The sequence below is a fragment of the Lissotriton vulgaris genome, chromosome 3_1 (genome assembly GCF_964263255.1).
Source record: "Lissotriton vulgaris chromosome 3_1, aLisVul1.2, whole genome shotgun sequence".
In the NCBI taxonomy this organism is placed as follows: Eukaryota; Metazoa; Chordata; class Amphibia; order Caudata; family Salamandridae; genus Lissotriton; species Lissotriton vulgaris.
In genome coordinates, this window is record NC_141689.1 from 1,993,429,129 (window position 1) to 1,993,573,307 (window position 144,179).

Below are 144,179 nucleotides of genomic sequence, written 5' to 3' on the forward strand. Positions count from 1 at the left end.
GCCCATTTTTGCAGAAACAAAAGATATTTCCTTTTGGTTCATGTCCAGATTGGTTTCAGGAATGTTGCACTGGTTGTCTCCTTGGCTTCGCATCTGCAACAGAAAGGGAAAGTGTTACTGCTGTAACAAAGTTGAGGAAATGCAGCCCTCTGGCAAACTCTGTATTAAATTCTGTATTCTTGGCATCTTTGCAAGGCAAGTGGAGATGTTTACTGTCAGGGACTAGGGGGCATATCATCAAGTCTGGCGATAAAATTATCGCTGCTTTAGCGGCAGAAAAATGCTGCTAAAACGGCGATAATGGTCTTGATAATATGCTCTATGGAATTCCAATTGAAGCCCATTTTAGATGTCCTTCACATCTAACATGAGCTTCAATTGGAATTCCATAGAGCATTTTATCAAGCCCATTATTGCCGAAATGCCGCTAAAGCGGCGATAATTTTACCGCCTGCCTTGATAATATGCCCCTCGCTCATTTGTGGATTCATGGTTAAAAACTCTCGGACGGCTTTCCATCCTACAGGCCTTCCCAGGTGCATGAGTCAGGATACGTGAGAGATCTCGTATTGCAACTCTGTCCACTTGATAAGAAGGCACTCTACATGACTCAGCTTTCTCACTGCCTTTGGTAATTGTGGAGCGTAGCACGAGTGCTTCTTGAGTTGTACATAAGGAAGGAGTGAACTGGACAAGGTGAGCACAACACCTCTAGCTCTAAACACTGCTCAGTCAGGAGTGTTCTCCTGGTGAGGCTGCGGGAGCTCCACTGTATACAAAGTGAGAGAAGTGGGCTGGGATGCTTACATTGCACACAAACCAACATTGTCAACGAAACAGCAATCTGCACTTGAACATTGTAGCCCTGTTGCATCCTTCACCAAGGCCCTTCTCCTAGGTCCCTCTGAAGCATTAAATGGTTTAGAACACATACTGATCCGCATAACTACTCAGGGAGCTGCCATCTTTTCAACAGTTAGGCTCCACCTCTTCACAGTTTTTTCCCCCAAAACCTCTTGCTGCTCCATTTTTCCTCTGCTGCTCGCTGATCGCAGTGTTATCCACTCCCCCAATAGCCAGTTCCTCTATCATGCCCTCTCCTAATCCCATTGTGGAAAATCCTATTTTTTTCGACACTTTTTAGGAGGGTCCACCAGCTTCAATGTAATACTAGGCCTCTCCTTTCTTTACAATGCAGCCTCCTACAGCCTTTCTTATCTTTAACTTTCCTGCTCGAGGCAAGGCAGCCACCATTTTGGATCAGTACAATATCGGTGGGTAAACAAATCACTGCTCAGAAGTGGCCACATGTAAGTGTTTTGCAAAGTGAAAAATATATAAATGCATGTATGAAGTACCACTTGTTAAGTTTCCTTCTAGTCAACTCGTCCTCTTTTGTGTTTGGCGGGCAGGGAGATGAAGGGCAGGCTGCTAGAAAGATAATATCCTGGTCTGTATATTCCAGCTGCTGCATTTGTTGAACAAGGTCAATAGACTAGATGTATTTTTTAAACTAATCTAGGAGACATATTTTAACAATATCAGTGTAAAAATAGCTTCCAGATGTTAGCAATGTATTAGCGATGAACTAACATTTTTTCAGATAGCACTGATAAAATTATCTCTGGAGTGCCTTCTGCAAAGTTGTTAATTGCTACATTCATGAATAATAAACACACCAATGTTTCTGATTTATAGCACAGGACCGGGTCGTTAGAATGCAGTGTGACACAAAGTAAAACACATTGGTAAAACTGTTACAAAAGTCGATAATGGCGTTATTCCTTTTCATCATATCAAAGTGCTGTTGCATTGTTGTAGGCCTAAAATGTAAACTCTCTTTCTAGAAACCGAAATTCTCATTAAAGTTTCCAACATCGGAACAATAGAACTAGTTCCAAATTAACGTAAGTCAAATGAAATTGTGTGATAAATAGTTAAAAGATATTGAATGAACACAGTTTTGTAAGAATGCTTTATAGATTGGATTTTAAGCTTGTACAATACTTGTAAATACTCGTGCTTAGTTTTAAACAAGGGAATAAATCAAGCTAATGCAATCAGCCGTCCATGGTGTACAAAGCAGTTCTTAGGAAACCGGCTGGTAGGACATAAGGAAGAAAGGTTACTGTTTTTAAGTTATCTGTGACTGAGCTCTGTTACTCTATGTAAGTATGTGATATTTCTTTTGCGCGAACCTAGTCGAAAGGTTATGGAGCACTGCACAGGGTTAAAGACGAGTCAATGGGTGAGGAGATGCAGCTGTTTTGTAGACTGTTAATACATTGTCATTTCATGGGGGCTTATCCAGGGCCAAAAGGGTATCCTTCCCAGTGACTGGCATATACTTCCAAAGACTCGTCCCCCAATCCTCCTCTGGGACCCTGTGCATGCACAAGCCCACCCCATGGCCCTAAAACCACTTTTCCCTGTAATTCCCCACCACAAATTAAGGGCTTCAGGTCTTTGGATATGTAAACACTTCCACTCCTTCTAGGCAGCTCTCTGTTGCTTCACTGGACTCCCGGATCCTCCTACCTTTCATGTCCATTTCTCTTTGACTCACTTCATGAGCCAACAACCGTTTCCTCTCTTCCATCGCCAACATTATCTCCTCCAGTGCCCGTGCTGCTGCACTTTAATGTCCTCTTATGCATGCCCAGCTTTGTCTCCTCATGAGCCAGCTTTTTCGCCGTCATTGCCAGAGTTGCCACTTGTAGCTTCAGGGCCCTCTCATCCTTTCTGTGTTCCAGCTCTGACTGGGTCTGACTGAGGGCAGAGGCTAGGTTCCCTCATCTGGATATGGTAAGGGAACTGGCTCCTGGAGGCTCATCCTCTTCCTGCACTGAAGCATCTGCAGGGCTGTTAGACCTGGCATCCATGGCTTGGTTTCCCCAATCTTTTTGCCTCTACCTTTTGCATTTTTTACTGTATTCTTGACTTCATGTTTTCAGTTTTTTTTAACTCTGGGCATGTGCTCCCTATGTAAATTGGGATCATGTTTTGTTATCCATGATTGGCATGTTTGACTTACTGGTAGGTCCCTAGTAAAGTGCACTGTGTGTGCCCAGGGAATGTTAATCAAATCTAAATCAAATGCTACTATTGGGCCTGTAGCACTGATTGTGCCACCCATATGTCCAAAATATACAAGTCAATTTCCATAACAAAATGCAACACTCTACATTATCAATTTGCAGGGCGATATTTGTCCACAAAATATGATATTTGACTAATGAATTAAAAAAATGGGTAAACAACATGCACCGGTAGACTTTCATGGAGTTCATGAAGGATGTCATAAGATTTTGAAATTTGTGTTTTAACAATCAGAATCTGTCTACGTGAAACCTAACATGGATTTCTAGAGACACCCTTTACTTTCTTTCCTTGTTTGTGAAATATGCAACATTTTATATGAGATGTCAGACACAATACATTGTAGATGCGCTTCCCTTTAATTAGGTACACCGGCCAGAAACATGAACAATATGCCCTTTTACAGATAAAGTGTTGGACTCAGTGCATATGCATATATACACCATCCGTAGGGCCAGTGCAGGAGTGAAAGTTGGACCGGCTGTTTGATGCAGCTGATCCATATTTCATGCTGGAGGTGGCACCCAGCCTGCACCTCAAAGGGGCAACGGCGATCCCCCTGCAGGCAGAAGATCAGTGAGTTTATTAGACGGGTCAAAACAATTGTCTTTGGCCCCTTCTATTATAGCAAAGCACCACTGGCCTACCAGATGTGAAATGGCCCAGACACCAATGTCTAGACAGTAGATTGCCATGCTCAATGGACATGAGATTTAGCAAGTGTCACTATAAACTCTGAGCATGCACTGCATACTTGTGCAAGAGGAAAACCATCAACTAGAATGAGCCCTCTCACTTTTGAAATTACATACAGACATTACTCTAGGAGGATCATAATGTAATAGAATAAACGAATTAGTGGATGTCAAAAGATTCCCTGACAAAGATGATTGTTTTCATAGTTAAAACGTCTGTCTTTAAGGACAAAGAGTCCTCATCATTCCATGGGTTTCATATTTCATCACCAGGCTTGGTCCTCACTCTTGCCCAGTGTACTTTATTAGTTCCTGAGCTACAATAAATACATTTTTTTTAAATTAAGTATTTGAATTTTTTTACATGTAGTTTTGGAATTCAATATGTTTCATTTTCTTTTTAACAAATATTAATACATGGTAACATTTTCCCTATGGTGATCACTACCTATGTGTATGTGTAAAAAGCTAGTAGTAATAATTTACACCCATAACTCCTGTTGTTAAAGGCTTTACCAGATGGTGGAGGCATGTAAGTCTATCTTAGGTGTAAATTCATGCCCAGAAATGGAGAATAGCAAGAACGTGTAGAGTTACACATGAGTGTAGCATAAATATTCACATGAGTAAATGTATATGTGTATATTTACCTTTTGTGAATAGTCTGGTAAATTCTGGTTTAGAAGGCTCGACTCATCTTAGCAGGTGGAGACATGTCTACACCTAGGAGTGACTCTCCACTTGGAAATTGCAAATAACAAAAAACTGGAGAGTTTTACCAAGGTGTAGGGGGTAAATATACCCATGAGTAAAAATACATGTTCTGCTATATTAGTTAGTATTTAAAGAGCGCCAAATCACCAAGAGGTCTCTAAGGGCTAGCAGCATAGATCAAGAACCCATGAATCCCTTATTCCTGCTGGGCTCAGCACAAATAGGGAGAGCTTATCCAAATGCTTCAGTGAACAAAATGGTCTTAAGTTTCCTCCTGAACTGGAGTAGGAGGGCTTCCCTGCGCATACTATGGGGTAGCTTGTTCCAAAGCTGGGGAATCACAACTGAGAAAGCCCGCCCCCAAGGTAGCTCTATTGAACTGCAGGCAGGCCAACAAGCTAGGCTCAGATGACCAGAGACATTGTCCAGGCACATAAGGCTTCAAATGGTCCTTAATGTAATTGGGCGCCACTCCATACTGTGCTTTATGTGCAATGCACAGACCCTCGCACCTGACCCTCTGCTTGATAGGGAGCCAGTGTAGCTGTTGTAGCAGGGGAGTGGCATGTGCTCTTCTTGGCAGTTTAAAAATCAACCTTGCTGCATCATTTAGAACCACCTGAAGTTTCCCCAGAAGTTTGTCAGGAAGCTCTGTGTATACTGCGTTATCGTAATCCAAGCGTGACAAGAATAGTGCCGTCACGATGGTACGCATGGTGGAAAATGTCAACAGGGTCCCCAGTTTCTTGAGTTGCTGCTTCAGGCCCGCACAGCTCCCCACTATAGCCGACACCTGATTGTTTAGAGTTAACTTGGTGTCCAGCTTGATACCCAAGCTCTTCACGGCTGGCATCGGTGTCGGGGTGGTGCCCAGCTCTTGTGGCCAGAAGAGGCTGGACTAGAGGGAAGCCCCAGTTGTAAGAGCAAGCAACTCTGTCTTATCAGGGTTTACCTTAAGCGAATTAGAAGTCATCCAGTTCATAGTGAACCGGAAGATATTCTGAACATTGAGCTTTGCCTGAGGGGAATTATGAACTCCTACAATTAACTGAGTGTCGTCAGCATAATTAAACACCTGACAGTGCTTCTACCAACGGCTGAAGGTATAAATATTGAAGAGCAGGGGGGACAACACAGAGCCCGTAGGAACCCCCCATGGCAGGACGCCATGCCTGGATGTACATTTTCCTAATTGGACCTTTTGAGACCGATCTAGGAGTAATCAATTGGAGGACCGCCCAGCTGCCGAACACAGGCCAACAGCATGCGTTTATTTATAAACAAATGATACAACATAATAACATTCTGCCGGAGGTAGTAATCTATCTTGAAAAGTAGTGGCAGGAAATGAGGCAGACAAATGCTGTGTCAAGAAGAAACAAGAAAAATGTAATTATGGAAAAAATACGGGAGATTATTTACAAGCCCATTGCACTGCCGGTACATCACTTTTACCCATGTTAAAAACGATGCACCATATCTAATATAATGATCCAACATAGTTATTTGCATGCCCTCTTCTACGTTTACATAAACAGAAACAATTCATTCCCAGAAGATTGTAAAATGTACCAGAATACGTAAATAAGCCTTTCCATACAATCTAACAAATGAATCTAATCTGAAAAAAGGTAATTAAATCTGTACCACCTCATTGGCTACCTAGTGATGCAAGAAGATGTGTACCCTCTTTGTCTGTACATTATGTGATATACTTCAAATGACACATTTTCTTTCGACAGAAGATTGAAGATGTTTGGGCCAAAAAAAGGCAATTGGAGCATGTTAGTTTTGTTAATATGATTTACACGTTTAAGATTGAAACGGTGCAGAGAACAGGTTGCAGAATTGAATTTGCTCCACACCTTTGGCATTTATGGCAAACTTCTCCTTCAAATCGGCCTGCTTTATTTATTATAAAATTACAAAATGCTGGACTGCTTTTGCAGATATGAGACCCTGGATGCTTAAAAATGGCAAATACAAATTCTTTGGAGGTGTACCTTCTGGATTATTGAACAGATACTTACTTCATAAATCTAGTGTTAGATACTAGCGGATCTGTAATACTGATGGCAAAGATTCTGAGATGAAAAGTGTTGAATATTTGATGTAATGGCTGCCATGCTGCTCTTGCCAGTCTCCGAACACCTTCATCTTGCGATACTAGACTCGGTATTTCCATTTGGAACTGTCCACTCAGTGGAAAAAATCATCAATACATGAAGCTTACTACTATTTTCAACCCGGCGCAAGTTGTCAAAAGGGCTCACCAGAAGTATCCCTCACGCGCTAGATGCTGTACCTTTGTCAGATGATTAGTGAGTGCGTCTGAATAGTGTTTTTCTCACTTTGAGCCTGTCCTGGTACTGAGAGAGTTTTGTGGTTTAGCATTGACTTTATTTGTCTAACCAAACTCGTATTTGCAATTCACTCACCTAATTTCTGCCCTTTAGGTAACAATTAATAACCATAATAGGAATTTGAATGTGGTAGATGTGTTAATTTCCATTGTGGATAGGTGACATTTAAAAACATATGCCACGCATATAAAACCGAAAAACTGCATTCTAAAATTAAATTTGAAAAGTAAATATAATTTTTATTGTTTTTAGTTAATTTATATCTGAACATTTGAGGTTGAATTTGCACTGCTAGAAGAAAACATGTGAAATGGCAAAATAGCTTTGTATAGGGACAAATCTGAGAAAGCAGGAAATACTTATGTTGCTAATAAAAATATTGCATTCCCAATAAAACATAGTATGAGAGCTTCCATTTGACTAAAACGTTTGCATGTAGTTGCGGCCTGAGTTCTCTGCTGGAGCAGGGTTTTGAGAAAAAAAAGCTGCTTGCATTAAATCCTCAGTAACATTTAATAATAGTGTGCTGTGAAAATAATGTGCACAAACACGAAAACACAGGAAATGCTTTGCGCATGGTGCACTAATGTGAAGACTAATGCATGCCAGACCATGCCACATTTGCATTCTACTTCAAAATAAAATAAAAATAAGTGCTGCTTTTGCACATTAATGCTCTTGCTAGGAACATAACATGGGATAGTGCAATGGTGGGTGCTAAAGAGTGAGAAGTACATTTCGTGACATTAATAATGTCTGTTTTTTATTCATTATAGTGAAAAGAGTATGGGCCTACATTTCTGCATGGCTGTAGTGGGTTAAAATCATTAAGAATAAATAAGTCAAAAATCGAGTTCTGACAGAGGATGGTGATGGCAAAGGCTGATAACTTTCAAGGAAAATTTGTTTGTCTGCCAAGTAACGGAAGGATGGCCATGAGAATGAGAGGAAATCTACACATTTCTTCTGCAGAAGTGGCAGTGCTGAACAATGAAAGTGTAGAGATTTGTAAAATGTTGCTTACTAAAGGAAATGTTTATTTATAAAATGTGGTTAACATTGAGAGAGCGCAAATTTGAATAAAAATTATGTATAGGCCATATTTACAACCACATCGTATAACGTAGTAATGAAACGTATATCGTAATGTGAAGTCGACACTTATAGCACATAGATAACCGATATAATCCAAAGTAATATAGGAAATGTAACTGTATTTACTTTAGAACATGTATTAGATTTAGAAGGCCCGTATACGTAGTGGGCTGATGTAGAGATGGTGTAGAAATGCTTACGAAATGTAGAACGTGCAAAATAGAATTCATGTACGTGTGTAACCTTTAAACGGAGAAGCGGCGAGAAATGAAACATGAAGAAATGTGTAGAACATGTATAAAACGATATAGCGAATGAGAATATAAAGTTATACTTTACGTAGTTTATATTCTATGTACAATGTATTCACATATATGTAACAGACTTTTGCTAAGTACGAATATATAAATGTGTGTTAAAGGTTATACTGTGTAGAAGGCTTTTTGTAAGAATGTTAGAAAGGTTTAGGTCATTTGTGATTCTAACCTGACTGACCAAGGGTTAGCAGGAGCACAGTCCAATGTGTGTAATTTAGTGGACTCACAGGAGTCGTGAATAGCTTGATGTGGACGTGAGAGCCAAGAAGTCTAGCACTTGTTAGATTTAAGGTGACAACGCTGGACAAGGTTTATGGCCTGAACGTGATAGGAAGCGCTTAGAATTTGAAACATGTTTTTGAATGACCATTCACAGGACCTAGAAGGGTCAAGAATAGCAGTTGTAAGTTAAAGTCTTGTTTAAGTTCATATGACTTTTGATCTGAAAGTGTCAGTAGAAGTCGCCAACAAGAAGACGAAGATGACATCTAAAGAAGAAAGGTCAACTTAACGGACGGCGAAAGAGATGAAGCAATGGACGAAGCTAGAAGCTGACATCATCGGGGAAAGTCCGTGGTGGGCGTCAAGGGGCGTTCCACCCACACTGTGATTGTGTATTTTAGGGACAGCACCCCGGGGATAAGATAGCGAAGGCGAGGGCGAACAGCTCAGAGCAGAAGTCATCATAGAGAGCAAGAGCGTAGATGACTTGAGCAGATGCGCTGAGAGAGATCAGAGCGCAAGAAAGCAGTAGGCCGAGGACCCTTAGAGAGCGGATGGGTAGGCAGAGAGGGTACTGCTTCTTAAACTTGAGTTACCTTTAGAGGCTAAGAGAGTTTGAACTTCTTTGGGAGTCAAACTGCTGACACCTTTTTAGGTTAGGAACTGGGCGAAGTAGGGATGTCACATAGCATAGAGTAGGGACAGATTTAACGTGATACTTTTCTCTTTCTGTAGATGACGCCAAGGAACCACTTCACATCGAAGCTTTAAATTGCTGATATCGGAATTGATTTTGTATTCTTTTGTATACTTTGATCCTGAGAGGATTGTAATTGCATCCAACTTTGACTTTTATATAAAACTTTCAAACTTTATCAGTTGTAAGTGGTTCTTCAGAGTGGCGTCAGTTAATGGGGTTTGTCTAACCTATGCGGGGGTTGTCTTTTACTCAATGACAGATACTAACGGTCCAAAATAGATGAATGAGATAAGTTATTAAATTGATCATAAATAGATATCAAAATCTCATTCCCCGCAGTTGGTAGCAGAGTAATGATGGTTATCTTCTTGAGGAAGACGACCTAGGCCAGGTTTAGTTTACCCCAAGGTCCCTAGTCATCAACGACCAGAAGAAGAATTGCAGGCCGAAGACGGTGCTGACGGTGCGACGAGAGAAAAGCAGCAGAGCCGTCGAGAGTGAGTATAAGGGTCATGCGTTGTAAGATTGCGGTGTTTTATGTTGTTCCTGTGTTGTAATGTCAAGCGGAGTTGAATGCCTGTAGTGTGATTGGGGGAAGGTTGTGAGCGCGCGCAACCGGATGAAATCTTAAGCTCCAGGGAAGGACTTAAGTGGTTCGGGTGTATCGAACACTCAGAGTAATTTGTCTACCATTGAAAGGGGGTCATGAGGTACCATTGATTACCCGACAGACCGATGATAGGGGGAGCGTAAGAGTGAGTGAATGAGTAACGGACGCTGGTCGTACGTTTACTGCGTGTAAGTAACCTATCAGTTGAGGCGATCGTCTGACCGTAAGAGGGAAGACGTTTCGTCAGTCGAGGTAGCAATTACAGTTAGACTGTGGCCGTACAGTCAGAGAAAAGTGATCGCTTGGACGGAAGTAGTCATTTTTCGGTGTATGAATGAAAACGCATGCGAAATCGTGAGACAAATTGAGAAAGAAGGAGAATTGCTGCAAGAGGGAACGAGTGACGTCAGCATAGAACCGAGCTGAGATTGGTTAGTTTGTCAGACGTCAGCGAAGAGTCGCACTGAGATAGGCCGATTAGCGAGAGCCGCGTAGGGATTGGTTGGTTGGTTGTCATCGGGACGTAAACAAGGAAGAGTAAGAGGAAAATCGTACATTATCAAAAAATGAAGTGTTTCAAGGGTTTAGGTAAAATCTTTAGGAGAAATAGAAGACACTTATATGCCGGAGAGGAAGCTCCACCAGAAGGCACACCAGCTTACCATATGGCAGTGAATGTAGGCTTACTCTCGATACTATGGATCTCCGAGTGGAATAAGCTGACTGAAGGGAGTAAGGAACTGACGTTTCCGAGATTCGGAACGTTTAAGCTAGATGTGTTGAACGAACTAAAAGCGGTAATGCTTGCAACAAGACCTCTACCGAGGCCAACACAGTTCGAAGCACTTAGTGTATGGTTTAGAACAGCACACGAAAAAAGTGTAAAGAGGCGCCAAGAAAGAGTGAGACGATCAGTAAAGGCAGTACAGGATGCCAAATGGGATGAGGAAGCTAAGAAATGGAGGGTGCAGAAGATAGAAGCAGACAAACTGTACCCGATGCTAGAAGTTACGGGAGAAAGGAAACCTCTAGAGGAAGAAGAAGAAAGCGAGACAGAAGAGGAACTGATAGAGAGGCTATTGACAGATAGACCACCTCCGTACAGCGGAGGGGCCGCAAGTCCTATATTACCACAAGAGGACGGAGCTAGATGGGGGGAATATAAATCGATCCCAGTAACAGATTGGGATGCTAAGAAAGAGGAGGAAGTACCTCAATCTAGTTCCGAACAGAGAGTAGTGGGAAGATTCGTGGTCCAGAAAATGCCAGAAACGTAACATGCAAGGTCCTACCAAATGCCAGACGCTTTACAAGTACCGGTTACCATAGGCCCTATTGTGTCAATCTACAACCCAGATGGGGTCCAGCAGGAGGAACAGGCACGATGGGATAGGGAAAGGGCAGAGATGGAAAATAGGGATACCATGATGAATCCCCAGAGACAGATATTAGCACCGATGAGTCGGAGTACTCCATTAGATGCCGCAACAGGTCCCTGGGTAGAACAAGGGCGTCAAAGAGGGCCAATGGACTTAAGGGGACCAAAACCGAAAACCCATAAGGAATTAAGGGAATACCTGAAAGAATGGGATACTGCCGAAGAGGCTCGGAATAAAAGTTTAGAAACAGGAGCAGAGTGGAGAGATCAGGATAACCGGATCCCCTCTCATTGTGGAGCTGGCGAAAGCAGCCCGGAGTGGGAGAGAGGGAGTCAGGAAAGCAGAGGAATTAATTGTCCTACTATCAGCGGCAATAGGCAAATGTGCGACGACAGGAGTACTGGGTGTGGCGAAGTGCCTCGCGTCACCTTTAGTGAAGGAGAACGAAGGACGCAGGAGTACCGTAATACCTTCAGATGCACTCACCATACCCCGGGTGAAACGGTGCAACATTGGAATCACGGGAACATGGAGAGTCGTGAAGGGTCTCGCCATGCATCCGGTGATCATGGGCGAAGTCATGAGAATATAGGGAGTCGCGAAACGTCCCGCCATACTTCTGGTGATCAAGAACGAGATCACGGGAACATGGAAGACCGGCGAGGACCTTTCATTTTATTGAGCGACACCAGACAGCAAGCGAGTTACAGTGATTTAGAACAGAACGGTGGATCCTATCTCGAATCTGGAGAAACCGAGCCGAAAAGGCGCACTGTAGGGATGGGGGATGGAGCAATGTTCCACCACACCCCACGGGAAGATGGAAAGGCTTGGGATCTAGAGAGGTGGGAACAAAGAGATGGAAGGAAAACTCCCCATAACTCACCTGTGCTTAGGCGTAGGGCGCATAGTGGAGGTGAGAGAGGTATGAGCGAACCACCTAGGACTGACATACTGAGAGCTGAAATAAAAGCAAAACGGCTCGATGTAATGAGTTTGAAGTCAGACTTAGATGAAATAATTGATGGCACCGTGACAATAGAGAGATTAGATTTGTACGCACCAGATGAAATATTGTTCTTATCCAAGGACATTACTCGGAGAGCGAGGTCAGCTCATGAAAATTTATCGAATTTGGCAAATAGATATATGATAGACCTGTCACGAACCAAAGCTTTACAGGGTAATCATAGGTTAACTTGCTCGGATCAGGATCTGGATGAGCGTAGAACGATCGCGCTGAAGGTACACATAAGGGAACTGATTCAGAGTATTAGATTATGGAGGAATTTGGATAAATGGGAGGAAAGATGGTCTAAGAAGGGATCCGTAAGAAGGAGCTCACTTACAAGGTCCCCGGATACAGACCTAATGCGAATGGAAGCTTTCCCATTGCGAGAAATCGCGAACGGGAACTATGTTCATGTACCCTGGAGTAGGGGGGATTTGGCGGCATTTACCAATTCCTTCCCAAAGCTAAGAGAAAACCCCGTAGAGTGGTACAAGCAGGTAGAGAGGTTCGTGAAGATCTCTAAGGTACTTTGGATCGATTTGAACACATTGTTCGATATCGTAGTACCCGGAGATTTATGGACGGCATGCAAACTTAATGTTGAATGGCCTACTTGTGAGCCTCCGAGAGATAACCGGACAAATGGTCCATCAGACAGAGTCATGGAGAAATACGAAAGAGTAATAACATGGCTAAAGGAGAAAGTGCCAGTACAAGACATAGATTGGGTTAAGATAGATCGAACAACTCAGGAGCCCAAAGAGACAGTTCACGAGTTCTATGAGAGGCTACTGAAAGCATTTAAACAATACAGTCGGTTAGACGTAATGGATCCTAAGGACATAGGACAGTTTGTGTCGAAGTTTGTTTTAGGATTAAGACCAGACATAAGCCTGATGATACAACAGCAACTGATTTGTTGGCAGAACAAACCTTTAGACGAAATTCTGAGGTATGCAAGGTACTGTAGCGATGAGATAGATTCAAAGGCAAAGAAACTCAAGGAAAAATTAATGCTGGTACAAATGCAAGCAGCTGGAAAGGGTGGACAGCGGCAACAGGGAACAGGAACGCAAGCAAAGAAACAGAATAATCAGAGCAGAGATGAGGAAGAAAGACCGAGACCGAGAATGGATATCGCGACACTGAAAAAGACAACTAGGTGTCATCAGTGTAACGAAGTGGGACATTGGAGACGCGAGTGTCCTTACAATGTTGAGACAGGGGAATTAGAACAAGAGGAGGAAGAGGTACAGAATAACGTGGTTAAGGGAGCCGCAGCCCCGAAGGGAAAGTTTATCAAAGGGGGGACTCAGACTCCTCGAGCCCCGTTTCCTCAACCGCCTCGCATCACAAATGGAGGGAAAACCTATAGACAAATGCCATTGTTTGTAGGAGGAGAGGAATGCTATTACGTTGATCCTCTTACAGGGCAACGAGTAAATAGGGAGGAAGATTGTACTCTAGGAGCAGCCCTGGAAGTAGATCAGAGAGGACCATACGTAGAGGCTGAAGTAGCTGGATGTCCTACAACCTTTTTGGTAGATACGGGTGCTACTCGATCCACGTTGAGATCAGCGGTAGTCCCAGGTTTGCCAATATCGGGAGAGACGATTCAGGTGGTAGGAGTCGCAAACAAGAGGATGACTAATCCTCTGACCGAACCAGTGTCAGTAAAGATAGGGAATTATAGTGACGAACATCAGTTTGTGATCTGCGATTCTAGCCCTGTGTGTTTGCTAGGAAGAAATCTATTGTGTAAACTGAATTGCACTATACATTGTACACCTGAAGGAGTAGAAGTGCAGACCAATGATGAGGATGCCGATTTTAAAGTTGTAAACTCGCAAGAGTGCGTGGAACTATATCCTACCTTAACAGTGGAGGAACTTCCACAGGATTTGAGGGAGAAAGTGTCAGCTGAGGTGTGGGATTTTACTGGAGAAGAAATAGGACTGATTAAAGGAGTAGAACCAGTAAAGATCTTGGTAAGACCCAATGCTGAGTATCCAAGAACTCCACAATACAAGTTGACTCCAGAGACGATTGCAGGAATAAAGCCTGTGATCGAATACATGATTAAACAGGGAATACTGAAGGAGATCGTGGGAAGTCCATGTAACTCCCCGATTATGGGTTTGCAGAAGCCTAGTGGAAAATACAGAATAGTGCAGGATCTTCGGAAGATTAATAACATTGTTGTCTCATGTTGTCCAGTGGTACCGAATCCATCAGTGATATTATTTCAGATACCGTTCCAAGCTGAATGGTTTACAGTGATAGATTTGTGCCAGGCTTTCTTTTCGATACCTTTGGATGAAGAGAGCCAGTATCTTTTCGCTTTTAAGCTGGAAGATCGCGTCTTAACATGGTGTTGTATCCCTCAGGGGTATACAGAAAGCCCATCGATCTTTAACCAGTTATTAAAAAGAAATCTTGAAAGTCTAGTACTGCCCAAGAATTCGGTTCTGGTCCAGTACATAGACGACCTCCTAGTTGCGTCAGAAACTGAGGAAGCTTGCAGAGAAGACACCATAACCTTGTTAAATCACTTGGCCGAGAACGGACACAAGGTGTCTCCAAGTAAATTGCAATATTGTATGACTGAGGTGCAATACTTGGGCCATAGGATTGAAAAGGGAAAGCGGAAGGTGTCTCCAGACAGAATAGAAGCGATCATGAAAATGAACGCGCCTACAACACAAAGAGAAGTCAGGATGTTTCTAGGTATGGTCGGTTATTGTCGGCAGTGGATAGCCAACTTCTCACTGAAGGCAAAACCTTTATTACAACTGACGCACAAAGGAGTAAGTGATCCGGTACCATGGGACAAAGATTGTTTGATGGCGTTTTTGCAGCTGAGGGAGGACTTATGTTGTGCCCCGGCTTTAGGAATGCCTGATTACACAAAACCATTTTTGCTTTACTGCTGCGAAAGAGAGGGATGCTCTTTAGCGGTTTTATCTCAGATACATGGAGATGCGCGCAGGCCAGTGGCGTATTTCTCGGCTACATTAGATCCAGTAGCCGCAGCGTTGCCCGGATGTCTCAAATCCGTAGCTGCAACGGGTGTCAGCATTGAACGATGTGAAAGCGTAGTCATGGGACAACAGTTAGTTGTGTATGTACCTCATTCTGTAGAATTGTTAATGACCAGGACTAAGACTCAGCATCTGACAAATAGCAGGCTCACACGCTACGAGCAAGTCATACTGGCTGCCGAGAATGTGACCCTAAAAAGATGCTCCGTCTTGAATCCTGCAACTTTGATGCCACTTCCAAACGAGATTGATGACGAAGTTTGTACAGATCATGACTGCCTTGATGTGACTGAACTATGCACCAAACCGAGACCCGATATTGTGGATGAGCCATTGACTGACCCCGATGAAATTTTCTTTGTTGATGGTTCATGTGTAAGAGACAATATCGGTCAGCTGAGAGCAGCTTATGCAGTTTGCACAATTACGAGAGTAATAGAAGCCGCTTGCCTGGAAGGAGTACACTCCGCTCAGGTAGCTGAAATTGTTGCTTTGACGCGTGCTTGTCTAGCAGGCGACAAACTTCGAGTCACCATATACACCGATAGCCAGTATGGTTTCGGGGTAGTTCATGATTACGGGCAGTTGTGGTCTCAAAGAGGTTACATGACCTCCTCGGGTTCTCCCATTAGGAATGGAGAATTCGTGAGACTTTTGTTAGAGGCATTGCAAGGCCCGACAGCTATAGCAGTGGTCAAATGTGCTGCGCATACGAAAAACGTAGACTTTGTATCACTAGGTAACCGCTATGCGGATGAAGTAGCGCGTTACTGCGCAGAACAGGGATATTCTCACACTGATGTAAAAGTGGGGGGAATCCAAGAAAGAACTGAATTGACAATGTTGTTGGATACTGTAGATACGTGGGATGAATTAAGAAGTGTTCAGGAAAATGCACCAGATGATGAGAAAAAGAGTTGGGAAACAGCGGGTTGTTCCAGAAGCGAGATGAATTTCTGGATCTCCGCCGATGGGAGAGCAGTTTTACCAAATGAACTTGTTAGTCCAATGGCAAGGAAATTGCATGGATCAGCACACATAGGTAGAGATGCTATGGTGAGAGTATTCAGACAAACGTGGTTTAATCCCAAGTTTAGAGTAGCGGCAGAAGCAGTGTGTCAGAGATGTACGATCTGTCAGCAACTAAACGTGGGAAAGAGAACACCAGTCACATTGAGTCACATTGGGAGGTCTGGGGGGCCTTTCAATAGAATGCAGCTTGATTTTATAGAAATGCCTCCGTGCAACAGACTCAGATACGTTTTAGTGATTGTGTGCATATTTTCTAGATGGGTTGAGGCTTACCCTACACGTAGGTGCGATACACTTACAGTAGCAAAATTGTTACTTAGAGAGTTGATACCGAGGTTTGGGGTGCCATCCTCTTTGGAATCGGACAGAGGAACTCATTTTAACAGTGAAATAGTGAAGATGCTATGTTCAGCTTTGGGTATCGATCAGAAACTTCATTGCAGCTATCGACCAGAAGCTTCAGGGATTGTAGAGCAAATCAACAGCACGATAAAGTCCAGACTTGCCAAAGTTTGTTCAGCAACATCCCTGAGTTGGCCAGACGCACTTCCAGTGGTTCTTATGAGCATACGTAGCACACCGGATAGAAAAACAGGTCTCTCTCCACATGAAGTGCTAATGGGGAGAGCTATGAGATTGCCATCGGTTCCGACTGCAGCGCTAGTGAACATCACAGACGATTTGATCTTGGACTACTGTAAGGGACTATCTGATGCCGTTAATTCTGTGTCCCTCCAGGTCCAGACTGCAGAGGTTCCATCAGCACAAGATTTGTGCCATGACCTGAGTCCGGGGGACTGGGTCCTGGTGAAGAAGCATGTCAGGAAGAACTGCTTAGACGTGCGCTGGAGAGGACCGTTTCAAGTTATACTAGTGACAAATACTGCAGTAAAGTGTGGAGGTCTGCCAAACTGGATACATGCCTCACACACCCGAAGAGTGCCAACACCTCTAGAAGAAACAGCTCCTCTCTCGGATGAGAATCCAGCGGAAAGCGGAGAAGCCATAGAGGGGGAAAGCCAAGCTGTGGAGGTGATCGAGGGAACTGAGATTGAGACGGAACAGGTCGACGAAGGTCAGGACATCAGTGAGACCGAAGTCGCCTCAGGAGAAGAAAGTAATTGGGAGTCCGACACAGATATCGAACAAACTGAGAGTGACCAAGAGACTGGTCCAAGAACAAGGAGCAGAAGGACAAAGAGTGACGAAACCAGTTGGCCGGAGAGAAGGAAAAGGCCAAGCTCGGAAGACAGGCAAGAAAGAGCTCTTGTTCCGATTGCAGAAGAATCAGACCAGGAGGAGGAAACTACAGACTCAGGAACTGAAAGTCCAAGGAGATCGAGAAGGGTACGTGTGCCCTGCAGAAGGTACGCCACCCCAGAGTGGACTTATCTAGCAGATGTCTTGGGGACAGAAATCTGGGAGAGTGAAGAAAGTGAAAGTAATCGATCACGATCCATTTGTGGCAGTGGAGATATGGATGTTGATGCCTGGACTCGAGACTGAGGGGTTACTGACTTTCACACTTCCCATACCCCCAAATTTGAGTCAAATTCAAGATCTAGTGCTAAATAGATTACAATTTCCAACTTTTGGCCAGCAAATGCCAGAAGAAGAAGAAAAAGTTATTCGTTTTGAATTATTAGAAATTGTTGTGAAAGCTGCAGGTGCGAGAATAATCGTTGATGCATAAGAGACTTTTGTATATAAGCTATAAAGAAGAAGATAACTTAGCGCCGAGTGGAAAGAAGAATAAAATTAGGGATTACATTTAGAGGACGGAGAAGGGTTAGGGTTGTCTGTTGCTAAAAGAGAAAAGACATTGTTGCGAAAAAGAGACTTTGTTGATAAAAAGCACTTTACAGACTGAGAAAGCAAATAAAGCAAACAAAGACTGCAGAAGGAAAAACTTTTTCGCAAAAGAAGGAGCTACGCTGTTTTGATAACATGGAGAACGGCAACCCAAACCGAAAAGCTAGATGTATAGTAGGTACACTAATAGCAGTAGTAATTTTTCTCATAATTACGGTAGTGACCATATCATACATAATAGGACATGAAAGTGATAAAGAAACAGCAAATGTACAGCCTGTAACGACTTTGAGACCTGCTCTTGTGGGGAAGAACGAGGAGAGCAATGTTATACGTGAAAAGGCGTTATTGGCAGATGAAGCTCGTAGATTACATGTAGACGAGTCACAGGGAAATTTTAGGTCAAACGCATATGCTAAACTGTTATACGAATATATCGATGCCATGGAGGCCAAGGATTGCTATGTTTGTATGCAATTGCCGGCTTCTGTAGACGAAGGCATTAGATATCATCATCTCCCACTGACTTATGGGATAACATGTAGTTTACTGCTCAGTATATTTTATGGTAGGGAAGGATTTGAGTACTACTTTTCAAATTATGATTCGGTACTGCCTGAAGTTCCGAATTATAAGCAAATGAATAAGTGGGACTATTACAAAAAGGAGGATAGACTAGCTAAGTTCTTTCTTCCTTGGGATACACTAGATACATCATATGCACGCAGAAATAATCTAACTTGCAAAGTGTCAGAGGTTGAGAAGAAGTTCATAGGACAAGTGGATGATAGATACAGAAGGCAGAAGATTCTAAAAATGTCAGGACAGTGGAAAACGGATTGGACCGAAGAAGAGAAAGCACATAAAAAGAAAGGTAGCAATGGTCCAATAGCATTGGATAAAACGCAGAAAGGAAAGTTATGTTTAACTCGAAGCAAAACGTATTACGAGAATGTATTTGTAGGTGAAGTGAATTGCGAACATGCTTTTAGATTGGAGTACTATACGAAAGATTTTATGAAAGAGATGCAAGTTATTCCGAATGTGTATTTTGTATGTGGAAGAAATGCCTATGTAAAACTACCTGACAATTGGTATGGTTCGTGTTACTTGGCAATTGTCTTCCCCAAAATATATCATGCAAAGGATGTAGCGATAATAGAAGGAAAGGCTTCGAGGAGAGCGAAAAGGGAAGTAGGAGATGCAGAAGTAGTAGGAGATGTATTTGGAGCAATGTTTCCTATGTTAGGTTTAATACTTAACGATGTTAAGATCAGGAGACTGGCTACAGTTGTGGATAGATTATCTGCAAGTACTGCAAGGTCATTAATGTTGGTAGAAGGCGAGATGCAGTCGATTAGAGCAATGGTTCTTCAGAACCGACTTGCTTTAGATGTACTGCTAGCAAAAGAAGGCGGAGTTTGTAAGGCTTTGAAGGTCCAGGAATGTTGTACTTATATTCCTGATAATTCAAAACCACTTGAGAAAGTCATACGGAACATTACACAGATTCATCAAGAGATCGAAGATTTATCAAAAATAAATGTTTGGGAAAAAGTTGGTCATGGAGTAGGAAAGGTTGGGAGTTGGTTTGCCAACCTTGGGAAAAGCATAGTGTGGTACATAATAAAGCCTGTATTGATAGTATTAATTTGTATAATCACATTGTTAGGTTTAGTAAAATTATATAAATGGTATAGGTCGAACCGGTTACAACGAACAATGAGAGAGCAAGAAAGGAGATTAGCTGGTTTGCAAGATCAACAGTATAAAAGCTTAAGAGCACTCGGAACGATGAAAAGAGGGAATATTGTGACTAGTTCTGTTTAGAGATGTTATTCAAATTGCATTTAGTGATGACTCCTAGAAGTCATCAAAGGGGGGACTGAGAGAGCGCAAATTTGAATAAAAATTATGTATAGGCCATATTTACAACCACATCGTATAACGTAGTAATGAAACGTATATCGTAATGTGAAGTTGACACTTATAGCACATAGATAACCGATATAATCCAAAGTAATATAGGAAATGTAACTGTATTCACTTTAGACCATGTATTAGATTTAGAAGGCCCGTATACGTAGTGGGCTGATGTAGAGATGGTGTAGAAATGCTTACGAAATGTAGAACGTGCAAAATAGAATTCATGTACGTGTGTAACCTTTAAACGGAGAAGCGGCGAGAAATGAAACATGAAGAAATGTGTAGAACATGTATAAAACGATATAGCGAATGAGAATATAAAGTTATACTTTACGTAGTTTATATTCTATGTACAATGTATTCACATATATGTAACAGACTTTTGCTAAGTACGAATATATAAATGTGTGTTAAAGGTTATACTGTGTAGAAGGCTTTTTGTAAGAATGTTAGAAAGGTTTAGGTCATTTGTGATTCTAACCTGACTGACCAAGGGTTAGCAGGAGCACAGTCCAATGTGTGTAATTTAGTGGACTCACAGGAGTCGTGAATAGCTTGATGTGGACGTGAGAGCCAAGAAGTCTAGCACTTGTTAGATTTAAGGTGACAACGCTGGACAAGGTTTATGGCCTGAACGTGATAGGAAGCGCTTAGAATTTGAAACTTGTTTTTGAATGACCATTCACAGGACCTAGAAGGGTCAAGAATAGCAGTTGTAAGTTAAAGTCTTGTTTAAGTTCATATGACTTTTGATCTGAAAGTGTCAGTAGAAGTCGCCAACAAGAAGACGAAGATGACATCTAAAGAAGAAAGGTCAACTTAACGGACGGCGAAAGAGATGAAGCAATGGACGAAGCTAGAAGCTGACATCATCGGGGAAAGTCCGTGGTGGGCGTCAAGGGGCGTTCCACCCACACTGTGATTGTGTATTTTAGGGACAGCACCCCGGGGATAAGATAGCGAAGGCGAGGGCGAACAGCTCAGAGCAGAAGTCATCATAGAGAGCAAGAGCGTAGATGACTTGAGCAGATGCGCTGAGAGAGATCAGAGCGCAAGAAAGCAGTAGGCCGAGGACCCTTAGAGAGCGGATGGGTAGGCAGAGAGGGTACTGCTTCTTAAACTTGAGTTACCTTTAGAGGCTAAGAGAGTTTGAACTTCTTTGGGAGTCAAACTGCTGACACCTTTTTAGGTTAGGAACTGGGCGAAGTAGGGATGTCACATAGCATAGAGTAGGGACAGATTTAACGTGATACTTTTCTCTTTCTGTAGATGACGCCAAGGAACCACTTCACATCGAAGCTTTAAATTGCTGATATCGGAATTGATTTTGTATTCTTTTGTATACTTTGATCCTGAGAGGATTGTAATTGCATCCAACTTTGACTTTTATATAAAACTTTCAAACTTTATCAGTTGTAAGTGGTTCTTCAGAGTGGCGTCAGTTAATGGGGTTTGTCTAACCTATGCGGGGGTTGTCTTTTACTCAATGACAGATACTAACAGTCCAAAATAGATGAATGAGAAAAGTTATTAAATTGATCATAAATAGATATCAAAATCTCATTCCCCGCACATAATGTGAAATATATTAGTCAAAGAGCGATATGAAAAATATGAACGTGACTATGGTGGTGTGATAGAACACCCCCCGAATCAGCAGATGAGAGACAGAGTTTCTGTAAATGTTTCAACTACTGTGGGTTGGACATGTAGGTTTTAGGGTATAACTGAGGTGCTCGAGGGGGTGTGGTTTTTAGAAGTGTTTGGGAGACTCCGAGGAAGCATAGAGGGAGATCGTTGCTGTCCGTTGGTTTGCTGTGGCCTACCTGTTTCCTGATATTGTTTTGTATCCAGTATCCTGATAATCTTTGTTCCCTGAATCTGTCTCAGGGGACCCCTGCTATCCCCATGGCCAGGTGGTGGTATTTCTCTATTTCCTTAGGTTAGTATTAGCTAAATGATCTGTACTTCGCATAATATTTTTCAAACGTATTTTGTCTCTGAAACTACTGTCTCTAAGCCTAGCCACTCCTTCATTTGCATTTATTAATTTGATATGAGTTAAACACTGTTTGCATGTTTTCTCTCTCTCTGCGATTAATGCATTGTTTGCCTTATGAATCTGTAAATGTTGAGCTTCAATCAATCAATCAATCAATCAATCAAAGCATTTATATAGCGCACTACTCACCCGGAGGGTCTCAAGGCGTTTGGGGAGGGGGGGTCCGCTACTGCTTGAACAGCCAGGTCTTGAGCTGCTTCCTGAAGGCGAGGTGGTCTTGGGTCAGGAAGAGGTGGGTCGGGAGGGAGTTCCAGGTCTTGGCGGCCAGGTAGGAGAAGGACCTACCTCCTGTGGTGGCTCTTCAGATGCGGGGGATGGCGGCGAGGGCGTGGTTGGTCGATCGAAGCTGGCGTGTGGGAGTGTAGAAGTTGAGACGGCTGTTGAGGTATCTTGGGCCTTGGTTGTGTAGGGCTTTGTGTGCGTGGGTGAGGAGACGGAAGGTGATTCTTTTGTTGACCGGGAGCCAGTGCAGGTCTCTCAGGTGTCCGGAGATGTGACTGTGTCAGGGGATGTCGAGGATGAGTCTTGCTGAGGCATTCTAAGCTTTTATTTACTACATTATTTGGTGATAAACATTATTAACCTTACACCGAGGTTGTGGGTTTTCAGAACTATAGATAGATAGATAGATAGTTATTATTATTACCATCAACTTCTCAACTTTAGGTCCATCGACCAAAGGAAAGAAGCTGATAATACAGACTCAATTATGTATTTAGAGGGTAACATACGAGTTTGTGCAATGAACAACTAATTTAGAGTGATCATTAGTCTTGAAACTCACCCAGCGTCATTTCAGCGGATTTGGGGTAAATGTGTATGAGCCTCTGTTTATGTGTTGTTATTAATTATTAATCCCTGATTGGCGCTAGATCATCTCTAAAGGTGGAACTTGCTAACATTTCTTAAAGAGTAACAAGCCACATGGGAGAAAAATTGTTCATAATGTTTTCTTTTCAAAACGCTTTTTTGCATTTACTGTTATGGGTTATTCAATTGGCAATATTGTATTTATATGTATTTCTTCATGTATTTTGTATACATACAACTTAAACAGGGGCTTGGTGATACTGAAAGCAAGCCTTCTTAAGAATCAGAAAATCGTGTGATTATTTTGTTGTAGCTTTTATATTGTATGACACTTCTTACCCTACTGCTAGGCACAAATGTTGCATTATTAGTCATATGGCAGGCTACTATGCTGGGGTCTGCTTCATTGAAAGAGAGTAGTTGTTGCATTATCTCCTTTAGAATAGCATCTCTTACAAATCTCATATAGCCTTACAGCCCGCCAAAGCCGGGTCTGCTGGCCTTTAAAGGCCCGCTCCAGCGTAAAGGGCCAGAGTCAAGGGATCAGGCCTTTAATGTCCAGTTGAGCCTGCTACAGAGGGCTTTAAGGCTATTAGGACATTTTGGCCCTAGAGGGCCTCACAAAGCCAGTGAGGACTTTGTTAACAGCAACAGCTGTGAAGCAACATTGGAATGTTGATGCTCCAGGCTTCTACTGGCCATTAGAAGCCTGGAGCACTCCATGTTCTTCAATGGAATGCTCAACACTCCAATGTTCAAATAAAAAGAACATGCACATCATGAATGTGTGCTGATTTTGCTTCAGCATAATAATTTAAGCAACTATATCAACTTGTGCACAGGTGATGTCTTAACCACTTTACGATGATGCCATGGTTTTAAAGTTAAAAATGTGTAAAGCATCTAATTATATTTCATTAGTTATATTCATGGATACATATCAATCACATCTTTACTTAAATTATTACTGTCTGATATAAACAATTTTAAGTCACTGAAATACAGTGGAACTGAAAAGGAAAACAGTTATGACTGTTAGTCAAGACCAGTGGCAGGGAATGAGGTTAAAAACATATAAAACTTCAATGACGTGGTCATACCTACAGATAATACACAGTTTTTAATTCTCCAACTGATTCCTTTTCTCCCACAAAATAACCACTATGTGATAAGGTCCATCTACAAACATTGCTCTTCCAGCAGTGTATCATGATTGTTCACTGAAGGGGGTGAAGTCAGCCACATGGAGAAAATATTGGCTGGGGAAAAGTCAGTGGCCATGTCTTGATGCACACTGGCACAGTGATAGGGACATTAAGCAAAAATGTCAAACTGTTTTGAAAGTTGTAGCAATCCTCATAAAAACCTCATGGTGACGTCAAGGGTTCAGTCCTCTTGCCAAATTGTTTGGGTCATCTCACAGCCAGATAAATCGGTCCTGTCCTTTGCAGTACCTCATAGGTTAGTACAGCAATCATTCTGGACAGTAGGTTCCCTCTTAACTTCACAGGATCATTCACCTTTAAACTTTAAGACAGTCCCCTTGATTCAGGGTTTATGGATGTAAATAATATGTTATGCATAATCTGCAACCTTTGTGGATTCCCAGCTCACAGTCCCTTCCAGCAGGTATGTTCTGCTGCAGAGACAGGGCCAAATAAACAGGTAGACCAGGTAATTAAACTGGCTTTTCTATTCTGAAGCGAATTTTTTGACTCAGATACAGGCCAGGAGGAAGGGCAATCTTCTACTGGTCCACCGACAGGCAGTGGAAGTTATCATTGCTGCAGGCTTGGAAGGTACTTCATCTCCAGTGTTCCAAGCAAGATTTGAAATGACAATGGTCTATTCAATACTGTTGGTTGGTGACCCTGATCTAATCTGTAGGAAATTTCATTGGACCCCCCACTGCAGCATATACTTCAAAGTGACGCAGTCCCTATCTCTCATAGTGCATCCCAGAGTGTTAAGTTTTACGAAACTGACGCACAAAGTTGCAATCTTCTTGCATTAAAGTCTATGAAAAACTACCCAGCTTTGTGTAGTTTGTATGAGTTTTGTTTGGGGCTTTGAATTCTGAATTGAGTATCTCTTTATGTTGGGTATATACTTGCTTAATGGTACAGAATAGTTCGCAACAGACAAACTGCACGGAAAACAGTTTGCATTAATCCCCTCCACAATGCCGTTTTTAATAGAAGAGCTGAGCAAAATGTGAGGATGTTGGATGCCTTTCCCAAAACACGGTTTATGCTGTAGGAGTGCAGGTAAAGTGAATCACACTCCAGGGATTCAATACAAAAGTACATAGCTAAAAAGCAAAGTATATGAATGTCCTCATATATACAATAACAGTTTAAGTTTAGACAATGAAAATGGAAGCATGTCTTTCAGAGTAACATGTTCTATTCGTTTTGGATTGCACTTCATGCATTCTTCAGAATTCAACTCATCTGTCTGCTCACTAGGAAACAATTCAGGGGTATATTCCCAAGAAGGTGTGATAACTACTGCTAGAGTAGCGTAAAGCAACTTTCAACATTGCAGCCCATCACAGGAAAATCATCCACGTCAAAGTGGAATTCACAACACCGCAGTAGCATGCGATAGTCTGCCAAAACCGTGGACAATGTCCGCGATACAACCACCTCGATTGAGACAAAAACACAAACCACAACACCAAAAAACATGTGATGGACCCAAGCGCGATGAGGAAACCAGCGATAAGCAGCGCCAGGCCTGCAACACACACCTGGCCAACACCCAAGCACCATGGAGGCAGCCGGAGCAGGCGCAACCCCCCTTCCCCGGACCTCAGGGGCAGGAAAGGGTAAGGACAAGAAGAAGAGAAAGACGAAGTTCAGTTCGCAGGCGAACAAGATCATAGTCACAGAGGTGATGGAACACCATCAACAACTGTTCGTCACCTCCAACGCGTCATTGGGCACCAAAAACGGAATATGGCGGGACATCATGGACGAGGTCAAGAGGCGATGGAATGACATCAAGCGGCGGACCAAGGGGAAACTTTCCGCCAACCGGAAGGCAGCAACGCAGACTGGAGGTAGGGGCCCAGCGCCACAGCTCGAGCTGGATGATATGGAGGATCTGGTGTTGACAGTCATCAGTGTGGAGACTGTGGCCGGAGTCGGGGGTTCGGACACTGCTCAACAGGACACACCACAACCACAACAGTGTGAGTGACCACCAGGAACCCGGGGGACGGGTGGAGATGGGCACAATGTGTCAAGGGTTCACATGCTGCAGTCATCTAATTTGTGTAACAACATTGAAATACTGTAACATCCATTAATAGTAATGATTATCTCGTGTTTGTAACATGATTGTGCCTTAATTTCATTACTAGCTCTGCTTTCCTTGCCAATTTTAGAGCTATTGTATTGCTTTTGTACCTTATAGCTAGTAATGTTTGTTGTTTTTGGTGTTCGGCGTTAGTTTCCCCAGCGTCACCTCACGTGGAATGTACCGTTAAAACGGTTACGGAATTACACGTGAGGCAGGAGCATACGCCCAAGCACTCTGCATGCCAAGCCTATAAAAACCCTGCTTTGAAACGCGCGACGCTTCGCTTTTTGCCAAAGCGTCACCACGAGCGTCCCTGCCTGCTATCCCAGTCCCTGAGTTCGCCTGAACCCTACCCGCTTCAGTTCTTCAACGACGGCTCCTCTTCCTCTGTTCCACTTACCTGCATTCTGGACTTCAGAAGTCTCTTGGTCGTTTCTTTTCCTCTTCCCGAGTTTCCAGATAAGGTCGGCTACCAAGACTTCCGCTTCCTGCAAAACAGAAAGTAAGAGATCTTATTTGCTTAGTTACGGACAAACCCCAGTATTTAAGTTCAGTACTGTAGAAGGTTGTGGATACACTTGAGTTACGCTAAAGGAGACATACCACGCTAATCAGATAGCCAAGCATTGGTACAGACAATTGCAAGCATTGGCAAAGACTATTGTAAAAGCATTGGTAAAGACAATAACCAAGCATTGATAAAGACAAATATTAAGCGTTGGTACAAGCATATGTAATAAGCAATCTGTGTGATGATATTGAGTCAGAAAACTATTGTTTATCAAAAAACATTGTCAAACACAAATAGTGTGAGTCGTGAGAAAACTTGTTTTGATCCAAGGACAGTGAGCATGGAGTGAATTACCAATTGCAAACATATTGTGGACATTATATCGTTTCAGAACCCAATTTTTAGGATTCATCATACCGCTGCCAGGTAGGATAAAAAGTTTGGACATATTCAAAATAATCAAAGCTAGCATACTAACCAGTTAATCTCTCAGTTTTTGAAAAAGTTTAAGCATTTCTGGGTACAAGTCCTTGTTTTAATGTCATTGAAGGCCCTCAAGTAGAAGAGTTAACCAAACAAGAGTCGCCTGACAACTGTAGAAGTGTTGGTATGGGCCTAAAAGAGATGTGGTATGTAATGTTTAATTAAGAGTGATTCATACAAGGTGTTAGCATAATTGCTTTGACATTTATCAGGAACAACTGTTGTTTAGAGAAAGAGTTTGATGGCTGGCAGAATCAACACAAGAGGCCCAGAACACTTCATCTAGAGAAACTTCACCTGGGATCCTCAAGAAGAAGGACCAGTCTTTTGTCTTGTTTCTCTCTCCACTTCCCCTTTCCCTTGGGGATAAATCGGTGTTGTCAAGCGTTCTCATCCTTGCTACCTGATTGAGCCAAGAAGGAGTTGAGAATTTGAATCATCAAGAGGGAAACAACAGGAACCTTGTGAGTGAACGCTCAACACAATGGCACACATGTACAATCAAGCAGAGTACAGTGCACACCCACAATGACTCTGGGTCCTCACCCAGATCTACAGACTGTCCCAATGCACAATGCCATACTGCCTGAATGTCAACATGTACCATGCGGCTACACACATGTGGACACATCGTAATACACCATCTCCCCTTCACATTGCAGGGGTACCGTTAACACCTCCTGCAGAGCAGTCACAACCATTCTTCACTGATGACGAGGAGGACAACACCAGCATCGATGCCCAAGCCATCCAAGACATCATGGACTTACTCCAAAACTCACCTTCAGGACCAGGGCAGGACAGTTCCATCAAGGAGACCCACTCACTATCCAAAGCACCCAGCAGAAGAGGAGGCACCCACAACCCTGGCACCCCCAAGAACCCCAGGAACAACACATGGCCTTCCAACTCCATGTGCTGCAGTGCCAGAGGCAGACCGTGGAGCAGGTGTGTTTGGGCTTCGGAAACATGGCAACCAAACTTGACGCCATCCTTGGGTGTGTATCCCCACTACATGGTCTCCAACGAGCCCTGACTGGCATCACTGGAGTCATGACGCAGAGAGAAGAACACCTGTCCGCTCAGAGTGACTCCAGTGATACCAGCCGTGAGCTGCCCCAGATGCAGAGGTTCTTGAACATCAGCGGAAGGTAGCTGGGATATACCATGTCCTGCAGATCCTCATCATGGCATTCCTGCCACAAGGCGTGGTGATGTTGAATGCTGCTGCCCCCACAACATCCACATCTCCGCCCCCTGGTGCAGCCATGCCTCCCTGTGTGGCAGGCCTAACCACTCCGGCACCTGAGGTGTCAGTGCCACACAGTGTGGCAGACAGAACACCTCCGGCACCTGAGGTGTCAGTGCCACACAGTGCGGCAGAGAGACCACCCCCGGCACCTGAGGTGTCAGTGCCTCCCTGTGCCGCAGCCGGTACAGCAACACCCCCAGGTGGGGGAGGGCACATATCCGGGGACAAGGATGTGGATGGGCTTGTGATCAGAAGGGCTAAGCAGCATTCATTTCCGCCACCTGGCCTGTTCCTGGTTGTTCCCGCACATGACCTCATGAACTTCCACTGCCCCTAATTCACTAATATGCACTCACCTTGGACAGCGACATGGACCGCCACATCCTGTCTGATGACCAATGACATGGCGAACAGACTGCGGACTGCACCCCTCCTCTTCCGCAGTACTTGTCTCCCACAGATGGACTCTGGCTGGCCGTCCATGGGCCCAGCTAGTGCCGTGCCCTTTACCGCTCCAGCTGCTGAAAAGCATTGGATGTGCAAAAAACATCCAGTGATGCACTGCCGTGTCATGTCTTCCATCATTCATGTATGTATGTGAGGATGAAGGTAGGGACAGTGATTTCACGTGCGTCAATTATGCACAACCTGTGGATGGCAGTCAGACGGTGCAACATGGCAATTTGTGTCCCGGGTCCCATGGACACCACAACAGGGACACACGCATCAGCCACTTTCTTGTCCGGACATTGACTGAACCACGCCCAGTGCCCATGGGTAATTGTTTTGGTAGCCCTGCCCAGTTTCTGCATACGGCAGGCCAGACCACTCCGCTCGCGCTCCCAGGGGGGCTTTGTTGCTACCCGTCGCAGACGTACTTGCTGGTGGTGTGCAGGTCACTGGTCTAGTTGTCAGTATGTCACAGCCACTTCCTGAAGGCAGGTCTGCAAACACACCACACGCACCCGGCACAGGCGTCATAGGCCATGTAACCCTACAAATATTACAGGCCAACAACGTTACATAACCCTCTGCCGGTGGTGACTGGATGGCGGGCCTGAGGCCTTGAGGCCAGCATGGGCCTGTCACTATGCATTGCTGACTGGGTTTGCACAGGGTTTGTGGCAGTCGCTGCGTTGCAGCCTGCACAAGCACCTCACCACAGGATGCTGACAGGGGTTGGACAGGGTTTCTGGCAGAAGCTGCATTGCGTCCTGCACAGGCACCCTGCCACAGGACGCTGATTGGGGTTGAACAGGGTTTGTGGCAGATGCTGCATTGTGGCAGGCACAGGCACCCCGTCTTGGGTGTGCAGCCTGCGGTGATGGCGCGTCCTGACGGTACAGACTGCCAAGGATTTGTGTGCCTTGCTGGACCGCAGTGTAGGCCGTGCCAGCATCCTGCGCGGGCCTAGCGCAAAGTGGCCCGCGTCTGGGGTCACCGAGTTAGTGACACCCATTGGGCTGAGCGGTTATGCAGGCTGCGATGTGCCGTGTGCCCTGGTTCATACCATGCCATGGTGTCATTTAGTCCCAGCACCAGATGTATTACCTGGTGGCAAGCGCAGCGTGGATGCATGGTGCAGAGGGTGCCATGTCTGCGGGCCCCAGCCTTGTGGCTTGCAGCGGCACGTGGTGGGACCTACAGTCTACACGCTTGTGGCGGAAGGTATGGAGTGTGGCCCGGGTGTACATGGGCGAGCATGCTCCGATGGGCGGCGGGAGGGGCTGGGATGCCTCTGCCTGGATATTCATGGGCGGGCATGCTCCAATAGGCGGTGGGAGAGGCTGGGATGCCTCTGCCTGGGTGTGCTTGGGCTGGCAGGCGATGTTGTCTTGTGCAAGTGTGTGTACTGTGCCTGTCTTGTCTCTGAACTCTGTTTCAGATGATTGGTCGGTATCAGATGAGGGACCTGGTGTGCTTCTATATGTACCGGCAAGTGGTTGGAGACACACCGGTAGCAGCAGGTAAGCAGTGTGGCCTGTGTGTGCATAATCTGCTCACTCTCTCTCCCCCTCTCTTCTCTTCTCAATCTCTCTCCCCCTCTCTTCTCTCTCTTCTCTCTCTCCCCCTCTCTTCTTCTCTCTCCTTGGCTCTCTCTCTGTCCTTTGAAGTGCGCAGGACACTTTTTTTTTCTTGCAGGCTGTGACCTATAGGATGTGTCGAGGGGGGCCGCCATGTGTCTAAATTTGATTTCTTTGTTGTTAATAAAGTTTAATTGTTTGCTTCAATAGTGAATGTGTGATGATCATTTCTGTGCCGACACATGCATGTCACCAGTTGTGATTGTGTGATATCAGGCGGATTATTTGGTACATGTTTAGGTGTACCTGTTGTTGCATGTCTTTGCCTAGGGGGGCCGGGGGGAGGGTCCTGGGTGTGGTAGCGGTGGGTGTTGTGGCCCTCTTGGGTGTCCGTGGGCATTATCAGTTGCTCCATGGCATCTGATGCCTTTCCCATGAAGCCCTTGGCTGGGCTCCCCATTGTGATGCAGCTAATGCACCTTATCGCGTGTTTTGTGTTCTTATCCCCGATCTGTCTGGTCGTTGTGAATGTCGAGGTGTGGTGTTTTTGCATCTTTTTTGCATGGGAACGCCTACTCTGCATCTCATTAGCGATAGTTGCGGGGGTCCTCTGTGGCAATGTTTTTTTAGGCTGCTTTCGCGGGAATCCTGGTGCTGTGAGCTGTTAGCACCTGCCTGTGAATGGTGGGGTAAATTTATCATGACTTTGGTTGCGATAAAGGGCCGTTATTTGGCGATAGCTCCTTGTGAATATGCCCCTCAGTGTCACAGACATATGTGGCTTCATAATTTGTCAGCTGTGTACACACCCGCGTGTTTCCTGTGCTCACTTTGTACATGATGCTAGCTACACCTCACTAACAGTCCCCATGTACATTTAAGACGGACAGGAATTGCTTGTGTTCCTACCTGGAGCAGACATGTCCTGATAGATTGGACTGGGCATTTCTGTTGGAGAAGGAACATATGCCTTTGACTAGTAGCTATCTAGAATAGCATGGTACAGAACAAAGTGGCCTGAAATGCGGCCTCAAGCAAAAGCCAGCGGATGGAATAATTCAAGCATTTCTTCATCACTGTTTGGGTTGTTGCAGTAGACACCCTAAAAGCGAAAGGAAAGCCCAGATACGAGTCCCGTTTCACATTGCTAAAGGACATAAACCCTATTTCACTGATGTACACTGGTCTGTGGATGTTTGTGTTCATATTTCATGGGGACCTGAAATGTCAACTTTCTCTGAACTGATTTGCATAAAATTGCTTTTTGTATAGAGTGACGTGGTGGGCAAACAAAATGGAATGCAATGTGGCTTGAGCGAACACTGCTGGGTTAATTAAACTTTAACTTTAGCACTATTTCAATCACTTTGCTGTTTCTTGAGGTGTTCTACCTATGACACAACTCCAACTAAACTGTAGCTCTTGTTTTATACTTTCACAATATTTTAGACGTGTTTTATCTTTTACAATATTGCCTGAAGTGTGTGTCAGGAAACATGTTGCATGCGTTAGAAAATAACATATTGTTAGTCTTAGACTGTCCCTCCAGGCCTACACTCAAAAGGACCGGTAAACCCCAAAAGTGTTAAGGCTTTGGAGTCCCTAATAACAAGTGTTCCAGGTACAGGATCTGTGATGGAAAATGATCTTCCGTTAGTGTCCTCGGCTCTCCAGGTGGACTGTTAGGGAAAGGATTGTTCTCTGCAAGTGTCACCCATCCACCATCTTGCACCCAACACTCTTACTTATATACAAAAATATGAACCACACAAATAACCCTAAGCAGACCCTCCAGTTTATCGCGATCTCGCGATTCACGAATAAATCGCGAAATCGGCAGATTACCGCGATGGCCGCGATAATAACCATATTGGCAGCGATATTTCAAACAATGCCTTTTATTGGCTGTGCGCGCCGCCGCCCCCACTCGTGTGTGTCAGCAGCTTCCCGGGACACAAACAGACAGTCAGTTTTCAGATGGCTGCCAGCCGCACCCGAGTACTACACAGGTCATTAAAAGACCTTTCACTCGTTAATGAGGCTTTGTTTTTCACGCCCCCGCCTGTTATCCTCGGCTCTGGCAGGTGTCAGGGGCTTGCGGTGGTTTTGGGGGCACTGCTTCCTTGGGGCAATGTAAGCGCGGCACAAGAAGAGGAAGTGGGTCAGACACAGAGCGGTAAATAATTCACAACGACATCCACACTCTTTTACGGCTAAAGCTTACTTCTCAGTTTCCAACCTCAACTGGATATGGCTGAAAAAGGTAGACCTGTCCCTTCCCTCAATAGCTCCGATTAAAAATTTTATTTGCATCATTATTTCTTTGTGTCTGTAAATGGATTTATGTGCTCATTACAAAGCTGTGTGCAAGGTGTAAACACTGGATGCACAGCAGACAAAATTATGCCCCAGAGAACTAATAGTGCCCTAAAGCTTGTGCCACAAGGGAAAAAAGTAGTAGTACCCTATAGAGTCGTTCGGAAACAGGGAACAGTGTGCCTGAAACACACTGAAATACTACGCCATTATATAATGTCTATCTCTGTGCCAGAAAGACAATACAACTGGAACTGTTGAAACCACGTGCGGCTGCTGCTGCAAATAGATAACGTGGCGAGGGGTTCAAATAATCCAGGGTGCTGCCAACGAGATCACAGTGCTGCTTAGATAAATCAGTGTGCCAGTACCGGTCATATTGCAGAGGTGACACACTTACACTCCAAGGCAGGGTGGGTGTGTAACAATACCAATGTTCCAAGTGGATAGCTGTATGTCGGAGCGGCATGCATGATGGTGGAAGTCTGTATGCTGAGGTAAACCAGTCGCTTAAGTTGTTTGGGGAGGGGCACAAGGGGTGGAGGCAATAGATGGGCATTTGGATCCATGCAAAAAGAGGAGCTAGAAAGACAGGAATGGGCTTAAAATCTGGTTACCTCATACCTGGGTCATAACAAAACACCCCTTTATTTGAGAAGCAAAAACTGTAACAGGCTAGATATAAAAGGCCCAAAGCCTTTAGTCTATGTCTGGCATGTCCTGATTTCTACAATATATATATAATTAGCTGTGGATGGACCGCCACTCTAATTCCTTCCTGCCCTCCTCCCTACTCTGCCTCCCCTATGCAGGAAGCATGAAGCCGACCTCCTCCTGCCACCTGAAAGGAGATGAACATTACTTTAGAGGCGCCCATGGAAAAGAAAATATACGTTTCAATTCTCATTCCAGGATGACTTCACCTTTGTTCCCCTCAAAAAACGGGACATCTACTTCAAGTGCCGCTAAAATGCCGCTAAATTTCCATATTTGTGCCGCTAAATTTCCATATTTGTGCCGCTAAATTTGCGAATCCATGCCGCTATATCCTGGGGGGTCTGCCTAAGAACATGTACACTGGCCTTCTGCACAACATATTTACTTTGCTCACATACTTTCATTATCAAATGTAATCGTGCAACACGTTATACACATATTGTTTATGAATATTACAAATATTAATACAATATTTAGGGCCAGATGTAGGTAAATCTCATTTACCGATTCTTAAATACCGAATTTTACCAAAAGGCCCATAGGAATGAATGGGAAATACCGATTCGGTAAATACCGATTCGGTAAATACCGAATCGGAAAGCAAGCAAAAGTGAAACTTAAGAAAACAGCCAATCAGGTGCTACCACCTTCCCCCTCCCTACCAGGAAGTGGCCACACAGGCAGCTGCAACTAATTAGAAACTTCTGGAGAGGCAGTTGGAGCAGAGAGACTGGGAGCAGAAGCAGAAAGAGTTTGTGCAGCTTAAGACCTGTAAAATGGCAACCACCAAAGACACAGAGCAGCCAGAGAGGAAGAGAAAGGTGAAATTTAGCAGCATGGAGCTACAGGTCCTTGTGGAAGAGGTGGTGAAGGTGCACCACATACTCTTTGGCAGGCAGTCCCTCACTGTGGCTGAATGTGCCAAAAGGAAGATTTGGCAGGTAATTCTGGACAGAGTCAATGCTGTGGGAGTAACCACCAGAGACACGGAGGACTTGAAAAAAAGGTTCTATGACCTGAGGAGCCTCACAAAAAAAGAAATTGGCAGACCACCACAAACAGGCATTGAAAACTGGTGGAGGAAAGAACACAGCAGCCGCCCTCACTGACCTGGACGAGATGGTGGCCTCAACCTTAGAGCAAGAACGCGTCTGCAGACTGGGAGAAGTGGACAGCTCAGCCAAAGCTGCAAGCAGAAAAGGTAAGATGCATGCACAGCAATCCCCCTCACACCCTCATCCTTCCCTCACCCCTTGAAGCTAAGTGACCCCAGTCCAGGTGTGCCAGCACTATACAGTAGCAATGCATCATGGGACATGTAGTCAGTTAATGAAAGACCATGTCATGCAGCACAGCAACCACCAAGTTAGGCAAATTATTGCAGACATAATGAAGGGCAGGCAACATGTACATTGTGCAAATTAAAAATATTTAATTGTAGTGGCTGTGAGACATTTGCGCTCAGCTGATATACGCGCATATGTCCACAGGTCACACATCCAGAAGACAGTCACAGAAGACTGAAGGCACGGCACCCGAGAGGGATGAAAGTCAGGAGCCAGGTCCCAGTGCATCACAGGACACAGGTGTACAGAGTAGCCAGCCACCTTCCCAAGACCCTGAAACGACTCAAGACTTGCAGGCATCCCCTCGACGTTCACAGTCCCCTCTGTCAATGTCTTCACCAGATATGCCAGCATCACTGCATGTTGAAACACCTGCAGCACAACTAAGCAGGAGGCATGTTGTTGCACCACTGATAGAAATGGACACATCTGCCGGTGAAATGGAGGTGGAAGACACACACAGCTTACCTGGACCTTACACACACCTTACCTTATCTCTGCCACACTGCGGTCCAGTGCAGAGGTTGTCCGTAGTACCACTAGACGCCGCAGAGTCCAACAAAGGAGTGTAGGTACATGTGGGGAGGGGTCCATTGTGTTCCAAAGCCTGGAGGGGAGCATGGTGAGGATCCAGAGGATGCAGGGGAAGGCCATGGTGCCCTGTCAACGCCAAATGCGCAACCTGAATAGCAATATGGAAGAAATAGGGAAGGGCATCAGGGAACTGGTGGAAGTGAACAAGAACATGACTACAGGGATACATGAAATGACACAATCGGTGCAGCTACTGTGCACCAAACTGGACACAGAAATTGCATCAAGGCGCAGGGAGAAGCAGCGTGCACAGTAAAACAACAAAGCAATTAACCGCCTGGCCACAGCCACATCCGTGCTATGCAGGCGCAGCATAAACAGTCAGGAGTCTTGACGCAAAAAAGCAATGAGGTGACAAGGGGCATAGCCAGGATGACCGGTGCTCTTGAGGTGCTAATAAATACTCAAACAGCACAAACTGCTGCTATTGATGTGCCAGAGAGTGAAGGGAGCACAAGTAGGAGCAGCATGGCAAGGTCCCATGGTGTAGAGACAAGGAGGAGCAGCAGGCGACAAGGTGAGGCTACAGCCTAAATGCCCGGCGAAGACAGTGAGCCTCATACACCTGGCGCTACTAAGCGTGGACGCAAATGAACAGTTAATATTATGGGGAAGTGACCCAAGACATACAATTTCGAAAGTTCAGAGTTTGTGATGCACATTTGTGCCTTAGATACCTGCGTAGTGACTAAATTAAACTACGTTGGGTGCATACTCCACCTGTCTGTGTCTCTTTACTTACATAGAAAAAGTTGTGTGTGACCTCTTCCCGTCTGTGTCTGCCATCTGTTGGTGTTGCATGTCCAGCTGTGTGTGGGTCCGGCAGAGCTTGGTGATCGTCATGGTCCTCGAAATCTGATAATTCCACTTCAGTGCCCTTCTTAACTGCAAGGTTGTGCAACATGGCACAGGCAGCAATGATTTTACAGCAGGTGATGGGGGTATACTGCGGGGCACCTCCACTCTTATGCCGGCACCTGAACCTGCTCTTCCATATACCAAAGGTACGCTCCACAATATTTCTTGTGCTCTTGTGGGCCCTGTTATATCTTCTTTGGCTCGGTGTTGAGGGGTTGAGGTAGGGGGTGAGGATGAAGGAGCGGAGGGCACATGCACTGTCCCCTAAAAGGAAATTGGAGTACATTACTCACATGCATACATGTACTTCTTTATGCAATAGGTGTTAATGGGGTCGCACACTGTGTCTTACCTAGCAGGTATCCTTCACCAAATTCCCCTGCTGGCAGCCGTGCATAGATAGCGCTGTTTTGAAATATGTAGGAGTCGTGGGTACTCCCAGGAAATTTGGCCACAAGGTCAGTAATGGCGCACTTGGCATTGCAGATCACCTGCACATTGATGGTGTGGGTGGATTTTCTATTCCTATATATGTATTCGGTGGCAGCAGGGGGACAAATGGGAATGTGGGTGCCATCAATGCACCCAATGATATTGGGGAAATGAGCCATCATATAAAAGTCAGTTTTTGTTTGGAGCAGTTCAGCATGGGTTTCAGGGAAAGTTATATAGTGGTCCATCCTCTGTACCATGGCGTCAAGGAATTTGTGGAAAAAGCGTGACAGGCTGCTCTGGGTCACCCCACCTACCGCAGCAACCACACTCTGGAAACTCCCTGACGCAAGCAAGTGTAGGCTGCACAGCACCTGCACGTGGGGTGGAAAGGCATGCGCCCTTGGGGTAGTGTGCTCCAACAGTGGGTGGAGGTCTCTGATGAGGTCCAAGATGGTGTCTGGGTGCAACCTGTACCTCTGGAGAATCTCTGGCTCTGTGAGCATGAACAAGGTGATCCTCTGTCTGTAGACCTGCTCCTGTCTCAGCCATTCCCTCTCTCCTTCCTCCTGTAGCCGTAGCCGCCTCGCAATGACATAGAATGCTGCCATTGTGAAAAAAATATTGCATTTTGGGTCCTTTTTTATAGGCTGCACCAGGTTACCACCTGATTTCAATCCATGGTAAATACAGACTCTTAAATAACAAATCTCAAGCAAATTCGGTATTTCAGAGCCTACCTACATCTCAATATTCAATTTTGCGAATTCTTATTTTCCGATTCGGTATATTTCCCGAATCTGTATATTTACTGAATCGGTAAATTTACCGATTCGGTAAATTTACCGATTTGCAAACTGTTGCGATTCGGTAAAATTACCGAATAGGTTAATTTACCGATTCGGAATGTTTTACCTAATCGGTAACTTTACCGATTCGGTATATTTACCGATTCGGACGATTTTCTGTCCCCTACAAACCAAATGCCTAATACCGGTCGGTAATGGCCGAAATTCGGTTATTTCGGCCGTTACCGACCGGTAATTGGCTTCCTACATCTGGCCCTCAATAGGCAAGAGACCCCACAAACCTCTTGACTCTGAATTTACTTTACACACAGAGGGCAGAGTTCACCTCTCCTGGACATACTGAGCCACTAAAAAATCTACAAATGTGCTGCCAACAGCCAGGATTGGGCAAAGGGGAATATGGATTTACCAACTTGTTGACACAATAGAATGAAATGACAAATGAAGGTCTCTTAATCCCTAGGCTCATTTTAGGATGCCCCCCCTGCCTCCCTCAGGCACCCGATTAGGGGAAACTGATTAGGGCGATGCAAACGCTGCAAACATTTTTAAATACTGTGGGTAAATTTGTGGGTGGCTAGAAACAAGAAATGAATACAATAACACAGCTACACCTAATTTCTATAGACATACTAATAAGAATTATACAAATAAATAACTATCAGGGAATTCGAGTGACGCATGCCTTCGACAAAAGAAGTGTCACAGTAATGTTAAATGTGGAATATTTAATTAACATTAGGTATTTCCAACTTAGGACACCTCTACATTTCAATGCTCTGTCATTTCGGCAAAGCTGTTCATGTTATACGCTTCACAAAACCGCAAAATCTTTACATATATCTATTTGTCCTTTATGCATTACCACAACATTCATCCGATCGGCATGAAACTTTAAGAAGTTGTTGAGTACACTCCCGCGAAGGTATCTGGCAAAAAAAAAATGGTTAAAAGTTGTTGAGTACACTCCCGCGAAAGTTTCTGGCAAAAAAAAAAGGAAAGAAAAATGTGATAAATATCATAATCTTTCCAATACTGAACGTTTACAGTTTCCGATGCAACTCGCTTGTGCAATGACCATCAACAAAGCACAAGGACAATTGCTGCAACTGTGTGGGCTAGATTTGGAGAATCCATGCTTCTCACATCGACAACTGTATGTGGCCAGCTCACGCGTCGGAAAACCTTCTGATTTATTCGTGTACGCACCAGACGGAAAAACAAAAAATACCGTGTATCCACAAGCACTCGAATAAATAAACAGAAGTAAAACAACACTTTAAAATGTATTCCATAATAAAAATGAATATGTTTCAATAAAAATGACACAATGTAAATTAAATGTTATCATTACAAGTTTCCTTAAATTTCCTTTTTTCTGAGAACGCAGCAACGGCGACGGGTAAGCTAGTAGATAAATATAAAACAACTGTTAATATGTGTCTTTAAAGAAAGTACAATATACATAAATAATAGGTTGGTTTTAATGGTCTTAGACGAAGGATGCTGAGCAATTGCTGAGAGGTAGCATACAATAAAGTGCAGAATACCTGGCAGCGTTGAGTGATATGCTCCCTTAACAGGATTCTCACTGGCAGAATACCATTAAATCCAGCATATGTAGCAGAGCTGAATGATGAGCTTCATCAACACGATTCAAACAAGGGTTGAGCTTATCATTCCATCATGTCAGGCAATATGAGCTAAATATGAGTGGGCACACATATATCTCACCTATATTGCCAATGATACTCTATACCAAATTGGTACTATATTGCAATTGGAGAGAGGGGATAATGACTCAGAATGAGGCGAGTTGTTTGCCAGTTCCTTCGGACTGGTCTTTTGGAGGAAGGTAGAAGTCAGGTGCTGAAGAAGAAAACTATCTGGAGCTCCTATTAAATTCATGTGACTCCTAACAAAAGCTGTTTACATTTTCTACTGAATGGTTTCAGCCCAGCACTTAACCAGTATTATCATGAGTAAACTATACATACAAGGTGTACAAAATACTCTTTTTTCCCACTTCCTCAAGTGAGACGAATTAATACGTGTAATTACTCTCCACCTGGATAGTGTTAGTTTTACCAAGGAAACATTATTAAAACATTTGTTTCTCAAAACCCATGTATTTTTGTATCTGCACTTACACTCTCGGTTATTTAAAACAATATGATAAACAAAAAAAGATACAAACTTCTACTCAAGCTTTATATGTTTCAGAGAGTTTTTTGAACAAAAAATGATCTCTTTGTATTGTTCATGAATCCATACTCAATTTGTGAAATTACTAACATGTTCTTGCAAGGTTAGTCATCTTAGTCCTTGCTTGTACCTCTCAGTTGGCTCCCTCAGGATCCCTCCAGATGTCTTCTGTCTTCCGGAAAATTCACAAACAGGAAAAGGTTTGCTTTGGACAAAGGAGTTCTTTGGTCCTTGTTTCCACTCTCCGGAACTCCTTTCCCATGAAACTTAATTTTATCACTAAATTATCTAGCTTTTAAACAATTTCGAAAACCTGCAGCAGTGTAATTGGCTGAAGGGATTTTGGGGCATATTAGCAAGAACCTCGTTAAAATTATCGCCGTTTTAGCGGCCGGAAACTGCAGCTAAAACGGCGATAATGGGCTTGCTAATATGCGTTATAGAATTCCAATAGAAGCCTAGGTTAGATGCCCTGCACATCTAACCTGGGCTTCTGTTGGAATTCTATGACTCATATTAGCAAGCCCATTATCACAGTTTTAGTTGCAGTTTCCTGTCCCTAAAACAGCGATAATTTTAACAAGGTTCTTGCTAATATGCCCCTTTGAGTTGCTTAGGTGACCTATTTGAGTAATAAAGGGCTTCTGACTCATTACATAGTCTCTGCCTCTAAAACGTCCTACTTGTGCCTTGTGAAGCACCAGTTTTTTTACAAACCCGCCCCAGAGAACACTTATTTTCCCACCCTCTTTATTAGCTTTACAACAGGCAGGAATAGCGGACAGCCAGACAGAATACTTCCCTCAGATGTAATCAAATCTGCACCCTTCTCAAATGATCCTTGTTCTGTATATCAGGATATTTGTTTTGACATGAGTGATTTCACGTCATACACAAGTAAGTTTAACAAAGGGCACACACATGTGTATTTCACCCTCAGTTGATTGAATATAACTAGTGCATTCGATTAAATATGAGGGATTTTGCTTCTTGTATAAAACAAGGGAAATGAGCATTTTTGGTGCCTTTTATGCTTGGTGGTGAAATGCAACACTGAATTAATTATTTCACAGTTAAGAAAGTTAGCATTCCTTCTTTTCAAAGCTCTGTTTGAGAAAACAAAGCGAGTTAGTGCCAAAAGAAAAAATCAAATCTTAGTTTAGGAAAACAGATGTAATGGATTTTCTGGAATTAGCACTTACACAAGGAAACTATGGTTTATTAAATGGATGACATGCATAATGGGTTATAAATTATCTGTGAATTAAAAATAGAGTACCCCATCAGTGAAAGATATTGTGTATTGTAAAATGTCAGGGGAGCATTCCTCCCATGTTTTTCCTGTCCTGTTCGTTATCCTAATTAAACAGTGTCTCTAACAGAACGCTACCCTAGTTTATTAAACTCCTCTCGTACTTCCTGATTACCTACTGTCCCTTGAACGTGCCGCTACGCAATTCAGTTTGGCAAAAGTAGGAGAATGTTAATTCTTTGACTGTTTAGGGTGCTGTTGTCAGTCAGTCAGTCAAAATACTTTATTCGATAATTCAATATCATAAAAAGACAATGATGAACAAAATACAATCAATTACAATCACACATTTTAAATATCTTAAACATCCAGGCAAATTTAAAAAAACATTAAAAATTCAAAAACATTAAAAACGATCAGTTAACAGAATGGTAGCTGCCATGATAGGTCATTTGTTCAAAAAAAAAAAAGACAATATATAAAGAAAGTGCATTTTTATAGGAGTACATTTAAGCACGAAGTTTCATTATCTTATTTCTCTCCTGAGCTGCCCCCACCAAAAAACTAGCGACATGAGAAATAACCCTCGGACTGTCTAGTAGTTGCAGGTATAGGAGTGCGGGCCTCACTTGAATGAAGCCTGCCTCCTTACCGATAGGCACAAGAACCTTCCTCCTTGCGGCCATATAATGGCCACAGAACATTACAAAATGCATTGTGTCCTGCTTTGAAAAATTATCGCAGGAACACGGCGGTGCCTGATCAGCAGTGTTCCATTCCGTGAGTTGGCCCAATGTTAAATAAATCAAATTTAAACGAAAACGCGTTAAAAGAAACCTATGATAGGGTCGATTCACTAAAACCAAGTAAAGTTCAGGACCAGGGGGATTAGCAACCATAATGAAGGATCTAACAGTGGTTTTTCTGAGCTCCGTTTCCTCCCTGTTGAGAGATAGCATCTGTAACATAGTCCCCTTCGTAAATGCTATGTCCCTACGAGTTACACTTTCTGGGGAGTGAAAAAGCTCAGGTTTCCAATTTTCTGAAAACCCTGTTTGACGTAGGATAATCACTTAATTTTATTTAGGTTGTCTAGACTAAGACAATCCTTAAGAATGGCATGATTCAGGGAGAGTTCATCGTTCAACCAAGTCTTCAGCCAAGTTATTAATGGAGCTACCTTCAACATGTCTGTGATAAAACCAACACCCAACTCTGAATGCACTGCAAAAGAAGGGGCTGACTGCGGCACCGATAAGATTGATCTCATGAATTTATTTTCGGTGATTTGCAAGCAGTCCATGGTACTGTGTCGTCTGCACGAGCAACCGCAATAGTAAGTTCTTCAGCAATACCCGATTCCCCATTCAGGTGCTGCAGCTGGTGCAGGGACAGTAACGCTTGCACCAGAGAAAATAACCTCTTGATTTGAGCTCGCTGCCTTGTAGTGCTCATGGGAGTGCGCACGAAGTGATAGGCAGGCACAGGTTGTTTTGACACATAGATCTCTTACCCCAAAAAGAGATTTGGTAGACAAGCAACCTACATATACTAACGTCTCTGTACTAAAACACCTAGGTTTGCAGCCAGGGGCCAACAACCAGATACCTAGGCTGCAGCATTGGCACATGAGGAGGTTATTTTTGTTTCCAGGGCAGACATCCAAGTGATGATTGATGAGCCTGTCAACCTAGCTTTAGCCCTGCCATTATCAGAAAGGGCTACCTTTTTGCCTGATGATGACGATAATGACTTTGCATTTAATGGGAGATATGTACACGGAGTACATTTGCAAGCATATCAAAAATGTATTGAGATTTCAACAAAAAGACACTCAGAGTGATGAGTTTCTGTTGCAGTATAAAGCATCTGAGGCTGATGATCTTCTAGCCCATGAAGTTATTGAATCCATGTATCTTTAACCCCTTAGCTGCGGCAGCTATTCCGCCGCAGCGCTAAGGGGGAGGGGGGGGGGCGCGGCGCTCCCGTACTCGCGACAGAACCGATCCGTCCAGAGCCTCGGGTGGGCTGTGCTTGTGACGGAACGGTTCTGTCACGGCCCCACCTGCTTAAAAGAACGTGCCACGCAGGCTCAAAATCAGCGCGGTGCAGGTGCGGCGAGCGGGCTGTGATGGAACCGTTCTGTCACCAGCGCAGCCCACCCGAGGCTCATGTATGAGCGGTTCCGTCACGTGCACGCAACAGGTTAAGAAAGCAAAAAATTTAACTAAACCAATGCTCCACATTTTTCGGCATAACATTATCCCTTGCAATCTTTTGATGAAAAGTTTCCTGAGATACCTAAATTTAATGCAGTCCTAGCGAGCATGTTGTCACCTTCTTCCTTAGCTTAAAAAGAAAACTTCATGTTCGCTTCTTTGGATAAAAAGGTGAAAGGAGATTCAGTTGTTGTTGAGGTATTGGGGTCCGGTATTATAGAGGGCTTTATAGATGTGTGTGAGAAGCTTGAAGGTTATTCTGTTTTTCAACGGTGAGCCAGTGGAAGTCTCAGAGGTGTTCGGTGATGTGATCATGTTGTAGGATGTGAAGTATAAGTCTAACTGCGGCATTCTGAATGGACTGGAGATTGCAGAGGAGTTTTTTGTTGATTCCAGCGTAGAAGGACTTGCTGTAGTCCATTGTGCTGGTGATGGCTGCGTGGGTGTTCATTTTCCTGGCTGGAGTCGGGGGGATCCACTTGAATGTCTTGCGAGGTATGCAGAGGGTGTTGAAGCATATGGAGGATATGGCACTTATCTGTCGGTTCATGGTGATTGAAGAGTGAAGAGTTGAGTATGATGCCAAGGTTGCATGCGTGGTCAGTTGGTGTGGATGGGTGTCCGAGGGTGGGGGGCCACCAGGCGTTGTCCCATGTGGAGGGGGTGGAGCCAAGGATGAAGACTTCTGTTCTCTCAGATTTGAGCTTCAGGCAGCTGTTGTTCATCCAGGTCGCAACGTCTTTCATCCCTTCTTGGAAAATGTGCCTGGTGATGTCGGGTTCCTTGGTAAAGGAAGAAAAGAATGAGCTGAGTGTCATCAGTAAAGGAGACGATGCTGAGGCCATGGTTTCTGAAAATGGTTGTGAGGGTGTCATGTAAACATTGAAGACTGTGGTGCTGAGGGAGAGTCCTTGGAGTACAGCGCATCTGATCTCTGTCGGTTCTAAGAGGAAGGGCGGGAGTCTCATTCTCTGTGTTCTGCCTGTTAGGAAATAACATATCCAGTCTAAGGCCTTTCCTTGGATGCCTGCGTCATGGAGTCTGGTGGCTAGTGTGTGGTGGGAGATGGTGTTGAAGGCTACAGATAGGTCCAAGAGGATGTGGACTGCTGTGTGGTCTTGGTCGAGGAGGGCGCGGATGTCGTCGGTGACGGAGAGGAGAGCAGCTTCAGTGCTTTTGTTGCTGCTAAATCTGGACTGAGAGGTGTCAAGGCTGCTGTCATTTTCCATGAACCATGCTAGTTGGGTTTTGACAGCCTTTTCGATTACTTAAGCAGCAAAAGCAAGTGGTGAGATGGGTCTGAAATTCTTTTGGTCCGACGGGTCTGTGGACGGCTTCTTTATGAGGGATTTGACTTTGGCGCGCTTCCAGTTGTCAGGGAATGTGGCTATGTTGAGGGAGTAGTTGATAGTTTGGCGTAGCTCGGGTGCAATGGCAGCCCCGTGGAAGATGTGCGGCCGGCAGGGGTCAGAAGTAAGCCTGGGCGTAGTCCGCGTAGTTCTGCTGCGCGGAACTCCACAAAGTGAAAAAAAACTGCTGCACTACGCAAAGCTCTCCGAGCAGCGGAGTGCATTAGATAAATGCCATTCGCAGTGATTTTCAGTGCCAGGTGCTTGTCTGCACTGTGAAATCATTGCAAACGGCACCTTGCACAACGCAAGTGAGCGCTGCTTCCTTTTTGTCGCTTGAGTAGATTTTTACCCGAGCAGCAGTTGTCTCAATGCTAAATGGCGGTTTCTCAGAACGAGCGATTGCGAGCATATGCGACCACTCGTAATGACCAATCTGACCGCCCGCGTTGAGAAATCTCACTGGAAGGTTGATTTACCATACTTGCACTTGCAAACTTGATGTTGATGAACGCGAGCGAGGAAATAAACCCGTAATGCGGAGTGCGGAAAACTCCGTAAGCTCCACAAGCAGAGAGGAGTTCACCGCACAGACTTAGTCAGACGGTCCTCCAGAGCAGATGCTCCTCATTCTCTTTAGGGTGGCTTCTGTGGTGAGAGAGGTCCCGATAAGAAGTGTCTGGACGTTGTGGTGTCATTGGGGCTGGGGGTTGAGGTGGTGCCATGTTCTTGATCGTCAAAGTTGTCATAGAACGTCTTCATCTTGAGGTGGAAGAAGGAGCTGAGTTTGTTGCAAAGGTCTTGGGAGAGAGGGACGTCGGTTGTTTTTCTGTTGGGTTTGGCGAATTCCTGTATGATGAAGAAGAGTTCCTTGGAGTTAGGAGCATTGGCTAGAATTCTGTCTTGGATGAAGTTTATCTTTGTTGATTTGATGATTATCCTCTGATCCCTCTGATCCCTTTATAAACTTGGACTTTCTATGCAATGGTTTTTGAAACGGTTTGCCTCCTTCTACTTTGTCCTCCCATTGGTTGGCTATCAAATCATGTAGGGAAAAAAGATGGGACATAATTCCTTTTTCCCTTTGGTCAGGAAACTTCTCAAAAGTGTCTGATTAAGAAAGCTAGAAGTCACTCTTCAGATTCCATCTTGGGCTCTTCCAACAGACTTAAAAGCACCTTTTGAGACTTTAGACCAGGCTAATATATGGGTGCCTGCCAAAGTAGCCTTCTTGATTGTTTTTACTTCAGCTTGAAGGCTGGGCAAGATAACATCTCTGTTGATATTTTATCCATCACTGAGATTCTTTCCAGATAGGATGGCTTAAAGTCCTGACCCTGGGTTCAAACCCAAGGTTTAATCTAGATTGAACCCTCTAACCTACTGGAGGGTAACATTGGTGGGGCTACTTGAAGTTTCCAATCATGTGTTGAGTTTTGGAGGACACTGTTGCTATCAGTGGCAGGACATATAGCAGTAGCCAAGATGGTGACTCTCCCTGTCTGCTTTACTGCTTTAATGCATGGTTCACTGACAGAATATCAACAGCTAAAATATCTCCATATCACAATATCAAAGCAAAAATATCGAAGTCAGAAATATTGACATCCGATATTTATAATGGTAAGTACAACATTTTCGAAAAAATACATTGTTGTCAAATATAGTTGAACAAAATATCGTTGTTTTAATATATGTAAAATACATTAATTAATATTAAATATATTAAGGAATAAAAGTATATTTTTAATAAATTAGATTTACTATACATTTTAACAATTATAACAAATAAACGTAATTTAAAAAACTTAAACACACATGTATAATAATTAATATATATGTTTACTTTAAAACAATTATTAAACTTATGATGGTATTGCATTTTATATTTAAAAAATGATATACAAATTTACCAAATATATATATATATATATATATATATATATATATATATATACATATATATATATATATATTACCTACTGGCGGTCGCCAGTAGGTATATATAGTTAGGATTTTTTCTCTATGGGATTTTTGAAAATTCTATGTCTAATAACTTTGGCGTTTGTGGACGGAATTGGCTGAAAGTTTCAGGAAAATGGAACATTTTGTTTCTGAGCAGCACCTGACAATTTGGGGGGGTTTCATCAAGGGGGGGCCGAGAAAAAATGGGGGTCCCAAAACGCGTTTTTCCCATGTTAATTTCCATAGGGCGGTTGGCCTCACTTTTAGCTCGAACGGCTGAATGGATTTGCACGAAACTTGGCAAAATTGTAGGGACTGTTAGCCCGATGTGCCTTTGCTAGGTCTCAATATATGTGCTCCAGTGGATTTTGAGTAATTTAGGTTCAAAAAAAGATATATATCTGGGCGGAGCCTAACCACACATCTGATCTGATTGGCTGTCAGCACTTCATCCAAGAAGTGTTGGCAGCCATCTTGGGACCAATATACATGATAGCACCTCATTAAAAAGCATTGTAGTTAATAGAGGGTTTTAGGACTTTAGTTACATTATAAATCATTTGTTGATGGTACCATACTCGTTTTAGGAATTGTGGTGGGTTCTAAGGTGATTTTACCATGTGAAAAAAACCTTCTGCTGTGATATCATGAATATTGTTTGAAAGAAAACTAATATCTCATGATTTTCCCACAGTGGTTTGGAAGGGGATCTATAAGCTAAACTGAAAGCATATTTTCTGTAAATTCACATTATCTTTCTCAGTCATGTGAAAATGAAGTCTGACATTCTCAGTAAAACATGTACATCCAACAAGGACAGAGACTGTCAGTTGATTCCTTTGTGTTCTACTGCAGCCTCCTAGAGTGTTCTAAAGAACAACTAGAGCGCTAACAGTCCTACTTATTACAAAGGTATTGCACACCTGAAGCCATCTTGATTGGAATAAAGTGGTAACTCTTAAAACATTTAATTTAAAAAGAAACAACATGAGGGGGTATATTTTGCCATAGAAAGTATGATTAGTGCTGCAGAATGAAAAATTAGGGCACATTTTGAGTGACTTCTCAAATCCTTTTCTATTTCATTAAAACATTCTGACATGCAGTCTCCCAAAATGGCCACCAGAGACAAAAGAGCCCAAATGTAGCCCAAATATCACCCAGATGTAGCCCAAGTATAGCCCAATGACAGAATGTCCCAGAGTGTTCTAAAGAACAACTAGAGCGCTAACAGTCCCACTTATTACAAAGGTATAGCACACCTGGAGCCATCGTGATGGGAATAAAGTGGTAACTCTTAACACATTTAATTTAAAAAGGAACAAAATGATGGGGTATGTTATGCAATAGAAGGTATTATTAGTGCTGCAGAAAGAAAAATTAGGGCACATTTTGAGTGACTTTTCAAATCCTCTTCTATTTCATTAAAAAATTCTGACATGCAGTCTCCCAAAATGGCCACCAGAGACAAAAGAGCCCAAATGTAGCCCAAATATCACCCAGATGTCGCCCAAGTATAGCCCAATGACAGAATGTCCTAGAGTGTTCTAAAGAACAACTAGAGCGCTAACAGTCCTACTTATTACAAAGGTATGGCACACCTGAAGCCATCTTGATTGGAATAAAGTGGTAACTCTTAAAACATTTAATTTAAAAAGGAACAAAATGAGGGGGTATATTTTGCCATATGAATTATGATTAGTGCTGCAGTAAGAAAAATTAGGGCACATTTTGAGTGACTTCTCAAACCCTCTTCAATTTCATTAAAAAATTCTGACATACAGTCTCCCAAGATGGCCACCAGAGACAAAAGAGCCTCAACAACAATATCCGTGCCTGAGGATTTCTGGGGGGAAAACATGGCGGCAGTCGGCTGACTGCGGCAAGTGCTCCGCTCCGTCTCGCCCTCACAGATGCCTGTCAGCTAAAAATCTACACTTGACTCGGTTTCAATCATACTCGTTATCTCCACGGCTGCTTCGTGAGGGGTAAATACCTTTTCTCTGCCCGATGTGTCCGATGTGCCGAGTTTATAGGATCTCTGGCAGCGCCCGGCAAGGGCGCAGTAGCCTCGGTAACCTCGGTAACGCCAGCGGGGACGAATGCGGAAGTGCTCACGGAAGAACTCGCCCTTCGTGCTGGTTGCTCTCAACAAACACCAGTAACCACGAAGACAAGGGAGAAGGAGGAAAACGCTCTCCGTTGCTCCAGATTGTGAGGCACCAGCCCTGGAATCTAGCCGCTTTCGAGTTGCACAGGGTAAAACACCTTCAGTGCTTTCTAGGCGTAGGGAGCGCCAGGAAACTTAATGGAGCCTCTGGTATGTGCAGTTTGAAAGTTGGATACACCGCGCAAGGAGCAAACAAGGTACACGGTGATAACTCTTCCCTGCACGTGAGTACTATTTCATTTGGCACATCAGAAGGCGGGTCCCCCGGGGGTACTGAGACCTTCACAGTAAGTACTGTGAGCGTTTTGAATGAAATAAAGGGTATTGATGTGCTGACCAATTGCAAAGCATCCAGTGCCCCCTTCAGCCATAATTTGGCACACATGAGTGCTTCAGACCCTGTCAGAAAGTTAAGGGGAAAAAGCGTAGCAAAAATTACAGCAGGTGTTAGTGCATCTCGAAAAAAGAAAGCAAAGGGTGCACTTCAAGAAATAGAGGAGGAGGTTGTTAAAAAAGTGTCTAAATCAGAAAAAAGTCCACAAGTAGATCGGGAAGCATCTTCATATCTCTTGGTTGAGGTGAAAGCTAAAAGGGGAAGAAAACGTGCCAAAGCAACCCCCGCTACAGCCCTCCCCCCTAGAGTCACCCCCTCACTGCGTTCATATTTTAAGGCGATACCTCAAATCTTGAGCCTAGGTAAAGAACAAGTTCAATCTGGTAACAGCAATAGCATTTTCAAGTTTGGCTCTGACATTATGGAAACCAACCCGCTAGAGGATAACCAAGACGCTAATCTTGATTTGCCCCATACATCACAACCAGAGGGCAGTACATTAAGCTCACAGAGAGAGTCTGAGGCGGAGATCTCAGCTCACCAAGCCACAGCAGACTCATTAGACGGAGACACTTTAAAAACAGGGGGCGATTCGTTATTTTCTATTTTTCCGGTAGATTGCACGAATTCTCTTGAGAGTCCTAACACCAATGCTAACACTGCAGACAACTATGAGGCTGATATATTCGCTGAACCCCCTCGGGAAACTCCTCAAGATCAAGATCAAGATTTATGCGAGGCGGCTGGCTCAAGTGCGGATACAATCTCAGTTGCCTCAGTGCAAAGAATGTTTGCAGAACTGTCAGCAGAAATTAAGCAAGGCTTCGCTGAGTCAGCCTCTAATCAGAAAGAGATAAGGTCCTTCTGTGAATCTCTCGACGAGAGATTAGGTAACTTGACCCTAAGAACACAAGCTCTAGAAGAGACTGTGGGGCAAATATCAATGAGAGCTGGGGGCACTACGGAGGACATAGTTAAACTAAGGAAAGAAAACCAGGCCATCTCAGAAAGAATGGAGGTTTTAGAAAATAATGCAAGGCGGAGTAACATACGCATTTTGAATATTCCGGAGGGGTCTGAAGGTGCAGACATCAAGAGTTACGTAATCACTCTTTTGAAAGAAACCTTAAATTTAACCCAATCCATTGAGGAGCTAGCAGTGGATATTCAACGTATACACCGGGATCCTTTCAGGCGCAATATCCAACGGTCTAAACCTAGAAAAATTCTCGTAAACTTTCACACTTATACACTTAAAGAACATATCTTGAACCAGGCTCCTAAACTTAAGTCACAAACATATAAAGGCTACAACTTCCAGATCCGTTCAGACTTGTCCCACTTCACTCTGGACAAACAATGGGAACTTGGTAAAAGAATGGACGCTTTTCGAAGATTTGGTGCCACTGTACAAATGGGGTTCCTTGCATCTCTTAAAGTCATGTTGGACAATAAAATGCACTACATCAGATCAGTGCAAGCTGCAGACGAACTCTTGTTAGCCTTTGGCAATAAGAAACAAGGAGAGTGACAATAGACTCATAATTGAGGAAAAGAAGTACTGCCATTAACCCTTAACCCTGTATCTTTACCCTTTATCTTAGACTTAGAGGTGGCAAAGAAATGTAAAAGAATATTGAAACGGCCACAGGTCGAAAGTCAAATGGGGAAAAAAAAGAGAAAAAAAGGGAAAAAAAAAAGAAATCAGAAGTGAAAGATAAAAAAAAAAAAAAATAAATAAATAAATAAACAAATAAATAAATACAAGGAATACAATACAAGGAGTATTAATAAAAAAAAAAAAAAAAAATACAAAAATAAAAAAAAAATAAATAAAAAATAAATAAATAGGAAGAAAGAGAAGGAAGGAAGGCATAAGGGGAATGACCAAGGGAGAAAAAAAAATGCGTAAAAAAAAAAAAAAAATGGGTGGAAAGTGGGTGGAAGGTGTGACAAGAAAAAAAACAAAAAAAAAAAAGGGGAAAAACAAAAAAAAAAAAAACTAATCAACACAAAATGTACGTTTTACACAGCCACGTCCAACGAGTCACTTTTAAATAGTATGGGCATGAGGTGATGAGACGGGGAAGAGCTAGGAGCACTTACTTCCGGAAGTTTTCCGGGTGGTGAGTACGGGGTTTTCCCAGGGTGGGAGTCGGGGTGGGCACGGGGGGGTAAGGGGGCAAAATCACACTTTTAGTAAAGAGCTCCAATCCTTATATGTAAATAGCTTTTTTTTCAACACAATGTTTTTTTCTCATCTTAAGACAAAAAGCAAAAATTTGTTTGAATCTCCTAACATCTTCCTGTCACAGCCACAACTAATAAACGTCATAACTGTACAATCTAATGAGTAAAATAAAAATGTTGTCCTGGAATGTCAATGGCCTCCGCACCAAACCACGAGCTAGTAAAATCATGCAGTACCTCCGGGACTCTGATGCGGGAATCATTATCCTCCAGGAGACTCATTTAGTAGAGAGTGAAGTACTAGACTTGGTCCGTAGGAACAGATGGATAGAATCATCAATCTTGGCAACACAAGGCTCTAACACACGGGGGGTCTCGATATTTTTTAGAAAATCTGTCATATTCAAAGTTAAGCAGCAGAAAGTAGATACCGGAGGTAGATGGGTTATTGCGGCAATAGAATTGGGGGACACAAAGTTAACACTCGTGGGATACTATGGTCCTAACATAGATGATCCCTCAACACTGGAAACTTTATTTAACAACTTGCTTAGTTTCCCAGACCCAGTGATAATAGCAGGGGACTTTAATATTACTCTGAATCCGCTTTTAGATAAAACCCCCAACAGCAGACAGAAAACAACTTCTAAATCTAGAAACTGCCTGTTAGGTTTGATGCGTCAATATGACTATTTAGATATTTGGCGGTTTAAAGAGGGTCAAAGGCAAGAATTTTCATTCAGAAATCATAAATATAGACACAGGTCTAGAATTGATTTCATCCTTATAAGTAGAGCTTTTGCCGAAAATACTATCTCAACACAATACACCCCAATACATCTTTCTGACCACTCTGCAATTGAATTAGTACTAAAACTAGCCACAACATCACCCACTAAAACATGGTCCTTTGATAGATCTCTTCTCTCCTCAACAGAGGATATTGAATTTTTACAATCAGAGACAAAGCATTTTTTTAACACTAATAAAGATTCTGTTCCAATAGGGATTACTTGGGACGCGTTCAAGTGTACTTTAAGAGGCCTTATTAAAAATAAAGTAGCCTTCCGCAGTAGACAATACATAGAAGAAGTCGCCTCTATTGAGAGAGACATTTCGAGAGTACAAAATGATATGGATAACACTGATCCCATAGAAAATCCAACCTTTGATCTTAAACAAGCAGAATTGAGTAGGCTGAAACTTTTATTGTCAGCAGTTTTGGAGAAGCGGGTCATGCAGAGATGGGAAGCAAGTAAGCTTGCCCATTTTCAATATGGAGAGGGGGCAGGTAAATTATTAGCCTGGAAAGCAAAATCTGACCGGACTCGAAATAATATCTGTTCAGTTATTTCAGCAGAAGGTACTTTCTCCAGAGATGAGGAAATCAGAGCAGTTTTTAGAGAGTTCTTCGAAACTATATATCAAGATGATCTCAAGCCGAATCGTGGTGACGTAATCAATTGGCTGGGGGGCATACCTCTTCCCTCCCTAACAGTAGAACAGTCTCGCTATTTAGAAGGGGAAATTACTATAGCGGAGGTGGAGGAGGCTATTAAGAAATCAAAAAACGGAAAGGCGGTTGGTACAGATGGTATGCCCAGCGAGATTTATAAAAAACTTTTCTCGGAACTCTCACCAGTGCTAGCCACTTTGTTTAACCAAATTCTTAGAGAGGGCAAAACACCACCGGAATCATGGAACAGTGCCGTTATAACCCTAATTTTGAAACCTGGTAAAATCGCCTCAGACTGTGGCTCATATAGGCCCATCTCTATACTAAATGCAGACTATAAAATTTTCACATCAATTTTAGCAAACCGACTGGGGCAGGTAGCTCCGGATATAATTGCTCCGAACCAAAAGGGCTTTATAAAAGGGAGACAACTCTGTGAGCTTACATATGAACTGATTGGTTCAATCGATATTGCTCTAAAGGAGGAAATTCCACTGGTTGTTCTCACTCTAGATGCTACGAAGGCCTTCGATAGGGTGAATTGGTTGTACCTATCGGAGGCCTTGAAGAGCTTTGGTATAGGAGATGGATTTCGGAGGACAGTTCAGCTTCTGTATCGTAACCCTTCTGCTTCCCTATTAATTAACGGAGGCCTGACAGAACCTTTTAAGATCATGAGAGGAACTAGACAGGGTTGCCCCCTATCCCCCCTTCTTTTTGACATATATATAGAGCCATTCGCTCAGATCCTTAGGGATAATACACTCATTAAACCTTTTATTTTTGGTGGTTGGGATAAGAAGGTGGCACTTTATGCGGACGATATTATGATTTTTTCCACAGATTACGAAGAGGCGTACCCAGAAATAATTGAACAGGCTCACACATTTGGGAAAGTTTCAGGGTATGATATCAATGCTCTTAAGACAGAATCAATGTCTTGGAACTGCAACAGAACTAACAATAACGGGACATCTAAAAGCCAAATTCGATATTTAGGGGTGAATATAGTTGAGGTTATTAATGCAATCGCCTCTCTCAATTTCAACAAAGTTAGTGCAGAGTGCAGGAAACTCATGAGAGATTGGTCTCATCTCCCGCTTTCTGTTCTGGGAAAGCTTAATCTGGTTAAGATGAGTATCCTACCGAAAGTGTCTTTTTTATTTAATACAATTCCACTTTATTTTGATTCAAAATTAATTTCTAAACTACAGAGCGCTATTACTAGTTTTATTTGGAATAACAAAAGTGCCAGAATTTCTTGGAAAAAAATTAGACGACGGAGAGAGAAGGGGGGCCTAGCTGGACCAGACCTTCAAATATACGCATGGGCCTTTCAACTATCGCACATGCGTATGTTGCTCAAAACTCCTTTATCAACTGGGATGGGCCCTCTCTTTTCTACCTTATTGCTCAGTGAGGGAGTTAATCATTCCGGTTTCTTGTTTAAGTTCAGCGACCCCAAATTCTTTAAAAAAATCAAATTGAAAATTCTAAAAGGTTGTGTATCTACTTGGTACAAAATAAGACAAGCGATAAAGATAGGATATTACTCAGCTAGGGCACCGATATGGAACTTACCTTCCCCCCCCCTATGGACAACAGACGCCCTTAATAAACCTTTACTAGAAGCTGGTATTGACGGTTGGGACGATTTGTTCATGGATGGGGCTTTACTTCCATGGGACTACCTTATTAACAAAGTCGGCCCTGAGTTGTCAAGATTTAAATATATTCAGATTTCTAGCTGGGCTCAGACATATTATGGTCAGTCTATGAGACGTAGCAAGCAGCCTATAGGTGGCAACAGTGACTTGATAACTTCCTTACTAGACAACTCAGTGGCGAAAAAAGAAATTTCCCGATGGTATAACAAAATATTAGATGAAATAGATGTCAGTTTTCAACTACCAACAAACTTATGGGCAGAACTAATGCCGGGGCTCGAAGTGGAAGAGCTCTGGAGTGCTTCCTGCTCATTGCTCTGGGACTTAGTTAAACCATCGTGGCTTCGTCGGAACCACCTTTTTACTTTGCATAGGGCATATTATTCCCCCCATAGGTTAACAAAATTCTCATTAACTGGCCCAGTTTCATGTCCTAGATGTGGGCTAGCTGCTGCCACCGATACGCATATGTTCTTGGAATGTCCAAGTTTATCAGAATATTGGGAAGCCATTAAAAACAAGTTGTCGCATTCTGTGGGCGAAAACATCACAATAGACCTCGAGCTTGTGATATTTGGTTTAAGAAACAAAACTCATGATGCATCAACAAGATTAATATTTTACTCTATCCTTGCAGCACGTAGGGAGATATGCAGGCACTGGAAAGATGCGCTACCACCTACAGTGCATGAATGGCGAACATCCCTCCTCCAAATTTCTAAACTTGATTTAGCCAGGGTAGGAAACCCAAACACTAGAGCATACTGGGCAATGCTTGGTTAGTTAAGTCCTTAACCTGGTTTTTTTTTTTTTTCCCCAGGTCCGATGATTAATGTGAGCACTGCCTACCTTGGCTGTCAAGACTGATGTCTACATTTCAAGGCGGTCTCGATGACTCGGGCACTATCAACTGAGGTAATATCCCAAGCAGGTCTATGGTCGCTGTAAGTAGTGGCAAAAGGGAACCGGCCGTACCCCCCGATAGACAAATCCCTCACCAGCCATATGGCTGAGTTGGCACAATACATGACCTCTTGACTATTCGCTCTGTGGTGGATTTTTTCTCTCGGTTTTGATAAATTGGAGCTTTGCGCACAAATGAGAATAAAAAGAAAAAAAAAAAAAAAAAAAAAAAAAAACAGAGACAAAAGAGCCTAAATGTAGCCCAAATATCACCCAGATGTACCCCAAGTATAGCCCAATGACAGAATGTCCCAGAGTGTTCTAAAGAACAACTAGAGCGCTAACAGTCTTACTTATGACAAAAGTATGGCACACCAGAAGCCATCTTGATTGGAATGAAGTGGTAAGTCTGAAAACACTCAATTTAAAAAGGAACAACATGAGGGGGTTAATTTTGCCATAGAAAGTATGATTAGTGCTTCAGAAAGAAAAATTAGGGATCATTTTGAGTGACTTCTCAAATCCTCTTCTATTTCATAAAAAAAATTCTGACATGCAGACTGAAACATGCACTTTGAATACCAGCAGCAGACGTCCCTGGTGAGAAGTAGCTTTACTACAGTGATCTAATGTGCAACTAGAGTGCTAACATTCAGAATTTATGGCAAATGTGTGACACATCTGAATGCCTTCTTGATGGAACCAAAGTAAACAAGCAATGAAAATGCAATAGATCTCGCCCTCGCTTAAGTTAAAGCCATTCTGTTTGTAATGAGGTGGCTTTTTAGCTTTGCTTTTATTAGTGTTTTTCAACTTTCATGTAAATAACATGCATCTGTATGCATATAAGTATATGTATGCATGCATTTATGTTTGTATTTATATAGATATACAGATGATATATGTTTATATATGTATGTATATATATATATTCACTGAAAAAACCATAGGCTATAGACCATATATAGTTAGGAATTAGCATTTACAAAACCTTGAAAATTCACTGAAAAAACCATAGGTTATAGACCATATACAGTTAGGAATTAGCATTTACAAAACCTTGAAAATTCACTGAAAAAACCATAGGTTATAGACCATATATAGTTAGGAATTTGCATTTACAAAACCTTATTTTACTCACACAAAACCATTGAAATTCCATATATAGTTAGTTGCACTAACTATATATCGCGCACCCGCAATCCACTGCTGATGATGTCACATATTACATCATTCATGACATGGTCAGGGACATCACTGATGACATCACTGATGACATCTCAAATGACATCACTGATGACATCTCAAATGACATCACTGATGACATCACTGATGACATCTCATTTGACATTACTGATCACATCACTGATGATATCATTCATGTGATAATACGATTAACCTCTTCAGACTCTAATATAACCTTAGATACAATCAGTGTAAACAGACACTCACAGACTGTCACTCATCCATGGAGTTACTCACACACCTAGTCAGTCATGCAAAGAATCAATCACACCTCCATTTCCTCAACTATACAGTTATACAAACTTTACTTATTCAAACATATACTAACACATATTTACTCTCTTATACAATCCCTGATACAAGTTCACAATGATCCATACAGCCACTCACACATTCACTGGCTCTTATGCACAATTATTTATATATGTCAACTCTCACATGTACTGTGTTTTACATATGTACTTACTTTGACATGTAGCACTGAGATATCCATTCACTCACCAATACACCCATGCACACAGTCAACCGCCCATACAGCTGTTTTCACAAGCACTTTTGAAACCATACATCTAGTGAATCAACTGCTCACACATCTATGCACAGATTCTTACACCTCCCAGCCACCCACACACACACTCAGTCTCCCATACAAATACTTGGGCAACCAATCAATAACCCATATAGTTACTCACATAGCTACTTATCAACACATGCAACAGTTTACAGAACAACAGACATAATGATGCACAAATTAAGACAGTTTAGTCACTAACCCATGCACTCAGTGAGACACATGTAATCACTCACTCATACAGTCAGTCATGCACCTACTAAATCCTTCATCCAGACACTTATACATCCACTCATTCTTCAATATGTAAGACATATTTTAACTTTACAGAAACATACAGTCACTGGATGTTGTCATCAGTGATGTCATCAGTGATGTCATTTGAGATGTCATCAGTGATGTCATCAGTGATGTCACTGACCATGTCATGAATGATGTAATATGAGACATCAACAGCAGTGGATTGCGGGTGCGCGATATATAGTTAGTGCAACTAACTATATATGGAATTTTAATGGTTTTTTGAGAGTAAAATAAGGTTTTGTAAATGCAAATTCCTAACTATATATGGTCTATAAGCTATGGTTTTTTCAGTGAATATATATATATATATATATACATATATAAGTATGCACGCAGAAACCAGCTGGAAACCGGTAAGGAGGAACTCACTCAGGCAATATTCAGTTTTAGACCAACTGCTTTATTTTCAGCATACTCGTCTTAACCCAACGCGTTTCGCCTTCAGCCGAAGGCTTGATCACGGGTGTTGAGCTCTAATACGAGCCTACTTTTATTTTTAGTGCACAGTGAAAAAAACACATGACAGTGAAATGCATTGCATTGTGGGTAACATAATTTTTCACGTGAAAAAGTGTTAAAGTGCTCAATTTACAATAAAATTTTGTGGTAGCAATTATTTGGATTTGCATGGACAATTAGAACAATGTTTTATAATATTCATATTTTTGAGTCTTTGGTGACTACCATTCTCAGCTATAGATGTGTCGCAATACATACTCTCTGGTGAGTGATTTCCACAGTGATCACAGGTTAGTCATTTTATCATTTGTGTCTCTGAATGAATTGGTAATTATGAAGGTGTCAACTCTCTGGTGAGCGAGTGCTCCAAAGTTGTTATTTGATAACATCAGTATGTTGTAATGTTCTGTTTCTGATAGTTTTAGTTTGAGAATTTTGTTACAGATGGACATCTAATTCTTCTGTTTGATTGAGACCTCGTGGCTTGAGGGTCCTGAAGCCGATGATATGTTTTAATTCCTTTTGTCTCAATGCTTTTCTGCAATTTCCTCCTCTTTCCGAGTTCGCTTGCTGATCAATTGCACAGTACTTGAGGGGTTCCCAGTTGTTAGGTATCAAAAATAAGGAGTAGAGGCAATTACTATTCTATGGAGAACAGAAGGTCCAGTCACGACGTGCCCTAAAAGTACGTCTATGCAAAGAGTTGTTGTGCTGTTCCTAACAAAAGAACGGATTGGTACAGTCAGTGATGTGAATGGATTATGGGAGGGTGGTTAGAAGTTCACCCTGGGAATCCATTTTGTTGGATTTAATGCCCTCACACACCCTTTCAGGTGTCATGCTTCATCATTTGGGCTTGCTCCTCGTTGGATCGGCGGTGCAATACCCAACGGGCGACACCTCAAAGAGGGGCTCTTTGGCGGAGATCTTTTTCCAACTGCCGTATAGATGAAGTGTGGGTATGGGGCCAGATGCAGGTGGTAGACGTGGGTATTGTGGGTAAAATAAAGCTAGTGGTACCAAGAGTACTTTATTCAGAGGGCCACTGCTTTGGTTAAAAACAGTTGTTGTCATGGTACTGTGTCATATGCCTAGCAATTGCATTGGATTGATCTTGATGAATGACAGCTATTGTATGCTCAAGGATCCTTTTCTTGGCCTCAAAGATGGTGCAACCAATGTAGCTTTTGGCACAGGGGCATGTTATCATATATACTACAAATGTACTTTTGCACGATAGATGTTGTTTTATTTTCCACTTTTATCCTCCAAACATTGTTATTTCCTTTGTTGCTGATGCGATCCGGCAAACCTTGCATTGTTTGCATGGCCAGAAGCGTTCGCGATGCATCCAATTTGCGTTGGGATTGTTTTTAAAGTGGCTGTGGACCAGTTGGTCACCCAGATTTTTTGCTTGGCGAAAAGTAACATCTGGGAGTTCTCCAATGATTTCTGATAGAGTTGAATCTGCACATAGGATGCCCCAGTGTTTTTTTTATTATTTTCATCAGAGTGCCCTTTTCTGCATTGTAAGATGTTATCAGTCTGATTTTATTGTCAGTTTTAGATTCTTGGACTTTGTGTAGAATTTCTTTTCTGTCTGTTTCAATTACGTTTTTGAGACATTTTTTCACCGTGTTTGGTTGGAATTTTCTTTTGATGAATCTATTTGAGGCCTCTAAGCTGTGTTTATGGAACTCTGATTGTTTTGAACAATTTCTTTTTACGCAAAGGAATTCCCCATATGGGATGCTTCTCTTTAGTTTGTCCTCATGAAAGCTTTGTCCATGTAGTACAGAGTTAGTAGCAGTCTTTTTCCGGTGTAGTGTAGTTACTAGACGGTTGTTTTCGATGTAGATCTCAGTGTCTAGAAACACTACCCTATTGCTGCTTATTTCATAGGTAAACTTCAAGTTTGTAGAGGTGTTATTCAATTTTTCAAAGTATTGTTCAAAATCTGTTTTTTCTCCGTCCCATATTATAAAAAGATCGTCTACGAATCTAAGCCATAGTATCGTCTTCTTTTTCCACGCATAGTTTTCTGTTTTCCAGGCCTCATTTTGTTTGTACCAACCCATGGTGAGATTGGCATAATTAGGCGAAAAGGAGAAGCCCATGGCACAACCCCGTATTTGTTTGAAGATGTTTTTATCGAACAAAAAGTAATTGTTGTGTAGGCATAAGAAAATCATGTGGTTCAACATTTCGTTGTGTTCTCTATATCTTATGTTTCTTTTGCCCAGATAGTGTCTACACGCATTCATGCCAATATTGTGCTCAATGTTTGTATACAATGATGTTACATCCATGTTGATGAGTTTAAAGGAAGGTTTCCAAACAATTTTTTCTAGTCGTTTTAAGAGGTCAGTTGTATCCTTCATAAATGATGGTAACTGACTAGAGGAGCTAGGAATTGGTCGATGTAATTTGACATTCCTTCAAGCAATGAGTTGTTTGCAGATACTATTGGCCTACCCAGTGGTTTTTGGCTGTTTTTGTGAATTTTTGGGAGGCAATAGAATGTGGGTAAAGTTGGAAATTTGCTTGTCATATATTTCTGTTCATCATCGCTTATGAGGCCAGCAGCAGTCCAGTTCTTTAGCAGGTTGGTCATTTCTTCTTGTAATTCTGCAGTTGGATCTTGTTTCAATAGACTCATGTCCATTAGTTGGTGTTGCGCTTCCTCTGCATAATCTGTTTTGTTTATGAAGATGAAAATCCCACTTTTGTCTGCTGGCTTTATCTCTATTTTTTTGTCTTCTGACAGATTTCTTATGATTGATTTTTCTTTTGAGGTAAAGTTGTTTTTAGTTCGATTTTGTTTGATTCTGTATAACTCCTCGATTACAAGTTCCTGGAATAGGTCAATCTTGTTCCCAGGTGGTAGTATGGGGTTGTATTTGGATTTTTGTTTTAGACCACTTTCATTGGCACCTGCTTGTTCCATGGAGTCTTCCATTGCAATAAGTTCTTCTTCTTCCTGCGATATTGACATAGCTCCCATCGTCATTAAAGTGGAGAGTGCCTTCGTATCTTCAGCATTCAGATCTACATTGAATGTCTGTTTCTGTTGTGTTGTTTTTATAGGTTTTTTTTCTACATAGATCTTTGCAAGTTTAAGTTTCCGCGTGTATTTGTACAGATCTACACGGGTGTCGACGATGTTCAGATGGGTCATGGGGCAGAAGTTTAATCCCTTTTTGAGTGTATCTTTTTCTTCCTCAGTTGAAATTCTTGCTGAGAGGTTGATTATATTTAGTTCTTGAGAGTCATGGGATGGGTTTGCTAACGTCGAGGTTGTTTGAGTCTCGCTGTGGTCCAGGAGTCTTCTTTTGCCTTGTTTCTGGCCTCTCTGGCCTCTTCTTGTTTTCCTCCCTTTCCTCTGGGACGTCCCCTGCCTCTCCCAATGTCCCTCGTTGATTGTTGCTGTTATTGTTCTAATGCTTTCTGCATCTCTATTAAAAAATTGGTCTTTTTTGGTTGTTGAACAGTGCTTGGTGTTGTTTGTTGATCCTGGTCACTTAATTCTAGACTTGATAGTGAGTCAAAGCTTGAGGTTTCATATGCCTCTTGTTGTTCAGGTTGTTTGCTTTTCTTTTGGAATTGTTGTTTTCCAAAGGTAAAGATGCGTCCCTCCTCAAAATCTGCTTTATCTCTCTGGAATATATGTTGTTTCTGCGCTTTTACACGTGCTTCGTGTTTTTCAAGATTTTTTTAAATATCTGTTTTCAATTTTTGTTGGTCGTCATGTAGTGTTAAGGATTTAATTTCATCTTCCAATGTTTTTAATTCCGTTGTGATTTCTTTTAGGATTGTTTCAATGTGTTTGATAAGAATTTCCATCAAACCCATGGATGAATCTAGGAGGTGCTCGCCCCATTCCTGGAGTAACTCACTTGTTGTGTCTTGATGACTTGGCATTAGAGTTAGTCTTAAACCACGGGGTATTCTTTTTACTTCCATATACTTTTGTTGGCTTAAAAGTTCCCACCATTTGTTAATTTCTCTCTTGGAGAGGCGTTCCCATTTTTTTAATTTGTCTCTGATGGTGTTGGAGGGAGTGCCAGTTTGGCCCCTTTCCATGTTCTTTGCACCCTGATATGTGAAAAAAATTATTTATGTCCGCTATGCTTTTTGCTTCTCTTTTTTCCATGACAAGTATTTAGTTTGTATCTTAATAGATTATTTGGTGTTTTAACCAATTGGTTCTTTTCTGTGTTTATTGGTCGTTTGTTGTTATCCTGAGTCTGTTCTTAAGGTATTGTAATTGGGTTTGTGATCTGTGAATTTACTTGTTTAAATAAAGTTCATGGATGGTCACAAAGCTTTCTAATGTGCAGAAAGTCCCAATTTGTTACGTGTTATTGTGTCAGTTTCTTAAAGTATTCTTAGAAAAGTGAACATTATCCAGGCGCTGTATTAATCACAGTTTATAACACTGGGGGTCACGCTTTTTTCTAGGCTGACTGGCGATTTATGGGTTTTATCGTTCTTACCGGGATTCTGTTGTTGTTGGGTTGCTTCGGATTTTATCGGCACAGCGCTCAGCTGTATCTGCGAACCACAGCAGAGGAGTCAGCGTTTTTTGATTTTTCTCCGCTCTCGCAGTTGCTGCACACAACACGCCCAGGCATTTTGCACTCTGATGACTGCCCGGCGTGCTTAAGCTGCACTGCAATGTTGTCGGCACAGAGCACGGACGTTATTTCCTGCTCTCACGGTCGCTGCACACAATACGCACAGGCGTTTCACACTCCAATGACTGCCCGGCGTGTAGAAGCTGCACTGCTGTATTCCCAACACGAAGCACAACCGTGTCTTGAGCCGCGTTAGCAATTAGGCGTCTCCCGATGTTCTCTGCTCCCAAAATCGTCATGCGCAACACACCCAGGTGTTTCCTTTACTGTGATGGCTGCCTGGGGTACAAAATTACATTTCGTGGTGTGGCTCTATGTAGAACGCCGGCGCTCTTGGTTGTAGCGTGGTGCCCTCCTCCAAACGAAAGAACCAGTTGTAAAAATGCACGCAGAAACCGGCGGGACACCGGTAAGGAGGCACTCACTCAGGCAATATTCAGTTTTAGACCAACTGCTTTATGTTCAGCATACTCGTCTTAACCCAACGCGTTTCGCCTTGATCACGGGTGTTGAGCTCTAACACGAGCCTACTTTTATTTTTAGTGCACAGTGAAAAAAACACATGACAGTGAAATGCATTGCATTGTGGGTAACATAGTTTTTCACGTGAAAAAGTATTAAAGTGCTCAATTTACAATAAAATTGCGTGGAAGCATTTATTTGGATTTGCATGGACAATTAGAACAACGATTTATAATGTTCATATTTTTGAGTCTTTGGTGACTAGCATTCGCAGCTATAGTAGATGTGTAGATATGTATATATACACATATATATGTGTATATATATATATATATATATATATATATATATATATATATATATATATATATATATATATATATATATATATATATATATATATATATATATATATATATACCAATAACATAAGATCTATTTTAAAAACACATTCTATTATAAATTAAAACATTAAACTATTAAAAAATATTTAGACTCAAATTACGTATGGAAATTGTAGGATCTTAGGGGGGGAACATTACTATTCCCACTCCAGTGAGTGCAACAGTAGGGAAAGTGTTGGATAGTGGAGGGGTAAAAATTACTATTCCCACACCAATGAGTACCACAGTAGGGAATTGTTGGATAGCACAGGGGTAAAAGTAGCTATCCCCACTCCAATGAGTGCCACAGTAGAGAAAGTGTTGGAAAGCGGGGGGGGGGAGGTAAACATTACTATTCCCACTCCAGTGAGTGCAACAGTAGGGAAAGTGTTGGATAGCGGAGTGATAACATTTACTATTCCCACTCCAGTCAGTGCATCAATAGGGAAAGTGTTAGATTGCGAAGGGGTAACATTTACTGTTCTCACTCCTGTGAGATCAAAATTAAAAACAAACAAAATGTCTTTAATGAAAATAAAAATATTTTAAAAACTATAAATAACAAAATATATAAATACGTTAAACATTCAAATATTATTCTAGTCAATATTAAAAATAAAAAATACAAAACATTATAATGTTAAATACATATCACAAATTCCTATAAATATTATATAAAAAATAATTTCCAAACAAATAAATATTTTCATTTAGAAAGTATTCAATAACAGAGATATTAATTATTACATACATTAAGTTCATGTACGTTTTACCCTATAACACCACACAACTCAAAACCCACCATAAAAAAACATGTATTTTCATAATTAACATATTGAATTATCAATTTAACAAATATTATTTTAAAAACAAATTAAAACACATAAAATCTAATTCATTTCTCATGCTTTACACCTGTAATCCCAACAAACCACACATAAAATGAAACTGTAAAAAAACTTATTGCACGATTAAATAAAATTCTATAAATAACTATTAGTATTTAACAACTAATTATAAAGTAAGTAAAAAATATTTACTCTCCACTCTTCACCCCTATAAACCCAAAACCCCAAATAAAAAATAAACAATTGCCCTAATTAATTATCAATTAATTAATAAATATTAATTATCAACTAATTATTAATTAAAATAAATTACTTCCCATCTTTTACCCCTAAAAACTCCACAATCTGCAACCAAAATTGATTACACAATTTCCATATTTAACTGTGAATTGATTAATTAATATTATTTAACAACAAATTATTAGTTAATTAAAAATAAATTACTTCCCACCCTTTACACCTATAAACCTTGGAACCTGCACCTAAAATTTACCACAAAAAAATTAAAAACACAATTAACTTTATAAAATCTCAATTATGTATATATTAATACATACAAAATAACAATTCATTTAATATAATTACAGTACTTCTCACCCTATTCCTCTTTAAAATCCACAACCCTATATGGAACTATGAAACACAAAATGTAAATATTATAAAATTAATAACTACTAAAAATATAACATATATTAAAAAACATCAATAATACCTATACAAAAACAATACCTCACATGTATTTAAAATTTATACTAACATACATAACTCTAATAATAAAATAGATATTTTAAACAACTATAGTTTTGCAAACTATATTAATGACTTTAATGACTGCTATATTTTTAAAATCAATATTTTTTTACCTTAAAGATATTCTTGACCACAATATTCTTGCTTTCGATATTTCTATGTCACAGTATTTAAAACTCAATTTTAGGGTAAGTTGACATTTCCAACGATATTTTGACTGAATACATTAGTGCATTACCTATAATGATACCTTTTTAGGATTTTCAGAATTTTGATTCATTATTGATTAGTATTATATGGGGTTCGGGTAGATGCATAGTGGAGTTATCAAGTTGCAATGACCAAAAATTATGGGCGCCGGTGGTGCGCCGAATTCGCACCTAAGGCAAACCTGTCTGCGCCCGTCCATGCCTGCCCCTCGCCAGATCCCAGACATGCCGCAGGTTTGATCAGCAGTGTGCATTTTACTCCCATGATGGCCTACTGGAGCTGGGGCAGTCAACGTGACATTGTGCCCATCCTCCCTGCCATTCACCTGAGGGTCCGTTCTGCTGTAAGAACTGCAGTTATGATTCTTGGCCTTCTATCATCTCCCCTTCTATCTCGCCTCCATGTTCCAGACGAAACATTACACTGCTCAGTCTCAACTGCCGCTCCCTAGTCACGCACTATCTGGACGATCATAACCTGTTATAAATCTTGTTATACCTGTAACTTTACTAAAGTAATTTTGGTGGGCTGTGAGTTTGCTCGATTTGGGATTTCTCCTAATGCCTGCTTCACTATGTCCGGCCTTCTGGTTATATTGTCCACCGGGACCTTCAAAGGAATTTAGGCTGCATTAATTGATGCAGTTAGCTCATTGGCTATGAGTGCTGATAATTCTAGTGTGATTGGCGATTTGAACTTGCATTTTGATAACCTTCAGGACCCTGATGTGGCCAATTTTTCCGCTGACCTAGCAGCTTGCCAGCTGCTTAAACTGGTTCAAAGTTCCACTCACTATGCGGGCCATCTGCTAGAACCCGTTTTTTCTAATCTCTCCGCCCTCTTTGTTACCACCCCATCCCAGTATGTTGACTGAACATCATCTTATTCCCATGACACTCTCGGGAGTAAGGCCTCCTCTGGAGGTTCAGGACAAAGTTTCCCTCAAAGCCCTTGGCACAAATTGGACTTTGATCAGTTCCAGGCCCTCTTCACCAGGAATTTGCCTAGCTTGCCCGATGATATAGACGCTGCCGATAAAGCGTTGTCAGACTGGATCCTATGATCGCTTGACACTCTTATCCCTGTCAAAGAGTCTAGTTGTTGTAACACCAAATACAGTCCCTGGCTGTCCACCTTGCACAAAGACTGTAAGAGGTTGGAGAGAGTATGGAGACGCGACTACGATCCCATCATGAAAGGGCGCTATCAGAGGGCCATTAAGAAATATCACAGGGCCATTCAGAAAGAGCGGGCCATATATTTTACAGCAGAGATTAGGAGTAATAACAACCCCGCTAAGAAGGTCTTCTCTATACTTAAAGACCTAATATCAGCTGGGGCACCTGCTGTGTTCCCTATTTCATCTGAAGAACAGTGTGAGGCCCTTGCCACCTTCTTTGTTAATAAGGTGGATAACATCTATAAAGCCTTCCCCTCAGCTGATCTGGGTTGTGATCCAACAGGGAGACCCCGTCCTATCCACTCGCTTGCTGCTTTTTCTCCTATCTCTCAGGAGGCTCTGTGCTCCCTCTGCAGCAAGGTTAAAACCGGCTCCGCAGCAGATCCGATGAGACTGGATCAATTTTGAAATCCCTTCCCTTGCTTCTTCCTTCCTTATGCAAGGTTATCAATCTATCCTTACCTACGGCATCTGTCCCTAAGACTTGGAAGCAGGCCAGGGTCATTCCCCTGTTAAAGAAATCTACTCTTGACACAACCAAACCTGAGAACCATAGCCCTATTTCTCTCCTGCCTTGTGCTTCTAAAACTGCTGAGGCCCATATAAATACCATCTGGACATGTTTTTTGTAAGAGAAGAATATATTGGACCCCTCTCAGAATGGCTTTCGCCCTAGCCGTAGCACTTAATCTGCCCTTCTAGCGGTGACTGAACAGCTGAGATCCGCACTCAATGAGGGCCGTACGTAAGCCCTGATCCTATTGGATCTCGGTGCCGCATTTGATACGGTCTCTCACCAGATCCTACTGAGTAGGCTGGAAGAGGCAGGTATTGTAGGCTCTGCGCAGGACTGATTTGCCTCCTTTCTCACTGAGAGGACCTTTCAGGATTCACCTCCTCGACCTATACCATCAATCAGGGTGTGTCCCAGGGCTCGGCTCTGAGCCTGACGCTCTTTAATCTTTATGTTCCATCTTTATAGTCGTATGCTCGGAGCAGAGGGCTCACAGTTGTATCATGTACAGATGATACACAGTTGGTGGTAGCACTCTTCGATGACCACTGTCACGGGGTGGATAACCACCAACTGCCTCTAGCTCAACGCCAGCAAGACTGAGAGTCTGCTGATAGGGAAAGATTCTGAGCTGTGGAGTGATCGCTGGTGGCCTGCTACCCTGGGCTGTCTGGGTTGACTCGGCCCTCAGCTTTCAAGCCCAAACAAAGAAAGTGGCAGGGACGTGTTTGGGTATTTTATGGGGGCTTAAACCATTGCTGTTTTTTGAGCCATCTATTAGACAGGTCATTGTATGGGCCTCTGTTCTGTCAAGACTAGACTACGCCAATTCATTGTACCTGGGGGTCAACAAGGCTGAGACTGTAAGAATGAAGAGGGTTCAGAACGCAGCTGCTAGAACTCTCCTTGGCCTCCACAGAACTTGCTGTACCGCCAACGCTATCCCTCACCTACACTGGCTGCCAGTGGCCAAACGAGTCGTGGTTAAGTCCCTCTGTTTGGCATTTAAGATCCTGAAACTCTCTTCCCCTCCTCTCACAGTACATCTCCACTCGCCATCCCTGCTCAGTAGGTCATCATTTTGTGACTGTTCCCCCTGGTGAGGAGGGCGAGAGCTGGTGGGCGCTCTTTCCGTGAATTGGTGGCCAAAGTCTGGAACTCACTTCCCTTTTACATTCATAGCCTGGATAATTATCTGGCCTTTCGTAAGTCTACCAAGATTTATCTCTTCCTATCTCTACTAACCTAAGGCAGACACAAGAGACCTCAAGAACTTCCTGACCATTTCTCTGCTCCCCTTCCTGGCCAAGGTCATCGAGAAAAATTGTCAACAGACAGCTAACCCGATACCTTGAAGAAAACAGAATCCTGGATCCTTCCCTGTCAGGGTTCCGCAGCAACCACAGCACCGAGACTGCCCTCATCGCCGCCACCAATGACATCAGGACCCTGCTGGACCATGGCGAGACCGCAGCACTCATCCTCCTAGACCTCTGTGCCGCCTTCGACACCGTTTGCCACCGCACACTACATGCACGCCTCCATGCCGCAGGAATCCGAGACAAGGCTCTGGATTGGACCACCTCCTTTCTCTCCAGCAGAACCCAGAGTGTCCTCCTCCCCCCTTTCCGTTCCAAAGCCTCCAAGATCATCTGCAGCGTACCCCAGGGATCGTCCCTCAGCCCGATGCTTTTCAACATTTACATGGCCCCGTTTTCACACGTAACATAATCTCCGATGACACTCTGCTGATCCTCTCGCTCACCAAGGACCTCATCACCGCCAAATCCAACCTCCACCAAGGAATGAAGGCCGTCGCCGACTGGATGAAGATCAGCCGTCTGAAGCTGAACTCGGACAAGACAGAGGTCCTCATCCTTGGCTCCAACCCTTCAGCCTGGGGTATCTCCTGGTGACCGACAGCAGTGGGGGCGGCCCGACACCCACTGACCACGCACGCAACCTGGGAATCATCCACGACTCAACGTTCTCTATGACCAAGCAAGTAAACGCCGTCTCCTCCGCCTGCTTCAACACCCTCTGCATGCTCAGCAAGATCTACAGATGGATCCCGGCAGATACAAGAAAGTCAGTGACCCAGGTCCTCGTCAGCAGCATACTCGACTACGGAAACACCCTCTACGTGGGAGCCCCGACCAAGCTCATCAATCGACTACAACGCATCCAAAACCCCTAGGCGCGACTTATCCTCGACGTACCACGCAACGGCCACATCACCCCCCACCTAGGAAACCTGCCCTGGCTCCCCGTCAACAAGAGGATATCTTTCAAGTTCCACACCCACGCACACAAGGCACTCCACAAGACCGGCCCAGGCTACCTCAACAGACAGCTCTCCTACATCTCCAACCTCCAGCTATGCTCCACCGACCTCTCACTCGCCACCGTCCTGCACATCCGAAGAACAACCACCTGCGGGAGATCCTTCTCCCACATCGCTGCCAAGACATGGAACACCCTCCCACTGAGCCTACGACAGACCCAAGACCTGCTGACCTTTAGGAGAATACTCAAGACTTGGCTGTTTGATCAGTAGTGCCCCCCCAGCGCCTTGAGAACCTTGCAGGTATGTAGTCACTTTACAAATGATTGATTGATTTATTGATTGATTGCTTGATTGGTCTAGCTAGACCCGTTGGCTGCTCTCTTCTCCTGTTTGTTGCTACTGCCGGGACTTCTTTGCTGGGGCAGCTGAGCGCTGAATAAATGATATAACATAACATTAGGGGCACCACATTTTGAGGGCTGTGATTTGGACAGGGGATCCCTTCCCATAGATTTCCTTAGGAAGCAATAAGGGATGGCTCTAAGAAGGCCTATTTTAGAGTCCCACACTGCATTGACGATTGTGCTACACTGTTGGAGTTGTGTTCTCCTGTATCCTATGCCACAGACATCCAATTGAGAAGCTTGCAGCAAATTATACAGGGTGGAAGATTGACGGGTCTAGTGGAATGGTCAAATCATGGAGTGCCTAGAATGTGGGATCTTTATAGAGATGGGGAGCTTCTATTGTTTGAGGATTTTTCAGCTTCTTGTGAGATCCAGAGAGGGCAATTTTTATTACATCAGTCAGTGGTAGCCAGGGTGTGCCTTCTTTAGGGTATGGATGTGGAGGAGCCACAGCATCATAGTGCTACTAAGTACTATTAACTGGTCATTTTAGGGCAGTGACATATTTTTCCAGGCATTGTGGAACGATATTGTAACACCTCTAGCGGTTCTCCATGAGAAATCGGAAGAGGATTTTGGACATCCTACTTCGGAAATGAATTGGGGGAAAAATACTTGGTTGCTCATATACTGTATCTAGGAAAGGTAGATTTGTTGATTAATTGCTATTATTTACAAAGGCCATATCTGACTCTGGGAAAATTTACTCTGACTTTTTCTAAACAGCTGATGTGGCATGTCCGCAATGTGGTGAACAGGAAGCAGAAGGCTTCACATGTGGTGATTTTGTCCATATTTGGTGGATTTCTGGAAAAATGTGGTGAGCTGTATAAAAGAGGATGTGCAGAGAACGTTTGACTGTACACCCTTGATTTGCCTTCTGGGGTCCTTCCTAGATCTGCCAAATGCAAAAATACTATAGGCGTTATTGATTTGGGCCTAGCACTTGCCAGGCATCAGATTACTATGCACGGGATAGCTGCTAGGCCCCCCAGGGTTGAATTATGGAAGGAGGAGTTAATGCGGTGGGCAGGCTATGAGAGGGTTGTCTTACACAGGGAAGGGAAGAAAAGAAGGGGATCAATTGACAGGGCTCATGCGTGGGATCATTTATTGCATTGCCTTAGAGAGCCTGATATGAATAATGTATCTAGAGAGGGATGTATGTAGTAAAAACTTCATGGACAATAGGTAGCAGTACAGTCCGAATCTGTAGCATTTTCTGGAAGTGTCTAAAACTGTATAACTGGAATGGAGAAAGTATCAAAGGTGTGTAACAAAGTAATATATGGTGTGGCGGCCTACAGGACTTAAGAGAAGTTGGGGGAGGCGAGGGCGAGATTGAGTAACTGATAAATGATTTGTAGTGATGTATCTTTATATCCGGAACAAATGATCAAATATGTAATTTGAAAAATGTTTATTACACCAAAAATATTTAATACAATTATGTTTACATAAAACAGCCGCAATCTATGTTCTATTCTTCACAAGAGATAATTCTCCCTATCGCTGTTAATGTACCTTTACCATTAGTTATTGGATGAGCACTCCTGAGATACTTGGAAAAGAACTCAGAGTTTCCCAGTCCTGTCGAAAAGTGCAGAAAGATTAAAAAGCATCAATTCCTACACTTACCCTCTGAGTCAAGCAGGCAATTTGCTAGTCTTATTCCACTGGACTAGACTTGACTGGGAACGTGATGTTGAGATCATCCAGAGCAGTGGCAGCAACTTGGGCTAAGTCAGGTGGGGTTTTACTCCAAGAGATATTTTAAGCTATAACATGGGCAAAGTCTAACTCTTTATTTTCTCATTACATGTCGGAACTGTTTTCCAGTGCTACTGTTAATTTAATTTGTTTGTTACTAAGACAGAAATTAAGCATTTGCTGTAACCACATTGGTTTAGGCTACATATAATTGTGTCTGTAAATTGCTGTTGCTTAAGTATTTCTTTACTGTGTTATAATATAATGAGGAGGACATACAAATGGGGGTAGTGTACACATTTCTTACCTGGAATATTCATTTGCCATAAGGTAGTCCTCCTGGTTCCTACTATCACATTTGTAAATATATTGACTAGGTAATAACATAATGTACGGGAAGAGGGAGTGGTATTTATGTGAACAACACATTCATTTTTCAAAAACATAAAAGGAAGTTTGGGTAGCATTCTTTCAGAAGCAGGAGGAAACTGTTTAATTACTATAACAAGGATGACTATCATAAGAGTAATGAAGATTACTGGTAAGTAAATAGTTTATTGTTATGCCCGGATTTGATCCCGTTTCAAAGTACTCACATGGCTCAAATATGCCAAAACTGATGTGGGGTTGTTTGTGTCCTCCTTCAGAAGGGGCGTAGCTTGGCAGTTTAGGTTGAAATGCTCATTTTGGACCGGCACTCTTTGCGTATCGCAGGGTAGGCGTAAAAACATTGACTGGATAGCATTCAAGAGTAGTTATTATAAGCCAAATATGAATTTAAGCAATTAACCCATTACACTTCTTTGTATTCCTCAATACAATGTCAAAAGTGAGATTGGTATTTTTTTCAACAATGATTAGTCACGCTATGTACCTTAATTTGTCCTTCTTTAATTCCGATGATGCATGCAGTTCATTCCTCAGTAGGCATGATTCTATGTGTAAAATGTTTAATTTAGGCATTGGTGGGAGAGGACTGTACTCTCCCTCTAACAAGGAACTGGTACCAGTTGCCCCTCTGGCAAATACAAAGTGGTAACGAAAACTGGAACAGCGCCAATGTGATGGCAGTACCCCACCTGTACAAGTGGCTCACCAAATGCCATTATGTGAGAAGCAGGTAATGGTATTTGCCACCCACGTTTTACATTGTGCAACAAGGTGGAAGATATCATTGAAATGCTGCTGTGGCCTGCCAGAGGAGTGCAGATCCAGGTCCCTCAAGCCCACCTCCTCAGAGCTCAAAGAATCAACCGGAATTCCACCAGCATGCTGCACATACACTATAGAATGGCTGAGTCAACGAGCGGACAATTCCCATCAACCCTACATCTGGACCACGGTTATTATCCCAAGTGTGTATGTATGTATAGGTATTTATTTAACATAACTTCAGGAGACAATCTACACAAAGAACATGTGCATTTAATGATGATTATACAAATACATTTGCACAAGGAGACTAAACGGGTCATTAGGATGTAGGGTGGATCGCCCTACATCCTTCCCCGCCCGCCACTCATTTACCCCCTGCCAAATGAATATGGCGGGGGTACCATAGCAGCCGGGAAGACAGTCCGCCGCTTTTCCGTCTGGTTGACAAGTCTGCCCGGTCCCCCGACAAGTTTGTCCGGCAAGTCTTCCTGGACGACAAGTCTGCCCGGTTGACAAGTCTGTCATGGACTCGATTTGAGATGTCTTCAGTGATGTCATGAGTGATGTCACTGACCATGTCATGGGTGATATAATATGTGACATCATCAGCAGTGCATTGCGGGCGTGCGAGTTATAGTTAGCTGAACTAACGATAACAGGGGAATTTCATAGGTTTTGTATGAGTAAAATGACCAGCTAACTATAACTGGTGTGAATCCTATGGGTTTTTTTTAATTTGAAAGGTTTTTAAAATGCTAATTCCTAACTATAACGTGTGTGAAATCTATGGTTTTTTCAGTGAATTTGCAAGGTTTTTTAAATGCTAATTCCTAACTATAATGCGTGTGAAACCTATGGTTTTTGTTGTGAATTCGCAAGGTTTTTTAAATGCTAACCCTTAAATAAAATATGTGTGAAAATATTTGATTTTTTTATGAATATAAATACAACATCAAAACACTGAAAGTAGTTTTTTTTCTCCTTTCTTTACTGCCCTTCCCTTAGTTTTTCATTCCCCCTAACTCACTCCCCTACCTATAGTCCCCTTCTTTCACTCACTCTTCGACTCCTCTTTTGTCACTCACCATACTCCCCTTTTCTCACTCTTTCTCCTAGTCCCTTCTTTTCCTTCACTCAGTCATTTCAATCACTCATTTATGCACTACGCTTTCATTCAAAAAAATGAACGACACAGTGTATTAGGAATATAACTCTTTTTAGAGAATTGAATGAGTTCTGACAAGAACTTTTTTTTCTTTTGTTGTTTTATATCTTTTTAGCTTTTTTTAAAGTTTTATATTTTTGGGGGGGTTTTGCAAAAAATGCAGGAACTGCAACATTGAAACTGTTCAACAAGAACAAAATAATTGAAAAATATAAAAAAAATGTACCTCCTTTTAGAGCATTTATGATTCTGAATGCTGCGTTCAATTAGATTCAGGCTCTGTTCACCAAAAACAATAACATCAAAACATTTGTTGCACCGCATACGCACATGCGCCAAATATGGCTTAAGGTCCATTTCTGCTGTTGCTGGCGATGGAGGTGGTGCTGTAGATGTGATGGCCACAGCTGGTGGAATCTGCTGGGCCAGAGCTCTTGTGGCTGCTTGGGCATATTGCACAGGGTGCACATTTTTTACATGTCTTATCATGGTATGGATTGAAAAAGAGTATTTTTTAAGAGGGTTTCCCCTTGAAAGAACAGTACCACAAAGGGTACACGTTACTTTAGGGGCATTTATCTTTTTTAGTCCCTCAGGAAAAGTAAAAAACTTCAAAATAAAAGAAGGTTTCCCCTTCTTGGCTTGCTGGCGATACTCTATGTGGGAGTTAGAAGAAGAAGAAGATGTTGTTTCCCGTCTTTCTGCCATCCTGTTGTTTTTTCTGCTTCCAGCTCCAAAAAGGGTCCTTCTTCCAGGAGAATAAAGTAAATTGTGAGGCAAATGGGTGGGGTTTTTGAAGATTCTAGACCTGAAACTGCTATGAACCAATGAAAAGTATTGTTTTAGTGTCACATGACTTGACATGCGTGCTCGGGTGCGTGCACGCCGCTTCAAAATGGCGTTTTTTCCGATTTACATAAAAGTTTCAAAACGTGAAAAGGAGGCAAGGTAGACACACCCTGACCCCCTAGAGCTTCTCAGGGGGTCCCTAAAGAACTCCGACGGGCCACAAAAACTTTTTTTATGTTTATATTAAATTGCTAGGTGCGCGACCGGGTGCGCGCACCTCGCAAATTTTTCAACAAAAAAAAGGCTTTTTTGCCTGTCGGAGTTAAGGACCTCCTGAGAAGCTCTAGGGGGTCAGGGAGTGTCTATCTTGCCTCCTTTTCACGTTTTGAAACATTTATGTGAATCGGGTAAAACGCCATTTTGAAGCGACGTGCGCGACCGGATGCGCGCACCCCGCAATACCCGAGCGTGCACGTCAAGTCATGTGACTCGAAAACAACACTTTTCATTGGTTCATAGTAGTTTCTGTTGTAGAATCTTCAAAAACCCCACCCACTTCCCTCACTATCTGTTTCACTCTCATGGGAGAAGGAGCCTTCGCAACTTTCCTGAGAATTTTCTGAAAGGCTGCAAGACAGGATTCATCTTCTGATTCTGGGGAAGATTATCGGCTACCTCAAAGAAAAGGGATGCAATCTTTCATATGGAAATGTTTTGCTTTTCCTGAGGGACTAAAAAAAGTGAATGCCCCGAAAGTCACTTACACTATATGTGGCACTGTTCTCTCAAGAGGAAACCCTTCAAAAAAGTATTCCTTTTCAATACATACAATGATAAGGCATGTTAGACAAGTGCACCCTGTGCAATTTGCACAGGCATCAACAAGAGCTTTGGCCACACAAATACCACCAGCTGTTGTCAGCACATCATCTGGAGGACCACTTGCTTCTCCATCCACTGCAGATACGGACTTAAGACCATTCTTGACAAAAGTCCACATGAGATGCAACAAATGTTTTGAAATTATTGTATATGGGGAGCAGAGAATTAATGAACACCAATGCTCCCAGAGAAGATGATTTTTTTTAAAGTTTGGATTTATTTTGTTCCTGTTGAACAGTTTTGAAGTTGAAGATTCCTGTTCCTGTTTGAAAAAAAATATATATATAACTTTCAAAAAAGAAAAAAATATATAAAACAACAAAACAAAAAAAAGTTATTTTCAGAACTAACTCATTTCTCAAAAAAGACCTGTATTTCTAATACAATGTATCATTATTTTTTTGAATGAATGTATAGTGAATAAATGAATGACTGAAATGACTAACTGTTGGGGAGGAAGAGACTGAGGGAATGAGTGAAGAATGGAGAGTACGGTGAGTAAGGAAAAGTGAGTCAAAGAGTGACTTAAAAAAAGGACTTAGGGTAGGGGAGTGAGTTAAGGAGAGTTAAAAAGTAAGGGAAGGGTACTAAGAAAAAGAGGGGCATATTATCAAGGGGGTTTATCTCCGCTTTTTTGGCTTTAAAAGCCAAGAAAGCGGAGATAAAATTATCTCCCTATTACCTAGCTGTCGCTAACACCAGTTAGCGACAGCTAGTAAAAGATAGCGACCATCTTGGGCCCCACTTTGCATGTCAGTGATATTTATCACTAATGACATGCAAATTGGGCGTGCCAAGATGTTAGCGACTAAAAACAGTCGCTAACATCGCTATCTCCTATTACCAACTTTTGGAGATATTCGCGCTAAGCGCGAATATCTCCAAAAGCTAACACCTGCCCTGAGCAGTTCTTAGCCATGTTAGCCAATGGGAGGTGGATAACATGGCTAAGAGTATTAGCTCGGTAATGCATGAATATCGCTGACTTTTCAGCAATATGCATGCATTGCGGCGATTTTTTTTTATCGCATTTTCAATAAACTTTGGTAATACCAAGGTTTATTTGCGGTAAAAATCGCCGCAGCTCAGCGGTAAATTTTTGTCTCTAACCAAGCAATAGCGATAATTATCGCTATTGCTTGGTAATATGCCCCAGAGAGTTATTGAGTGGTAGTGAAAGAAGGAGAGCGGGGGCGGAGATAGCCAAGGAGTGTAAGAGACGGAGAGAGGGAAATAGAGTAGGGTAAGGGGAGTGAATGTATGAAAAGTGGAGTAATGGTGAGGGAAAGGGTATGAGGATGATAATAGGGAGGTAAATGAAAGTGAGAAGTGGGGAGTGAGGGAGACAGAAATTGAGTGAGGGAATGGAGTGACTTTGGAAAGCATAGTGAGGGAATGTTACTGAGGATTTAAATAAGTGAAGGAAAGTGAGGGAGAGTGAGGAAAATAGAGTAGAAAAGACAACAGGGGTGACATAGAGACAGGAGGAAAGGTAGTAGGGGATGGTGAGTGACAGTAACAGAAAGGGTATGAGGGTGAGGGAAGGAGAATAAGGTAGAAAGCGAAGGAGAGCAAGTGAGTGAGAGGGAGTGAGGCGGTTAGACTGAATGACACAGACAAAGAGAGGGAGAGTTAAATAGAGTGAAGGGGAGTGGAGGAATAAACAAATGAGATTTAGCAAAAATGAATGACGAAAATGAAGTAAGGGAAGAGGAGTGAGGGAAAGAGAGTAAGTGGGAGTGAGAGAATTGATGCAGGTGAAAGATAATAGGAGTGATGAACAGAAATAAGAATGGGTGAGAGTAACTGAAGAGCAGTACCAGGGTGAGAAAAAGAAGCATATTAAGAGACAGGAAACAGTAGTGAGTAAGAGAGATGGATTTATGGAATAAGAGAGGAAAGAAGACTGGTGGACAAAGAAGCAAGAGACACAAACAAAGAGAGAGTAAAGAAGTGTGAAGGAGTAAATCAGTTATAGTGACTCAGACTGAGAAAGACACTTAGAAACGGATGAAGAAAAGGAGTATTAGGGAGTATTAGGGAGATAATAAAGGAAGGGGAGTGTAGAAAAGGAAAAGAAAGAGTGAGAGAAGTGGAGTGATTGTAGGTCAGTGCGAGATGATGTAATAGAAAGACAGTAAGGGGGTAGTGAAAACAGATTGAACAATACAGCAACACAAGGTAGTGATTGAGGAAGATAGGAAAGAGAAGTGAGATACAGGCAGTGGAAAGAGAGAGTTACACAAGGTCTGTTATGGTGAGCGAAGAGTATTTTTGGTGAGAAAAGGAGTGTAAAAGTGAATGAAGGGCACTAATCACAACGAGAAAAGGTGAGTAACATGAGTAAAGCAAAGTTACTAAGAGAGAGATTAAAGAATGAGAAAGACACAAAGAAAAGGAAGTGAGTGATGAAAAAGTATTTTTTGTTTGTCAAACTTACCTTAAAAATAATAAGAACTTTATATTATATTTTTTAAAAATATATACTATCTGTGGAAGAAAAGAAAAAAATGTGTTATAATATATATTTCATAATAGAAAAAAAGGAGAAGTCAAGAAAACAGAAACGGAAAGTGAGGAAGGGTGAGGGAGAGAGAAAGAGAGAAAGAAAGTGACAAAGAAAGAGAGGGAGAGCAAGTAACGTACAGGAAATGAAGTGATTTCACTAAGTGAGACAAATGGAGAGAGAGAGAGAAATGAAGTGAAAGATGTGAGAGAATTAAACAAAAGGGAGTTAGCATGACTGAGTGAAGGAGAGGAAGGGACTGAGGGAATGAGTGTGGAAAGGAGAGTATGGTGAGTGAGGAAAGGAGAGTATGATGAGAGAGGAAAGGTGAGACAAGCAGTGACTAAAAGAAAAGGACTAAGGGTAGGGGAGTGAGTTAAGACTGGTGAAAAAATAAGGGAAGAGCACTAAGGGAAAGAGAGTAAGGAAGGGTGAGTGAGAGAAGGGGAGCGGGGCAGAGATAGGGAAGGAGTGTAAGGTATGGATAGAGGGAAGTAGGGTAAGGGGAGTGAATATTAAGAGAAGTGGAGTGATGGTGAGGGAAGGGAAGGGGTATGAGGTTGATAAATTGGTGGTAAGTGAGATTTAGAAGTGGTGAGTGAGTGAGAGTAAAATTGAGTTATAGTGACTTAAATTGTGAAAGAGATTTAGAAATGGATGAAGCAAAAGAAAGTGAGAAAGGGAATTAAGGAAGGGTATTGAACAAAATAGAGTGAAGCAATGAAAGAAGTGGAGTGACTGAAGGTCACTGAGGGATGATGTAATGGAAAGAAAGTTAGGGGGGGAGTGGGAAGAGATTGAGCGATACAGCAACACAAAGAAATGATTAATGAAAAAGGAAACATAAGTAAGAAACAGACAATGGAAGTGGTAGAATATGACTTAGATTGAGTGAAAGGCAGTGACAGTGACAGAAGTGATAGATGAGTGAGGAAAGAGATTCTTCAAGAAGTTTTTTTTCTTTGTTGTACTTAACTTATAAATATAAAATCTGTCGAAGAGAAGAAACAATTCAGTTATAATGTATATTTCACAATACAAAATACAAAAAAATTTGTATCATATTTTAATTATTTTATTTAGCTGTTCTCAGAATGTATTGAATTTCACTTAAAACAGTGAGTGCAATACTACTCATCATATGACAGCGTGTAAAAAAAACACAATCAAAAAGATTGTGTTTAAAAAAAAACATACAACATTTGAATACATAATGTAAATATTCGAAAAAAACATATCTTAAATGTTTTTCTCTAATTCGCAATTTTTTGTTTAAGTATGCTACATCTCCAACAATCACAAAGTAATAAAACAATATCACTTATTTTTTATACCCTCTAAATAAACTTCCATGCAAGCATGTTCTAACAACAGTTTCCCGAAGTAGTCATTTTGTTCTGAGATACTTCTACACACGGCCAAATAGTATGTGTAAAGTGTTTAGTTTGCAAATTACTTAATTGTACTCTTAACTTTTATTTTCCCGACCTTTAGAATCAAAAGTTTCAACGTGTTCTCTATCATCTAAGATTAGTAAAACCTCTACCTGATGCTAATATTTTCTCAAATACAAGTTTTCTTTTATAATTTGCTCACCCTCACTCACAAAGTAATTCTGAACAACAAAGTATCCTTTCTTAATAGCAGTAATCTTCCTAGGCCAAATGATTTTCCTAAAATTTGGGTTGCAGAAACACTAGGTAAGAATTTGGTAAGCTAAAAGGCAAACGTTTTTTAAAAGTCAATTGAGTATCATTACAGTGTGTCCAGCCTTTTGGAGATTTTAAATAAGCTGTGTAATGTCCTGATGTTGTAGAAGGACCATCATGAAAGATAATTGCTACAGTTACAAAAGTTCTTCCAGGAATTGATAGTTGAGAAGCCACAACATTTTTAATTGAAGTTGTCAATTTTGTTCCATCAGGTCTGCATCGTTGGTGCATTAAAATTATATACTGTCCATATCTTCGGAAAATAATGTTGATAACATTTCTGAGTTACATTGAGAACAGACCATGTTGTGATTTGCTTCTCTAACTAGATTATTGAAAGACACTGCTTTACAGTCTGGTAATGTTAAATATATAAATCTTTCAGTGTGTATGTCAGTACTACTTAAATATGTACAATTGTCGCAGTCATGTTGCCATTTATAAGAAATACCAAAAAGAGTATCAATATCTATACCTTCATCTTGTAAAACAGCAAGCATATACATAATAAATTCCTTACAATCTTGCTGAATATTCTGAGAAAATTGATTTAGTCCAGCACATATGTCTAAAACATGTCAAATATCAGAAACATTTTCTATTTTAGTGTTATCACTGCTACATTTCTCAAACACAGAATTCAATAAACAACAAAATGTTTGGTCCTGATTTTCCAAAATCTGTTTTTGTAAAGTTTCAAGACAAAAAAAACATTAACCACTACATTTGCATAGCAGTTGACACCAGAACTGTTTTCAAACTAAAATCCAACAACCTCTTCAGTAGTATCCTTTTTCTTTTTGCTTCCAATCACAGGTTCATTTACTTTTTTTCATTTCTCTACCACTTCACTACATTTTTTTTCATATCTTCTTTTTAGACCTACCACACGTTTTTCAATTAATGGATATTGAGGTAAACGTGGAGCATATTCTCTTCTTAACCTGTTATACTCCTTCACACAATTTAGATCTGCACTAATCTTTGTCTTATCAAAATCAATCACGAATAATCCAGATAAAGATCTGACTCGAGATAAAGCAACATAGGCCATACCCTCTTTGAACACAGTACTTCCAATATTCACCAAAGCACAATCTACACTTAAACCTTGAGATTTATGAATAGTCACCGCATATACCAAAAAAATAGGAAACTCTTTTTGTCGGACATATAAATCTTTTACAAGCAAAAATCGAGCTGAACAACAACTCAATTGTTGTACTTCTTCTATTTGATCAAAATTGATTTTCAAAAATTCAATTTCATCTCTATTTGGGTAATTCACAAAACCAACAACATTACCCATTGCTCCATTCACCAAACCTCTTTCCACATGTAAATTTCTTCGTAAAATAATCCGACAATTTAAACATACATATAGATTCTTTTCTAAACCAGCAGTTTTAGATATTGATGTCTCTAAAGAATTCAATTTTAACTTCAACCTTTCTGACAAAATAATAGTACTTCCTTCATGCTCTAATCTCTCTTTAGCTTCCAGTTTATTAATTTCTTGATTTTCTAACTTTAACATTTTTTCTTTGAAGATTGAACATTCTTGTAGAGTTGGCATCAAGCATATATTTGACTTATCTTCTGCAACTTTACTATATATATTCTCTGCTACAACATTTTCATTTGGAAACAAATTTGAAAGTAATCTTGACTGTAAGGTTTCTTTGCCATGTTCACTCATTTTTACAATTGTTATATCTTGAAGAATATTTCCATAATCAACATCCTTTGCCTGTCACATATTTTGAATGAGTTCTGTATATTTGAAATGCGACCATATATTAACATTTCCAATACTTCCCAAGCACTTTCTGGTGTCTTCATGTGTAACAGTTTTAAACACAGGTTGGCCTTTCACAGGAGTTAACTGCAGTAGATCTCCAAAAACGATGACATGTTTGCCTCCAAATAACACGTCATACTCTGTTTTAAGAATCTGTTGCATTCTTAAATGCACAACGGCAAGCATTAAATTTGATACCATGCTTACCTCATCAAGAATGAGAAGTTTCATTTTTTTGAGGACTCTAGAAACTTCACAACACGCTTCTCCAGATAGCTTGTGGTATTCTAATTTGTTGTCATGTTCAACTGGCAGCATCAATAAACGATGTAAAGTAATCCCTTTAATATTGTGTGCTGTCAACCCAATTGGAGCAGTGACAACACAGGAGATGTGATGACTCAGTTCTTTGCTGTAGATATGTTGCTATTCCTTTAATTAGAAAACTTTTACCAGTTCCGGCTTCTCCACTCACAAATAGTTGGACAGGTTGGAATGACATACATGAGCATTCTTTTTTCTCATGACATAAGCCATGCTCAATCTGCTCTGTCACTTCATCATATATTTGTTTTTGCTCAAGATTTAGTTGTTTTTCAAATTCTTCTAAGTTTATTACATCCTCTTGAGCTTGTTCCATTGTTCATTCCACCTCATCCATGGCAGTGGCTGCTTCATTTAGAATAATTGGTTGTCCTAATGGATCTTGACTCAATTTTTCAATTCAATTCAAATGATCTTTATTCGGATTTAATACATCCATAAAAGCCCTTTGAAGACAACAAGGGTTCCCTGTATGAAAATTAACAATCAACCCCTAGGTCAGGGAAAAAATCAATGGAGAAAACTACCTAGGCAGTAATTCTGAATTTAAACACACAATACGAAAAGGACCAACACTGAGAGTGAACAGCTTCCAATTAAAAACATAAGTTTATTACAGTCACATAAACAATAGCTAAAAAGTACATTTCATAAAAAGTTGAATTTACATCAATCATAACATAAAAATTCTTGAACATAGAAGAGTGAGTTGTGTGTCGACGCGTTTCGGCGGCCAGCGCCTTTCTCAAGACAATTTTACAACTATCTGAAAATAAAATGATGTATAGTATTAATTAAATCATTCTTAGTTATTACATTAATATGTTTATTCTATACATTTTATATAAAAATAACAGAAACACTGTTCAAAAGTCTCATGTCCTAAATCTATCTACAACACAGTTGATAATTTGCAAAAATTGTGAAGCATAAATTCATATATCATAACCTCTTTTATAGCCTGCTACTGTTTTGTGTATATACTAACCACAGTCTCTAGATGTGATGACTTGTGGGTTATTGGTCTCATTATTTTGTTCTTCAGGGTTTGATCATCATTATTATACAATAAATCATTTCTGACAAATACTAATCTGTAACAAAATAAATATATATCAGCCTACGTGTCAGATAAGGAGAGTATTCATCACTAGCATAAACAATTGATCCTATATGATTTTTAGAACATCATGCATAGTATGACAGATATGGTTAAATATCTGATAGATAAAACAGGAACAGGTCTAATTCCATTGTGATATTTCATGATCCATTATACAGTCACCATTATATAGCAGTGATTGAAAGGCGATGATCAAAGCTAACATTAGATCTTAAATAATAAGAATAAAGCTAAGAATATAATTAAGAGAAAAGCAGATAAAGGATTGAATGGAGATAACAAGAAAAGAAAAAAGCTGAATCTCAAAGTTCTATATTCTACATAAAAACGCTTTTGTATTTTCTACTAATTATTGTTGGAGTCTCAATCAGTTATATCACATGGATATTTCTGTTCTTACTAGAGTATCTGAAACACAGAATGGGGTTCCTATTTATGAATATCTATATATATATATATAGATGATCTCCTTGTAATTACGATAGGATTATCGCTAACGGGTGTCATTCTGTTCATGCATCTAATTTACACTTACCACAGGTAAGAAAAGACTTCGAAAATAAGTGATGATTTTGACGTTAGAGCGGTTTCATCTACTATTCTGAACCGGAACACATGTGATAAAAAACTAATTCTGTAATGTTGATGACTACAAATAGAAAACACAATTAGTGTTACAGGTATACATGAATATCATAGATGCAATCCTATCTAAAGATGGATAATTGAATTGTAAAAAGGGCAACTAACCTATTTTGAAGACTTGTCAGTTCTTGTGGTCATGCTACTTAATAGATAGATATTTCAATCTGTTTTTCTTGGATAAATAACTGCCTAGATAGTAATGAGAGAATCACCTTTTAGGGTATGCTTTGATATGGGCTATGTCTGATAGTTATAAGGGCTATGCCAAAGATAAATATACTTAATTGCTCTTCTTACCCAAATGAGAGCTTAGAAAAGTGTCGCCTCCACACTGTAAATATATGCTAATTAGGTCTCGAAATCTGAGATGCCCGCGGTATCTGATGATTGAAACAAATAAATAACGGAAATATCAGTACGGGGAATCTGTCTTATTAACTACAACCGACAGGTTTTCTTTAGATTGCCCTATTGCATGCTTACCGGGCTTATTGTCAATTGATTACCGTCACTGATAGGGGGTCAGAAGCTGATTAGTACTTGCTGTGTATGTGATGGCCATACATACAAATACGTCTGATTCCTTAAAAGACAAGAACAATGCTTGTTATAGTCTGAGACAAGGATATATCTTAGACGGAGTCTGGTCTAACAGTTAAGCTAGCAAGTACTCAGAACATACCGTTGTTGATGGCTTGTGACTTCTCTACGAAGATGGCGAGATGAAGTTGGAGCGTGTAGATGCAATTAATGCAGCTTTCCAGATTCCTGCAGGGCAACATCAATTCCTAAGTTATAGAGAGGCCAGGTGATTTCTATTGCTAACGCGTACTAATCTCTCTCTGCCGATAGCATACCTTTTAATTCTGGAGTCGAAGTAGCGTGGAGGCGAACGTCTGCTTCGGGCGTAGTCCCGGGATGAAATGAAAGAGTGGTGCAGCGCGCGCGTATTTATGTGAACACCGCTGCCGCTAATTAGGCTAATCCTGACTTAATTAGTGCATGGAACGCGAGGAGAGACTATGATCTACTCGTCAGGGACAAATATGTACACGCTGTTGCTGTGAAAAGTAAAACCACGCCTGACTTTACTTGTGTTAATAGAACTCGATGACAGACTGAGGTCCACTAATACGGACTATTGCTGTTTAGACATACTGATAGTCTAAACTGCTAGATTTCAATTTTACTCGCTAGTATGTATCTAAAAAATAAATGAATGAACTGAAATGAAATACAAAAGAAAGAGTTATCGATACAGTACACGAAAACTATCTTCCTAGGTAATTTGAACGGAGCACAGAAGGAATTAGTCCTCTGTTCTCCTATAGTTTTATATTTAAAAGATTGCGTTCTCCCACGGGATTTCACTATTCAATCCCTCACGGAATGTATTGAGAGAAAAAATCCAGAAGACTTCGCGTTTTTTGCGTATTGCCTCACCTCCTTTGTCATCAGCAATGTTAATTTTTTCTAATATGCGCCAAGTGAAATCATTCGGACCATGGCCATGATCTAAGAAATGTTTCACAATGGGTGCAGTCATTTTTTTAGTTTTGACTGCTGAACGATGTTCTGTCAGTCTTGTCTGTATTGCACGAGATGTTTCACCTACATACCCTTGAGAGCATGGGCATTTCAAGAGATATATGACGTTAGAGGTTCTACAATTGTACATCTCTTTGGCATTGGCTGTATATCCGTTATGTGTGAAGGTAACTCCTGTGTATATGTTTACACAGGATTTGCAACTTGAACAAGGAAAGGTACCTTTCACAGGGTTGTCTCCAATAAGGGATTTCTGCGCCATATGAAGAGAGTCAACAGGCCTTTTAATTCTGGAGTGAACAATATGATCTTTGATGTTTTTGTTACGCCTATGGGCAAAAAGAGGTTTTTCAAGTTTGATAGCTCCATTGCTGTTCAAGATGTGCCAAGAGGAGTTAATGACCTGTTTGACTTTCGCGTTGACTGTTGAATGACGTGTGATGCAGACTAATTTGTTTGCTTCTGTCTTAGATTTGCTTCTCAGCAGACAATCTCTGTCATAGTACCGTGCTCTTGTATACGAATCTCGCACTAGTCTATGAGGGTAGCCACGGTCTAAGAATTTTTGTCTCATCCCTGCTGCCTGTCTATCAAAGTCTACGAGGCTTGTACAATTTCTCCTTACTCTCAGAAATTGAGAGAACGGGATGCTTTGTCTCTGATTCCTTGGATGGAAACTTCGGAAGTGCAGGAGGGTATTCCTGGCTGTCGGTTTTATAAAAAGATCTACTTTCAGTTTTCCTTCTTCATGGAGAATCCAGATATCTAAGAATTCCAACTTCTCCGAGCTAATGTGGGAGGTGAATTTAAGATTGGGGTCGCATGTGTTAAGCCATGCTAAGAAATCATCCAGCGTCTCTCTCCCATCGGTCCAGACAAAAAAGATGTCGTCTATATATCTGGACCAATGGGAGACGGACTCGAAAAAGGGCGCTACTACATTATGAATATGGCGCGCCTCGAATTCAGCCATGTAGATATTTGCTACAGACGGTGCCACTGAGGCCCCCATACTGACTCCTTTTGTTTGTCGAAAGAGTTTATGTCCAAATTCAAATATGTTCTCAGTCAAGACCATGCGGAGACATTGCAGCAAAAAGGTTTTGGGGCAGGATGCAGAGTAGAGGTCAATGAACCATTCTACTGCTGTAAGAGCCTCTCTAATGGGAATGTTACTATAGAGAGACTCTATATCAAGAGTGACGAGGAGATCTCGTGACGGATTAAAACTTATACTTTCCTAAATTAGATGCATGAACAGAATGACACCCGTTAGCGATAATCCTATCGTAATTACAAGGAGATCATCTATATATATATATAGATATTCATAAATAGGAACCCCATTCTGTGTTTCAGATACTCTAGTAAGAACAGAAATATCCATGTGATATAACTGATTGAGACTCCAACAATAATTAGTAGAAAATACAAAAGCGTTTTTATGTAGAATATAGAACTTTGAGATTCAGCTTTTTTCTTTTCTTGTTATCTCCATTCAATCCTTTATCTGCTTTTCTCTTAATTATATTCTTAGCTTTATTCTTATTATTTAACCCTTTCGATGCTGATGACGAGCTGGGCTCGTCATGGTGCACAGTGGTCGTGTGCTGATGACGAGCCCAGCTCGTCATAAAACAATGAAAAAAAGCAATTTCCAGCACAGGAGGGGAATTGCCTTAGCAGCGAAGGTGTTAAGATCTAATGTTAGCTTTGATCATCGCCTTTCAATCACTGCTATATAATGGTGACTGTATAATGGATCATGAAATATCACAATGGAATTAGACCTGTTCCTGTTTTATCTATCAGATATTTAACCATATCTGTCATACTATGCATGATGTTCTAAAAATCATATAGGATCAATTGTTTATGCTAGTGATGAATACTCTCCTTATCTGACACGTAGGCTGATATATATTTATTTTGTTACAGATTAGTATTTGTCAGAAATGATTTATTGTATAATAATGATGATCAAACCCTGAAGAACAAAATAATGAGACCAATAACCCACAAGTCATCACATCTAGAGACTGTGGTTAGTATATACACAAAACAGTAGCAGGCTATAAAAGAGGTTATGATATATGAATTTATGCTTCACAATTTTTGCAAATTATCAACTGTGTTGTAGATAGATTTAGGACATGAGACTTTTGAACAGTGTTTCTGTTATTTTTATATAAAATGTATAGAATAAACATATTAATGTAATAACTAAGAATGATTTAATTAATACTATACATCATTTTATTTTCAGATAGTTGTAAAATTGTCTTGAGAAAGGCGCTGGCCGCCGAAACGCGTCGACACACAACTCACTCTTCTATGTTCAAGAATTTTTATGTTATGATTGATGTAAATTCAACTTTTTATGAAATGTACTTTTTAGCTATTGTTTATGTGACTGTAATAAACTTATGTTTTTAATTGGAAGCTGTTCACTCTCAGTGTTGGTCCTTTTCGTATTGTGTGTTTAAATTCAGAATTACTGCCTAGGTAGTTTTCTCCATTGATACATCCATAAAAGTACATACAGAATGAAAGTACATTAGAAACATTAAAAACAATTCTTACAAAATTAAAAACAATGATCCAATTAGGTTAAGCAGCAAGATGACTTAAAGTGCATAATATAATGTACAAAGTGCATGGTGCGTAATACTAAGGAATATTAATCCATCAATGTCCACAGTTACCCACTATAGAAGTATCTCATACAAACATTCAATATTATTACTATTTAGTAGCTGGTACTCGAGTACATAAACCAGCATAGTGCTATTATCCATTATCCAAGATCCATAGTTGCCCTCAATTTCGCACAGGCTTTTATGAAACAGCTAACAGAATAAATAACATCATCCATATGCAGCATTTGCAGAAATTGCAGAGCAGGAATAGATTCACGTAGATTATATTTGCGTAAGATTGGTCTTAAATATTGACAGGTATACAATTTGTAGTGGCCACAAAAGAAGAAATAATGCAATAGATTTTGTCGTCCACCTAAAGAACAGGGACAATCCAATTCTTCTAAGTTTTTATTGTAGCCAATAGGGAAGCTAAGCAAATAAACTAAGCTTCCCTCCCGGAACCTAAATAAAAGTCTCCGATTCCATCTACCTATCGGCAATGTCAAGTATCTAATAAAATTATTAGGGTTATCAGCATCTAGATCACAAATGCGTGAATATTTCATGACCACTGGTTTACTAGATTCTGATCTCATCCTTTCCTCAGTATATACCTCCAAAAGTGCCCGTTTAATACTGTTTTTGTGAGCGGGTACAATTAAGTCAGGGGAACTAAATAAGGATCCTAGTCCCACCTGTTGCAGACTGGTTTTGACTGCTTTTAGCCAAGGTATATATTGAGATCTGTCACTAGACAGACAATCAGATATAATACTACGAGTCGATGTTGCTGCTGGGTTTAACCAGATTTTAATCCAAAATAGGGCAGGCCTTGACTTTATGAAATCAACAATGTATGGCAGCCTCAATTCATTATGACAGATCAGAGTGGGAGCACAAGGGACTCCCCCTAACACCCTCCTACAGAATCTATTTTCCGCCACCTGAAGGGCCGAGCTGTTACAATATCCCCATACTTCTGCACCATAAGTCCGGGTTGGTCGACATTGGGTACGGTAGATGGTAAGAAGAGGAGTAACAACATCAGCTAGTTTCGGTTGGCGAAGGGATAGGATCGAGTTAATTGCCTTGCCAATTTTGTTGCTTGCAAAGGCGGCATGTTGCTGCCATGAGCCTGAATTGGAAAATAACAACCCTAAATAAGGAAAAGTGCTGGTGCATTTTAAAATGTTATTACCTGATTTAATGGATGCAATGTTATACTTCTTTGGTCCGCAATTCATTATGAAAGATTTTTTTAAAATTGGTATTTAAACCAAGGTCGGACATGAAGGTAACAAAACCAGAGATTAAAGTACGTAGTGCATTCGGTGTACGCCCCATCAATACAGCGTCATCCGCATAAAGAAGAGTAGTGATGGGGGAGCCGTTTATTATGGGAACATCCTTAATAATCTCACTCAAAGTGTTGCTTAACCTGTTGATATATAAAATAAAAAGCAGTGGGGCGAGTACGCAGCCCTGTCTAACTCCTCTGCTGATAGGGATATCGTCAGACAAATCACCATCATTGTTGATTCGTACTCGTGCTTTTAAATCCCTATGTAAATAGGAAAGGAAATACACCAATGAATCGTCTAAACCATAATCGAGCAAAAGTGACCACAACCTAGAACGGTTAACAAAATCAAACGCAGAACTCAAGTCCATAAAACCTAAATAAAGAGGGGATTTTTTAACAATAATATATTTAGCCATAATCAGGTTTAGATTTAAGCATTGTTCTGTGGTGCCCACCTTACTTCTAAACCCAATTGGCTACAATGAAGAATATTGTTATCTTCAGCCCAATCCCTTATCCGTCTGAAGATTACTCTTCCCAGAACTTTTAACGTGTTGTCGATCAGTGAAATCGGGCGATAGCAGGCGGGATCCGACCTATCGCCTTTCTTGAATATGGGCACAATGACACTGTTTGACCAGGATTCGGGAATTGAGCTGTCATTTAGGTTATTAAATAGGTTGCATAAAAGAGGGGCCCAAAAGTTGATTTCTGATTTTATTTGGTCAATGGAAAGAGCATCAGGACCTGGGGCTTTATTGCTAGCACTGTCAATGATAGCATCCTCAACCTCAAGTAATGAAAAGGTCAAGGGTTCATCACTGAGGGATAGAGAGACAGTGTCTGAAGGGGTAGCTGATATGGCATAGATTTGAGAGAAATGCTCTACCCACGCCTCGCCAGTTATATTACTATTAATTTGGTTGATGTTAGAACCAAAAGATCTTAACGACTTGACTTCTTTCCAGAAGCCCATTGAGTCCTTCAATTTGGCGGTGCGCGTAAGTGATTCCCAGTGATTGATTACTAGGGCTTCAGATCTAATGTGTAAGACCCTTTTATATTGTGATCTTAATGCTCTCACGAGTTGAGGGTCCCTCGGGCTGGTATTAAGTGCAGCCCTCAAATCCCTGTTGGCCCTAGAGCAAGAAGTATCAAACCAACGGGGTCCCTGGGAGATGTTCTGCCTGACAGGTTTAGAGGATTCAATTTTAATTGCCCTGCATAGATCACCAAAAGAGCCGACCACCTCGTTGCTGGGACTTATATACGACAGGCAAGTCTCAACTGTCTCAGGGTATTTTTTGATTACTCTGGAAAGTATCCCTTTATTGTCAGCTCCCTTCCATGCTAGTCTCAATCTATCTGTTGATAATGCTAGGTTTAGAGGACCCACATCTGGTTTCACTGCAACCCTTGATGTCTGGGGATTGTGTATGTTAATTTTAAGCGGATAGTGATCACTATATGCGGAGCAGACGACTTCAGCTTTTAAGATTATTTCACTTAACTCAGGGCATGTGAAAATATAATCAATCGTAGAAGCACAGCCCTGACCTATGAAAGTGGGGGTTGTTACGTTATTTATACTTGTACCTGCAAATTCCATAGCATTAACTAAGTCATGGGAAGCTATAAAATCTTTCAATTCTACCCCATTCTTACATATTGGGCTATGGCGATACAAGTGTGCATTAAAATCCCCTCCGATGCAAATACCCTCGAAAGATCCATGCTTTTGTCCCCCCATAATTTCATCTATAAAATTAAACAATAATGTGAAATTGCCATTTGGGCGGCTAACAAAATCATTATTATAAAAATTGATAATACATAATTTCAATCTGTTAATGTACTTGATAGCCATAAAACAACAGATACCTGGTGTTGGGATCAACTTAGTATGCACCCCATGTTTTATCTTGGACCAAATAGATAGTCCCCCACTAGGTCGACCCATGGGAGACGGCAAAGCCTTAAGATTGTGACAGCAGAAGCCCTCAATTGTTGGTGACGTTGTACTCCATGTTTCTTGTAGCAACAATATATCACAATTATTATCAACCCACTTGAACCACTCTGAAATTTTCAATTTAGAATTTAAACCTGCTATATTCCAGCTAACAATAGACAGTACTGAGTCCAGAGGCAAATGAGCAAAGGTCTGAAGTGGTTTGCTCAGGGTTCTTTGAGGCGAGTTTTCTGGGACAATAGGGAGTTCGGATACCGGAGAAGGGTCGACAAAGGTAGTCGAAGGTGGTCAGTCTTGCATGTCCAGATCCGAAAGTGGTGCATATCTATTGTACATTTGTAGTGGAAGATAAGGTTGGTGAAATTGCATAGGTGGTGGGCGAAAATGCACAGATGGTGGTTGAAAATGCATAAATGGTGCTGGTTGTGGATGCATTAATGGCACTGTGAATTGCATAGGGGGTGGGCGAGGTTGTGTGGCCGGTTGTCTGTAGAAATAACTCAAGGGTAACATAGTTGCAACAGTTGGGATGGTTGAATAGTTACAATTTCTGTTTAGGAGGTTTCTTACTGTCCCAGGATTATTAAAGTTGAGGACTACGCAGTAACCTTCCTTGTCCTTGAGTAAAGGGCCAACCCACGATACCCTACGCGCAGATATAATCTCTCTAGAAATGTCAAAACCAACACCTTTGTGTTTGGTTAGCCAGTCTATGCTCTTATTCCGCAATTGTACCCACGATTCCCCCTGATCCTCCCTCAATGGCGGGACACCTGCTAGAACCAGAACAAAAGGACAGGCATCTGGTGGCAGATGTAATGCTGGTCCTTGATGTTTGAAAGATTTAGTAGACCCTTGGGGGCCAATACCCACGTTGTTGTTAGCCGCAGTCGATTTTGGAGCTGCGCTTAGATTGGTTGGGCCATTGTTGTTGCTTGGAACAGAGGTGTTGGAAGTCGATGGAATAACAACTTTCCTAGGGGCAGGTATAGGGGTTGGTTTCGTGGATGTATTAGCCTTACTCATAGCTGGCCCCTTTTTAGTGGTTGTGGGTTTAACTGATGATTGTTCCGTCAAAGGAGAAGCAGAAACAGAATTGCTTAGTGCCCCACCCGCGGTACTGGTGTTAACCTGTTTTTTTGATGACAATATATTGTTTGCAGTTTCCAATTCCTTCAAAAGGCGATCTGCTTGAAAATACCTGAAGGGGAAGAATTGGAGGATTTAAAGGGATTTGTCTGTAAACTCTTGAGAGACGGCGTTCTAAATGATCGTCCAGATATAAAGTTGGAGGAAGAAATCCAGAGGGTGCATAGAGACCCCTACAAGAGGCGTACGGACAGGAAAACTCCTAGGAAAATACTTATAAACTTTCAGACATACAGTGTAAAAGAGCTTATCCTAGGGCGATCCCTTACGAGAACAGATCTACGGTACAACTCCAGTCCCTATCTTATCAGGTCGGACATTGGTGCAAAAACCGCGCAAAGACAATGGGAGCTGGGCACTAGAATGCCGGACTTAAGGTCATTGGGAGCACATGTCCAGATGAGATTTCCAGCTATGCTCAGGATTATGTGGAAAAACAAGACATATAGTTTTACACAGCCAGAGGAGGTCGACAATCTTCTAGACCGAATAAGAAGTGAGCAGGAGGAACAGGAACAGGAATAGGTCCGGATAATAAGCTGAGTAATTTATCTAAGAAATAATAAAAAGGTGAAAGGAATAAAAGGGAAAAGAAGGGAAAAAAAAGGAAAGGATAAAAAGGGAAAAAAAAAAAAAGGGAAATGGTGGAGGGAAAATTTGAAAAAAGAAAAAAATAATGGACTGTTTGAGTTGGCTGAATGATAAACAGGGGACACGAAGATTTATTCGCAATATAATTGGTCTCATTTGAATATAGTAACTGGGGAAATGGTGAGGGGGGAACTTGAAAAAGTAAATGACTGTATAAGCAGGCTGTATGATAGAAATGGGGGACATGTAGATTTATTTGTAATTTAACTTGTCTCGCTCGAATACAGTAAATCGGTCAAGGGCACCACATGGGTGCTCCAAAAGGCGAAGTCATCGCCAGGTATGTTGGGGGGGTTCCTCAGGGGGGGGGTGTTCAATGGGCGGGGGGAGTCGGGGGGGAAAATAAAAAAATCCTCATATATAAATAATTGCTTGATGTATAAAAAAAAATAGATGGGTGCGTGAGTATATCAGAACTATGACCAACCCATATAAGCTTAAGGTCCTGTCATGGAATATTAATGGTATAGGGGAAAGAATAAAACAGAATAGAATTTGTGAATTCTTAAGAAATTCGGACGCCCAAATTATAATGTTACAAGAAACACATTTGGAGGCAATAGTATGTGATTCTCTTTTTAAAAAGTGTAGGTGGGTTCAGGACATAATCAGTTCCAGGCAGTTAGGTGCCACCAGGGGGGTTTCTATTATAATTCGATCGAACAGCGGGATAAGCTTGAGAAGCTTTGAGACGGATCAATCAGGGAGGTGGCTAGTTGCACAAGTATACATTCAAACTACCCCATATACTTTCGCAGTGTACTATGGTCCTAACGAGGACAATCCAGTTCCGCTTTCTAAATTAGAACTAGCTTTATTTACGACAACTGGTCCTCTAATTCTTGGTGGGGATTTTAACTTGGTCTTCGACCAAAAATTAGACAGAACCTCTAAGGCCAAATACCACGCTCCTTTAAAATCACTTGCCATCTTGGATGTTTTAATGAAAGACTTCACTCTAGTGGATGTCTGGAGAAAAAAGTACAAATCCCAACCAGGTTTTACTTTTTATAGTAAAAAATATAAGAATTATTCTAGAATAGATCATTTCTTGGTTGACCAACACCTTCTCAAAGATATTAGTTGTCTCTCTTTCACACCCTCAGGATTATCGGACCATGCAGTACTAGAATTGGAAATTAAACTGAATATAACTTCACCAAAACCAAGGTGGACTCTGGAAAGATCCTTTTTATTGGATAACCAGATAAAAGCAGTTGTTAGAGACAATACATCAGAATTCTTTTTAATAAATTCAGGATCCTCCTCTCCCCAGATAGTATGGGAAACTTACAAGGCTTATTTGAGGGGTGTTTTAAGTTCTTTAATGTATCATAAGAGAAAAAGTATAAAAATAAAAAGAAAGGAAGACTTAGCAACAATAACTAGAAAGGATCTCGAACTACAAAATGCAATACTAACAAACTCCAGAGAAATACTTGCGTTAGAGAAGGAACTTGTTGACTTGCAGCTCCAGTTAAAAATTTCGGATGAAAGAATCCTTAAAGAAAAATGGGAGTCCAGCAGATTAAAAAATTTTGAGTACGGAGAGAAGTGTGGAGCACTCCTTGCCTGGAAAGCTAGAGAAGAGAGAACGAGAAACAACATCAAAGCGCTGGTACTTAGACAGACAGGTAATCTGATAGAAACAGACGCAGATATAAGAGAAGAAGCTAGGTCCTTTATGAGGAGTCTCTACACGGAAGATAAAGATCCCACAGGGGCGGATTTAGAATCCTGGCTGAGTATAAAGCACCTGCCACAAATGTCCGAATCAGAAAAAGCATACTTGGAATCTGAGATAACAGATGGGGAAATTCTAAACCAGCTGAAGAAAATGAAAAGGGGGAAAGCTGCAGGCTCAGATGGGCTGCCAGTGGAGATTTATACGGACAATAAAGATCAATTAATAACTCCACTAAGAGAACTTTTCAATTTTTTATTGATCCAAGGCCATTCTATACCTTCTTCATGGGGAGAAGCTATCATTACGCTTATACCCAAGCCTAATAAAGACCCGAAAAAAATAGAGTCCTACAGACCTATTTCATTACTGAATTCGGATATGAAGATTTACTCAGGTATCTTGGCCACCAGATTATCAAAGGTTATAAAATCCATAATCCACCCTGACCAGAGAGGCTTTATCCCTGGGAGACAGTTAAACGAACTAACGTTTCAAGCTATAGGGGCTGTAGATTATTCTAATGCTAAAAATCTCCCACTGGCGCTGGTGGCCATAGATGCGGCTAAGGCCTTCGATCAGGTCAATTGGAACTATCTTTGGGCCACAATGGCGGCCTTCGGGCTCCCCAAAATTTTCATAGAGGCGGTCAGATCCTTATACCACTGCCCAAGGGCTAAGGTTTTAGTTAATGGAATTTTATCTGAGTGGTTTGACATATCACGAGGCACTAGGCAGGGTTGTCCTCTGTCTCCCCTTCTGTTCGATGTTTATATGGAGCCTTTTGTTTGTGGGATTAGAGAGGACAATATTATTCAACCATTCAAGCTTGGAAATCTGCTTTTGAAGGTGGCGTTGTACGCTGATGATCTTCTTTTATATACCTCTGATCACTCGGAAGCAATTCCAAGGGTATTTTTTTTATCGGAGGAATTTGGGAAACTGTCCGGGTACCAGATTAATAAAGATAAAACAGAGATCATGGGGTGGAATAACAATACACATATAGTTGGTGCAAAACAGAGTTTGAGGTACCTGGGAATCCACTTAACTCAATCTTTAAATGATACCACTTCACTCAGTTGGCAAAAGGTGGTTAAAGATATTAATAAAACTTTAACAAGATGGGGGAACTTGCCTTTAAACATCTACGGTCGGGTCAACCTTATTAAAATGACAATTCTCCCTAAATTGACCTTTTTATTTAACTGCATCCCCCTATCATTTTCACTGAAAGACATTAACACTCTACAGGGCAAAATTGGATCCTTTATATGGGCCTGCAAGTCAACAAGAATTGCATGGAAGAAATTGAGGAGGGGTTTAAAAATAGGAGGGCTCGCCCTCCCTGACATTCTCTCATACTGTCATGCATTTCATTTTAAAAATTTTAGGCTTCTTGCAAACAAGCTGGACGCATCTTCACAGGGCCGCCTGTTTCAAGCTTTGTTAACGGATTTATCCTATGACCATGATTATTTTACTTTCAAGTTTGGAGACCAGAATTTTTTTTAAAAAATTCGCTTTAAAATTCTACAGACTGCATTAAAAAATTGGGGGTTCATGAGGAAGACATTTAATATTTCCTATTATCACACACACTCCCCAATATGGGATTCTCCTGGTACACCTCAATGCCTCCAGGATCAACTATCACAACCCCTGAAAACAGCTGGCTTCAAAAAATGGGGAGACCTCTGGGCAGACTCGGGCCTAATGAGTTGGAACACGTTGGCACAGCTTACGGAGGGACAGTTGACTAGGTTTAAATACTACCAGCTGTCCGCTTGGTGGTCCAGTCAAAGTATGCAAAGGGAGGAAGATACAGATATTCTCGAGGCAATTGGCAGAAGGGGGAAATGGGTAAAAGAGTTATCTTTTTGGTACAATTCAATGGTCAAAGAAGAGGAGAGTGAACTGTACCCGGAGATAATAAAGTTATGGGGAAATTGTATAGCAGAGCCCCCAGAAGAGGTCTGTAAGGCATGGTTAGACTCTTTTTCCCTTTCACAGAGGCTAATTAAACCCGCTAATTTAAGGCGCAACCACTTGTTTACGGCTCACAGAGTCTATTGGACTCCGGCCAAACTACATAGGATAACACGAAACAACTATTATTGCCCCCGTTGTAATCATAACGCCGCTGATGATATCCACATTTTTCTAGAATGTCCAGCCATTCAAAACTTCTGGAAAGCGATAATGGATTTTTTGGGAGATGTACTTTCAATAACTATTGCATGTTCTCGCAGATTAGTCTTCTTTGGTTTTCTGAAAGAATATAATATCAAGGATCTGGATACTCAATTCATTTTTTACACAATAATTATTGCAAGGAGACAAATCTGTATGGAGTGGAAGTCAGCGGCTCCCCCTAGATTTGCAGTATGTTTGAAGTACCTAATGGAAGTGTGTAAAATGGATCAGGCTGGCCGCAGCGAGAGCTTGGAGAATGTCTGGTCTAAACTGATGGTCTGGATAAATAGGTGAGCAGTCCTGTGATTATGCCAGAGGTTGTGTCCGTCCTGTCCTCCACCAGGCCTAGGGTGCCTAAAATAGGTCTGGAGGAGTAGGATAAGGAAAACAGCCTACCTCTGGGAACCCCTGTTTGCTATGATACTGTTTTCCACGGTGGACCCGAAAGAAAAACAACAGTATAAGAGGCAACAGCGAGACCCATCTAGAGCATATATATTCTGGTGGCATATATGAGGACAAAAAAAAAAAGGCGATCTGCTCTAACTTGGTCCAAGATGATTGACCCTTTCCTTTTTGTTTCACCAGTTTTAACCAGGTTATCCAATCTATCAAGTCTTTTAAAAACATTATTAAACTGGCTGATCATTTGTTTTTCAATCCGGTTAAAAATAGTATCAACTATGGTTTCTATCATATTTCCGTTCTGTCTGGATAGATTATAATTATCACCCATTATTGTAGTTTGGGTCCATGTAGTTTTAGAGTTCCCACATGGATTAGTAATGGATACATCAGAAATACTATCCAAGTCTGCGGAGTCTTTATCCTCTTTATCCTCTGTCAAGACGATTTGTACCCCCGATGATTTATTTTTATTCCACAGACTTTGAGGTGTTGGTTGGTTTTTGTGGAATACAGGCTGTTTTCTTTTATTCGCACTTTGCTTAGATGTGCCTCTTTTGCGTTTCTCCCTGCCCGGCTTGTTACTACTAGAGTCAATGATGTCCACATTAATGACATCATCCTGCGAGGCAGTTACAATTGTAGAAACACTCTCTATCTGAGGGGATACCGGGGATGACGCTGTCAGTGTTGGCTTTGGCGTTACTGCCACTGATGTTGTGGAGGCAGAAACTTGTGCTGTGTAGATGACAGTGTTTTCATCATCCAGAATAGTGGGCACGTCAACAAAGGGGTGTGATGATTTTACCACAATTATTTCTGGATTTATATGTGCATTTCCATTGGTGCCCCTGGGGCTACTTGTGAGAGTCGTTTTGTTATTAGTAGAAAAAGAACCCATAGAGAACTTTCTCTCGGTCTCCACTATTTCGTTGAAGGCAGAGTCTATCATTGACTCAAAGGAAGTAATAAGGGAGACAGAAGTGTCAGCAATCTTGTTTTCTACATCAATGTTCTCGCTGTCACCCATTTTAATATCCGTAATAAGTGCTCACCTTTAGTAAAGTTGTTAGAGGGGTGGCCCGCCCGTCCACTGCAGTCCACTGACGGCCACAGACGGTCCCGCCCTTGTCCCGGGCTTCTCCCGGCGCCCTCCCGCGGTAGATGGTGTTGGAGTTATAAGGGAGGTGACGCGCTGGGGGGCGGGGCTTGCAGGGAGAGCGGGCCAGGTGTAGACTATTGGCCGTGCAGGGACTCCTGGTAGTTGGAGTCCCTGCTGTTCCTCGCAGCCCTGCAGCTCTTCCCCTTTGCTCCTCACCAGCGCCCGAAGCAGACACCAGTTCAGCCCAGCGCTCCTCGCTGCGAAGCGGGACCCGCGCAGCGGGTCCGGCGAGGAATGGCGCTCGAGTCAGGCACAGCAACAGGCTCTCAGCACAGGAATCCGCAGTCCACACAGAACGAAGGGCAGTGCAGATCCGGAAAGCGTCCCACCGGTGCAGGAAACAGGTAGGGATTTGAAGGTCCGTTCACTGGGGGGGGGGCTTGCAGGGAGAGCGGGCCAGGTGTAGATTATTGGCCGTGCAGGGACTCCTGGTAGTTGGAGTCCCTGCTGTTGCTCGCAGCCCTGCAGCTCTTCCCCTTTGCTCCTCACCAGAGCCCGAAGCAGACACCAGTTCAGCCCAGCGCTCCTCCCTGCGAAGCGGGACCCGCGCAGCGGGTCCGGCGAGGAATGGTGCTCGAGTCAGGCACAGCAGCAGGCTCTCAGCACAGGAATCCGCAGTCCACACAGAACGAAGGGCAGTGCAGATCCAGAAAGCGTCCCTCAACTTGACTCAACGAAGCAGAACCTTGACTGTCTTGAGAGCTGTTTCTAGCAATCTCTGCTGCAATTGTAGCTTCCTGCTGTATTTCATCATTTAGCATTTTCAAATAAGTAGCAAAAATAGGACATTCGATAATATCTTTAGTTGCATTAAATGAATCTTCATAACTGTCAAAATCTCCAAGTAGTTCCTCTTCTGTACGCCATGGCTTAAAGAGTTGCAAAAGAGCTAAATAGTAAAATTCCCTTTTCTCAAGAGTTTCGTAACTCAGTTTTCGGTGATTAATCAAATGTCCTTTTCTTTGTTTCACTAGACATCCTTCAGATCCAATCACAGCATATACACCTTTATCGATATCTTCTGTAATATTTCTTTTAAAAGTGTAGCTTTTCATACAGACAAACATTTTCAAGCTGATTACTTCTATTTGGATAGTATGTATCCAACATGTTTGTCTTCAGAATGTCTGTACTGTTTGGTTCTTTCTCTGCTAAATATTCTATTCCTTGAAGAAGTTTCAAAACTCGGTTTCGTGTTTTTGCAAGACCTAAACTCACCCAAATGATTGTTCTTGATTTCGCATTTAGACTTGCAGATGATAATCGATCAGAACATTCATATGCTCCAATTTCTCGATGAGACAACATCTTCAAACTGTGGCTATACATTTTCTTACTTAGGCTCTTTTCATGAGAAATTTCTTCCCACATTTCCTTTAGTTCCGTCTTTTCAGATTTGGTGATGTAAGACGTTACATATCGAGCCACAGCAATAGAGTTGTCTGCAACATATTGAATATCCATGTTAGCATTCCACATGGATAAAATGACTGCGTTATAGTCATTATGTATTTTGATTCTTCACTTCTTCTTAAAGTGTAGGTATTTTTTGGAGATCTTCTTGTGACAGTATGTCGCAAAGATGACATAAAAGTGTTCACTTTTCCTTTTGAAATTACTGGTCGTGGAAATCCAAAACGACATTTGGTATAGAATTTATCCTTTGATTTGAACTTTCGACGACAGTATTTGCCACAACAATGGCTTTGAAATCGTAAGACTTTTCCTCTTAAGTCTTTATCTTTTGAACTTTTGGGTATATCACATGTTGCATATTCTTCAATGAAAGACATTACAGTATCATCTGAGTCTGTTCCAAATATGGTAGCATCTTTGATCCATAATAACATATAAATATGAGGAGCACCTCTCGCTTGATACTCTTTTCTCCAGAAGAAATCCAGAACCTCGCCAAGAGGAGGATTTTTTTTGTTTGTAAAAAAAGACATCATAGCTTCAAATCTATGAAATACCTGCATACATTAACTGGATCCAAAGAGCATAGTTCTCCAGGTGTCTTGTATTCTATATTTTGTATGTTTGCATTTGCCTCTCGAAGAAATTCAAGTAAATCTTCCCAGGTATACTCAACACAGCTTAGAGTAAGAAACCATGTAGGAGTTCCTAAGTTTCTTAGCATACATTTCAAATCCCCATAACGACGGTACCCATACTCGTTAGTACCACGCTGACATGCCATGAGATTAATTAGCTGAGATTCCAAAACACTGTCTTGTTGTTGGACTTTATCCATAAAGTCCTTTACCGAAACATTTTGCAGATGTACTCCACTTTTTAGTATATAGTTCACTGCATAAGAAAGTCCAGACAAGTCACTCTCAAACAGAAGATGAAACAAATATGGAATACATTGACGAAACCTCGGATCTTCTGCATATAATCTTGATGTCCGCTATTCAGATGCAGGAATCTGCATAGGTCGGTCATCATGTCGAGCACCTTGACCTGTTGGAAATAACTGAGGAAAACAACGAGCTTCCAACCTTTCTTCCCATACACCAATGGGACTTCCTTTTGCTTTTTTCATCTGAAACAATTCAATAGCATTCCCCATTACTTCTTTGGAATGCAGTGGATGAACACTGTAATGTTCATAAATTTCTTCACTTCTGAACACATTCACTTTTTCAATTTGTCTAGCTGACAAATCGGTATCCTCTTCTACAGTTGTTTCCTCTTCTCCTACATATACATTTTTATAGTATAGATTGTTTATTGACCAAATACAATGTTGTCTTTTTGACTTTTCTAACATCCACAAAATCTTGCCAGGTTTTCTTACTCTTTGTAGGCACGCCATTAACTAGAATAACTAAAGGTTCCTCTTCCACATTTTTAACACCAATTGTCTCAATGTTTTTCTTTAAATTAAGAGGCAAATATACAACTCTTCCCTTTATTCCTCTCTGTAAATCTAAAGGATTCAATTTCCCTGTCTTAGGCTCCATACGAACAATAACCTGAAATGGATGCACACATTGAATCAGAATAGTCTCATAGGTATTTAAATCCATCAGTTCAGATGGAATTTTTACCAACTCAAGATTATTATGTACAGCTCTAGCAGGCATTCTATTTTCATTTAATTTATTATAACAATATTTACAAACAAGTTGATCAGAACCCAAATCAAAACAATTTTCTACCAACAAATAAGTTGCAAAATCTTTCCATTCACTATTATTTTGCTCTTCACTTTTTAAATATAAATCAACTAACTTGGTTTGATTTTTGTAATGAGTGCGTCGACAACACGCACACAAGAAAAGTTCGGCTTTTCATCTGAAATAACCTTAAACTTTGTTATTTCTTGTTCAAAATTTTCTGTATTAAAATTCTGTACATTTTCTACCATATTTCCTTCTATTACTGTATCAGTTTCTGCACTGTTTTCTTCTGGACCAAAGTAACTAACCTCAATTTCTTCACAGATGTTCTTAACATCTAATTCAGACCCATGCAAAAGAGCACTATTTAACTGTTTGAGCTTAAGTGCTGGAGTTTTTGCATAAGACAACCTTCTCACTAATTTCCTTACTTCGGTATGATGCACTGCTTACATCCTGAAATGGTGAAAAACACTCTGGCATACTTTTTTAGAAAGACAAGCCAGAGAATGCCCTTGCAGACCTGTTTTTTCTCAAACTCTGCAAGGGTCTAATTCTTGCAACATTTTAATCTTTTGTTTTAGACTTTTCATAGCATAATTACGTAAGAAATTGCGAAAAAAATCAATTGAATCCTGTCGGACACTGCAAATACTACTACAATTCCAAGTGTACACAGGAGCCTTCAGACGTCTCCCTAAAACTTCATCAGCTATCACCTCTTCTGTATATCTAGGCACAATTTTCTCTTTTTCAATAGGACAACCATCCTTCACCTCATATGCTCGACCACTGGTGTCAAATGCTTGCACCAAATCATTATCCTGAAAGTAACTCTCTTCATTAAAAAATGGCTCACAACTTGAACTATGCTTCCATTTTCCAGAAAAAACTTTACAAAAAATACTTCTGTTTATTACTCTTTTCCATTCACTCTTAGCTTTTAAGACATTTATTGCCTTATTGAGTGTATTTATTCTATTAATTACTAAAACAAACAACTTCTTTTTTGTGTCAAATGCACGTTCAACAATACTCTCGATATATATTTTGTTTCTTATAAAAAGCTATTTTCCTTTTAGAAATAATTACATTTTTTAATACATTCATAACAACTCTGTTATCAAACATACGCTTTCTGATTTGCTCAAACTGATTACTACGTCTCTTACTATAGAGAATTTGATCATCATATAGTTGGGAAACATTTTTCTTTTTTCTCTGATTTCTCCTTGTAGATACTGACAAGTGTTTTTCATTTACCACATTTTCTAAACTTGTTTTCCTTTGAGTTAATTTCTTTATGAAATCATTGGTTGTCTTACCAGGAGCACTCTTCTTTTTGTCCGTACTTTGATGATTACGTAAATCTTCTAATTGTTTTTTCTATGAAAAGTAAGTCTGTTTATATTTTTTCGTTTTTTCATTCTTGTTCGGTATGTTGATGTTTCTATCTGCAGAGAATTCCAATCTGTTGTGAAGAAAGAAAAAAAATGTTAGAGACCACTACTTACATAGTACATGGAAATTATAACCACTAAATATTGTAAACACTGGTTCACTTTATAAGTAAAATTAAGGCATAGCAATAGTCTCTGAACGGAGTAGGAAATCTTGTAGTGAATGCTGTTTCTGACTTTATGGCAGTGCATTGCTGTTTCAACATTATAGAATTATTTGTTGAGAATAATATTTCTGGGTTAAAAACAGTACAGTGGTTTTCAGGCTGTGTAGGGGATCTAAGTGGGATTAATATTTCTGACCTTAAACCCTAACACACTTCATCAGATCATCTATACTCATTTTATTAAACACATAAACTATCCAAATTATTATAATACAAAAAGACTCACTCAAATAAGTTTTTAATTATAAAATATAAATTTATTCATCAGACATTTCATATTGCAACAAAACTTCCAACATGAGTTCGTCCGGTATTTCATTTTCAGGAACTAAAAAATGTCCTTCTCCAAATTCCAAATCTTCTACCGCTTCCCCAAACATACTGTCCAACCTCTCATCAAAGAAATCTTCATTTTCATTATGAATTTCCTCTGGAAAAGGTCCATCTTTGACATCCTCTATTAATTCATATGAGATTTCAAAAGTCAAATCAACGTTCTCCTGCCTGATGCTCTTCCATTGCAATAATATGATAATGTTGCTGCTCCTTGAAAAAAAATATAAACACTTAATTATATCATTTTCACTAATAGATAATAAAAAACTACCTTTATCAATTTTAAAAGTACATATATTCCAATGCTTTTAAACAAACTAACTACGTAAATTAATCTGCCACCTTCCTCTTAAATGAAAACAGACTCACACTATGATCTTAGACACATAACACTTTCCTTTGCAATTTAGTAAAATAATTACTACAGTCAAAGTGGGTCTTACTTTGAGTGTTGTTTCAAGATTTACAGGACTGTAGAACTGCTGAAAGAGTTTATAATTTCTTTCTAGGAATGGAACTTCTAGGTTTAGCACAATGAATAGGTGTTCAAATTGTGTAGAAAGTGAAGATGGGACTCAGATTGTACAAATGAAAATGTACTGAAATGATTACTACTTGCTACAGAGACAGTTGCTTTTGCATTTCAACAGGACACCCGGCATCTAAATTGCACAGCATGAATACAATTTAAAAATTAAAAACCTGAGATACAAACTGCCTTGAACTTTCTACAACTATCTCTCCTACATCATGACACACTCCATGGTTTACGTGATTTAGCCCACAGAGGGATTGATAGTAGAAATAGAGTGAAAATGGTACAAGCAGTGGATATGAGACTACAGACAGAGAGAGAAAAGTTTTAACATGGTAGCACTGTCTAATACACACCAGCAACCATATCATAATAGACCTGTGCAAAGGCATATGAAAGGGTGTAGACAGATGGTATACACACAGATACAGAGATGATGCAGATAAATAAGGGAATAACACAGGAAGAGACTAAACTGTTACAGACAAAGGATACATGGTACAGTGCTGCGAGTAGAGGAAGAAATGGAGCAGTCACCAACAAGATGGTGCAAATAGACGGTGAGATGGTATGAGCACAGACACAGATAGTGCAAGCAGAAACAGACATGGTACACACAGAGGATAAAATGGTACAACAAAGAAGAAATGCTGGAAGCAGACACTGAAATATTACATGCAAAGGCTAAATTGAGCACACAGAGGTGGAGAAAGAGAAGACAGAGAGAAAATAATACAAGCAGATGGTGCAAAACTACAGACAGACAGGGAAAATATTTAACTTGGTAGCACTGTGTAACACACACCAGCAGCCATATCCTAACAAGCCTCTGCAAATGCACATGAAAGGGAACAGACAGATGGTACAGGCAGAGCTAGAGAGATGACGGAGATAAAAAATGAAATAAGACAGGCAGAGACTAAACTGTTACAGGCAGAGGATAGAGGATGCAGGGCTGCAAGTAGAGGAACATATGGAGCAGTCACAAAAAAATGGTGTAGAGAGATGGTGAAATGTTATAAGCACATACATAAATAGTGCAAGCAGACATAGATATGTTACACACAGAAGATAAAATGGTACAACACAGATGAAATGCTGGAAACAGTGAGAGAAACTTTTCATACAAATTTAAACTGCACACAAATAGATCTCCTTTACAAATTAGCAACTCGCCTTTATAAATGGTTTTGAAGATTCAAAATACTCTCAATCACACTCCAGAATCTTTGATTTGAGCACCAAACGCTAAAAAAACAAAAAAGCACGTGGAAGGGCACCTCTCCTACCCACACTGTGTAAGAGGTCTGCACGACTACACCTCCACGTGCCACTATGCCACCTGGTCCACACAGCCCTCAAGCTTGCAAAGCCACTGTTAGCACCACATCCCCTGGGGCTCTGTCAACGCAGTCTAGTGGGCCTGCTGTCCCCAACACACAGCCAGGAACAAGTCCGCATGACAGCCAGGAGTGAGTTGACATCCCCCTCATACGCCTGCGCCTCATACAGGTGTGCTAGTCCTGAACATTGTTTTGTATATGGGTGTGTTGCTGGCCCTGTTGCTCTGCTGTGTTGGCCTCTCCCCTGCCATGGACACTGACCCTGTTGCTTTGCTGTGTTGGCCTCTCCCCAGCCATGGACACTGGCCCTGTCGCTCTCCTGTGTTGGCCTCTCCCCTGCCATGGACACTGGCCCTGTTGCTCTCCTGTGTTGGCCTCTCCCCTGCCATGGACACTGACCCTGTTGCTCTGCTGTGCTGGCCTCTCCCCTGCCATGGACACTGGCCCTGTTGCTCTGCTGTGCTGTACTCTCCCCTATGCAGCCTCTCAAGTACTTGCAGGCTCACCTTTCATGGACACTGGCCCTGTTGCTATGCTGTGTTTGCCTCTCAACTGCCATGGACACTGGCCCTGTTGCTCTGCTGTGTTGGCCTCTCCCCTGCCATGGACACTGGGCCTGTTGCTCTGCTGTGTTGTCCTCTGACCTGTGCTATGGACACTGGCCTTCCTGTTTGTGTTATACCTGTGCATGTTATCTTGACTGTGTACATCATTTTGTGCCTTGCTGTTGTCTACTATTGTTTTACTGCTACATCTGTGCAATATGTGAATAAATACAGTTGCTTCTGTTGTGTGTTTTGTCAGTGTCCTTGCTGATTAAAGTTCTTTATGTGTTTGCATTTGATTGGCTGTGCCCCATGCTCCATGTATCACTTCAACATTGCAAGGCTCTTTGCAGGCATCAGATTTTTATACAGGGGTGACAGGGTCTTCAGTCCATTCTGACCCTGATTATGGTGTAATCTGTGATGGCTATTTTATCTGCCATGCAGTTATCTTCTTAGTGATTTGCTATTGTTGGATACACTGATCACATGTCAGGTTGTGGGACACTGCCAGCACAGGGTGTGATGCTGTGCTAAGGTTTTGGAGCAGGTGGGGATATCTCATGATATATGTGTGTGGATTCCTTTATGCCATGTATGTGTATGGTCATCTTGTGTTGGCCATTAGTCCTGGTACAATGGTCTACATGAGATGCGTGGTCTTGGGTGTAGCAGAGGTGTGCAGTGTGAAGGGTGTAAGTTTGTGGTGGATGTATGTGTGCCCCTGTATTGTGAGAGACACACATGTGTCACCCAGGAGTTGAATGCCTGTGGTTTGTTTTATCTTGTCCTGTGTAGAAGATTGAATGCACGTGTGTGAGCTGTTTGTAGGGCACTGTGCTGTGTGTTGGCGTGTCCATGCAGTTGTGTGTGACTCCTCCTAGTTGTTTTTGTAAGTTTGAAGTGTGCAAAATGTGTGAGTTGCACATCAGTGTTGTGTTTCAGTGATTCTCAATGTGTCTTGGGTGTGTTTGTGTAGACTGTGTGGCCCTGCTGCTCCACACTGGCATTTTGTTTGTGTTTGTGATGCATTGCAGGCACATGGTGGTTTTTCTCCTCCTGTATGGCATGGTTTGTGTGGTGTTACGCCATCCTCTATGTGTGCCACCTGTGCATTGCCATTGTGTGTCTTCCCTCCCTCTATTTGTGTGTGGGACATCCATTACATGTCTGCTACTGACATGCAGGGTATTTCACTTTGATGTCAGCTGTCCCCATGGTTTCCATGTGCGTGTGCCTCCCCATCACTTCATTTGTGAGCTTGTGCTTTGTGGTGCAGTTCTTGGGCCATACGTGTTGTTCCACTCTGGACATTGCCACAATGGTGTATGTGTACTGTCCTTGTGCTATTAGTCACTCTGTGGTAGTCATGTGCACTTCAGTTGTGTGTGCTGCCTAGTGCTCTGGTGGGAGTGGATTGGCTCTTGTGTCCCGGAGTGGTGCATGTGTAGTTGTTGTGTTGGATGTGTTGGTGTTGGATGTGGTATTGGTTCAGTTCCTGGGTGTGCTGTAGTATTTGTGCAATGCTGAATTGTGGTGTGTGTGATGTGGTTGTGTTGATCATGTGTGTGTGTGTGTCTGTTGTGCTTGTTCTGCACACACTGCTTGTTGAGCATGCAGTTCTGTCTGTATGTGGCCTGGGCATTGCCTGATGTGCATCCTCTGATGCCTTGTGTTGTTTGCTGATTGGTGTTTGATGTGCATCCGTGCTAGGTTTGAGGCGGCAGTGTGTGTTTGTACAGATGCACTTCTTGTGTGATTTGTGTTATGGGGTGTGTGTTTTGTTCCTGATTGCAGGGTATGTCTGTTTCTGTTGGAGTTCAGTATGTGTTCCTGTAGTGTTTGTGTGTTGTTCTTGTGAAGGCATTTGTTGAGGCACCCCTGTGTGTGTGTTGTGTTTGTGGCTACACCCAGGGTGTGTGTTTGTTTGTCTGTGTATGTGCTAGAATGGATTGTGAGCCTTCAATGTGTGTGGCACTGGTGTTGGGTGTTCCTTGTCAGCCACTGCTGCAGTGAATGTCTCCCTGGTTGTGTGTTGTGTGGTGCAGGGTGTGTATTGTGCTTGCTTGTTGCAGTGTTTGTTGGTGTGCATGGGAGTGCACGGGATGGGCACCTAGTCTGTGACTTGATGGGGTGTGTTGCAGTGTGGTTTGTGGTGGTGTGGCCCTGTGGTGTTTGTGCCCTGCCCATACCTAGAAGTGGCCTGCCTTCTGCATAGTGCGCATGTGTCGACCGCGGCGGTGACGTGACCGGGAGCGGAACGTTGCTGCTGGTTGGCAGACGATGTGCGTCCCGCATGCTGAGGGGTGCCATGTTGTCAGGTGGGTGATGTGAGGGTGCCCTTGTGGATGTGTTGTGACCCCCAGCAGGGTGTCTGTGTGGTGATTGGACCCTGTGTAAACCTGTGTGTTGTGTGTTGCATTTGTGTAGTTGGGTACCTGCGGCGGAGTCCGTGGTGACCCATCTGACAATAGTGTTGTAGGAGGAACATCACTGGGTGCATATGGAGGGCTGGGTTCATGGCGTTCGCGTCCGGGTCTCGGCTATCTCGCTCCGCTGTCGAGTTTCCACCTGCTTAAACTGGGCGGTGTCTCCGCTGGGGTGCGTCGACTTGTTTGGGCCATCCTAATTTGTAGAGCGGGCGGACGTCATTCCGCACGGCGGAGAGTATCGATTGGCTCACACCGCTGCAGTGGCGGGCGCACTTTGATGGCGGTGCACAGCGCTCCGCGGCGGTCGAGAAATGACCTAAGCTTTGCTATCCTAATGTGGCGGACGTGAGTTCCCCTGCTCGCAGGTGGAAAAAGCTGTTTTTCCGCCCCGCCACCACCACGGTGGTACCACTGCCCAACATCCTAATGGGGCCCTAAGTCTTTTGTTGAAAGACTTAGAGGTTGTTTATGAGTTTGCAGTGGAATACTCCTTTACAAATGTTAAGGATATTCCAACAGCTGTAGCATAAGATTCATAGGATATAATTGGAACTGTAATATGTATGATGGGACATCCGTCATGTTTGTGACGGAGTATCCTATCTGCTAAACTCGTAATCAGGCCCTAATTCTCATTGATTCCCTCTACTCCTGCCTAGCCATAAAACTGTGCAAAGACTGACATAAAGATATTTCCCCACCATGATAGTTTATATTGTAGGATTAAATGCCTCATATCCATACCAAAGGATCACTGTCATATATCAAATGTTTTGCAGTATGATTTTGGGATTTACCTGGACACTTGCCAGTAGCACAAGTATGACTTGGGAGATCTGCCATAAATAGCAACAAAAAAAGTAAAGGTGCTTGTATGCTCTCTTATCACAGTTCATTGTCAGTATCGATGAATGCAGTCTAATTATTCATTGCATCCATCAGTGCCTGCAGCCTAGCAATAGAGAATTATTTTGTTCATAGCTTTAATAAAGCACATTATTTTCCTCCCCCTTTCTCAAAGGTTATCCTTAGAAAAGAGCCTACTAAATAAAACACAGTGCTCAAATCATTAAAAATTAGACAGGTAGATTGCCATTTAATTGTAGGATATATTAAGGGCAAAGTTCTGAGAGCCAAAACTTTAGCAAACATAGATACACCAGGCCAAAATCTTTATTGGTCCCCTTAAATAACGTTGTGCATAGAGCCCTAGCTTTAATTACTCCACAGAAATGCTTTGAAATTATTTTACAAAGAGCATTCTAAAATGCTAATAAGCCGGTAGTTTACAGGAGCCAATTTGAAGCAATTTTAAACAATTGTTATCATATTCCACTGTAGCTCCGAAGGAACCTGCTCTTTAATATTTCTGGTAATAAATATCAGAATATGAATTTCAGATAACTCTTTATAAAATTTGCAACACTGTTATAACCCCAACATATTGTAAATTTGGTTGTTTGATTTTGCTCTTTAACGGTAAATGGCTAACCATCCTCCACAGAAAGCCAACTCCCAATTGGTCAGAAAGGACGTTTCTTTTAAGCTGGATAGTGCATACTGCTGAGCGATATAAAGAGACACTTTTGTTCATCAATTAGCACCTGTTTCTTAAATATAATGCCATGAAATAGGAGAACAAGCCACATATCCCCAAATGTTGGTGATATTGTACTTTGATGGCCATATGGAGTATGATACATGATCTTGTTTTAGTATCCTGTTTCTGGATTTGTTTTGAATGCCTCTTTAGCTATTTTAGTTTTCTTTTTTTGGCAGAAGGATTACTAACATTTCGTGTTAACCCCTTCGCTGCTCATGGCGAGCTCAGCTCGTCATGCAGTACACTGGTCGTGTGCTCATGATGAGCTGAGCTCGTCATGAACCATGGGATATAACAATTTCCAACACAGGAGAGGAATCAGCTTAGCAGTCATGTGGCTAAAAAGGTGTAATCTCTAATTAATAAGGTTGGGTCAATTGTTTAGGTTGAGGAGGTATTACTGACATCTAAATGTTTAGAACTTCAGTATGTCCCTTATCACAACAATTAACATAATCGGGGGCATGGCTTAGCAAAATGGCCGGCTAGACATGTCCTAGCCCAGCTCCTGCCCTAACGCTGTTAATCCTACATTATCCTGGCACAGGCCAATTGTTAAAAAAGGTGCTCCTGAGGTGTGGAGCTCCCCCGGACCTGACTCGTGCTGTTTTGGGAAGAACTGGTCTGTCGGCGGAGGCTGGGGACCGGGTGGCCTGTCCCGATCCTGATTGAGCAAACGGCGGGCAAATGGCGGCCGCCTCACCTTGAGGGCACTGGAGGATTGGAGACCATTCGGGGCAGCAGAGCTCCCCCGCTGGAGCGGCTGAGCTGCTGAGTCGGACCGGGCAGGACACTCGCCAGATCCGGAGGTGCTGCGGAGCGGCTGCGAGAGGTGCCGCCGCGGACCTTGGAGTCCATCCCCTCCCGCGAGATCTGGAGGACGAGGTCTCGTTGCCTTCTCGCGCCCCGGGACGCTGCCTGGGAGGCCGGGACTGGGCCTGAAAAATCGGTGGGATCAATTGCGTCACTTGACCCTCTCCCCCCTCCCCCCTGGCCGGCGGAGAGCGGCCTGGATATTTTCCTGACCCCGGGAGGTCGAATGCTGGCGAAGCGGTTCGGGGGAGGGCTTCAGCCCCCCGTCTGCCCTGAAGTGCTGTGTGGCCCTGCGGACGTGCGGGGAGGACGGTTACGCCCTCCTGGTGGTCTCTGGAGCCGGCGGCGGATGGCGAGGGACAGATAGCGGTAAGAGTGACAGGACCCCGGCGTGGAAGCTCTGAGTGGGATAGCTTACGGCAGCGCAGCCTACCTGCCTGCTGAGGGCCCTGAGTCACGCTGCAGCCTGCTGCGGGGAGAGTGATCACTGGGACTGGACTGCTTGGGGGTTGGTGGTTTCTCCTCCCCCCTCCTGCAACCCGACTGCGGCCCGCAAGGATTGAAGGCGCCCCCGGCTGTGGGGTGGATCGGCGGAGATTAGGGGATCCAGTGAGACGGGCTGAGACCCCCCCTGGTTGAGGGGGTGCGATGACTGGTGGTTGTGGCTGGGTGGAGCACGGTGGCCTGCAGACTGGACGCTTGCAGTTGAGGCATCACCCTTCCCCCCCCACCTTGCCCTATGGCGGTGAGAGGGCGCGGGTGACCCCGCGGTGGTGCCCGCGTGCCTGGGGGCCGCCGAGACCAGGAACCGACTTGAAGCCTGGCCTACGGGTGCTCATGGGATAGTCCAGCCAGACTTGGGGTCGTGGCGATTGGAGCCGTACTGCAGCTTGTGGAGTGACAACGTCTGGTGCATAGGTCCCCCCTGGGTGGAGCCCGGTGGATCGCTCTCGGTGACGCAGTATTATGGGAAAGGACCGTCCAGCGACGAGAGGTGCTCAGGTGAAACAAGATAGTTCAGTACATGGTCCCGGGCCCCTCGGCGATGGAGCGCCCAGGCATGGATCGGAGGGTGGAGGCCCAGACGGAGGCGGCGGCCCGGGATAAAGCTGATATCCTTGCAGCGATACGTGACTCCAGGGTGGCACTGGAAACTAAGATGGATGGGATGGCTATGGACATCAACCAACTGCGCCTTGACCTTCGAGAGGTGGCAGACAGGGTCACCACCATGGAGGGGGATGTGGATTTGTTACAGACTGAGGTCTGGCAGATGAAGGAAACGATTGTGGCCCTCCGGGAGCATACCACCCAACTGGAGGAGCGGGCCGAGGATGCGGAAGGCGGTCCCGATGGAACAATCTACGCTTTCTGGGTTTCCCGGAGCGTGAAGAGGGGCCGGCGGCAGACCTGTTTCTTGAGGATTGGATCAGCAAGGTCTTGCGTAACTTGCGCCTTTTAAGCTGTTCGCAATCGAGAGGGCCCATAGGACCCTGGGTCCGCCTCCAAAACCGGGGGTCTCCACCCCGGGCCATAATAGCCCGGTTCTTCAATTTTAGGGACCGGGATCTGATCCTACAACATATCCGCAGGACCGGCCCACCCAGGTTCGACAACCACAGACATCCATATCTTCCCACACTACACAAGGAATGTGCAGGACCTTCGAAATGACTTCTTTCAGGTCAAAAGACGGTTGCAGGCCCAGGATATTAAGTACAGCCTGCTGTTCCCGGCCAGGCTTCGAGTGCTGCATGGTGAGCGCACCCACTTCTTCGACAGCCCGTCGGCCGCGGAGGACTGGAGGGACGCACTAGGCCTGGCGGGCCTGGACCACACGCAGGGCTGGCAAGAACAGCGACGGCGAAGTGCACGACGCCGGAGCCGCCGTCGCGGTAAGGGGAGTCAACCCAGGGGAGATCGTACCACTCTGGAAAATGAACGCATCACGGTGGGCCCGGATGGCACCCTGCAGACGGACCAGGTGACAATCCCAACTCAAAACCAGTTCTCCCCACTCTGCTTGGTGCAGGAAACCCAGTCGAACTCGGGGGGTGCAGCCAGCCCACTGGTCGAATCCTCGCTGGACAATTGACTGGTAACTCGGATGGTCCGAATGTAATACAGGGGGTTCCTGGACACTGTGAGTATCTTACAACCTTCAACTTGGGGGATTGCTGCAGCCTTTTGACCTAAAGATCAGACTGTTCTCCGGAGTAATGGGAGTATCATGGTGAGGGGATGTGGGGGAGCGATATACCTGTTTCTCACAATGTTAGTACTATTTTGTGCCGCAGTAGCTGGCCGGGCCTTGGCCGGGCAGGGCTGCACAGTGCAGGCAGATGGCTGAACGTTCAACTACGAGGGGACGTGACTCTTTCGAACTATAAAATACTTTAATGATGTGCTTGGTTTGTTGATACACTAATTTCAAGTTGACGGGGGTGGGTCGGAGGGGGGGTGTCACATTGGGGCGGGGGTCGTGGTCTCCTGGCCCGCTTCAGATTGGGCGTTGTTGAGGTTCCTTGTTTTGGTTTTTGGGGGGTGCTGCCGGGTCCTTTTGTAACCTTTTTTTTAAATGTCTGGTTGGTTTACCCTGTTGGGGGTCGTGTGCTCTGCAATGTCCAAATGGTCTACCTGCTGAAGGGGCATGTCGCACTGAGGGGGGTTCCAAAGGGCCTTCAGATGGGAGGTGCTAAGTCAGAAACGACGATACTATGTCAGGGGCCACAAGTAAATATAAACTGATGTCCTGGAATATTAGGGGACTCAATAATAGAATCAAGTGGATCAGGGTGGCCACTTATCTCCGCCGGTATGGTGTCAGCTTTGCTTTCCTCTAGGAAACGCATCTCTGGGGAGATTGTCTTAAGTATGTCCAGCATTGTTGGCGTGGGCAGTTCTTTGCTGCGTCCTACTCTGGGTTTGCCAGGGGGGCCCTAATATGGGTGACTCTGGGAGTTCCTTTTAAAGCTGTTCACTCAAAATTCGACCCGGAGGGGCGGTTCGTAATAGTGGTGGGCACTTTTGATGGTTGCGATGTATGTTTGGTGAATGTGTATGCCCCAAATGTTGATGATGGAGAGTTCTTGAGTCGGATGCTGGGACATCTAGATATAGACCCTGAGATGGAGCTCCTTGTGGCAGGGGATTTTAACAGTGCTCTTGATGGAGATCTAGACAGGAGTCCCCCAAAGTTAGATGCAAAACCCAAAATGAGAGAGGCGCTGACCCAGATGCTCCGTAGCTATGATCTGGTGGATGTCTGGAGGCATCGTAACCCTGTTAGCCGGGTGTACTCGTGCTACACGCCTGCTGCCAACACTCATAGTAGGCTGGAATATTTTTTTCTCCAGGGTGGTGTCACTGACCGGGTGGAAGAAACCCACTATTTGGCGCGGTACCTGTCTGACCACTCTCCGCTCCTGCTTACATACTTGGTGGGCGGCCCTCGGCCCCGCATCCCACTCTGAAGGCTCAATATTGAGGCTTTTGGTGATCCCACGTATAGGGAGGCTATTTTGCAAGGGCTCGAGGCGTATCTTGAGGTCAATTGGGGATCGGCTAGTACGCGGGCGATTGAATGGAACGCCATGTAGGTGGTTATGCGGGGCACTTGCCTGTCCACGGAAGTAGGGGTCAAGCGGGTACTGGAAAGGGAGCTGCGCCAACACGAAGACCGGTTGGCCGAATTGTAAAGGGGCTTCCCCACTGACAAAGAACAACGGCCAGAATGGACAGCCACGCGACAATGTCTGGGGGATACCTGGGCCTCCCTTGGCAAATTTAACAGGACAGCCAGTAGGAGGCTTTGGTACACAGAGGGCGACAAGGCTGGGAGGTTACTGGCTTGCTTGATTAGGGCCGAAACCCAACCCCACCCGATTTTGGCGCTACAAAACGAAACAGGCCAAACGGTGTACACCCAACAGGTGATTAACAAAGTGTTCTGGTCCCATTTACCCCGAACATATTCAGAAGTGCGGCCCTTAGCGGATGTCGAGGATATAGACCAGTTTCTGGAGGGGTTACAACTGCCCAGCATTGAGGCGGAGAGTCAGGAGGAACTGGGGGGCCCACTTCGGGACGAAGAACTGCGTGCTGCTTTCACCCATCTGCGAACGGCTAAGTCCCCCGGGATGGATGGACTCGCGGCCGAACTTTATAAAGAGTTCAGGGCGTTTTGGTCCCAAAACTCCTTGAAGTGGCTATGGAGGCCTATGATCAGGGCTTGCTCCCGGTCTCCATGCGAGAGGCGACTATATTTATGATTCCCAAGCCGGGGAAGGATCCCCTCCTTCCAGGAACATACAGACACATTTCCATGCTGAATGTGGATTTGAAAATTATCAGCCAGGTCCTAACCTCTGGACTCCTTCCCTACCTTCGTCGCCTGGTCAATGACGACCAATCGGGGTTTATTCCGGGCCGGAACACCTTGCGGAATGTCCGCCACTTTGCCCACATCATGCAAACTTTGGAGGGTCGGGCCGGGCAAAGCACTCTGGTGTTTCTGGACATCGAACAAGCGTTCGATTCAATCCACTGGCCCTACCTATGGAGGGTGCTTTTAAAACTAGGCCTGGGGGAAGGGTTTGTGCTGTGAGTTCGACTACTGTATGCTCGACCGGTAGCCAGAATCCCACGGGTAGATGCATCTTGGAGGAAATATCGATATCGAGGGGAACTCGACAGGGGTGCCCCCTCTCCCCCCTGCTCTTTGCCCTGGCAATGGAGCCTCTAGCTTGCCATCTCCGTACGGTGCTCCAGGACCGGGGTTTTCGAGTGGGGGCGGTGGAGCATATGGTGTCCCTGTATGCGGACGACGCTCTGATCTACCTGAGTCGGCCGACGCAATCATTACCGATCCTGATGGCCGCATTGACACGGTTTGCGGCCGCCTCTGGCCTGGCTGTAAACAATACGATATCCAAGGTTACGCAATCGGAGAGCAGGTGGAGTGGGAGAGGACCCCGAGTCTGGAGCTAGGACTCCCGTGGGTGGACGACTCACTCCACTACTTGGGGATTAGGATCGGTCGCAACTCGGCCACTTTCTTCCAACACAACATGGGACGGATAATCCAGGGTCTAAAGGGAAGTATCACCTTCTGGAACACTCTTAAGCTTTCCCTGATGGGGAAGATTGCCCTAATTAAGATGGTGATCCTCCCACGCTGTGTGTACACTATGCATGGGTCCTTCTATGAGATACCGCACTGGGTTTTCAGAGAACTGGACTCTCTCCTAGTCCTTTTACTATGGAACGGGAAGAGATGTAGAGTGAGTCTGGAGGTCTTAAAGCGTAGATGGGGCGCGGGAGGACTGAAGGTCCCCGATCTGGAGTTGTATTACTTTGCCTCACAACTGCAGCACGCGATTGCATGGCTGGACGTGGACCCCTCATGGGAACGGTCCCTGCTGACAGGGACGTATGGGAATGGGCAACTGGGTGCACTGTTTTGGCATGTGGGAAGACGGCATGATCCCGCCCCCCCACTGGTACGGTTGGCCGAGGGTGGTCTGGGATCGGGTGGTGCGACGCCTCATCCACTCCGAGCCCTTTGCCCCTGACTAGGATCTTTGGCTGTTGCCGTTCTTTGCCCGGATTGCGGGGGTCATGTCACTGGACTAGTGGACGGAAGGAGGATGCCTTATGCTGGCGGATTTGTATCCAAATGACAAGTTTATCACCTATCGGGAGACGGTTGCCACCTTTGATCTTGGCCCGGGGCAGTTTCTTCATTATGCTAAAATAGCGGCGACAGCACGGCAACTCTGGCCTACATTCCCGGAGGCCCCGGCGCACACTCATACTCTTGTCACAATGCTGGCAATGGCGGGAGGCCGAAAGTTTTTGACTCACCTATATCAAGCCCTGAGAGATGACAAACAGCTGCGGCCCTCAGCGATAGAAGATATATGGCAGCAGGCGTGTCCACAAGAGATCACCCCTCGTGACTGGGAAAAAATTCATGAAAGTGTGCGGAAGGTGTCAGTGAGCAACCGATTTAAACAGATCCAATATAATATCATACATATGGCTTACCTCTCCCCTAAGCGTCTCCAGACCATAGACAATACCAGGGATGTCCGTTGCCCGAGGTGCCATAACCCCATGGCGGACTTTATACATATGGTATGGATGTGCCCAGTCCTCCAACTCTATTGGGCGTCGATACTGGAGGTCGGGTAAAGTGTCGGGTTGGGTAATAGATTTAGACCCGCGTCCCTGCCTCTTAGGCTTAATCCCCCGGGACCCCAAACGAAAGGTGAGCAGACGGTTTTTAATACTGGGCCTGGTTACGGCCCGACGCCGTATTGCAATCCACTGGTTGTCCCCTCAGGGTCCAATGCTGGCTAAATGGAAGGCAGATCTGAGAGAATGGGCGCTGGCGGAGGAAGAGCACATAAGGCACAAGAGGAGGGATGGGAAGCTACCTGAGGTCCTCCAGGCTTGGGGGGCGATGTTTCAGGAGCTGGTGGCACTGGATACCCGCTTGACACACACTAACTCAGAACTGGTAGACTCAGGACTAGAAGAGGAGCAGCCCCAGGACGATGCGCCACGTGCTGGCTCATTATGAGGTGCACTTGGCAGAGAACCTATGTTTAGTGTATTGGAATCACTTTTTGACCATACAGGAAGAAACCTGACAGCATGGAAAAGGGGGGGTTATGGGCTTCGGCAGCGGGGAGGGGGGTACGGTTGGGGAGTACTGGGGTGGAGGTGGGGGGTGGGGGGTGAAAGGGTGGTGGGAGTTTTGGTGGAGTTTTATCTGTGATGAGAGACATGTAACTACACAGTAGCTACACAAGGTGTAGTCGGGCCCGCAAGGTCCTCGTTCTTGGAATGCTGTTGACCGATTGCTAGCATGGTTAAGAGGATCTTTCTGTAACTAGAGCAATTATACTGGAATTTTGTACCTTGTTGGACTTACTGTATTGGAGATGCATAACTTCAAATGTAATAACGGATGTTTAAAAGAAAAGAAAAAGAAAAATAGGGTGGAATGCTAACTGCATGGCCCACACATCTGATTTCTTATGTACATTTCTGTCCCTATGAGGTCATTATACCTGTTACCACTGCTGATTCCAGTTACAATGACAACAGTTTAAACGCGGCCGTCCCGAAGTGGTTATAGGCGGCTTGCTGTGTTAATATGCATTTCGTTATAAGTTATAATTTGATGCCTGATGATTACTGCAAAGCGCTGCCGGCCATGTTATGGTTGTAGGCACTAAGTTGTGTCTATGCTCCCAATTACCAATAAAGGTTTTGAAAACGTAAAAAAAAAAAATATATATTAACATAATCAGAAATTAATGTGTGTGATTGATAAGAATTTGCAAAGTATTCATTCAATAACAATTGCCTTTACACTGATATTCTTGTACTAGTTAATGACCTAAACTCTTACAAATTTTGTGTAACACAAATACATTTGAACAGTGGTCACTCTTGGAACGCAAAAAAGAGAGATGGCTCCTGTGTATCGCTCCAGCTCGGTAAACTCCCCGGTGGCCAAGAAATAAAAGGGAAAAGAGAACTTTGCTCCAGATTATGATCTTCGGCCCATACCTTTACAAGCAGCTCAGGAGCGGTGCTTTGAGAGAGGTGTTGTGGACGAGACAGAGACTGCGGATGCCGGCCGGCTGCACCTTGACACTGCGTGGCTATTCACGTTGGTTATGCGGCTCCAGTGCTCTCTTCTACAGTTTTGCAGCAGAGATCCCAAACAACGCAGAATGCCCAGCCGTGGGTCTCTGAAAACTGGCCCAGCTGCTGGATTGTTAGGTGGACGTCCTTCCTCCTCTCAGGACTGTGGTAAGGGGGTGACGGGAGGGAAAAATCAAGAAGGGGCTATGAAAAAAGAAAATCCGTTGTGCAGCGCTCTGGAGAGCAGAGCCAGGACCCACTTGGGGAAGACTAGTGCACCGGGTGACAGTAAAGGGGGTAAACTCCAAATTTCCACTCCGTTTTCTGGCAACAGTAAGGTTACATCTGTGGACCAGAAATAAAGTAAGGGGCTTTCTCGGCCAGCAGGCAGGCTGAGGGAAAAGCAGAGGGAAATCAAATGCTCCCTCCCCAGGAGATCAAAAGGACATGGGGACTCTGAATAACTCCAGTCCACCTCAGAGTAAGACACCACTCCCAATTGACAAACCCCAAATGAACTCTGTAATCAATGTAGAGGTGTCCGTAGACGTAGCTCCAATCCCGGCGACCCAAGAAGGCATCAGGGGAGATGGTCCCAATAAGGCGAAAAATAACGGAGGCTATGGCCAGGACAAGGGCAAATAGATACAATCAAGTGAGGGGTAAATGTAAGCTCAATGCTTGTCCCAGTCTGCAACTGCAGTTCACTAAACGGCTCACACTGAAAATATTAGAAGGCTTTCTTTGGAGCTTCTACGAGACATGGGGGTGTTGCAAATGAGTTGCCTCCAATGTGTACAGCTTGGTCTCCTGACGCTAAAGATAAATTTGTCTCACTGAAGGATGAGTCAGATCTCTCGAATATTGGAGAGTCATTATCTTCCCTAACCGACAACCCAATCTCAGAGTGTTCCTCCAGTAACATAAGTTGTCTGGGAGAGGCTCTCGGGGGAAGAAGAAGAGGGACAAAAAAAGAGGAGCAGGTGGAGAGCCCTCTAAAGCAGTAGTTGTTAAACCCCTTCCAGCAACATAGAGAGGAAGGTTATCTCTTAAACCATACCCGCCTAAAAGTGATTTAAAAAAGGGCAAACACATAGTTTTACTTTGGAAGTTGTAGCTCAGGAGTACTTAAAAGGAATCGGTAGAGGGAATGCAGATAAAATATAGTGCATCAAAATATTTAGTGGTTGCTGTTCCTTGTTGCCGGGTAAATAATAGGTGGTAAAACCGCCAATTAGCTGGAATCACATTAGGGGCTTGGAGGATAGTCTAGTCCTTTTCATATATAGGCTGGAATGGGATATTAAGTCTAGGGGTTTTTGCTGTTTCTATTTGTTTTTTTCTCTTTAGGGGGTCACGGGTTGGGAGCGGTTGGAGATGCACACCTGCATAGGCACCATCATTCAGGCTTCTTGCCTGATTGCTTATTTGTGGGGATGATGAGGGAGGGGACAATGGGAGGAGCGGTCTGGGAGGGGCACTGGGAGGGTGCTACACGGGAGGAAAAATGGACATAAGAAAACGCAAGAAGAGCTAGTGGAGCAAAGGACAGGAAGATATTATTGGGCAGCTAGGCGCAAGTTGCTAAACATGAGATATGTAACAGAAAATTAGGAATTAAGCCCAATGAGTAAAGTAAGAGTTGCCTCAGTGAACATTTGCAGCCTTGACAACAAGAAAAATAGAGCTAGAGTAACTTTGGAATTGTAAGCTTTAGAGTCGGATAAAATATGTCTTCAAGAGACCTACAATAAGGGAGCGCAGCTGTGTGTGTTTTACACTCTGGGTTTTAAACTGGTTGCGAGTTCTCATCAAGCATGCAGACTTGTGGGGTTGTAGTTTTGGCTAAAAAGGATCTCATTCAGTTTTTGTCACATGTTTGCACCGACAGTCTTGGGAGATGTGTTATTCTGGAATTTCGGTCAAGTGTTTGTACTTTTGCACTGTGTTCTATATATGGAACAATTCTAAATGATGCCGGGCTGTAGGATTGGTTGAATAATGAACTGGTGTCCTGGCCGGCTCCCATTGTTCTATGCGGAGACCTAAACATTAATTTGTCTAATAGCTGGTCTCGGGGGATGGAGCAATATAAATACTATGGCAGGAAACCCAGGGTATTCCGGTCTCCTACAAGTCTTTTTAAAGATTATACTCTGATGGATGTGTGGCACACCAGGAGGCCAACTGAACATGGTTTTACCTTTTTATCTTCACGTCACCAGTCTCATGCCCGTCTTGACTTTTTTTTGTTTCACATTCTATAATCCAAGACTGCAATATCAAAATGTTCCCCGGGTCATGTCTGACCACAACCCTATGTCTTGGTAATCAAGGAGGGTGAGCCCCATAGAAAGGGCAGTCAATGGAGCTTCGAGTGGGCATTACTGGTAAATGAAAAATGTCTAACCCACATGAGAACCTGGGTAGCAATGTTCCTTAGTGAAAATCTTGGTAGCACTTCCCTCGAAATAGTCTGGCATACACTAAAAGCTAGGATTCGGGGGGATTCGGGTGGAAACTCTGCAGTTCTCGCTAACTAGGGTAAGGAAGGAAAAGCAAAAGATGCAAGAGTTACATGCCTTGGAGGAAGAGAAATGTATAACTTCTACACAACAGGGGGGTGAGAGTAAAGAAGCGCAGATAGGGGTTAAGATTACTAAAGAAACTATAAATTACATCACGATAACAAAGAAGGCAGCAACATTTTTAATTCACAGAGAGCAAGCTTATGAATATGGAGAACTATTTGGGCATATTCACTAACCATAAGGACTAGGCAAAAGATCAGCCAGAAAGAAGTCAGGGAGATAAGAGTCCAGTCCTCAGCAATATTTCTGACCCAGAGGGTATAAGATCAGCGTTTAAAAGATTCCACCAGAAATTGTATCTGTAAATTTATACGGGGATCAGGATGACATCTTTAATTATGTAGATCTAAGTGTAACTAGGAAAGTTGATGAAGAAGAACAGGCAGGGTTAGAAGGGATCCACCCATGCGAAGAGATTAAAACAGCTACCTCCTTATTCTTGACCTGGAAGGCCGCTGATGAAGATGGCATTCTGACAGAATTTTATCAAACTTAGAGACTGCATATTGAGACTGTTTACACATATATTTCAGGTAATTTAACCTCCCCATTCATGGTCTCAAGCAAAGTTTGTGGTCTTAAAAAGAACAAATCTGTAAAGAAGCTCGGGTCCTATAGGTTGATTACGCTCATTGATGGGGATTCTAAAATATATTCTAAAACTTAGCCTCCTGTCTGTCCCCTATCATTAGTAAGGTAGTAAGTGGACGGCAACATGGATTTATACCCGGGAAAAGAACTACAGATCACATTTGGTGGATAATCACACTGTTCGAGAAGGCATTTGATATGGTCTCCTGGGGCTACCTGTGGAAAGTGCTTGCCAAGTCAACACAGGGCTCGAATTTCAGCAAGCACTTAAGGTGCTACACTATAAACAAGAGGCCAGGGTTTTTGCTGCTGGGGAACTCTCAGAGTCATTTACAATCTTAAGAGGGACTAGACAAGCTTGTCTCTGCTCCCCATTGCTGTCCTCCCTCTATATCGACACTTATATTCACAGGTAAGTGTCCAATGTAAAGATCTCCCCTATGACATATAACGGGTGGGATACCAAAACGCTCGCCTAAGCTGATAACCTTGCTGTAGTTATGCCTGAACCTGCTACCGTAATTGGAGAGCTCGAGAAAGAAGCAAGGGAATTTGGATGTATCTCGGGCTACTCTTTAAATAGGGATAAAACTGCAATTCTGGTAAACAATAAGTTATCAAGGCAAGACTCAAGGGTGGCCACGAGAGCAACATATTTGGGAGTTGCTATCACGCCCGATGTGGATCATATTATTGGGGATAATTTTGAGCCTTTGATTGAAAAATCCAAGAAAGACCTCCAAAGGCTAAATAATCTGCATTTATCCCTAGCAGGTCGATGCAACATTATTAAAATAAATAATCTTTTTCCACAAGATTCTTTATTTTTTTCTGGCCATTCCTTTAGGGATAGGGAATTTGCGATTCAAAAAGTTAAATGAAATAATTTCCCGATATGTGACGCTCCCTAAAGACCGCAGAGGGTGGGGACTCCCAAATCAAAAGCTGTATTATTGGGCTGCACTCCTACAGAATCTTGCGCCCTTATTATAAGAGAAAATACTGTGCCAAATAGGTTCTGACTATTTCCACTCCCCATCTGAGTTACTGATAGGTGAAGGGGCGTGGGTGAACTTATGGCGGCAAATTGCGTTAAGCTACTTCAAGCGTGTTCGGTTTAAGACCTTATGGAAACCCTTTGAAATTTGGTTGAAGTATGTAAATTGATGAATCTAGGTCAACTTAATTTCTATACTCCTCTGAATGACATCATAAACCTCCTAGGAAATATTTGGGATCAATATATGTCACGCTAGGTTAACACTGGCTTAAAAAAGGCCTTTTCTTTTCCAATAGAAAGATAAAACCATTTCAAGAGATGAATTTGGTCTTATCCATAAGGATTTTTTCAAGTTTCTACAAGTTAGAGATTTTCTTTTTCACAAGGCCGGAGGGGCGATTGGATTCCAACAGTGCGATCTGGTTGATGCTTGCTAGTTGAACGCAAACCCTAAATTGGATTTATCTATTCCCTCCTTAACATATGAAGGACAACTCCCCATCTCAGATGCCAGCTTCCGGGAATCCTTTTCTCTTGCTTGGACATCATGCATATCATCCAAATTATACGTTCAATATTATAAAACATGTTTTAATTTATATTATATGCCCAGTAGGATTATTAAATGGGGGCTGCTAAAGGCACTCAATACCCTAGTTGTCAACTCAGGGGGGCTTATATTGTGCATATTTTTGCCTCTTGTTCATCCTTATCTCTCATTAAGACCCAGATAACTGCTTTTTTTCAAACAAATCGAATATTCAGGTAATTCTATCCCCTGCAGTGATCCTCCTGAGAGTATCTGAATACAAGATATCAGCAAGAGGTAGCGAGTTGGTCTTATTGCTATGACTATCTTTCGTCTATGTTTCGCCTCAGCCTGGTTAGACAGAAATCCACCAGAGTTTCAACAATGGCTAACCAGGGAGCTGGCTGCCTGTAATTTAGAAAAGGCAATTTTCCTAAGGAAGGGGATTCGTAATAAAAGGAAGGGCCTGAGGAGGTGGGGTCCGCAGTTACATTGGATAGAAGTAAGGAGTTGTTGAGGTTAGACACAAAGCACTTTAATTTGGCGTTTATATAAGGCCCCCAGCACTTTGTTTGTCACTAATGGATCTGTTCATATTTTCTTTGTTTTTCTCTTTCTGTCTTTCTTGGTATATGGTATCGCACCATTGATTAAAGATTCTGGTATTTAATGATGTAAGGGGTGGGTGGGTTGGTTGGGTGTTTTTTTGGGGGGTATATATGACAATTTGGCTTGGTAGTTCGGCCTCGACTGTTCCCATGAGGCACTGGGTCAAGGTTGATTTGCATGTGGCCATTGTCTGACTTAGGGTGGTGTGGAGTGCAAAAAAATGATGGATGTAGGCCCAGATCTTTGTACTGGGGTGAATGTAAGACATTGTTCTGCATTCTCTCCATCAACTGTGTTTTTTGCAATTTTCACCCCGAGTGGGCTGGGTATGCTCAGACGTGAGTCCCAGGCTCTCCACATCACTGGAGTCAAGCTATCCAGGCTGAAGAAGGCTGATAGCCAGAAACCGGTCCTTGGATGCTTGATTCCGGTCTAGGAAAGACATGGCTTGGTAGTTCGGGCTGGACTGTTCCCATGAGGCACAGGGTCAAGGCTGATTTGCATATAGCCATTGTCTGACCTAGGGTGGTGTGAAGTGCAAAAAAACGATGGATTTAGGCCCAGATCTTTGTACTAGGGTGAATGTAAGACATTGTTCTGCATTCTGTCCATCAACTGTGTTTTTTGCAACTTGTAAGTTTATTAGCCTTTTTTTAACCTTTGTTGGGAGGCACACTCCTCCATGAAAAGTGCCTCACAGTTTTTGCAACTTTTGATAACTTTGCATTCAACAATAGGACTAATTAATTTATTATGGTATGTATTTTTAGATTAAATGATTGGGTTAACACTCTTTACCTTATTGTCCACAGGTGCTGTAATGAAAGAGAAATTACAGTTGGTACTTTAACATTTGTGAGGGCGGGAAAGCGCACTGTAAAAAAAACCAGACATGTTTTACTGTAAATGAAGGCAGACATGGCAATTTGAGACATAGACGTAACATTAATATTTAGGTTGCTGCTGTTGGGATTAGCCCTAGAGATAGAGTTTTTCTTTCTGGCAGTGCCATGGATGCCTGCTGTCTGGGTGGACCAGGTGACATTAGCCTGACATGGAGACTGAAGGAATAAATGCTAGAAGCTGCCATCGCCTGTATTTCGAATTTTAAGTCTACATGTGTGGGTGGGCAGATTCTGCTCCTCTGTCATATGTTATAAATGTGTTTGGTATGAAGTTGGAGATGTATGCTGTTTGTAGACAGAGTGACATTAGTAAGCTTGGGCAGAGTTCCCAGAGTTACGCAGAACTTCGCGAAGTGCATAAACAACTCTGCTGCTCTACACAAAGCTCCGTACATGGCAGAGTGCGTTATAAATATGCTATTCAGTGATTTTCAGCTCCGGGTGTTTGTCCATACTGTAGAATCATTACAAACAGCACCATGCACAAAGCAAATGGGTGCTGCTTCCTTTCTGCAGTTCGAGTAGATTTTTTACTTGAGCAGCAGCTTTCTCAACGCCAACAGACAGTTTCTCAACACGAGCGATCGCAAGCATAAGTGCCCACTCGCAATGAGAAATCCGACTGCCTAAATTGGGAAAGCTCACCAGGAGGTTGCTTTTCAACTCTTGTGTTCGCCAACATGACCTTGACGATTGCGAACGAAGAATCATCTCACCGGGAGGAGGATTTTCTTCGCTTGCGCTCGCCAACTTTATTTTAACAAGCATGAGCGAGAAAAAAAACTCTGCTTTTCCGAACTTCAATCGCGAGTTCACTGCCCAGGCTTAGACATTAGTTGCAAGTCAAGAACTTGTTGAAACACAGAGGTGTGTTTCTCCTAACCCGGCCTGATGTTTGGGTTCCCTAGAACAGAAGGTCTTACATTATGTGTGGGTGCATGGTATTAAGTATTTGTATTAGTTTATTGAGGGAGGAAAGATGGAGGCAGGCTCTCGGTGTGCATAGACAACTAATTTACACTAAAGAAGAAGACAAACGCTTGTCTTGCCACAATTAAACTAATTTGATGTGACAAATGGATGATTTCGTAGCCTTAGTTCTACAGGAAGTGACAGCATTGAGAATTTCAAACTTTAAAGCAGAAAAAAGGAACTGTTCAAACATAATTTATTGCGGATTTCTCGCCACTAATTGTCAGTTTGTATTTTTATCTTCTAAATCTCATTGCTTACAGATATGGAACGTATTAAAAGGAAAAGGTGCTCATTATAATTTGCAGCACTAAAAACTAACCATGCAGTGCTTTAGCACATGACGGTTGCGAAATCTGCATAACAATCTGACAATGCCCGCGCTATGCTACTCTTCTGCGAGTTCTCTGATAATCGCGGGCTTTAAAATAGTTCTCATTTAACTGGAAAGCAACACTTTTACCCAACTGGAATTGCCATTTTTTTCTGCAAATAAACACCTCACCGCTTTTGTCAAACTATCCATTAAATGCAGAAAGCAGCTGTACTTACTCAGCGCGACTGTGCCAGTTCATTTAGAACAGGTAGAGATGATGGCAATATTGCTATGCATAGCGAAGAAAACTCACATGCAAGTGCATGTTCAAAATCCTGGCCATTATAATTCCTGTCATTTTAATAAAGAGTAAGGAACTCTTTCTTTCATTTCAATTTCTACTCGCCCACACTTGTTCAAGTATTAAAGCATATTTCTCCTTTTTTCATTTCCAAGTTTAGAGTATTCTCTACCACTTTGTCATTAACTCGTTAGTGGTGTCTAAAGGGAAATGAAATTGAATAAATCTAATTTTCTGTTGATGGGTTTTTCCTTCATCAGCGTTAAAAATTCATGTTCAGAATGGTGTACATTGCTCGCTGCACCATGTAAAATAGAATCTGCTAATATGTCAGTTGAACTGTTCCAATCCCCATCACACTCTGCCTCAGAGAAGGCTCATACTTTTAATATTGTTTATTGAATTGTATTTTATTTCTTTGAAATGCCTTTCTTTAAAGATCGGGGCACAGTGTAAAAAATGGCTTATGGGTGAATGGATGTTGCAGTTTTAAATTGTTTACACGAAAGGGATTTGGAAAAACATGGCAGTTGCAAACATATTGGCAGAAATAGTGACATTTGTGATTATGTAGAGAAAGGGAATGGTCAGTACTCGGTCAGGGAGTACTAAGGATATGAATGGTTACTAACAGAAGTTGTGCAGGTTACATGAGCATTGTGCAGACTGAAAGCATTTATCGAGTTTCTCAAAGTACTTTACTTTACTGGAGCTTTGAAGCTTCAATTCTTTTTTATACAGAATCATTATCAGGCCCCCCAAAAACGAATGTAGAGTAATTGGCATTATTTTCAGATGATTTTAAAATATAAGCTCTATTTGTTGCCATTTGACAAGGGCATTTGCTTTAAAAGCATAATAGTAAACCAGAATTCTGTAATCCGTATTTAGTATGACGATTTCGACAATGTCAATAACTGAAATTTTAAGACGCCTGCAGGAGATGAGCCAGTTGAAGGTTTAACAAAACACATATAATTACTTTATCTGGTACCAACCATGCAATATAGAGTTATTTATAATATCGTCCTGCACTTATGTGAACTTCACAATACTAGGGTGTTTACTTTGAGGATAATGTCGAGACAATATATGAGCATGTTGTTATTATCGACCTTGATATTGAGATATAGTAATATGTATAATGTGTCTAACCAGTAGACATGGAAAAGAGGTTGTCCTTCAGGAAGTGGGGTCATCATTCAAAGATAACACCCAGATGTTTTATGGAAATTGATTATTTCAGCATCCACCTATCCTCCTCGACTGATAAGCAAGAGTAACTGCTTATCACTTAAAGGCTGCCATTCTTTTCTTATACACTGGAAAGAATAACCCGGGGACACTTATATTTCACATAGTATCATTAAATAGATTTTAAAGACCCAATTTTTAAAAACTTTCTATTGTATTTTTGTTATTTTTGTTTTATTCCAGACAGCCGATTGCTGATCAGATAGAGTGCAGCCTTGAAACCTTCACTAATTTTGTGTTTTTGCTCTGTTATTTGTACACCAGTCTTCATTGGCTATACTTTAAATTCTGTACATTTATATATATATCAATAGGAGATTTTCACTAAAGTGATTTACAGAGCTGAGAAGATTTTATAACATCTCATTTTAGAACGAAATTATTCCATTCCATTGAATAAACAGCATTTTCAACAGTCATCCTTCCAATCCTTATCTCTTGCAGACCGCATCAACTTTCTTAACTCCACCTCATATGACGATATTGTTAAGCCTGATGCTCAGCCAGTATGAGTGTGCTGTGTGGAATGTTGGTGCATTTTGATGCTTTGGCATGTTAGGGCACTGTGGGTGTCAATTGGAGTACAAGCTGAGCAGCAGGGAGGCTGCTCCTGGTGGGGCTCATCATTGAATCTTACAATAGAGCTTTCTATTAGAACTTATTACCGCAAGGGTTTCAAGGTGTGTGTGGGGAGGGGGGGGGGCTGCAAAGTCATTAAAGAAGGCTGCACTATGTAATTTTAGAAGATTGTGCTGCATTCGTTTTTTGACCTTCGCTGATGCATACAGCTTTTAGGATTTCTACATAGATTATGGTGTACGTGTCATGCTCTGTAGTGTGCAAGCTGCACAACTTTTTCAGTATTGGGGAATCGTCATATATACTGCTAAAGTGTTCTGAGGGACAGCGGAAGAAGACATCCCAAACACCTAAAAGAACTACCTCCAGACCGGGTGCAGTAAATTCTAGGCACAGAGGCAAGGCCCATGGAGGATGACCTCAAAGTTCTCAATGGTGCATATTTGGAAGCTCTACTTCTGAGATACCCTGCGCCACTGCCTTGCAGAGCTTTAAAAATTAACACGAGTGTTTTAAACCCTCTTTTTTGCTGGCAGCAGTGTAGGGCCTTGAAGTGTGGGAATATGCGAGTCCTGGGCTTAAGCAGCAGTACTGTTCTAGCAGGTGCATTTTGGGACACCTGCAGGCGATTGAAAAGTCATTGAGGGAGGCCCAGGTACAGGACATTAGCATAATCTAGTCTGGATGTGACCACTGCCGGGAACATGGTTTTTCTGTAGTCAACTGGTAGAAGGGGGAAGAAAGTTTCTCAACATGCGCAAAAGGCAGAAGCAGGTGCATACAAGTGACTTGTGTTCTCATCAAGGGCGTGAGAGGACTGGACTTTTGCTTGCTGTGGGATCCTGATTAAGAAGATTCTCCACGGGCTTAATGTAGAGTTCAGGGACACAAAGACGTCATGTAGCATCCGTGAACTCCACTCCTGGGAGTTCTGACATGCCTTGTGGGGTCAAATCCAGTTCTGGGCCCTTGGAGGTGGTTCCTGCTGCAAAGAACTACAAAGAACTGAAGAAGCCTAAAAAATCGAAATGTTGCCCTTTTTAAAGCTGTATTTCCCGACACAGCACTGCCGTGCTGGAGAAAATTCCTATGCTCAGCCCCATGCTGCAAAATAAATGGACACAGCACCTGTCAGCAGGCTGAAGAACTGCTGCATGCCAAGTTTGAAGCACCGGTCTCTGAAATCCGAGACCCCCGCACCGAATCAGATGCAGGCCCTGTTGTGTGGCTAAAAGAAATAATGCATCATGGGACTGTGGCTGAAGAAATTGGTGGTGTCTGTTTGCCTCTGCCACGTCAACCTCCTGCATGTCCGGTATTTCCACGCATCATGTCTGTGCACCACTCATCATCGACGCTGCACCCACAGACCACAACCATTTTGGAATTGATGCATCACTTCCCCCTAAAGTCCACATTCGTCACTTCTCCTGCATGTAACAGAACTCTACCATTGCCTTGCCAAAGACTCAGAAACGGACGCATCTCTGTATTTTTTCAATGCTTCCCTTCTCTGCGGCAGTTTTGCCTTGTGGATTTTGACGCATTTGAGGTACTTTGTATAAAAATCACGCATCCATTGATTTCTATAGACAGAATTGCTTGAAACCTTTCAAAAGTCATATTTTGAATTGTGTTACAGTAGGATTCTTACCCAGGTTTTTCTCTTACCAATCTTAAAATCTTTGGTCTACTGGACCGTCTGGTCTTCTAAGAAGTGTGAAGGGAAGAACAACAGATTCATAATAACTTCAGAAACAACCAATTCAATCCAACTCAAGAACCTCTGACTACTGAATAAAGTTTTATTACAAGCCAAAAATAACTAAACATACACACACCTAAGTATGAGGTTGAGAAAATAAACGGGCACTAATGCAAACATAATCCTACGCAAAAGTCTAATGCGACTTAAGATGATGATTAAAGTTATCTCTAAAAGCATTAGACAAATGATGACAGCAGTGCTTAATCTGTAAAATAATAAGTGCCAGTGCTAAAGATTTCTAAGAAGTCTGCGGTCAGTGCTGTGACCACTGCCGGTCAGTGCTATCAAAGGTCGTGGTGGTGAATACTATATTTGCGTTGTCTTGATTACACCTCTTGCCTCTCATTCAGCACCAGAACCCCCGCCCCTTTACCTCACTCTTTCCCATTCTATTTCTTCCCTTCTCTCCCTTTATCACTGTCTTTCCATTTTGCTCTTCTTCTACTTTTAATGAACGGATTGTCAATATATGAGGCACTTTTCAGCAAAAGCACATTACACTCAGTGGGAGCAGATACTTCAAAAACATAACTACATTACATTTACTATGACACAGCCGCAATATATTCAATAGCACCATACACACACATGCACACACGCATGCACACACATACATGCACGCAGACACACACACCTTGCATGTTGAACCCCCTGCCCTGTGACAGCCACTTTACTTTTAAAGGGACAGCACCGCAGTACTTACTACATGCAACAAAGAGTCTCTATCTTCCTTGCAAAACAGCTACTCTTCTTTCTTGTACATTTGAGGGGCGTACATAAGCACCAGGGGCCTCATTTATGAGGCCCCTTGCGCCATCGGAACTTCACTTTTCATGAAGTTCCGTGGCGCAGAAGCCTGCGTGGTATTTATCAGGCAGCAGTACGCCAGTTTTTGTGGCGTACTGCTGCCTGATAAATATCAGTCCCTTTAACGTAGTGTTCTGCGTTAAAGGGGCGTGCAATGGGTGTTGCTGGGGGCGTTCCCAGCAACATCCATGGCCTTTTGACACTGCCCCAGATTTACGAGAAATCGTAACTCTGAAGCAGTGCCAAAAGCTTACGCCTCCCCAGGGGAGCCGTAAGGGAGGCGCAACAGGGAGAAATGTCTTTATTTCTCCTCGTATTTCCTTTTTCTATGTGTGCTGCATTCTACAGCACACATAGAAAGAGGAAAAGCCTCTTGTGATTATTTTTGTTCAGAAAGGTTTCCCTTCCTGTACAAAAATAATCTTCCCCGCAACGCAGGCAACCTTGTGCAAGGGTGCCTGTGCTGGCGCAGGCAGCCCATTGTGCGCTGGCGCAGGGGAAAAGGACAGGAATGCGCCGTATATTATAGATACGGCGCATTTCTGCCCTTTTCTTTTGCCGTAAGGGAAGCGCAACAGGAAGGCCTGCTGCGCTTCCCTACGGCAAAAAGTCATAAATGAGGCCCCTGGTATGTGTTTCTATCATCATCTGTTTTTAACTCACACCAGTGTGTCAATTGTGTGGATGGCTCAGTCGCACTTCTTTCCCTGATTTTTGTTCCTGTTCTGTGTTAGTGCTGTGGAATAGTCCACGCAGCGCTACCCCTGGTCTGTTAGCTCCTGCACCTGAAGGAGCTGGAAGCGCTAGCAACTTTGGCAGTTAAAGGAGTGACGGTGGCTTTGGAGCACGGCTGAGTTTAAGTTACTCTAAAGACCCTGCACTGGCCCTTGCCATTTTACAGCCTTGTCCGGGCCAGGCAGTGGCATTTTACTTGCACATAGTACCCGGAGGCATGATGCCTCAGGGGCCGGGCACAGGGCACCTGACCAAGTCAAAGTAAAATGCCACTTCCCGGCCCAGGCCAGGGCAGGAGAAGGTTGGAAGAAGGGCAGAGGCCAGTTCAGGGACTTTAACTTAACTCAGCCGGACATTATGTGGAGCTGAGCTAGAGCCAAAGCTACCAAGCCGATGACTGTCACGTCGTGCCACTCACGAGCCTCCAGGCCTAAGGAAACCAGACACGTAGGGGGCCTAACTATGGAACAAAAAAGGTCATGAACCTGTTACAGAATAAATGAATTTAAAATAACCATGGAATCGTATTTTGTTCTAAACCAAGATGCTCCCCTTCAATGTAAAACAAAGGTTACGGACGTAGATGGTAATTCAGAAGGATGTAAGCTCCTTGGCCATTTTTTTTCACAGATCAATCCATTACAAATGAGAGACGCTCTGAACCGGCTGTGTTCACGCTTATTAAAAGCTTTCCAAACTGAAAAAGAAAAGTTCCTAAAAGGGCACGGACGTAAATATTTCAGCCATGCAATTACTTCCGGTTTCTCAGCACCCCCACCAAATTATGGCCAATCGCAGAGGGATGAGTACGGGTTGGTAGCTGTGCCAAGGGGCGGAACTGCATCAAGCCTGTTCACTAAATAACGCCCAGTTTCAGAGGGAGGGCGGGGTGTGGGGGACGAGGTTGGCACCAAAGGTTGCTCTGGTGACACGGACTGGCTCTGCTCGGGTACCAGAGACAGCACTTGGCCCTAAAAACCAGCAGAGTTGGTAGTGGCTTATGGTTGCTAGTACTTACATTTACTGATAGTGGTGGGTGGCCGGGCACTGGCCGGCCTGCCTGCATGCCTTTATTCGATAGGCGGTGTAGGACTGATGCTGCTGCCTGGACTCAACGTCGGGCTGGGCTAACCACCTCGACTGCTTGCAACTCGTGCCGCAGTGTGTGCTGGCGTGCAGGGAGTGGCATCTTGAAAAAATTAGACGCACGCTGCCTGCCACACAACTCCTGCTGCGAACCCCAATCCAACCCCCTGCCCAATCTGTGTCCCGCCTACCTGATAGAGCTGCTGCCTAAACAAAAGTAAGTTCAAAATGTACATCAGGACCATCATGACTGAATCACTGTGTGGATCTGAATATATTGGATTCATTCATTGACTAAATACATTATGAGTTGGACTGTCTCGCCAGTGTGTGATGCGCCGAGTCACTGAGGTAAATTCATTTTTAAAAACGGTCTATTCTACAGCTACGCCACATTCACGTTGCCATATGACGTGCTGTCATTTGCAGACAGGTGGTGTTCTGTAGACCCGACCCTGATAAATAAGTGCCGGTGCTAAGCACCTGCAACCACCGGCACAAATTAAGCACTGGATGACAGTCCCTGCTTGAAGCCTTGACTGCATTTGTTCAAAGGAAAGAAAAGAAAGTTTGTCTGTCCCTACGCTAGCACTAATGTGGCATCCCTACTTACCATGCCTCCCAGGCAAGAGAATAAGGTGTCAGAAGTGAAGACTTGCTAAGAAGTTCACTCACTTTTCTTAGGTAAGTCGCCTATAGTTCAAGTTCAAGTTCAAAATGTGTATAGCGTACTAGTCACCCAGAGGTTCTCAAGCTCCTTCTATTCTCCTGCCCTGCTCCTTCTAACTGCACTAAAACTGACTCCAACTGAACCTCCTCCCTCGGGCACTGTCTCTAATACAAAATCCCCAAAACGTTAAAAACGCCCCTTCAGCAGGTCTTCCGGGTGTGCTTTTCCATCGAAACTGCATCGTCATCCAATTTCCGTTGGTGTGTCCTTGGTTCCCAGACACCTTCTCAGTTAAAAGTATCTTCTTTGCACTCCAATCCCTTCCCACATCTCTCGCTCCTACCATCCTAATTCCTAAAACAAAGAGTTTTTCTGCCTACCTAAGCGTGTGTCTTTACACCTGCAACAGGAAGCCTGTGAACAAACTGGCCTTGTACACACACAGATCTACAATGCAAAATTCGACTAAGAAGAAATACATTTTCAGGCCTATAATTTCTTAGACAAACTAAGAATCACAGTTAGGCCTCTTATTAATGCTTTCATACAGTTAGGCCTTTACACATCTTGAACACATTTCTAGACTACATTATAAACATTAGATTCAAAATCATGGTAATGCATTTCAATTTACTCACAATGAGCAACCCTACTTGTGCAACTTTTAACATGGTGCACGTTTAAACCTAATGCAACATCTCATATGTGAAGCAATCATTTCTACATTACTTAAGGCAGTTTTCATGTTAATACAACAATACTTTTCAAATGATATGAACACTCCTCATCATTCTAACATCATTTTGGTTAATTACTACGCCTCTAAAGATCACACATTAGTACAATCCTCTAAATATATTGGTGCTGACTACCCATGATTATGACGCACCCCTACAATTTTCAGAATAACATGGCGCTCTATCAGTTCCCCACTTTGATGACCTGTGTCATCACCAACCTACACCATCCTTTGGGAAAGAACCGACTTAAACATAAATTGTTGCCATTCTCCCTCGCCTAAACATTTCCATGTTTCTGATATTTATATATTGACTGTCCTGCAGCATCTCCATTCGCCTCTCTTGCTCTCTCAATGACCTCGCCATCCAGTTGGACTTATACCACTTACAAACCCTCCTCAATCCCAACCATCCAATCACTCAAGCCACAGCTATAACAAGAGGTTTCAGCAAATAGCCAAGGAATCCTTTTCCTAAGCTCGCAAACCAACCTCCCAATTTACCCAATCCTTTACTCACTTTCTCCCAAACACCTTCCTCAGTCAGATCCTCAATCTCATGATGGATTGTAGTGTTATTACTTATATATTTCTCTAGATTCTTGCTGTTTTCTGGTATATACGTGCAGCACTCTTAAATCTTCAAATGTTTACAGACTCCACCCTCTTTTTCTAAAATGACATCTAAGCAAGGCGATTTTGCAAAACCATGGTCTTTATCAACCACATCTCTCCTTCGACCATCACCTGCGACTTAGCTGTATTCATTGACAATTCATCTACAACAGTAGCCAGCCTTCTGATCTTCACATCATTCAGAATCACACCCAAACCTGGTATCATTGCTCTAAAGATATCTTCAACTACTGCTGCTGCACTTTCGCCTCTTCTTACTCTTACATGCTGTCCCCCTTATAAGAGCTCCAAGTTTTCTGCATGATAAATCTTAGGGAAAGTGATCACCAAATAATACGTGCCATACCATTTCGCAGGCAACCTCGCATAGGCATTCCTTCCACATAACACACAGTTGGTAGCACTTGCACTTCACTCTGCAAAAAGTCCTTAGCTGAATCCTCTATGGTGAAAACATGATTGCATGTTGTCTGTCCCACATTACATTCTCATAATATGTCTGAGGACGCCTTATGCATGGTTTTCCCTTCTGCTTTTCATCCAGTGCTATTGGAACATAGCTCCCTTTTGATTTATATAACTTTTCTTCATCCGTCCAATTCACTCTACCTTTCACCTGAATCTCGAAACTGTTTTTGTTTCCTGTACCTATCTTCTACTTGCTCTATGAACCTTTTCTCTACCTCTGACAACAAACATGTCAGATTATGTTGATTTGCATAAGCTGTGTCTAACTCTAAAGAAGGTATGAAATATTTTCTAAGTCTATCTTCCATTTTGTAATAGTCATACTTATTCAAATGCTTATAAGCTGACACTTCAGAAAGCACTGCATCATAATTAAAAAAGAAATACTCAAAATGAGTTCAATCATAGAAAATGCTAAGGATCGGGGCGTCGTCTCGCGCCGTGGGACGATGGCGTCTTCCCTGTAAGCTCTGTGCGACCGCAGAGTTTTTCTCATGATTGCAGCCTGCTTTCCGGTGCCCGCAGGAGTTTCGATGATGGATTCCGGTGGCTGAATGCTCGGAGAGCGGCTGGATGTGTTTTCTTTGTCCGGACCTGATGCGGTGACTCAGCGCTGGAGTGGTTGTCTCTTCTTCACTGTCCTGTGAGTGTCGGCCGCCATTTTATATCAGCCGTTCGCTTCATCTAAATTCAGAGGTAACCCGCATTTGAGCACATCAACCCGCGGCAACATGTAACTTTATTTTCACTGTCTGATACCCTGCTCATCTTCACAAATGCGGTTGTTGGTGGCATGTTAACTACCTTTACTTCGTTTTCAGTCACCATTAATGCTTATTATCTGCATAATTGATTCGCCTGACCTTGGAATGAGAGAGAATTTCAGCAGCAGTTGCAGCTTCGCAAAGAAATGACTCCCATGTTGGCAACATTATAATGTTGTTTTTTCAGAGTTTTTAGCCAAGATTTTTTTTTATTTCTTTCCTCATAGGCATTGATGCTTGCCTCAACGTTTCCTTTGCTTCTATAATTTATTCTCCAGACTATTTTCTGACAGGAAATGACATTAATAATTGAAGTATTTTTTGAAGTACAAGTCATTTATGTTTTTGGTCACACCTCTTAACCTCATGTAGAATTGGCTTGTACACTATTACATGCCCTTTTGTCTACGCTTAATTCACTACTAGTGCATCTTTGAGTGCTAGCAGGAAGGTAACTCAAAACAAAAACAAAAAAAGTGTCCTCTTAAGACGTATGGGCAGACTGAGAACGCTAATAAAGATAAATTCTCGCTCACCACAACATATAAAGATGGGTAATGAAGCTTCGTCCTCCGCAAGAACATCGTCAACAGGCAAAAAACCAAAGAGAGTCAAAAATGACCCTCCTTCACCCATTCGTTCCTCTCAAAACCCTGTTCTAGATATTATTTTGGATGAAGTGAGGGGTCTTAAGTCTTTTATGACCTCGACTAACGAGAAGCTTCAACAAATTGAGGATAGATGGATTAGTATGGAAGCCAAGGTGTTGGATTTGGAGCAACGTATTAGTGATATCCAGGATGTTTCAACTAAAATTCCGTCTTTGGAGCAAGAAATCCATTGTTTAAAGCTTCATACAGAGGACTTGGAAAATAGAAATAGACACAATAACCTACATCTTTATGGCCTTCCGGAAAACCTTGAGGGGCAGGATATGCTTCTTTTTCTCAAGAAATTCCTGCCTGAACTCTTGGACCTTTCACCAGTACCTGCATTAAATATCCAACGAGCATTGACTTGGTCGAATGCAACCTCATGCTTCCAAAACCTATAGAAATAATTATGCTGTTATTAGAATTTACAGATTTAATGCAAGTCCTCTCTGCAGCCAAAGCCAAGCGTAATCTCAAATGGTCTGGTCACAACATATTCATTTCTCAAGATTTATCTAATGCCACAAATGCTAGAAGGAAAGAAATGTTGTCTTTACTCCCACAGATGAGACAATTGAATATCCGTCATGGCATTCTTCATCCTTGTCTATGTAAAATTACTCATAATAGGTCCTCACGCTCGTTTGATGATCCTGTTAAATTAGGATCCTTTCTCCACAGCATTTCTGCCAATTATATGGGAGATCCTCCCTCACATCCTTAAGTGTTCCTGTGGTTCATTTTGATTACCTCCCTCTTTTTGGCTGTCTGCAATTCATTTTTCATGTATTTTTTATTTATCTCTATGTCGCTCCATCTCCTGTCGCTGCAGCTACGCCTCATGCATTTAGTGTTCTTTTTTCTTCATAGATCTAGACTTTTGTCCTTGATCTATCTTCTCTTTCTTCTCTTTTTCTTCTCTTTCCCACTTATGTTCCTCTGGTTCTATTTTCTTTTCTTGCTAATGTTACATTTGATGCATGTGCTCCGTAGGTTGATTTATTTCTATGTAACATATTTCCCTTATGTTATTCATTTGTGTTGTCATTTTCTTTTTAGATATATCCCTAATGTGTATCAACTTTTAATGTATAACCCTCCCATCCCTCCTTCATGTGTAAGTTTGTAATGTGTAATGTTTGTGGCCTTGGACACAAACATGTGTTTGTCAAGAGACAAAAGGTACTCTCTCACTTATCCAAACTTAATTCTCAGGTATCTTTTCTTCAGGAGACACACTGTAATGATGCAGAATCGCTCAAATTAAAAAGGCAATGGGTGGGACACGTTTTTTTTTCTCCTGCTTCTAACAAAAAAGGGGGTGTCGCTATATTATTTCATAAGTCGTTATCTGTTCAAATTCTGTCTACACAAAATGATGAGGATGGACGTTAGGTAATGACCAAAGTTGTTATTCAAAACAACACACTGGTTTTGCTGAACATTTATGGCCCAGTTAAATCAGACCCTCACTTTTGGAATGAGATTAAAATTTTACTCTCCTCTATTGATTGCCCTAACATTATTATTGCTGGTGATTTTAATCATTGGATAGACCCCTTCTCTGAGAGACAATCTAAATGCAAATTTAATCCTGATAAATCCCACAAAGCTTTCCAGTCGGCCATAACCTCTCGATCATTATATGATGTATGGAAAACTTGTAACCCTGATTCTCTTGAGTATACTTTTTTTTCCAATGTCCATCAAACTCATTCCAGGATTGATTATATTTTGGCTCGCATATCCTTACTTCCATCTGTTCTCTCATCGGAAATTAGGTCTATTTTCGTTTTTGATCATGCACCAGTTCCTGTTGTCCTTGACTTATCCAATAATTCGCCAAAGTTTAGCCATTGGAAATGTAATACTTTTTTGTTATCTGACACTATTTTCATTAAAGAAGCCACTACTTTTATTGATGAATATTTCTAGTTTAATAACTCATCAGACACTTCCATTTCCAATAATCGGGATGCTTTTAAGGCTTCTTTTCATGCCTTTACTATTTCTTATGTTTCTAGGAAAAAGAAAACTACTCGTACAAAATATACAGATCAAATACAACAACTTAAATTATTGGAACATACGTATTTTACGTCCAAATCTCCTAAAACCCTCCATGAATTGATTACTGCTAAATCTGAACTCAATAAACTTGCAACAGTCGAAGCATGTATATTCTTCTAAAAGTCAGATCTAAGTATCACGGAAGGCAGAAGAAGGCGGGCAAAATGTTAGCGAACTATTTAAAAAATAAATCTGAACGTAAAAACATTGGTCCTATCATGAATGACTCTACTAACACCTTAGTGACATCTGATGATGATATTGCTGATGTTTTTCATAACTATTATCAATCTCCCCATACTGATGACACGCATCTCTCTAATCAAAATATGGATACTTTTTTTAGAGGCCTTCCATCCCCCCGTCTTTGCCTGATGAATTCCACTTATTAGAGGGCAAAGTTACTCCCCATGAGATTACCAATGCTATTAAATCTTTGTCAAAATCAAAAACCCATGGTCCTGATGGTCTCTCCGTTGAATTATATTTTACTTTTACCTCCATTTCTGTTCCCAAACTCCTTCAACTCTTTAATTGTTTTATTGATGATTCTAAAGCCTCTGGTTCTTTTATGGATGCTTTAATAATCCTCATCCCTAAGCCGGATAAGGACCATTCCTCTTGTAAGAAATATAGACCTATATCATTGATTAACTAGGATTGTAAACTATTTGCTAAGATTCTGGCATCTTGTCTCGAAAAGATTATTCCATTGCTAATTAAAACAGATCAAGTTGGATTTGTGAAGGGCAGATTAGCATCAGACAATGCTAGAATGTTTGCAAACATCATCTCCTACGGCAATAAATTAAAGCTCCCCCTTGCAGCATTGTCTTTGGATGCTGAAAAGGCTTTTGACCGTATTATTTGGCAATTCATGTTCAAAACTCTTCAATGGTTTGGCTTTGGACCTACATTCATTTCCTACCTCAAACTATTGTACTCCTGCCCACGAGCTAGTATTTTTGTAAATAACCGTTTTTCTGAATTTTTCCCTTTATCTAGAGGCTCGCGCCAGGGTTGTCCCCTTTCTCGCTTGCTCTTTGTTTTATGCCTGGAACCCTTTCTTGAACGCATTCGAGTAAATACTCTTATTTCTGGCTTTTCCTATAATTATACTGAAACAAAAATTTCGGCTTATGCTGATGATATTTTAGTTTATATGTCTAACCCCCTTACTTCATTACCTCCATTCATGGATGAGGTTTGGTTGTATTCGAGTATCTCTGTATATAAGTTGAACCTCTCTAAGACTGAATTTTTACCCTAAATTCTTTATGTTATCAATATATATTTTCTAATACTAATTTTGCTTGGTGTCCTACTAAAATCAAATAGCTCGGTATTTGGTTTTCTACTTCCCTGCCCAACACAATTAAGTTTACATTTAATGCATTAATAACTAACCTTCATTGACTCCTCCTCAATTGGTCTCCACTATTCCTCTCCTGGTGGGGGAGGTTAGACACCATCAAAATGATGATTGTACCACACGTATTATATACAGTATCTATGCTACCTAATCGTATTTCCTTATCATATTTTTCTAAAATTAATTCTATTCGTTCATAATTAATATGGAATAAGAAACACCCACGTATTGCCCTAGTAAAACGTATGCGTCCTAAATCTGAAGGTGATGTACGTTTTCCCAGTTTTAAAGCTTATAATTCGGCCTTCTTAATTAGACAAGCATTTGCTCTAGCTTATAATTTTGTTGATAATCCTATCCCTAGATGGATTGCTTTTGAGCGTTCCTTGTTAAAGGATTTTTCTTTTCAGAATGTAGTGTATATCTCAAATTGTACCTTTGTATCCAACAATCCTATTTTAAAATATTCCCAGCATTTATTATACAATACTTTTACCTCTGGTCTAACTCCTTTTCAATGTTTTTTATCCTCCATCATCTGGTACAACAAATCCCTTAAATATAAAGGTAAATCGTTCTATTACAAATATTGGAATGAGAAGGGTATTATCTTTGTGCACCAACTACTTCACCAAAACTCTATTATTCCGTTTGTTGACTTGCAGGCACAGTTTCATTTATCTACTTCATGTTTGCATGAATATACTGTAATTTCTGATGCTTTGCAATTGTAGCTTGCCTCTTTTAATATTCCTGTTGATACACCCTCTCACTCTACCTACTCCGTTATATAGTTTATTTACGACACAAAGACCCAAAGCAGCTATAGTTTACAATCTATTGCCCTTCCATGTTTCTGAAAGACCTAAGTCTCCTATTGAAGTTGCGTGGGAAACTGATCTGGACGTTTCTCTTCCTATTTCGAAATGGGACAAATTGTGGTCTAAATTATTTAGAGTTTCGGCTTCTGCTCATATAACCCAATCCTTGTATTTTATTTACAATAGAGTTGGGATTACACCTGTTTATATTTCCAAGTTTTCCCCTTCCTCTGCCCCATTATGTTGGTCTTGTTCTAATGCGACTGGCACTTTGTGTCATCAACTTTATGAATGTTCTAATGTATTGATATTTTGGAAATCTGTTTGGACCATTTGTAGGAAAGTTTTTAATTGTGATTTTACTCTTTCACTACAAAATGTTTTTCTAGGTTCTTCTTCACCTGCTGCTGCGGATTCCTCCTCTATTACTTCACTATTTGACTTTTTTATTGCATTAGCATTCAAAGTTATTGTATCCTCCTGGAAAGATAATTCCAAAATGTCTTCATTAACTTGGTGGAATTGTATATGTGATGAACATAGAATTGCTACTGTTTCCTCTCTTACTCTTTTGCAAAAAATTTAATCTGACCTTCTTTGGTTACCTTTTACAATTTATCTTTCTTCTCATGCACCTATGCATTAAATCTTCTTTTCTATTTTATATCTTTCCATTCTTTTTTTAAGTTTTTCTTTTTCTTTTCTTTTCCTTCCTTTTCCTTCTACTGTTCTCTTTCTATTGTTCTTTTCCCATATTGTATTTTCATATTTATATTCTTCAATCATTTTATTGTTCAGCACTACGGTTTATAATTTGTGATTATCTTTGCCGTTTTTTATTGTTGTATATATTTTTCTTTTTCTCTTGAAACTTAATAAAAATTCTTAAACAAAAAAAGAATAGAAAAAGCTAAGCAGAAACTACACGTAATACCATACGTTAGTGGAAGGTGGTGATATCTAATACCCTCGTCCACTGAGGCAGGCAATTGCATGCACACATAGCAATCCTTTGCATCCATGGCATCAATATATTTATACAACAACTTGGCATATGCATAAAGCTTAAAGTCATTTCTGGAAAGATCTGTGTGAAACCTACGACTCTCTTCTAGCAGAAAAGCTCTTTTGTCTCCTATTTTGACCTCTTTTTTGCTAGGAGTGGTGGGTGTAGGTGTTCCCTGTACCTCGACTGCCTGCTCATGTGGGGCTATATATGAAACTACAACTACTAAAATTATGAAAATTATTACTCCACCTACAAGTGTGCCTATTATGCAACTAGATCTTCTGTTTAGGTTTCTAGCCTCCATGGTCTCAAAAGGTCTTTGATACTCTCTATTCAGCCACAAGGTTCAAAAGTCGCTTTTCTCCTCTTTCAGTTGCTTGTGAACCAACTTGAACCACACCTCGGTGGGCCGGAAGTCCCCTGATTTGATTTCAGTTCCTTATTTACATCACAAAAGGCTTCCTTAACCCTTCTCCAAAATCTAGGGAAAGCCCCTAAATTTCTTCTTCTTCTACTCGGACCTAGGTTATCAAACTCAACTTATTTACAACAATGTCTCTTTAATCCAAAATAAGATTTGCTCCAACCGCTTCTAGAACATGCTGCAAAAGCTCAAGACGAAGAACAATAGTTTCATGTGAAGGAAGTTCAACTCCAAATGTAGGAAATATCAGTCTATTCAGTATCAGATTGCGAATTCTGCTCAGTATCGGGGGATTTGGAACTGTGACGGTTAGCACTCCCTCAATTTCAAGTCCAGGCATCAACAACATCACATCCAATTTTAAGTTAGGGCTGTTACTAACCACTGTCACTGCTCTCAGCCTTCCAGATCTTAGCACTCCTGGCATCAATCACAACGTATGACCACTCTGGAGTTGCTTATCTCTAACAAGGCACTCTCGTCCATCTTGATCTCCTCAGACCTCCACGAGCTTGCCCTTCTTCTTCTTCGTCTGACTCTTCAGGCACTGGAGCAAGATCTCTCTCGGATACCAGCTGTAGATTTAACCGCCTTTGTCTCTCATGCCACTGTTCCTCTGCTCTGCTAGTTCTCTTGCTTGCTTCCTGCTCACCCTGCTCACAACTTTGCTCCGCTGAGCTTAGTTCCTGATCACCTTCACTGCAACTTCCCTTTCCTGATGCAGTCCCGGTATCACTGTTGTCGTGACCCTCCTCAGCCTTATTTGGTGAGCAACCAGCTTCGTCAGCTACCCTCACAGCTTGGCTTGTCCCCTTCTGTGGCTCAGTTACCACCGCTGGATTTTCATTCAGGAGAGGAGCTATTTCTTCCAAGGGTGCTGAAACTCGGTGTGTGTGAGAAACATGCACCCAGTTTGGCAGTCCTCCACACTTTACTGCAGTGTTTGTCACCAGTATAATATGGTAAGGGCCCCTCCAGCGAACATCCAGGCAGCCTTTTCTTACATGCTTCCGGGCCAGCACCCAATCCCCTGGGCTCAGATCATGACAGAGATCACTTGAAGCTGGAACCACAGCAGCCTGCACCTGATGAGACACAGAACGGACCACATCAGCGAGTCCCTTGCAATAATCAAGGATCAGATCATCTGTGATGTTAATGAAGGTGGTGGATGGCACTGCTGGTAATCTCATGGCCCTCCCCATCAACACTTCATGAGGTGAAAGACCTGTTATCCTATCTAGAGTACTGCAGATACTCATCAATACCAGAGGCAGAGCATCAGGCCAGTTCAGGGATGTGGACGAACACACCTTCGCCATTTGAGCTTTCAAAGTCCCATTAACCTACTCTACTATTCCAGAAGCCTCTTGACGATAGCTACAATGGAGTCTCTGGTCAACATACAGTGCTGTGCAAATCATCTTCATGATTTCACTGCGGAAATGTGTTTCTTTATCTGATTCCAAAGAGGTCGGAATCCCAAATCTAGGCACGAGTCCCCTCAACAGCAACTTCGCTACATTGAAAGTGTCGCACCTATGTGAAGAATAAGTCTCCACCCATTTCGAGAACACACACCACAACCAAGATTTATATCAACCCGTTGCACCTAAGCATCTTGATAAAATCCAATTGCATCCTATTAAAAGGTCCTCCCAACCTCGCAATGTGACTCAATGAGACCACAGTCTTTTTCCCAGCATTCATTTGTTGACCCTAACACACCTCTGACACACAGCTTTTGCTACTGCACGAAATTGTGGATTGTACCACGTTTGTCTGAACACCCGCACCATTGCATCTCTTCCCAGATGCACTGCACCATGAATCTGCCTCGCCATTGGGTTCAACAAGTCATCTGGCAACACTGCTCTCCCATCACTTGAAACCCAAATGTCAACATCACTTATCACACATCCTGACTTGATCCGGACATTTTTCTCCTGCTCTGAAACTTGTTTCTGCAGGCACTTGAGCTCACCCCAAGTATCTGCCAAGGCCAAAATCATGTTGAACTCGGTTCTTTCTTGGCTCTCTCCTGTGTGTCTCTCAGTAAAGGTGTAACCTTGCTCGGCACAGAAATGTGCAACTTCGTCAGCGTATCTGTTTCCGGGCGAGACAAAATCTGTTCCTTTCCCATGAGTGGTACATTTGACAACAGCAATTTATTTTGGGTGAAGCAAGGCCTCTAAGAGTAGCCTCACAAACTCCCGATCCCTAATAGGTAATCCTGACGATGTCATGTAACCTCTCTGGGACCATAGCTGTCCGAAATCATGAACCACACCAAATCCGTATTGGCTGTCAGTGTAAATGGTGATTCGAATTTGATCGGCTGCCAAACAGGCATGAGTCAAGGCAACTATTTCAGCTACCTGAGCGGAGTATACTCCTTCCAGGCAAGCAGCTTCAACCACTCCTATGATGGTGCATACAGCAAATGCTGCGCTCAACTG